At 37.8% G+C, this 144,179-nt stretch overlaps 5 protein-coding genes, 1 long non-coding RNA gene and 1 other non-coding gene across 14 annotated transcripts in view; 1 reads left to right on the top strand and 6 right to left on the bottom strand.

Moving 5' to 3' along the window:
• The window catches only part of fmnl3 (formin-like 3), a 44,748-nt gene extending 9,182 nt beyond the window's left edge, over nt 1–35,566 (bottom strand). For 2 of the 4 annotated variants that reach the window (XM_059527895.1, XM_059527896.1), the window contains exons 1-14: nt 34,964–35,565; nt 14,764–14,847; nt 13,575–13,655; nt 13,228–13,304; nt 9,918–10,001; nt 9,442–9,576; nt 5,398–5,506; nt 5,064–5,140; nt 4,117–4,210; nt 3,166–3,240; nt 2,983–3,093; nt 2,633–2,782; nt 1,542–1,643; nt 401–755 (exon numbers count right to left, since the gene is read on the bottom strand). In XM_059527895.1, coding sequence (XP_059383878.1) covers nt 401–755; nt 1,542–1,643; nt 2,633–2,782; nt 2,983–3,093; nt 3,166–3,240; nt 4,117–4,210; nt 5,064–5,140; nt 5,398–5,506; nt 9,442–9,576; nt 9,918–10,001; nt 13,228–13,304; nt 13,575–13,655; nt 14,764–14,847; nt 34,964–35,077 — 1,648 coding nt within the window. In that variant the 5' untranslated portion in view covers nt 35,078–35,565. Of the gene's footprint in view, nt 1–400; nt 756–1,541; nt 1,644–2,632; nt 2,783–2,982; nt 3,094–3,165; nt 3,241–4,116; nt 4,211–5,063; nt 5,141–5,397; nt 5,507–9,441; nt 9,577–9,917; nt 10,002–13,227; nt 13,305–13,574; nt 13,656–14,763; nt 14,848–34,963 lie in introns of all 4 variants that reach the window. The other 2 variants (XM_059527897.1, XM_059527899.1) reach the window with 2 other exon arrangements.
• A 326-nt stretch (nt 35,567–35,892) lies between these two features.
• On the bottom strand, nt 35,893–51,025 carry esyt1a (extended synaptotagmin-like protein 1a). Its single transcript, XM_059527894.1, has 31 exons — nt 50,293–51,025; nt 48,298–48,339; nt 47,085–47,219; nt 46,877–46,950; nt 46,514–46,586; nt 46,350–46,439; nt 46,199–46,254; nt 45,765–45,885; nt 44,782–44,958; nt 43,746–43,828; nt 43,493–43,541; nt 41,908–41,997; nt 41,718–41,819; nt 41,539–41,610; nt 41,352–41,438; nt 41,051–41,200; nt 40,821–40,979; nt 40,225–40,401; nt 39,951–40,033; nt 39,432–39,480; nt 39,238–39,327; nt 39,058–39,153; nt 38,910–38,981; nt 38,740–38,826; nt 38,472–38,618; nt 37,824–37,945; nt 37,603–37,701; nt 37,273–37,404; nt 37,088–37,193; nt 36,948–36,997; nt 35,893–36,865 (listed from the first exon to the last, which is right to left on the bottom strand). The coding sequence occupies exons 1-31, from the start codon at nt 50,623–50,625 to the stop codon at nt 36,838–36,840; spliced, it is 3,231 nt and encodes a 1,076-aa protein (XP_059383877.1). The 5' UTR covers nt 50,626–51,025; the 3' UTR covers nt 35,893–36,837.
• Nucleotides 51,026–54,573: 3,548 nt separating this feature from the next.
• LOC132117725 (uncharacterized) lies at nt 54,574–55,734 on the bottom strand. The gene is made up of 4 exons (XR_009425831.1): nt 55,639–55,734; nt 55,502–55,528; nt 54,962–54,984; nt 54,574–54,865 (listed from the first exon to the last, which is right to left on the bottom strand). It is a non-coding gene; the product is annotated as an uncharacterized LOC132117725 (long non-coding RNA).
• Nucleotides 55,735–57,194: 1,460 nt separating this feature from the next.
• LOC132118218 (proliferation-associated protein 2G4-like) lies at nt 57,195–63,302 on the bottom strand. The gene is made up of 13 exons (XM_059527893.1): nt 63,056–63,302; nt 62,152–62,280; nt 61,628–61,733; nt 61,485–61,554; nt 61,314–61,406; nt 60,832–60,895; nt 60,675–60,753; nt 60,510–60,588; nt 60,284–60,417; nt 59,706–59,800; nt 59,113–59,240; nt 58,077–58,130; nt 57,195–57,987 (listed from the first exon to the last, which is right to left on the bottom strand). The coding sequence occupies exons 1-13, from the start codon at nt 63,141–63,143 to the stop codon at nt 57,922–57,924; spliced, it is 1,185 nt and encodes a 394-aa protein (XP_059383876.1). The 5' UTR covers nt 63,144–63,302; the 3' UTR covers nt 57,195–57,921.
• A 1,838-nt stretch (nt 63,303–65,140) lies between these two features.
• On the top strand, nt 65,141–65,212 carry trnap-agg (transfer RNA proline (anticodon AGG)). Its single transcript has one exon. It is a non-coding gene; the product is annotated as a tRNA-Pro (tRNA).
• Nucleotides 65,213–70,618: 5,406 nt separating this feature from the next.
• Nucleotides 70,619–96,486, bottom strand: LOC132118214 (receptor tyrosine-protein kinase erbB-3-like). 2 transcript variants are annotated; one of them, XM_059527886.1, is made up of 29 exons: nt 96,022–96,486; nt 88,444–88,595; nt 88,172–88,352; nt 87,342–87,467; nt 86,643–86,705; nt 84,694–84,812; nt 84,411–84,552; nt 83,419–83,532; nt 83,165–83,282; nt 82,812–82,885; nt 82,459–82,549; nt 80,979–80,987; nt 80,429–80,625; nt 80,189–80,321; nt 80,019–80,112; nt 79,142–79,299; nt 78,974–79,027; nt 78,734–78,875; nt 75,574–75,693; nt 75,379–75,477; nt 75,113–75,298; nt 74,870–75,025; nt 74,230–74,305; nt 74,012–74,158; nt 73,822–73,919; nt 73,568–73,738; nt 73,157–73,222; nt 71,874–72,111; nt 70,619–71,784 (listed from the first exon to the last, which is right to left on the bottom strand). In XM_059527886.1, exons 1-29 carry the CDS (start codon nt 96,098–96,100, stop codon nt 70,985–70,987), a joined length of 4,203 nt encoding a protein of 1,400 aa, XP_059383869.1. In that variant the 5' UTR covers nt 96,101–96,486; the 3' UTR covers nt 70,619–70,984. The 2 variants fall into 2 exon arrangements, with proteins under 2 accessions (XP_059383869.1, XP_059383870.1); XM_059527887.1 differs by lacking the exon at nt 80,979–80,987.
• Nucleotides 96,487–98,444: 1,958 nt separating this feature from the next.
• On the bottom strand, nt 98,445–142,486 carry LOC132118212 (serine/threonine-protein kinase WNK3-like). Of its 4 annotated transcripts, none has more exons than XM_059527882.1 (23): nt 142,034–142,486; nt 129,186–129,358; nt 128,610–128,830; nt 127,561–127,718; nt 127,049–127,137; nt 126,748–126,967; nt 125,744–126,059; nt 125,523–125,629; nt 120,326–120,547; nt 114,576–117,929; nt 114,081–114,121; nt 113,864–113,993; nt 113,664–113,780; nt 113,430–113,531; nt 113,076–113,124; nt 112,712–112,864; nt 110,906–112,512; nt 110,083–110,338; nt 107,599–107,681; nt 106,723–107,051; nt 106,406–106,641; nt 102,203–102,384; nt 98,445–101,005 (listed from the first exon to the last, which is right to left on the bottom strand). In XM_059527882.1, the coding sequence occupies exons 1-23, from the start codon at nt 142,481–142,483 to the stop codon at nt 100,547–100,549; spliced, it is 9,054 nt and encodes a 3,017-aa protein (XP_059383865.1). In that variant the 5' UTR covers nt 142,484–142,486; the 3' UTR covers nt 98,445–100,546. The 4 variants fall into 4 exon arrangements, with proteins under 4 accessions (XP_059383865.1, XP_059383867.1, XP_059383866.1 ...); XM_059527884.1 differs by having other exon boundaries at nt 110,224–110,338; XM_059527883.1 differs by having other exon boundaries at nt 110,912–112,512.
• Nucleotides 142,487–144,179: the final 1,693 nt, after the last annotated feature.

Here is a 144,179-nt window from a genome sequence, read left to right as displayed (position 1 = left end):
TCCCAGTCCAGCTGCTTCCTCAGCAGAAACGGCTCCTCAGCTAAAGGAAACACCCTTTGATTTTCCTTTTTCCTGCTAGGCTTGCAAAGACTTGTACATTTAAAGCTCTGTAACTAAGAAGGAACTAAGTGTGCACAGCTGAGCCTTGTTTTTCTGATTAATATACACTACAATAACTCTCCAAATCGTAAGCTTTGAGGGAACACTTACATATCTGTTTTCCATTGACAGTGAACTTGTACGAGTGCCAAATTTAAACTTTTCCTCATCTGTCCTTGAAATCAAATTATTTCAAATCAAATGAGTTCTGAGAATCTCAGATCACCTAGTTAAGCAACAGTAACACCACACATGATTCGCATACACGTCTGATTTTCCTGGCTGTTCTCAGACTCAGTACCTTCTGAAGGGAGTGGTGGGGCAGGTGGAGGTGGTGGTGGAGGTGGAGGTGGAGCAACAGCTTCAATGGGAGCAGGTGTAGTGACACCCAGACCTCCACTCCCACTCATGCTTGCAGTAAGTAAGCCCAGGTCTCCCAGAGATGCTCCAGCTGCCGCTCCACCAACCAGTCCTCTTCCACCCAGAGCCTCGATGGCAATATCCCCATCAGGCTGCTTGCGTAAACGGATGGTGCCCTTTTGCTCCAGCTCCAGCAATTGCTTCTCAATGTTATTGTGCCTCTGGAAGGCGGCGTCCTTCTCCTGGATCATCCGCCGCAGTGTGTGCACTTGTGAGCTGGTGGACTCATACGTCTCCTGCATAACCATGAGAATGACCAGCCAAGGATGTTAGTGTACAAAAGTAGTTTTATTGTAACATTTATACATTTATGTATTATACATAACATGTAAACATTTATTGTACTTTTCTATCAGCCTAGAAATAATAAGGCTACACAACAGATGTAAATACTCTATTTTGATGTATACCACGGGTTTTTTTTTTACATGTCTGTGGGTCTCCGAAGCATTAGTCATCATAGTTGGGTAAACTTCTATAGTGGTGAATGAAAACTATAACAAATATAGTTTTAATATTTATCAATTTTGCCACAGTAGTGTTTCCATAACTTTCCAATTGAGGTAAAATATTGAGAGATTGATTATGTTGGTCATAAGCGAGAAAAAAATCAAATTTGCTCACTCTCACTTCAGCTGTTAGAAATGCTCACGGAGCAGCATTTACCTTTTTTTTCGTAAACTGATACCAAGGCAATAAAGGCACAGTTGAGGTTTTAAAATTGTCCAAAAATTCCAAAATTATTTAATGGTAATGTCTATGATGGTACTTCAAAGAATACTATAGTAGATGTCCAAAACAAATGGTATCTTATTCTCTGTTATTAGACATTTAGACATCTAGTACACATTATGCAAAAGCCACAAATGATTAATAATCAGTCATTCCTAATAACAAAGTTTCATCATTCCTATTACTTTCATATTACATTCATATTACACAAACAAATCATGATATGAGGTATTTGCATGTCAAGCTCATGAGTGAAGATGATATAAAGACTGAGAGTGACTGAGGCCTACCTTTATGGTCGCCAGTTCCTTGTCTTTGTGTAAGAGCTGTTTCTCCAGGTCTGCTACCTTCATCATTGTCTCATTTTCAACATCTAGAAGCTTCTCTGTCACCTAGAACAAAAAAAGGAGGAGCACGAGAGAAAACATGACAGCATGAGAGGCTGTGGAACAAAAATGAGTGAAGATAGAGAGGCGGTTCAGAGAATTAATCCTATAAACATCTCTCCCATACCCTTTTAAGCTTCATTCTATCTCTCTCACTCTCCTATGAATCAATCAATAATAACAATCCCAGCAGTATGACACAGCAGATGAGGTAGCATCACTTTCACTTTTGAAGCAGTGAAGATTACACACATAGTGGAATATTTGGGGAATTCGGTCCTCCTCCCCCAGCAAGAGAAAAAAAAATTGTTGTGTGATTATCTGTTCATTTCAAGACCTTTGCCATGAGCATAACTCAGCCCAGCAGAAAGGCCCACCACTGAGTCAAGATCAGAGGAACAATCCAAGGTTTGTTTTTACACTGGCTGCTTTCTGCACACTCAGATTCACAAGCCTCATCTGTAGAACTAAACACTTATAAACCCAATCAGTCCACAAGTCAGATTATAAATTACATTTTAAGATCTCTCTGCACCAAAGGTTAATGATTAAGCTATGCATGAGGCTATATGTTGTGAGTGAATACTAGGAAATAACCCTGATTTCTCTGGACTCTTGTGAACTCTGATAAGGGTGATGTCATTAAGACATTCCAAGTGCTAACATGACTGACCTGTGATATGATAAACTATCATTAATATTTACAGATCTGACATAAGAATATGAATATAATTAGGACTATTAATAAATTAAATCAAAGTGCAAGTGTGGTGATATAAGCAAACATTTATAACAACTGGACTAATAAAAAAAATGGCCAATAATGACATCACAATATACTGTATACACTACCGTTTGAAAGTTTGGTGTCAGTAAAGAAAATACTTTTATTTAGCAAGGACGTATTAAATTGATCAAAGGTAACAGTAAAGACATTTATAATGTTGCAAAATATTTCCATTTTAATGAAATGCTGTTCTTTTGAACTGCCTTACATGAGACAAATGTTCTTCCAGCTCCTCCACTTTCTCCAGGGCCACATTCTTTGTTTCAGCGTCCTCCAACAGACCTCCGACATCAAACACATTATCTAGGTAAGCCTGGATCTGCACCGACAACTTATCACTCTCTGTGTGCTTGGATTTCTGGAAGAAAACACAGGGGATTTCTTAATGTCCTACCATGTGGTTACATGTGAGTTTAACAATATCTCCAAACATCTGTATGACTGGATCATTCAATAGTATTTCAAATACAAAAAGACATCTTCGTAGCAAACTTGCCTTTTTACTTGGCTATTTAAACACTGAATGATTTTAGATCAGTTTGAACATTGACTGGATACCTCCAGGAAGTCATCAAGCCCCAGCTTAGTGAACTCAAACTGCAGATGTACACGGAAGTTCATGTCCTCCACAGAATGGACCACAATGTTGATGAACTGCATACAAGCAACCTGAGACACAAACCACAAAGTCAAACACATCCATGTCTCACACAAAATACTGACCTGCTGTCATGCACCTACCATGAAGTCGATGTTCCCATCTTCACTACGGAAATACTCCATCAGCTTCTCAAAGCGGTGTTTCTCCTTACACACCTGCATATATTTTTATTTGGTCAGTCACAAATAAACAGTAACCCCTCAGTCCAGTATAACCAGGTGTGTTAATTATTAAAGTGTGATAGTTATAGCTCTTACATCCTCACCAATAACCATCCAACCAACCAAAAACAAACACAACATAGAAAAACTTACTGAGATTTTTAGTTCTATAAACAGCAGAAAATGAGGTTATGGGGTTTAGTGAAGCTGAAACTGATGGTGAAAACACACCACAATCCATACAGGAGAAAGTCTGACTTTATTGTAGACTTTATGGAAAAAGAAGGGGATTTAAATAACAAAGGAACTATGTTATGTCCTCGCATTTAATTATGACAGAATGAGAACCTTATTTCAAATACTTCAGTCAGCTTCTTGTTTCGTAATGTTTTGCTGATTTAAATGTGGAACGTTTAATTCATTAGTCTAAATTCAAAGTTAGCTCAACCACAGACTCTTTGAAGACTAGTTCTGGCAGAATTTTATTTCAGTCTTTCTCACAGCATTGTTGCGACTGCTGTGATAATTATCTCTCTTAGTTTCTCAGGATAGAGTTGGACCGTCACGGGATAATTGGCCTGTTTCCGGTATTTAAATGACTAGGCAAACAAAACTAAGCGGTTGAGTGAACAGTTGAGTCTGCAGGCAATTCTCTCTTCCCCAAAACACTGATCCTTATCAGAGACGGGTTTGCTGAAATGACTGGTTTAAGAAGTGGTGTTGTCCAACAAATGCATGTGGGAAGGGAGAAAATGGCCAGTTAATGGGTTGTATATGTGCACGAACTGAAACTAAATTTTTTTTTTTAACATAATACAGCATTCATGATTTTTGTAAGACACATGTAGGTGTAGAAATCTCAGGATCTACCTCTTTGAAGTTATCAAACGCTGAGAGGATGATTTCATGGCCTCCTCGCACCAAACACACAGCAGCCAGCAGCTCCAGGACCAGCGCCTTTGTTCTACCGGCAGAACAAAAGCTTCTGTGAGCATTCAACTGGACCGGAGTGGCAGAACAGGACTCACACAATAACACGGGTAACATTACCAACTTGACAGATCATTACCCGCCCACACCTGCTTAGATCTATCCTACAGGGAGAACAGCAGCTTTGTGTCCATTGTTATACAATTTTCAAAATCAGAAACGTGATAGTGCACTTTCATCTTGAGCCTCTCATTGGGGTCACATCTGATGCTAAGAATCAGGGGTAATTCTATGGTGATACTTTGGAATGACACAATCCAAGAAAAGCCTTCACAGCACAGTTACACAAGGCATTGGCGTATGATTCATTGAGTTCTAGGAATTATGCTTTCAAAAGGCTGGGTGGGGGGTTCTGATCTAAGCTTCTACTACAAATACACTTAGTCAGACTGACACTAATCCACTTGAAAGAATTCATTCTTACCAAACAAAAGCAGAAATCTAATCCCCAACTTCACAGCGCCACCAAAACTAAAGTTCACTGAAAGTACTGCATTTAATTGGGCTCATCAGGTAGCTACCTATTTAGGGACAGTACACACAAAACACTTTTTTCACTTCTTCACTTCTTCAAAATATCTTTGTTTGTGTTTTACATAACAAAGAACTAAACATTACTTTTGGTTTCACTGACTTTTTTTTTCTTACTATGGAAGTCAATGGGACCCAAAACTGTTTGTTTACCAACATTCTTCAAAATACCTTATTTTGTGTTCAGTAGAAGAAAGAAATGCACACAGAGTTGGAAAGACTCTGGGTGGGTGACTGACAGAATTTAAAATTTTTGGGTAGACCTTAAAACGGTTATACAGAGCCTTAATTCTTACCTTGGGTTCTTATTGTTCAAACTTAGGGCGATCTCATTGACTGCATGTGCGTGAGACATGACGAGGTTGAAGCCATACTAGGGTGTGAAAGGAAAAAGCAATGTGGTGTAAGTATAAAAAACATATACCACAGTGCAATGGTGATTCCATAGAGACAATAGAGACAGACACTGAAACATTCTGGAGAGTAACAGGTTATTTGTCATGTTCAATGATACTTAATAATACTACTTTACTACTTTTACTACTTTATTTGCTGCTTCCTTTCTATGTGCAATCAGGTCAGATGTCCCTGAGGTTTTTTTGTGACCAATCAGGTCTGTGCATCCTGTACCTGATAGTTCATGATTGCTCTGAGGCACATGATGCACACATGCACGTCATCCTTTTGACTCACTAATCTGGAGTTCTTGATGGTTTTGCTGTTGGCAGCTGAGCCATAACTAAAAGAGAAGGACAAATTTAGTAGTTCACAAAAGCTGGGCTTGATTTGACATAACATAAATGTGCAGAAACAATCACTCTTATGCACCATATAAAAAGGTTTTCAATTGCGTGTGTTATCTACCCTCAGGAAGTGTGGCTATGGCTCAGTGGGCAAAATAATACATGCATGTGACTCCTAGTTTCGTTGCAAAGCAATGTTCCTGTTATTGCATGAACACACATATAATCATCTGTGAAGTGAGACGGGAAACTAACTGTGAAACTCTAAAAACAATATTTGACACTTTCCAAAAAATAGGGTCTAAATAAACCAAAGGGAAACAATGTTTTGATGTGAAAAACAATAGATTTATTAGATAACTATTATCTAAAATAAAATTAACCTAGCATGAGTAGATAGTTTAAAACAAATTAAATGTTTGTATTAAAATCCCAATATTGGTCTGTAATAAGGTTTCATCTAATCTTAATTTTGACATAATCTGATGAATTGATGACCATTTATTTTCTGTGCGACTACCAGAGGTGGAAAGTAACGAATTACATTTACTCGCGTTACTGTAATTGAGTAGCTTTTTTGTGTACTAATAATTTTTAAAGTAATTTTTTAAATCTGTAATTTTACTTTTACTTAAGTATATTTTGTTTGAAGTATTGTACTTCGCTACATTTTGAAACACATTAATTACGGAGTAAAAAAAAAAAAAAAAAAAAAAAAACCCTCCCTGGAAACTACGTCAGTAAATAATGGGCAGGAGGGCAAACTGGCGCTAAAATCACAAGAAAGATGCAGACAGACAAAACAGGCGTTAGTGGTGCAGACACCGCTGAAAACGAAACCCCGTCATATTCTGCAGTTGAACTCGAAGGAAATGAAGTGAACCCCTGGTCATATGTATGCTCTATTATGCAGTGTAAGCTGTACTTGCCTAGGAAGACCAAACTAGCAGCTTATAAAATCTCGACAAAACATCAACCCTGCGCAAGAATGTAGAGGTAAGCTAAATAATTGCATCGTTGCATTGGTGGTTAAAATGAAGCTTTGACATTTTAGCAAGAGGTTTTGCACAAATTAGCTAAAAAGACCGTGGTGAGGAGTGTGCTATTTTTGTTTTAATGATGTGCGCGCGCATTTATAGTGCGTTCTTTCACTGTGTGATTCAGTCTCCTAAAATGCATTTAGAATGATCACAAAATTGAAGATATAGGGGCAGAAAATTCACATAATTACATAATTTCATATATTAAATCAAAATCACACAAAGAATGCCATCGTTTCCTCCAAAAATCATCATGAATATATACATACATATATATAACAGTTCAGTAAACAAGTTAATTAAGAGACTTGCGTTTTAGACACCATATTGCCTTTTTAGCTCTATTTCTACAACAGAAAATAATTCCAAACACATTCACCAAAGCACAGTTTTGCGTCTCTGAGCAACGTGACAGTGTTTCGTTCCTGAATGAATCAACCGTTTAAATGATTCGGTTCAATCGCAATGACTCACTTATTAACAGTGACTTGCTGACACATACTGGCCATTTTAATTTCACATTTAAAGTATCTTTTGATTTTTTTAAATAATTAATTTCTTATCATTTCAAATGAGTATTCAACATTTTATGTCTTGTATATCAAAACATTATTCATGCATTGGTAACTGCAGGTTAAATGCATTCTTGTCCTGCACTAAACAGTGTAATACATCTAAATGCCACTTCCAATGAATCTTCTGCATTTCCTCTGCATTAAAAGATGAGTTTATTGATACTGATTTGCCTGGTAACAGCCCAAATGTTTTATTAATCTAAATAACTGATTCCTTTAATTAAAAACAACTAGTTTGAGATTAATAGACCTATCCCAGGGGTGTCAAACTCAGTTCCTGGAGGGCCATAGCCCTGCAGAGTTTAGTTCTAACCCTGCTCCAGCACACATATCATGTAGTTTTCAAATAAACCTAAATGATTAGATTAGCTGGATCAGGTGTGTTTAATTAGGGTTATATCTAAACTGTGCAGGACTGTGGCCCTCCAGGAACTGAGTTTGACACCCTTGGCCTGTCCCATTTTGACTCCCTCCCACTGTTAAAATGTAACTAAGTAATTTTTACTCTGAGTAAATTTTAAATGAGCTACTTTTTACTTTTACTTGAGTAGATTTTTAGACTGGTACTTTTACCTGTACTTAAGTAAAATTTCATTAATGTAATGGTACTTTTACTTGAGTAGAATATTTTTGTACTCTTTCCACCTCTGGCAACTACTTATTACTTTAAAAAAATATTGATCAAACAAATATACATTTCTTTTATATTTTAAATATAGGAATATTTATGTATATATAATATTTATATATTTCTGGTTTTGGTTTTATTTATTTTGTACTTTTGTTTTTGTTAAACTTCATGTTCATTTCTATTCATTTCTGACCCTGGACCCCAAAACCAGTCTCAAAGGGTTAGGTCACCCAAAAATGTATGAATCCAAAAATGAACGCACTCACAACAGACCCGGAAGAGAAGAAAATGCTGCATAATGTCATAATTTTTTTTATTTTTGGAACAAAAATGTTTTCAATCCTTCTACAAATTTTAACTGACCCTCTGATGTCACATTGACTACTCTGATGATGTTTTTATTACCTTTCTGGACATGGACAGTATACCATACATACATTTTCAATGGAGGGTCAAAAAGCTCTCGGACTAAATCTAAAATATCTTAAACTGTGTTCCGAAGATGAACGGAGATCTTACGGGTTTGGAACGACACGACGTTGGGTCATTAATGACATAATATTCATTTTTGGGTGAACTAACCCTTTAAGTGTAAATTTTTCAAAATTGAGATTTATACATCATAAATAAGCTTTCCATTGATGTATGGTTTGTTAGAATCGGACAATGTTTGGCCAAAATGCAACTATTTAAAAAATCTGGAATCTGAGGGTGCAAAAAAATCTAAATTCTGAGAAAATTATCTTTAAAGATGTCTGAATGAATTCTTAACAATGCATATTACTAATCAAAAATGAAGTTTTGATATATTTACGGTAGGAAACCTACAAAATATCTTCATGGAACATGATCTTTACTTAATATTCTATGAAAATATTGACCAATAAAATGTTTTGTTGGCTATTGCTAAAAATATACCCCAGCGACTTAAGACTGGTGTAGTGGTCCAGGGACACATATGAATTTAATGTTTATTACTGGAGAGTAACAAATATACATGTCATGGGATTTTCAAATAAAAAAAATACTTAACCCTGTAAAGCCTGACATACAAAATAATAATCAGAGAAAATAAAAAAGTTTTTTTTTTTTTGGGGGGGGACAGTTTATTTAACCTTTAAAATAAATATTTTTCAAAAATAATAAAAAACACATGTGCAAAACAAATATTTCACAAACATATAATTCATTGAAACAAAGACTGATATATCATATTTGATACTTACCTTTATAACATAAACAATAATGTATGAAGAATCAAGTAAATCTAAGACCTGCAGAATTAACTAAACTAAACTAAAATAGTATAAACTATCAATCAGATGACAGAAGACATTTAATACAACAGTTTTCAGAAAAGGTTTGATCATTTTAATAATTTAGAGGACTTAGAAATTTGTGTATTAAATATAATACAGTAGGATTTGTAGGTAATTTTTTTCATCCCCTTTTCTTGGAAAGTGCCAGTTAAATTTTTGGGGTGAAAAACTAAATATATATATATATATATATATACACACACACACACACACACACACACACACACACAAATAGACAGATAGATCAGTCTAAAAACAGTGCATTAAATATTTCTAATTATTAAGTTGTGACTGGCCATCAGACTGAATCAAACATAATTTTAAAGCGAGGCAGAGCATAGCAAGCACAAGCAGGCCAGTACATACCGGAGGACGGATTGCCGCGCAGAGCGCACCAGCGTATTGCAGCCGTTCTGGTGCAGATCCTCAATGGACCTGCTCCAGGACTTAGCTTTGTCCAGCGAAAAGTCGTCACCATTCTCCAGCCCTTCAAAATCCAACCTGAGCCGCATAGACAGGGAACCGCACATAAGGATGGCAGGGGGTAAGGATGGGGAAGGTTAGCAACAGAGCTCAGTAACAGGGGGTCCAGGATTATGCAGAGAGTAGCACAGGACAATCCAAGCAAATTAAAGCACAGCATAACAAAGCACAAATCAAAATGCAGCCTGCCTACAATGAGGCATTCAGCACGGTCATAATGATTTAACAACACTGAACTCATCGCAGCCTTTGTCTCCAGCAGAAGCCTGGCTACATGATCTTGTAAATGTCCTAAAGTTGGTACATGGATGTGTTGTGAAGATGACTGTGGTTGGTTGTTTTTAGAGTGTGTCACTCACATGACGGCACACTGAGCGAAGGAGAGATACTCCACCAGGATGTCCAGGCCTCTGTTCTCATCGTTGAGGAACTCCCGAACCCACCTGCCACATTAAAGAAGGAGATGAAATTAAATCATCCTATTAACATCCTTCTGATATCAAACACACTCTATTTATGCTACCATTTAAAAATGTGGGGACAACAAGCAATAATTATTACTTTTATTCAGCAATTATGCATTAAATTGATCAAATGTGACAGTAATTTGTTACTAAAGATTACTTTTTCAAATAAATATTGTTCTTTTAAACTTTCTATTCATCAAGTTGTCAACATAAAACCTTCTCAAGCAACAGATCAGCATATTAAAATGATTTCTGATGAATCATGTGACATTAAAAACTGGAGTAATGGCTGCTAAAAATTCATTTTTGCTATCACAGAAATACATGGCATTCTAAAATGTAATAAAATAGAAAAAGTTATCACTGCTTTTACTGTGTTTTTGATCAAATAAATGCAACCTATTTACAGAGCCCAAATCAAACAGAATCAGATTAACAAAGAGTAAATCTATGTGAAAAATATAAAAGAAAAGTAACTGTTCTTTTCTAGACTGTCAATATGATAAAAGACTTAAGCTTCAGACGAGGTGAGCTTGAAATTAATTAAATGAATCCTATTTACTTTCTGATCATGAAGGATTTATCATTGGACACTACTGCAACAGAAAACAAGTGTTTGTTTTTGTAATCTTCAAAATGGGTACCAATAAGTCGCCAATAGTTTTTAAGAGGGAAGAAATCTTTCGCAACTGACAGCAAAGTCTACAGAACACCAAGACTTTTCATGATCCAATTAATCTCTAAAAGAAAAAATAAAGTTCTGCACTCTTCACTGTTATTGAATATCCTATTGTATATTGAATAATAAATCATATTATGGATGTAAAGAATGTTGTTTCATGTTGACTTTAAAATCCCAAGACATTTTAAGCCTCAAGGCTTTTCTGAGTCGACTGGCTTGGCAAGACTGTGATGGAAAGTCCAGAATAGAGGCTAGTTTTAGGTTTCCTTCATTTAACTCCAGATTTCTGAAGAGGAAACTCAGAGCAAAAGGAATTCCCACCATGCAGAGCAAAGGAACGTGGAGATCATAGCTTGAGAGAAGAGGTTAAATCTCTGACAGAGGGAGTGTTTAGACTGCCTCCCAAGTGCAAACATTCACTTATATATACATGCATTCTTCATTTTTCTGCACGGCTCTCATTTTCATTCTTTTTTTACCTCTCAAACACAAGCCGTAATGATTAGTTGAAATCCGTCTCTATTGCTAAATGGCTTTGGATGCATGAGAAAAAAAAAGCTACAGTTCCAGACTCCCAAACGAGCACAAGAAAACTTACAAATGTGGAACAAAATGTGGAACTGAGCAAGAAACAGACTTTTCAGACTGAAAAGGTGGAGGGGGCTCACTCCATCATCAGCTTCCTGTCTGCCACCTCCCCCTCTCTGCTCCCCTTTAGTCTCTTTTCCTGTCCGGCCAGATGCTATTTCAGATTGTCTTGGCAAAGCAAGGAGTAGCACATCGGAAAGAGGCCAGGGACATGCAATAAACAGTCCTCTGTTCCATTTCATCCAGCCCCCCGAAAAAGTGAAAATAGCCTATTCTTTTTCATTTGTTCTTAATGAGAAACACATTACCCCTGGCTCTTAATAATGGGGGAGAGAGGAGTGTAATGGTTATTTATGGCTCACACAGAAGACAAAGGAAGTCATTCAGAATCATATTTTGTCAGTGTTTTCTGAGATTTTACTCGTTTACTAACTGTGTGTGTGTGTTTATCAGGAAGCTACCTTTGAACCTGCAGTTTGCCAAGCTACTCATAATTTATAGTAATTTAAACTGAATACAGCCTTTTAATCTATTGAAGCAGTAGTTAGCTAACCTACACACAACTAACAAAAAAAGCAACTTGAGAAAATAAATTAAATATTTAAATATAAAATGATATAATTTATCATTTAAATGAATCATTTTAAATAAAAAAAATTGTTGTTATAAAATGTTAACATTTTAAATATGTTAATAATAAAATGCAATTATATAAAAAAAAAGATTTAATTATTTAATTATTATTATTCTATTTAAATTATATTATTTTAATGTAAGCCGTATGTTTTGGCACAAACAATCTCAATTAGCAAACAGATAAGTTCACAAAATACAATAAACAACTAACAAAACTATAATGCAACCTAATTTATAACTGATTTAAAAATGTAACAACAAACAGCAGCATGCAACTGAAGGTTTTGATAAAAATACCTAAAGTTTCTTGCTCTTTTGTGGAGACTCAAATACCTAAAATGAATTGCTTCTGTGATTGGACTCGAACTGATAAAGCATTATTTTGAATTGTACATTTACACGGTCCAAAAAAACATTTTTCCCATGGTATATAAGAGCATATTTGAATACTTAATTCACTCAAATGTAAATGTGCATGCACAATACAAAGTGACATTAAATACCACACATTATGTAATTTTCAAAAGACCTGAACTATTGAAAAATGTGGTAAAATTATAAGTTACTCCTCATTGCTTGTGTGTTCATCCGATGGTAAGAATGTACCATACATGTAGCAAGCATGCTATTCTCTAATACGGATGTGTGTAAATGGTTTCACAGTTCCACAACAAATGGTTTTTGTATTCAGTAAGTGTGTGTGCCCTTGAAAACGGAAAATAAACAGTGAAAAGATGTTCCCAGTTGTCAGTGCTTCATTGTGTTACACAATTGTGCGTCAGTGTTTTTATCTGTGTTCAAATCAATGCGAGTTATAAACCTCTGTCTGTGTGTGTGTGTGTGTGTGTGTATACATGTCCTTTCACACACTACATTGTTGGATGCTACAGGCTTCCTGGCTCTCCAGCATACACAACTCAGCTTCCGGAGTTGCTTGAAGCTGCTAAGGGGGTGGTGTGTGAGGAACGAGATGAATAAAAACCATCTGGACGCTGCTGAGGTCTACAGACAGCATTATAAGCAGAGGGGAGCTGGCAGAACAGCCCAACAGCAGGGATTTAAACACGACATCTAGCTTTCTACAACAGGAAGAACAAAGAAAGAGTGATTCTTTAGAGTGGAAAGCCAAACAATACCACAGCTTCCCGTCCATACCACTAGCAGTGCTATTGTTCCCTGCACTGTATACAGAAGCCTCATAACCTCACTGCAATGGTTACTGACATTTGGAGAGATCAGCACAAGACGAAGAGATGTAAAAGAAGGATTAAATAAAAGAAGACAGGAATTAGTCACCCAATGTAATTGGTTCGCAGAGATATCTCCAGCTCCCGCAGGACTTTGGTGGATTCCTGGACCCTCCTGCGGAATTTCTGCACACAGAGACAAACTGATGATTATCGACATGTTAGGAGAAAAAATTCAATAAACACTAACTAGTGCTGGGTAAACACTTCTGGTTAAACTTTTAGTGCACAAAAATGGTCAATACTTAATGACATACAGAGGAAAACCAATTGATCAGATTTCCAGGGGTACAATTATATTTCTACTCTAATAATACAACCTCTTAACTGCGACAAGTACATTTCAACCAGGAGAAAAACAGACATTGGTTACACAATCTTGCGAATGATGCTGACCTTGCGTGTGACCTTTGGGTCTAAATATCCACGTAGTTTCTGGATATAGGTATGTGGAGGATTCTTCACTTGGAAACGCTCCTAACACAGAAAAGAGGGGCACACAGTTTTACACAGGCAAAAAACATCAAACATCTCCATCAAAAGATGATTGTTCTGTTTTAACTAACATACACACATTCTTAATAATTTCATGCCATTTGTTTTTTAAAAAAAACCCTGCCATTATTCTTAAACTATATTTTGTTGTGACTATGAACTCCCTTTTTCAGCAGAACAGATCTGTCAAAATACACAACTAGACACGTATAAATACTTTTACAAAACACGCACAAAATGTAGCACTTAACATCATCATTTACTGCACTGATGCAGTTTTTTCAGCAAGACCCTGTATTTAACAAGATGTCAGTTTACTTAAAGGGACAGTTCCTCTAAAAATGTAATTCTGTCATCATTAACTCGCTCTCATATTATTCTAAACCTGTATGAAAGCATGAAGTCAGAAGGAGAAATTCTGAAGACAACACAGGTAGCTATTTTAATGCAGTTAAAATGAATTGGGACTGAGGATAAAATCACTATAAAATTATCATAAAAGTACTCCACACAACTACTAGAAAGCTCCACAGAAGTGTGATGAGTCTGTGTGATAAATTATTCAAATATAAAAAAACTTCCTCTTAAAGCGACAGTTAATCAAAAAATTACAATTCTGTCATTAATTAATGTGTTATGGTACTCTCACAAACGTGTGTCAAAATCTGACATGGAAGAGAAGAAATTGTTGAATAAAGTCGTTATTTCTTGTTTTCTTTCCACAAATTCATAGAATTAAGTTTGAATCACTGCTGTCACGTGACATTTCTGGGCCTTGAACGTGTCAGTAGAGTTGCTGTCTATGCAGGGTCAGAAAGCTCTCGGATTTCATCAAAAATATCTTGATTATTTTTCATTTTTGGGTGAACAATCCCTTTAACTTGTATATATTAATATAAGTACAATATATGTATATTTATAATATAAATTTATAATATAATTATAATATAATATAATATATATAATATAATATAATATATATAATATAATAATATATATATAATAATATATAATATGGAGGGGTTTTCTTCTGGACTGCTTTACAGAGGCAGGGGGGTGACATAATAGTGGGTGATTGTGGAGGCTGTACCTGGTCACAGATGAGGTCCCACTTCTTCTCATTATCATACTGCCGGAGGAGACGTGCTTTATCTGGGGGCAGATTCATAGAGTTCTGAAAAACAAGAGAGCGCTTTCGCATTAGAACACACAGGAAGTCATATATTCCTCTGTGTATTCATGACAACGACCTTGCAGACATCTCTGTGCTCGTTTGCTTTGGGGTTACAGCGGTTTCGGTCTGACACAAGAAAACCAGCAGCCTACGATCTCACGTCCTGTACTGATGTCTTATATCCTGTTTGAAATCATATTTCTCTTCATATTTCTCTTTTAGTTTGAAATCATATTCAGTCATCAAGCAAAGATTTGCTTGATGACTTAATATGATTTCAAACTAAAATTCTCCATTTAAAAAAATCTATTTTTATATTTTCTGAAGGAAACTGCCTTTGCAAAACTCAACCACAATTGTGGGTGATTGCCGGTGTGTTGCTGCTAGGCAGTTGCTAAGGTATTCTGAGTGGTTTGTAGTGTGTATTTGTTTACTGGGGTGTTGCTAGAAAGCAAACTAAATTAGTTGATGTATGACTTAAGTGCTAAAGTTTACAGAAATACACAATTACGAAACACAGACACTTCCATGTAAACTTTTTTTTTTGCATTGCACACCATGTGCGAGAGAATCTTACTCGCAAGTTAGTTAAAATCAGCATGTTTCTAGCAACTTTCGTAAGTAATAAGACACTTGGTTAAATGGCACGAACATCTAAATGTAACTCTGTCACCTGAAGCTTGTTAACTTGAGCTGTCAAATGTCCTGGACAACCACCAAAAAACAGACTTTTATCCTAATATATACTGTTGTTGTCATATGTACTGTTGTGGGAATAGTTTTTGTTAAGAACCTTTTTTAATACAGTAAAATTTGAAATATTATTACAATTCAAAATAAATGTTTAGTTTTAATATACAGTATATCTTAAAATGTAATTTATTCCTGTGATGGCAAAGCTGAATTTCCAGGAGCCATTACTCCAAACATCAGTGTCAACTAGTGTGATGATGATAATAATGCTATTGTTCAAATGATATATAAACCATTGTATTTCCTGCCACTTCTTATAATAGACAGGGCACTGCATTGAAACAAGACTACTTTATAATATTAGGTCATGTTTGCACTACAAACAGATTTATGATTTGTCTTCTAAATTTCTTTAATAGTGGAACACACACTGAGTCAGGTGTGGGGTGTGAGTTGTATCAAACACTGTATCTCTCTTTATTAACCTGAGATTCTGTGCTCTGATTCCTGACAGCGAGCACCAGATTCCCCCAGTATGGCACAGACCTCTCAGTAGGTTTCCCTTTGAAGATGGAAAAGGTGTTTGTTCTGAAGATACCATTCACACCCATATCAACACCAACACACGAGCATCTGTCTAAAGCCCATGTCTTTATCATGATCATCCACCCCAAAAGCCAACAGTTTCACAGCCTACTTCCAAGGCAACATATTAGTTCTGTGAAATTACATGACCACGTCATTATAAACAAAAAATTTTTTCAGTGGTACTAACTCCATGATTTGTGGAAAGTGAATGTTGTATGTGTTGAAAGAATGCGTTTTATTTTATTTTCACTGTAAAGTGATTACGGCTTTCCACAAGTCAAAAATGAATCATATTCAGTGAAATGTCTGGGAAAGGCTGGTGAATGCAGTATGTATCACTGCAGTTTTTCTTAGTTTTGCAGCATTCAGTGAAGGATTCATCAGACTAATTCAAACTGATAACTTGTGAGATTCATGAAAAGAATCAGGTCATAAGTGAAGTCTGTTTTTTTAAATCTTTTAATCAACTGAACCAATTCCTTCACAAAACAATTGTTTCGAAACTCTCAAAAGTCCAAATGGCAATGAGACAAAGTTTTGAACCCACTTGTCATTAGTAAAAGTCTTTTTTATCTCATAATAGACAAAAGTCTAAACTAAATTAAAGCTTAGAAGGGTTAATTCAGAATAAAAGTCCACAACTGTTTGTTTGCAATGGAGCTTTAGATTTACCTGTAGCAAACAGCAGTGCAGGAAATACTGATGTACAGTATAACAAAGTTTTGAGTTGATAAATCCAGACAGTTCAGCTTTCAGCATTTAATACAACAGCAGACAGACTCAGCTGACCATGTAGTAAATTTGTTTTGTTTGAAACCACATTCGACTGAAAGACATCCCAATTATGATGACTAGGGTTTGTAATGTCTGAAAAGCTAACAACTTTTAAGCAGAAATGAAGATTTGTAAAAAGAGGCCCTGGAGAATGTTATTTGGCTCTGTCTGTGAAGATCTCAAGCATTACCATTCCCTCCCACAATTCCCCTTCCAATGTTTTTTTTTCCCCCTAGTTGTGACCGACATTGTGCATTCCAGATGTCCACATTTTCAGAAGGAATGTGTCCTGTTTATAACAGTAATGAATTTGGCTATAAATTATCCTACTTCATCTTTTCTATCACCCTGTTTTCCCTCCATTGCCTTCTCTTTGACTAAGCTTATAGATTTTGGGTTGGTCAACAGTTGAAGTTCTCTCTCTTTCTCTCTCTATAGTCTTTACAACTCAAATGTCAGGGATGGAATGGGTGCCACCTACACTTGTTAGCATGCAGCATTTAATAAATGACGTAAACAGCAGCTCTTTGTGATGAGCTCACTGCTTCCGAACATTTCACACAACAAACCTCATCCATTGTTTTTGAACAAGAAAGGAGTGTAATGTCTACAAAAATACTATCATCCATTTTGAGCCAGTATGAAAGCATCCAGTCTCTGAGGAAATAGCGGCTATACTACATTTTTACGTTAACAACAAATCCCATCTGAAAGAAATATAATCTCATTATAATTTTTTTCTTCTAGACAGCAATGAGATTGTCAGATTTTCTTGAAATATGCATATTAAAGAAGACATCTCAGCAAACTCTCATATTTTCCAATACACCAAAGTCTAGAATTAAAAGTCAGATTTCAAGATCAATCCAAACATTTCTTCTAAATGTTCAAATATGGACTTTGCTATCCACATTAATTTGAAAGCACTCTTCTACTGTATTATGGGTCAACCAATTATCGGCCTGGCCAATTATTGGTGCCGATAATAACATTTTTTTTATGGTTATCGGTTTCTGTCAGTTACAAATCCGATTTGCCAATAAATAATTTCAAAGCATTTACAGAAAGTTTTTTTTCAGAGCCCTTGTTATTTTTAATTTTGACATTAATTTACATTTTTACACCAGACAAATCTATTGGTTCAAAATATTGGTTATTTTGATCTGTAATAATCGGTATCGGCGCTGAAAAACACATACCAGTCAACCCCTATGCTGTATGTCAACACTGGCTTAATTTGTTTATTTTTATTTCTCACAAGTAATTTTAGGAGAAACATCTGGCATGAAGGTAATACTTAAAGAGCTTCAGTTTCCTGAGCTATGAAAGAGCAACCTGTGAGCAATAAAACTATCTTCTGGGCAGCTTCAGAATAGGAGTCAGAGGTTGCAACTAACCATATGTCTGTTGCTGGGACTGCCTGGTGACCATTTGTTTTTCTGATATGTAATTAGGGCACTTAGAGCACAGTGAGGTTCCAGTCCTCCTTTCACATGATGATCCAGGATCTGATACTACATCACTGATAACAGCGGCTGCAAAGATCTCATATGAGTCTTTATCTGATCTACAGTAGCTCTCTGAGATTTAGGCTTCTTTGTTTTCTGTTTCAGAAATGAGTGACTAAGCAAATAAGTTTAAGATTCACTTTTCTGATTCAGCTGTGCGGTATTTACCCTGGGGGTTTTTCTTAGGACTCAAGAGCTTCCTGAGCAGATATTATTAGCTAAACCTCTGGAGCAATACCACCACAATCAAATGAAACTTGAGTACAAAAAAACAAAAAGTCTTTGATTCACAGGGGAACCTTCAATGTGAAAACCCACTGAAGTACAATCAAAGAAAACGCTATGAAGATTTTGATATTTGTGGAGAAAAACTAGCCTGTCCACTCCAGGCCACACTAAAAACAGCAGTCTGAAATAACAAAACACTGAATTCTGTCCTAACCACTAAGATGGCACACGGTCCAGTGGGATCAAAGCACTTTGTCTATTCCTGGAAAGGAAGAACATCTCATTTTGCCATAAAAAGTCCCACACATTCACTATGAAACGTCTGCAAGCATTACACAATATAAAAAGGTGGTCCAAAAATATGAATGCACTACAACAAAAACAAAACAAAATAAAGTAGATGTTCTACCTTCTCCAAAAGACTTTGCTGGCTGCTCTACTACAGCAAAGGGTTTAGCTAACTGGCGATTCCAAATCTAATTTTGAAAATCTCATTAGTCCTCTCCCACAAAAGTCCAGTCTTTTTTTACTGGCATGACAACTTTAAAGAGAGGCCCATATATTTTACATCTGAGATAAAAATACGTTCATATTTCACTGTCTGAAAATAAAACTTAAAATCAACTCCTGAATGCTCTTTACTTCCAAAATAAGAGTAACGCTACCCACCACAGGGACAAAAAGAGCTTCTGTTTGATCCCAGTATAGTTTGTGAAAGGGTGACTGTGCAGACACAACAAAGAACCATTCCCTTTTTCTGGCATGTTGAGCTGTTTGGCAAATGATTATGTTAGACAATAGACTGTGGTTATCGGTGACTACAACTACCCAAAAATGTAAGAACCGAGGAACATTTACTATTTAATACTAGAGTAAAAAATTACTCAAATGCAGTGTATTTTAGTTTCTGGGAACATGCATTTTTGAATGTACTGTATGACAGGTCTGCAAAAAATATTTTTTAATAAGACAAAATTATTTAATAAAAATAGGAACAGAATCGTAGGAAATGGAGATACACATGACGAGATGAACCATGTGAATTACTTACAATGAAACAAATTACTAGCGGAGTTGGGAAAATTACCTATAGAAATTGGGATGTTTAGCTGAAGAGGGAGCGGGACAGGCAAAAGGGGAGAGAAAGATGTGTCTAAAGAGAACAGTAGCTTGATTTGTTGTCTGGTATCAGATTGCAGGGAATGAAGAGAAGAGAAGGGCCACACACTTTTGCAGCCTTATTTGGCTGGTTCTCCGTCAGCTCTGAGGGCAGTGGGAGTTCATGTGAGCAAAAAATCTTAACTGCATTTATAAACACAAACAATGCAAATATGTTTTTTGCCCATGCACAGCTCAGAGCGTCTGCTCCCATGCCTGAGACTAGACTCTGGGAGACATCCAAAATAAACTCCTCCAAAACTCAACTTAAATCTACAAGCTTAATATAATTTAAACCCTAAAGCCAATAAGAGTGGTTTACAAACTGATCTAAACGACTCTTTGACTACAAAGTCAACAGGTAGAGCTTACACCTTGACTCCATTTTATAAATTTAAATGGAAGCCTACTGTAGTACAGGAAGAATGTGTGGGAAGTCTGGGATCTCGTATTCTTTCAATGGATCCAGCATATGTCAGAATTGTCGACTAGACTGGAGTGGAGCACCAGACACACACCGTCTCCCCCTTTCAGCTACTGAGCTATACCTAATAGGTCCCCAGGCACGGAGCGTCAACGTAGGACCTGAGGAATGCACACGAACCCTGGCAGATATAGTGGACTGTAAGTTTGAATGGGAAACAATAGCTCTTACTGAACATCACACTGGCCTGCTGAAGCTTTTTTCCTTTCATTCTTCCAAATATTCTTTTGGGGAAAAGTGTGTTGAACCCTGTACACTCAATATTAAAACAGTAAAATGTTAAAACTTTCCAGCCATATTTTCCTCGCTAAAAAAAGCCCTGCTTCACTGCATTAAACAAAATATTACATGAACACTGGTCAAGACAATAAAATACCCACACTTTTTCTCAACAATAACTTCTGTACAACAAATCTGAAAACCAAACCCTACTGAGTGAAACACCTTTCTGCTGCACAGGCCAAAGTCATCTGGATAGGGCTCAATGTAAACCTCTGAAGAACTAATTCAATAAGTCATGACACTCTTTTTCATCCCCAAGGATGTGACCAAGACCTGTACACTTCCCTCATTGCTGGTCTAAGGTCTGTTGAGATGTTTATCTTATGAAATGTCAAGGCAAGGTCTTGGTATCTTTGAATATATTATGAGAGAGAGAGAGCCAGAGAGAGCACTGAAACTAAGACAAATTAAATCTTTACAGACACAGGGACATTCCATCCAGGCCCTCATCCCACCCAGGGACCCCCATGACTAACAGAATCTTATTGAAGAAAATGACCTGAAGCAATGACATAACAATCACATGTAAATGACTAAGTCTTGGGTTTATGTGTAGATTTCCATGTCTTACAACACCACATCAACACAAATTTTTGAAGCTATTGTTCATCTTGTTCCTTGAAACGTGTACAATAAAAGAAAGAAGCACAGAAACCTCAGCCGCAAAAGGTTTCACAGGTCCAGGGGGATTTCCAACTTTAAATTTAGTTTAAAACTAACAGTTTACTCTAACCAAAAGATTGCTGGGAACGAAAGTGGAGATCTACAGGAGGTCAGGGCTGTTCTCAGGCAGCTCTCCTGGCAATGAGCAAGACATATTGGAGTGTGAGAAAATGCTGTCCTCCATTCATTGCACTGACACCTAATCTCCCAAACCTAACCAGTAACCTGAACCAGGCAATCACAACAAAGCAAATCCACAAAACACAAATGTCCCATCCACCACAACACAGAAAGAGGCTGAGGTCGAGGTACTAGTGAACTGCCACACCAGATGTTTACATCAGGAACACAAACGATCCCCATTCCAAACCATTCAGGATCTAGGCTAAATATAATACATAAAACATAATAATCAATCAACCTAAAATAAATTATATATAATGACATATATAAAACAATATAAATAACAATAGGCTAATAATACATATATAATACATATATACATACATAATACATATAATAAAATAATTTAAAATGATGATATCAAATGACCATATCATCAAATTTCATCGCAGATTGTGTTGCCTGTTTAAATGCCCATGTATGCCCACCTTTTGTATTATAATACTTTGGTGATATGAAAGATTATTAATAACTTTTCTTTTTCTGTCTTATCCTATGTTTCCATTACTGTGCTATACATTTAAAAATATCTAAAACATTTTTTTACTTGTTTTGCATGAGCCTATTTTGAAATACACAGAGAAACATAACATTTACCATATTTAGTCCTACACACATATATTTGTTCCCCACTAAATAATATTATTTCACTAAATGTTTAGATTAAAAAAAGATTTTGTGCATAATTCAAAAAATAACTTTTGCTGCTGAATTATCCACTAACCTAGTTTATGATAGTATTTTTAGTCATAGATTATGATTATATAATTTTTCATTTGTTATTTTTCTTTTAAATGAGTAAATATGCCTATATTTAGTAGACTACACTGAGCCATAGAAATTCGACATTGATAAAAAAAAAAAAACGTTCTGGTATTGGTATCAGTTTCGACCAGTACTCAGAATTCTTTTGGTATCGGATCTGACCGTTTCTGAATTTCTTTTTTAAAAAATGGTATCGGTGCATCCCTAAAGAACAGCCTGACCATTCTTACCATATAACCACAAAAAATGTCCACTTCCAGTTTTGGTTTGAGCATTCTGTGTGAAAGTGAATTCTCAATTACGAATTACTGTCTTCAATGATGTGGTTACTTAAAGGTGTTTCCTGTCATGGGACATGATTTCAGGAACTACTGAAGATCATGATGAGGCTTCCAGATGTGATGTCGCAGATTCCCTTTCTACTTTCTGTGACAGGATCTGCGGCACATTAAGTACTTAAATGTTTTCAAATGGTGTCATCATCAAACACATCTCAGTTATTAAATATGAGCAAGATTAATTCTAAGCATGTGAATCAGTAGACTCGTTGAAGTCAGAACTGAGAATGTATGGTGCTTTAAATATTAACATTCTACAAATATAATTTATAGTGAATCAGATGTTCTTGGCTGACACTTAAAAAGAGGATGTCCTGTTTGTGTCTTCAGTCGGCCACACAGGAGATGGAGAGGAACAGGGTCATAACGGATATACAGAGTACAACAGGAATGAGAGCACAGGAGACAGCTTCATTTTGACATCCAAACATTTACAACTGCACACACTCTTGTACACACGTTAACAAACTAAACTTACGACATTGGCACTAAATATATAAATGTATGTGTGTGTGTGTGTGTGTGTGTATATATATATATATATAATATCATTGCTGAAAATTTTTTGCTGGCGAAACTATAACATTCCCATTCAAAAGTCTGAGTGAAGTACAAATTGGAAAAAGAAATTAGTACTTTTACTGAGCATTAAACTGATAAAAAAGTAACAGTAAGTAAATACATGTATATAGGGTTACAAAAATACATTATTTTTTATAATATTCTTATTCAAAGCCTAAAGCTAACTAAATTTTTTGATTATTTTGTGGCATTTGCTTAGAAAATAAAATAAAATTCCCAGAGGGGGAAGAAAAAGAATAAAATAAATAAAATAAAATAATTAAATCAATGTATACTTATGCAATTTTGCTTCTCAGGTAAATTGATCCTATTTTAAGTATTTTTTACAAATTATTAATTTATTTATTTGCAGTGCATTAACAATGTCAAAGAAAAGGCACCTACATGCTGTGTCACATTACTTAACATGAAGCAGTAGGGGGGTCTATCCATGAAAAAGCCATAGAAGCTCCATATGTTGCCAGTATGCAATAGTGGAACTTGCTTTGCAGAATCTTGAAGAAAGTTAAACACAATGTCTAGTTAAGGAGGCCAACAGGGCCACCGCCCGTGTCATGATGGAGTGGTAAGTAAATTCACCCTGAGATAATAATAATGGTGAGTTCTAGCACAAAGTCACCACCCACTCAGTCCTGCCAACCTTAAAATACATGGAACAACGGGAGTACACTTTTTATGAATGTGAGCCTAAGAAAAGGAGCCCAGAAACATGATGTTCTGGTTTACATACGTACGTTTTATTATCACAAGTTGGGTGATATTGGTGAAAGGAAACAACATTTATTTTCAGACATGTGCTGAAATGGCATTTATCTGCAAGTAATAACTTTGCAGCAGTTCCTGCATGCTTTATAGTAAAAGAAATGAGCACAAAGGGCTCAGGGGAAGAGGCCCTTGCTCTAAAACAACACTCACTCACAGAGCTTCCATTGTGCTGGAGAGGAAACCACTGTTCAGAATGGACCCTCAACACAGCTGCAAAAGAGCAGCCTGACCCACACACACACCTATGGCCAAATATAAACCATGCAAATGTAAAATTGCATATATTGTTCAACATACTGCAAATAACATACATGGCATTTATTTCAAAAAATGTCATTCAAATTAACGATTTTGATGTTTTTAAGTACAAAAAAATCAATAAAAAATACTTTTTTTTGGAGAGTTTTTATTGATTAACCACATTTTTCTAACCACGCTGATCTTTTTTTTAATTGTACGCATAAACCTCATGAAAAAATTTTCGATTTTTGCTCAAATCAAAAAAGAAGCTATATAACTATATTAAAGTTAGCTTTTTCACTATATACTTTTTTTTTAATTTAGCTTAAACTCACCTCACAAAACAGAAACCTGTCAGATTTGAATACACGTGAGTCTGCATGCATGCATAAGAGTCTGTGCGTTTTTGTGTAGGACAAGGATGCCTACAGAGAGGAGGAGCCTGATACATCCTATCTCAAACATTGTGATGGGGCCACTGAAGAGACAGATGTACACTCCCACAGCATGAATCTAAGGCTCAGCAAACAAACAATGGCCGATTCCTCCCCACCTGCAAACTTTTTTGGAAGCGTTTTGGCCCAAAAGCAGGCAGGCTGACCAGACACACAGAGCAGATAAACGAAGCATGGGCCAAACTAATGAAAATGATTTAGGTTTAATGTCCCCTAAACACAGCTTGACTCCATTAGTTCCACCTGAGTGACATCTATTAAATACTGTGACATGACAGACACAGTGTCAGGGGTCACACTGACAAGAAACGGGGCTGGAAGGTCACAGTGCTGCCTCTTCCTGTGTGGCAAAGCTCACACTTAAACACTCATGCACACCATAATGCTCTTTGAATCACAAAAAGAAGTTTAATACAATATCCAAGACTGCACATCTCTTTTGGTGTCTACTTCAAAATAGATAAACAAGAAAATAAGCCCAGCAACCTTTGAAACAGTCCTACAGAATGAGATTTTGCTAAAAATGTTGGTAAAGTCATTACAACGGAGCATAGTGGCAGACAGCCAGTTCAAAGGGAATTTTCCCTCTCTACAGTTCTCCCGTGGCTTTAACCGAGAGCAGACCGCAGGAATCCGCTGCGGTGCAGTCGAGCGGGAGCACTTTGAAAGAGGATATCACACACATCTACTCCCGCTCCATCACTGCACCTCTGGAAAAAAAGAAATTACTCCTCCTGTCTCTTTAACAAAACAAAGGCCTATATGGAGAAGTTCAGCTAGGAAGCCAGACCCCAACTTCAGACACAGAGTGAGGCGTAAGACTGTTCCATTACCATAGAATATTCCATTTGGATTTAGGGTTCCACCTATTGTTTAAAGCTGCACTTCAGAAGTTAAAATGGACAAAAATATATTATAGAGGAGTACGCCTACAATAATAATTAATTTTTTGACATGTCAGGTCAGATTAAGTGGGACATTTTAGGTTTACACTGTTCCCCCCCATTTATGTTGGTAAAAGAAAAAATAACTTCACAAATAGCTTGTGAAATAAGTAAATTTTACATTTACACCTTTAATGTTTTCCAGCGTGCATTTAAAGTTAACATGAAATGCAAGCAGTACTGTTATTGTTAACTAAAACTATTAAAATTATTTTTGGTATTCATAATTTTAAACTTAAATTAAAATTAATATGAAAACTCAAAATATAAATAAGATGTATTTCGTAATGACTAATGTAAAAAAAACATTAAATGAAAAAAGAATATTGGCCAAGCCCCAAGATTACAACTTGCAAACTGACTGGATCGTTAAAAGCCAAAATGGAGCCAGGTGGTTGGAGGAGAAGTGTTGATGTCAGCCAAAAAGAGGTGGAGCCTACATTTTGATGAAGATTATGCACACAAACATTTTTATTTGTTAAAATGTGGCGATGAATCATGCACAATAAGACCAGGAACAGATTAATAAAGTAAACAACGTTCAATCTTTTAATCTTTCTGGTGAAATATCCTGAAATCTGATATTTACATATTCAGTCATGATGCTACTTTGAATAAAGAAAATAATAATCTTCAGTCTGAAGGCTGCATGACCAAAGCAATAGTCTAGATTGAGACCATCAAGAAAGCCAGTAGCCAAACTCTCCAGGCACCACTGGAGAAACTGGCCGCAGCCAGCTCCACAATGCAATTTCCTTTCGCAAATGAGGGAAAAATGTCAGGCAGCTGTTTCCAGCCGCAGAGAGCTGGGAAGAAGCATAGTCAGAATCAGCCAGACAAAGGAAAAAGAGCAAAAACGATGCATGAGGCACATATGCTCGGTTAGGCCCGAACCAAGCGTTTTATTAGTGGGCTGCATGAAGTTGTCTGATGAAACCCAGGGGTCTCATTCCCTGATCCATCTCCACCCACAGCCCGCCCTCTTGTGTGCTAAGCTTCTGTTAAAGCCATCACTGCACGGTTATTACAGCGCTGGCACAGTGTACACTTATGACATCATTATGCGCTACCCGTCTGAGAGCGTGTGTGTGAGGGAGGGGAGATGGTACGAGCAGACACAACCTCACACTGAACTAAATGTGCACCATAAGCAGTAGCGCACAGGAAATCAAAGGGAAATGTGAGAGTTACATCACTGATTTTATGTTGTATGTTTCAGGAAAGTTACAAATACATGTAAAAGAGTTGTGACTGTCAGAATATTCTTTTTTTCTTTTTTAATAAATGACTGCTAGGGAAAAAAATTTTTGTTCATGCTGCATTGATACCTCCATGACGGAGGAAACACTTTCAACCTGTGTGACCCTAATCAGTACCATAGCATGAAGTTGAAGGCCTCTTTTCCTGAGTGGAGAGCTCTCTACCAGACACACACTTTGATGTTCCTTTATCTGTCGAGTGGGACAGACAGAGCCCAGCACATGCTGTTGTCCGATAACCACACTGAAACACAAATGTGACTCAAAATGTTATGCTTTCCCACAAAGTAAAAACAGTAAGAGGAAATCTGGCCAAAGTTAAAGAAGACTGCCAGTAAGGCTCTAAAACTGATCTCGGAGCCACCCTGGGATGGTCAGCCTTTCCATCATTGGTCCAGTATGGAGAAAATGAGGTCACTTTGTTATTAAACTACAACTCTTTGATCAATAAATCTAAATAAGTAAAAAATTCTGTAAGACAATGCCCTAGTAACCACCCAGAACACCTTATAATTGACTAGCAATACCCTCATTACATTTTTTATATGTACATTATAAACTTCACAACATATCCAAACTGAGTCTATTTGTACATTAAATAAAATCAATTTAGTATCTAGAAATCTATTAAATTGCAAAGCAAATCAACAGACTAAAAAAAACTACAAAGACTGTTTGACAGATTCGGGTGGGCAATGTTTCCAAATGTTACGATGTTATAATTCAGTATTACATAAACACGCCTGATTGCCTCATAATGTCAGATTCACAATGAAAGGTTGAGTGTGTAAGTGTGTGTTCAACACAAATGTCTGAAAAAAACCCACACCATTTGCTGGATGGAGAGAGGGAGAGAGAGAGAGAGAGAGAGAGAGAAAGAGATGGAAGGAGGTGGATCTTGCACCATCTCTTGCTTGTTGGAGTTCTCTTTCAAACAATTGCTCGGTATCTCACTATGGGAATGCTTCCAGGCAAGATAGACTATGTAAGCACCGATTACACCACGTCTTTTCTGGTTGTTACTGAACTTCTTATTAGTGGTGTTTCCTATCCTAGCTAAAGCGTTAAGGCTATCTAAGGCTAGGGTATATTTGACTAACCATGTCGTTTCCAAGGTCATGGCGGAAAAAGGAAAGGATGCCCCTTCGTGCTCATGTCCAGCATGCATGTGGATTCATGATCTCTGGCAGGGATTTGCATCTGATGTGTATTGCATACATGGGTGTCAAGCATGCCCAGGCTGCGCTGGTGGATGCGGAAAACTGTTCACACTGTCATGTAATGCTGTCCAGGATTCTAGAGAGAAGGCTTTGAGTGTCGGCATCTTTCAAAAATGATCCGGTACTCTCTGCTGTCCCTCCTTCGACAGAGGGGGCCCAACCTGGTGATCTTTTTTTGTGGGGGGATATTATGGATTCTGAGTTTGCACCGCTTTTTGACCAGCAGTTGCTAGCAGACTGCGATGAGGTCAAGGGAGATGAGGAGGAAGATGAGGATAGGAGATTCTAGCTCACCTCCTCTGAGATGAGCCTAATGATGAGGAGGATGATACTGTCCTGTCTGAAGCACAAGTGTCCAGCCCGTGAGCAAGCAGAATGGCGATGTGGCATCGACTGTGGTGGATTGCAACCTAGTTAAGTTCTGTAAACATTAGGGGTGTAACGATATATCGTGGTACGATTTATCGCGATGCAAAAATGTCACGATATGTATCGTAGAGTTATGACGATATTCAACAATTTTTTTTTTTTTTTTTTTATGATTTGACGTCCGTTTTATCCTATTGGTTGAGCTACCGCAGCCGCGTCATACGTCACGCTTGCATTCAGGCTCAAATGAAGAATCGCTTGAACTGTGAGCAGTAGCAGGGCAAAATGAGTTCGACTTCATCTGAAATTGTAATTGAAATAGAAGATGCTCCGTCCACTTACAAGTCTGACGTCTGGCAGCATTTTGGTTTTCCAGTTACTCGACAGGAGGACGGTAAAAAAACAGACAAAACACGAACTGTGTGTAAACATGGTCTCAGTCAAGTGCAAAAGCTCAAGAAATAACCAGGTGCATCGGAGTTTTTATCGCAAAAGACATGAGGCCATTCTCGGTCGTCGAAAATGTTGGATTTTGCGAATTGGTGAGGGTACTGGAGCCCAGGTATCATATTCCGTCACGCCCGCACTTCAGTCAGGAGGTAATTCCAGCCCTGTACAACGAAGTTAAAGCAAATGTGACGGATGTTTTGAAAAATGCTGAGAGTGTGGCGATAACAACTGACGGATGGACTTCGCAGGCTGTTCAGAGTTACATCACAGTCACAGTGCATGTTATTACCACAGAGTGGGAAATGAAAAGTTTTGTGCTTCAGACTCGCCCGCTTTTCGAGTCGCACACTGGTACAAACATAGCTGATGTCTTAAAAGCAACCATACAAGAGTGGGAGCTTGAAAGATCTGCTCATAGCATTGCTGTCGTTACAGACAACACACGCAACATGGTTGTGGCAGTGAGGGAAGCAGGGATGTCACCGCATATTAAGTGTTTTGCACACACTTTGAATCTTGCTTCGCAAGCAGGATTGAATGTTCCCCGCGTCAGTCGCTTGCTGGGTCGTGTGAGGAAAGTCGTGGCTTTCTTTCACCGCAGTACCACAGCAACAGCTGTGCTCGTGGCAAAGCAAAATATGCTTGAGATCGCATCACACAAGCTTATCATGGATGTTGTTACACGCTGGAACAGCTCAATGGAGATGCTGGAACGCTATCTCGAGCAACAAGCTGCGATAACGGCAGCCCTCTTGAGCACTGAGGTGCGCAAAAATGCACGTCAACTCGATACTATGGATAGCGCTGACATCAGTGACGCTGAAGAAATCGTAAACCTTCTTAAACCGCTAAAAAAAGCCACCACTGTCCTGTCTGATGAAAAGAGCCCCACGCTGTCACTCATATTGCCCTTGAAAGCCATGATCGAACAGAGCATGACACTGGACGAGAAAGACTCCACAACTATTGCTAACATGAAGACAGCCATCCTGCAAAACCTCTCAAGCAGATTCACAGAGGAACAGGATTATCTACTAGAGGGTACTGCCTTGGACCCCAGATTTCGGTCATTGCCCCACTTACTCCCTGAACAACGTGAAGAGGTTTTCCACCGGTTGAAAAACAAATCAAACCAGTTACAGCAGGTATGTCTGCATTACAAATTGTCTGAGAATCTATGTATTTGCACTTGTGTGTGTTTGTCACTCTAATTGCATGTTTGTGTAACCTACTTTGTGCACACCTTTTGTGTATGTACTTGAAACTACACTTACTTACTAGTATACCTTAATTATTTTATTTATTTTATTTTATTTTAAGGCTGTCACTGGGAAGCAAACGAAAGAGGGAGGTGCCAGTGATGGAGATCCCACTGATGCAGCAGATCAAAGAGATGCAGCACACAGAGTTGAGCCAGAACAGCCACCTAGTAAAAAGACAGCACTGGAAGAGCTCTTTGGTGCAACTTTTTCTGAACCACCAGTCACCCAGTCCAAAAGTAGGATAGAAGTAGAGATTAACATGTACAAAAAGGACACTTCTATTCCCCTCACTAGCTGTCCACTGAAAGAAAATGCTCAAATGTACCCACTTCTTTCACCTCTTGCAAAGGTTTACCTCACAGTTCCAGCAACTTCTGTTCCTAGTGAACGTGTTTTTTCGACAGCAGGGGATATTGTTAATGCGCAAAGATCCCAGCTACTGCCAGAAAATGTAGATATGCTGGTTTTCTTGCAAAAAAACCTGTAAGTAACCTAAAAAAAAAAACAAAGCTGTTTGTGTTGAAATTACTTGAACAGGAGTCAGGACACTACTTGACGTGTTTTTGTTGCACTTGTACTGCTTAAAGAAGTTCTCTCTTTGGCTATCCTAATTTTGATTTCATGATACAATTCAGTTTTATTGGTCGGTGACACCTAGTAGTCATTGTTAATTTATTTACGTACTGAAGGTAAACTAAATCTTGATTTATATTGAAGTATTGTATATTCTTTAAGTTGCATGTATAACAAGACAGTTATTGAACACTGTTAATGTTAAATAAATCTGTTATTTGATTTTCAGTTGAATTTTTTAATTTTGTTCAAAATATCGTGATGCATATCGTATCGTGAACCCAGTATCGTGATACGTATCGAATCGTGAGCTGAGTGTATCGTTACACCCCTAGTAAACATGCTGCAGCTAAGCTTGGCATTGCTTGGCCTGTAACTCCCAGGGATCCGGGAGTTAAACATGATATCTATGAAGGGAAAAGGCTCTCTTTCGGCCTTCCACCAGCGAAGCAACTGCTTCCAGCTGTGCCTCGTGTATAGCAGAGATGAAGCGGTCATTGGATAAACCCTTTTCTCACTGCATGCCTGTCAAGGGTTACTCAATGTGAGTGAGATGGATGGGCTTGGGCTCTCTAAACCTCCCATGGTCAAGCAGTCAGTAGCTCACCACTTGCATCGAACAGGCAGACCACTCTCTCATCGGCCAGCCCCTACCTCCTTAGGAAAATGGAACACTTCACCGCTCCAATGTACCAGAAAATGTAAAAGTCTTCAGCACAAGCGGTGAGGGCACTAAACATCACTTCATCCCTTAGATTTGAGGCGGCTCTTCAGCCTAGCTGTTGTGGCAATGAGACAGACGTGTGACCTCAAGAAGAAGGAAGGAGAGGTGTTTGACATCTGCCTCCCACATAAAAGAGAATCCCATCCTCCTGTTCCCCCTCGGTCTGTTCCTCCGATGCAGAACAGGAGATTTTTGAATGCTCCCAGAACTGCAAAACCCCAGAGCGCAGAGCAAGCGGCCCCACTCCCCTGTTGCTCCGAACACTAAGCCATGGAAAAAGCAGTCATTTGCAGCAGCGGCTGCAAAGTCCAGGTCCACTAACCCTTCAGATAAAAAGAGAGGGATACCTAGGATACAATCTCTGCATGGGAGGGACAGGTAGCACCTAGGGTTTACTGTGATTTCAGTTTTCATAGATGGCACCAGCACTTCATCTATGGAACTGGTTCAACAGAACCGTCTGGCTCTTCATCAGGAGACGTGGAGAGAGTGTTCTACACATCCGTGGGTCACCATGACTCCCGTTCAGGCTCAGCCTAACTCCGTGCATGTTCAGTCAGTGCATAGGGGCAGCGTTATATCCACTGAGACACAAGGGTCTCGGAATATCTGCTTATTTGGATGATTATCTGATATGCGCTCATTCGTGGGTGCACGCAGACCTGGACAGTTGATTCCATCCCTGGAGATGGAGTATCTAGGCTTGTGTATAGAGTCGTGGCATACCACGCTATGCTCTTGGAAAGAAGTATATCAGCGTTTTACCAGTGCCTAGCCCAGTTTTGAGTGGGGAACCTGGTCTCGTTCAAGACCTGTCTCCACCTTATGGGATTGATGGCTTCAGCGCTGTTCATGGTCCTGCTTGGCTTGCTAAAAATGAGGGACTTCCAGCATTGGGTAGCAGCGAGGTGTTTATGTCCTCGTTGGCACCTTTCATTCAGAGTGAGAATTACCACGAAGTGTGTGATGGCTCTACATCAGTGGAAAAACCCCTGTGTATTCTGGACAGGAGTTCTGCTGGAGGGCGTGTTTCTGAGGAAAGTAGTAACAACGGAGCTATTTTTCTGGGCAGATTGTTAAATGGTCATTGGACGCCTCAGCTTTGCAGACTTCACATAAATTGCTGGAGTTAATGGCCATCTTTCTAGCCTCCTGAAGCATTTTCATCCATTCTTGGAAGGTTTTCATTCTAGTCAGGACAGACAACATGACGGTGGTAGCATATATCAATCTCCAAGGGGGAACGCGTTTGTTGCAACTACACAATTGAGCACACAAGCTGATTTTCTGGAGCACCACACATTTCAGCTCACTGCGTGCAATGCACGTCCTGGGAGTCCTGAATGTTGGAGTAGGTCTCCTGTAAAGGGGCAACCCGTTATATGGAGAATGGGTACTCCAACCATAGGTGGTGAATCAAATTTGGTAAATGTAGATCTCTTCGCCTTGTGGGCAAACCCAAAATGTCCACTGTATTTCTGTCTCATGGACGAAAATACGCATTTTGGGTGTGGATGCGTTGGCAACTCAGGGCATAATGTGTTGCTATAAGCATTCCCACTGCTGAGTCGAATTTCTCCAACCCTAGACAGAGTAAGAGAAAACGGATCATCTCGCCTTATGAAACACCTTCGTTGGTTAGGGAGGCTGTGGCTAGCAGAAATTGCCCAGCTCCTTCGGGGAGAGAATTTTTCACCTTCACACGGGATGACTAAATCTTTGGGAATGGCCTGTGAGGGGCTGAATCTAAATGCACTAGGTGACTAGGGCTACCCCAGGAGGTTAAAAACACTATACAAAGTGCAAGAGCTCCATCAACTTGCTCTCTGTATGATCTGAAATGGTGGGTCTTTGAGGAATGGTGCACTCTTAAAGGAGTTATTCCCTTTTAGTGCGGGGTGAGTGATGTTCTCTGCTTTTTGCAAAGCTTCTGAACAATGGGAGAGCATTCTCTACTATTAAGGTTTACCTGGCTGCTATTTCCGCTTGCCATGTAGGGTTCAAAGGAGTTTCAGTGGGGTCGGCACCCTCTTATATGCTGTTTTATGAAAGGAGTGATGCGTTCAAGACCAGTATCAAAGCTACTGGTCGCCTCATGAGATTTGTCGACGGTCTTGAATGCTTTAACCCAGGCACCGTTTAAACCTCTGGAGTATTCATATTAAGCTCCTATCTTTGAAAACGGTCATACTACTTGCTTTAGCCTCAGCTAAGCGAGTGGGGGAGTAACATGTCTTGTCGGTTCATCAAGCATGTCTAAATTTTAGTCCAGATGACAGCAAAGTTACACTGCTACCAAACCTGGCATTGGTTCCCAAAGTCAGTGATTCAGCTTATAACTGCTCCGATTTGGAGTTGCATGCTTTTTACCCTCATCCATTTTCTTTTTCAGAGTAGAGGAAATTGCACACTTTGTGTCCTTGTATGAGCATTATGCTATTATGTAAACAAGACACAATTCTTAAGAAAGGCTGATCAGTTATTTGTTTCGTGGGCCACTCATTGTAGGGGTAAGCCGATCTCCTTGCAGCGCCTCTCCCACTAAATGGTGGAGGTGACTGAAATAGCCTATACATCTATGGGTCTTCATTCCCCAAAGGGCCTTAGGGTCCATTCTATGCAAGGTATTGCTACCTCATGTTCAAGGGGATTTCAGTGGGAGATATTTGTGCAGAAGCAAGTTGGACTTACCCGCAAACATTTATCAGATTTTACCATCTTGATGTCACTGTGCCTTCCTTGGCTCATGCAGTTCTTAAAGTTGGCTCTTTGGAGAATTGAAAGGTTATCTTTCTTCCCTTCCAAGTCTGTTTGGCGGCTTCGTAAAGCAAGCTTTACAGGAGTTGGCTATATCATTCCCATAGTGAGATACCGAGCGATTGTTTGAAAGAGAAGTTTAGGGGATCACAGCTGTATGTATAGGGAGGGTGTGGGGTCTTAGTCATTAGCTGATATTGGTCCGTCCTTTGGACAGATGTGGTGTAACTGGTGATTCCATAGTCTATCAAGCAAGAGAACCAGGGTTAAGCAAGTAACCCAAAATTTTGGGGGGAATTCAGAAAATGCTTCACTCTATGAGGAGATTAATTACTTTACACCCCTCACTAAATAATAATGGTCTTTGCCTGTATGCCAAATCACCAAACAAAACTTTTGGGATGTAAAGTGAATTTTTTGCCTGTGTGCCCGTTTTACCACCATGCGAAATTTCACATAATTTATCAGCGCTTGTGAAGCTTCAGAGACAAAAGTATTGAGAAGAAGAGAAGTGTGCGAGTAACGAGATGGGGGTGGCAGTGCAACATTTGAGAAAGTCATAAAGCCTCTGACATATGGAACATATCAAAGAAATGTCAACACGTCCGTTTAGCTCAATTATGCGATCTGATTATCTGTTGATCACTAAAGTTTGAGATGCTGAACAGTACCGTTAGGAACACGGGAGAAAAACAGTAGTTATTTTAAATAAAGGAAAATGAACTATGAAAATAATGATTTCGTGTAAATACAGACTATAAGTGAAAACAAACTTGACATTTAGTAAATATTTTAAAAGCATAAGTAAAGGTACACTGCAGGCAACACAGTATATTTTGACAGCATACTCACCAAAACAATGGCAAATCTTTCTTCTAGCTCTGTTGGGTCAGGCATGGGAACTTTCAAGGGCATGATATGATGCTTCATCTCAGATTGCCCGTCCACACTCTCAATATTCCCCATATATTACTTTTATAATGTCGTCCAGATGCAGGATTCAGATACTCTGTGTCTTCTTCAATCTTTAGCCCCCGGCGACCTTTATAAATCCAATATAGCTTACATCCAATACGTGCGATCACATTCCACTTTTGTTTGGTTTTGTTTAAAAAAGAAAGAAAAAAAAGTTCAAAAAGATAAAGTGATCCGTTTCATAACCGAGTCCTTTATCGGCACGAATGTTAAAAATGATGATATATCTAATGTCTTAGATTTAAATCATCTAAGTGAGTTAAAAAGTATCACTCTGATGTTCTCTTAAAAAGTATTGTATTGCCGATATCTGGACAATCCATGTAAAGCAGCTAGTTCTCTTGTTTCTTCTTTTTCTGACGTCTCTCTTCTCTTGTTTTTGCTGTGGATTTTTGTATATGATGTATTTTGGGTGATCCCGATTAGTGCTCATCTGTTAACTCGCTGCGTCCGACCTCACAATGAAATCTATCGACATACGACTGATCACACCCTCTCAACTCTACACACACTGCTCATCGCTAGCGTGAAGTTAAATGACTGGGGTTTTCTGTCGCCATCTCCTGGCGGAACGCTGGAACTACAGCATTACTAATTGGGAATCCCAGTAGTCCCCGCTGTGGTATTTTAATGATTTTATTCATGACTGTTTGGCTTTAGCTATGCCTACTACGATTATCTTTCGAAACAGTGAATATCACAGCTGTTTATTACTCTTAACATAATTGGCTAATTCATTATGAATATTTTTAAATGTGTACCAAAGGCATGTTGAATCTCTACATCAAAAACAAAACAAATCTGTGTTTAAAGTGCAAATGGCATATTTATTAAAACTGCAATACAGGCTCTGGTTAATAGGGTGCAGAAGCACTACATTTCAAAGTCAAAAACATCTCTCTTGTCCTCCCTACGCCTGTGTCTTTCTCACAAGGAACTAATTATATACTTCCAAGATACAACTCAAGCATTTTTGTAACATTTTTGAGCATCTGTCTCTCAGAGACTCATTGGCACTTCAATTTTAAATAATCATGCTGTGTTTTGGTTCAAACATACATACATAAAATATATATTTAAAATCTTTGGGAAAAGATTGACACGTTCTTGATATGGTTAAAATGAATAGTATAGTCACAAACATGAGGCTAAAATATGTTAACCAAAGATATAAAGAAATGTTCAGATAATAATTAAACACTTATTGAATTTCAAAGAGGAAACAATACAAAAGGTTTCCTCCTTCATCGACTTACTTTAAAAAAAAAAACACAAATAATATTTAGCAATTTGGTTATTCTGAAATGCATGATGGAACTAATCTGGAACTAATTAACTCCAGAAGCATTTTTTTTTTGAGACGCTGGAATGAAATGCAATAAACACTGAAAAAAAATCACAGCTAAACAAGAAGCTCCTACTTCTCATTGCTGCATTCTCAGTAACCCATAAAGTGCATGAGCTCAAAAGGCTACAAATGAAATACTTAAAAATGTAACATTTCTCCAACTGTAGCTGTGTTGACTTAAGGTGGAGCCCTCATAGCCTTCTTGTGCTAACATCATTTGTTTTAAATGGAAATCAAGCAAGTTATATTTTGGGTGAAAGCTAGTGGCACAGCAATTCCATGATCCAATCTTAGTCCTGACACCCTGCTCTAGGACCTTCTGCTAGAGTCAGGATAACATCTCTGAAATCAGCCTCCACTTTAAACGAATTGCAAATAAAGTCAACATGGGAAGGCCAGTCAGTCAGTTGGTCTCATGGGACAAGTCATACCTGAAATTATACAAATAAGAACAGACGTAAGCAAACACTGTGTAATCTCAGTGTAATCTACAGTAAAGAGTACAGCACATACCACTGTGATACTCCTGCCTTGAGATCCAGCTGACTCAAGTCTATCTGAAGCTGAAACAGAATGCAGATTGAAATTCAGTCATGTAAAGAGGATCTGTAATGTCTGTGGTCTTGTTATCTGACTCGTCACATGATGAATACCTTGCCAAGAAGCTCCTTTTCACGACTCATGAAGGAAACGCTGTTCTTGACAGACACTTCAAGATGTTTCTGCTTAGCTTCTTCATGTGACATGTCAAAATCAAATCTGTAGGAGCGAGTGAAAGATGGTGAACATTCGGCTCTCTGTGTTAGCATATAGTGGTTTGATGAATGTTCCTACTAACTTCTCATTGAACTCAGGTTTGAGGCTTTTCTTCTTAACACTGGTCTTCCTTTTGGTGACCCGGTTCTTGTCCGGAAGTAGAATAAATGAGATGTATGTGTCTGGAGGATCCTTAGAGTAGGACGGCAAGTTCCTGTGCAAGAAAAGAGAATTCCGAAAGAACACAGCTAGTAATAAGGCTCTTTTTCAGCCTAAAAGATAAATTTTTGTCCTTTTTATGATTGTTAAATTATTTGATCATATATATATATATATATATATATATATATATATATATATATATATATATATATTCATTGATCTGTCTTCATTTGAATTGTATGACTCCTACCTGCAGGCATGGACAATAATGACCAGGCGGTTCTCCTCAGATGAAAAGGCAACAGAGAGCTTCACCTGGGCCTTTCCAGTTGAACTGGCATCCTCACCTCTGTATTTACATCCAACCACACAAATAAACCAACACACGTGTCAATGTCAGTAACTGACTGGTTCTGCCTAGGAACACTAAAACACTGTTTACAAATGAAACACAGTTCCTCTTGAGCTCACCCTTGGACGGGCACACTTCTGTGTCGGAGCTCACAATTGGCTGCAGCAGCTGCGTCTCCAGCGGGGATGACATGACCTGAATCCTCTGCACTGCTACATTGAGCCAACTTGCTGTCTAGGAGCTTTTCAACAGACAAGATGTTTTTGTTTCATTTATACTACCAATAAAATGTATGTCTTCGAAAGAAGCATTTTATGCTTACCAAGGCTGATTTTTATTTGCAAAAATGCAGTAAAAACAGTAATATTCTGAAATAGTATTAAAATTTCAAATTACTATTTGAATGAACTTTAAAGTGCAAATTTATTCCTGTGAGGACAAAGCGGAATTTTCAGCATTTCTTTCATGATTCTTTGATGAGTACAAAGTTTAAAAGAGCAGCATTATGTGAAATCTTTTGTCACATTATTAATGTCACTTTTGATCAATTTAATGCATCCTGGCTAAAGAAAAGCATTAATTACTTAAAAAACTACCAGTAGTTTTGTAGCAATTGTGTTTTTTATTCCATGCCGAATATATACACTACATGACCAAAAGTATGTGCATGTTGGAACACGGCTGTCTGTATTAACAGACTTCATTCTGGCTGAATGTAAACATGTCCTGCTGTTCAGCACATGCTGAATGTGTGTGTGATTTCTAACCTTGAGTTCAGCTCTCAGCAGAATCTGACTTTCAGGCATGGCTCCATCCAGACTGAACCAGCGGTCCAGCACCAGATCCTTCTCATCCAGCAGCTCCCTCACAGGAAGCACAAGAGAGCCCAGAGCCTGACCCCAGCTGTGAAAGAGCTACAAACACACACCAAATTCATTTCAATACACTCCAGTGCAGACAACATTATGTAAATATCATCCTTCTGACATAAATTCACTCCTTAAAATCAACATTTACTGTAAAATAGTTTCTCACTTTGACTATAAGTGTGTCTTCTGTTGGAGTATGAATCAGGATATGAAAAGCTTCATCCCACTGTGGAGAAGTCGAGCGATTGACAACCTTGGGTGGAGACATGATTCCTTCGTGAGTCTTCGATAGTTTAATAACATCAGAATGAATCTGTCAGGACTTGAGTATCTTACTTTTGTTCGGTAGGATATATTTTTGAGGGACAATTCGGCTCCTGCATTCGGCTCTTTCCCGCTCTTTTTTAACTGGAAACAACAGTAAATTTTCAGAGCTAACTTAATTTTTAAGCTGTGAAGAAATAATTCAAATGTTTGAACTCACAGGCAGACCATGTGCTCTCTCAACATACACAAAAAGCAGTGCAGCAGAAGGAACCATTTTATTCAGGTAAGACTGACGATAGTTGTAATGTAGGATCTGAATGTAAAAAAAATCACAAAATCAGTTGAAATTATTGAATTCGGATGAACATTTAAAGCATATATAATAAAAGCCCATAACCTGTTCAAGTCTGGTGGGATCTGAAACTTTAGGCACCCATTCCAACACAAGATGAAGTCGTCCAGACTTCACATCATTCAGAGTATACCACTGCAGCAGGACACAGGCATAAAAAGGTGTACACAAGTATACAACCAGATATAGAAAGTTTATTAAAAAAAAGACGTTATATGTAAAAACAGAGAGAGCCTCACCTGATCAGTAAACTGAGAACTGATGAGGTCTCTGAGACTCACTTTAACCCTGCAACCAGATAATAAATCAAAACAGGAACAATACTGACATTCACCAACAAAACTAAAGAACTGATTCTCGAGTCACTATCCAAAACTTTGCAACACAATCTTAACTGCCACTTTGAAATGGATCAGAGATATATTTTGTGCTATCAGTTCAATAACATCGCACTGGCTCTATTACATTTGACAGGTGCATTTGATCATTTGATAATACCTTACATTTTTAAATATATATAAAAAAAAATAAAAATAATAATAATAAATCATAACATTCAAAATATGAAGTTGTAATCAAATAAATACAGCCTTGGTGAGCATGAGACTTCTTTCAACAACACTAAAAAAATTAACAACCCCAAACTTTTAAACAGAAGTGTTGTTTTTCCTTATTACTTAAGAATCAGTAAGCTACTATGATACTGTAAAACGTCAGCATAGAATTCTAAAAGTAGACGAGGAAGGTTGCCACCTCACCTGCCAAGGAAGTCATCCTGATCAATGTCTTTATCATAAAGGTCAAACTCTACCTCCTGACCTGGCAGCTGGGTCAAGATCACCTACAATACAAGCAGACAGGTATGCAAAACTCAAAAAGATCTCTTTGCAAAGGGGACGTTTATTTTCAAGAGTCAAAAAGGAATGTTTAAATGAAGTGACTCTTAATCAGCTAGACAAGATGGAATCCTTGTGTTTTAAGAAATAAACCATATCCCTCCATGTTACACATGAAATAAATTAGCATGCATACCTCATAAAGTTCATTCCAGATGGGGTTGAGGTTCTCTTGGATGACCTGACTCTTGAATGCCAGTCCCCCCACTCGGATCTTCACATACGGGTCGCTCTTCCCCTTCACCATCCCACCCATTAAATTGTCCTTAGCAATGAGACTCTGGGCTTCTACCAGGTGGATCCGCAGAACACCCTATATTGAACATGGAATAATTACGAAAAATTATAACATGTATATCAATCTTATATATTTTTTATTGCTGTCAAACAATTAATCGCGATTAATCGCATCCAAAATAAAAGTTTTTTTTTACATAATATATGTGTGTACTGTGTATATTTATTATTTATATATAAATACACAGACACATGCATGTATATATATATTTCAGAAAAATCTGTTATGTTTGTATATTAAATATAATTATATAATATAATGTAAATATTTTCAAAACATAATCTGTATCTGTGTTTACAGATACATACATACATAATAAATATACACAGTACACACACACACATATTATGTAAACAAAAACTTTTATTTTGGAAGCGATTAATCTTTTGACAGCACTCATTTTTTTCAAAAGACATCAAGATTTACAGGCTCACCTCAGATGCAAAACTGCTGTCTGGACTGGTGTGCTCGGGACGTTTTGTAGTGGGAGTCACTTTTGTTACCCCTGAAGACACTTCTGATTCAATATCTCCCTCTCCGGGTGATGGAGTCATGGGTGTGGTAAGGATGGCTTCTTCATTCAGCCACAACACCTGAAACAAACAACTCCTACATTACGTGTCCTCAAGTCTTTAATTATCAAAATCAATCTATCTTATCTTACCCTGAGCATAGCTGTGATGTAGATACGGCTGGCCGGTCCAGACTTTTCTAGCTGAAACCACTGATCCATGCTGAGCTCAGCACTGGAGAGCAGACGGGACAAGGGGATAGACAAACTTCCCAGAGTCAAAGACCTGTCATCATCCTTCACCTGGAACAGATGGAAGCAATTACAATGAAGAAATGCTGTTTACATGTATTTATACACAATTAAATGATATTATTGCAGTTACATCATGAAAAGGGGTTAATTAATAGCACTCTAGATGTAATATTTCGCAATCACAGTGATTATACTGTACCTGGATGTCGATATCTTGTTTGCGTGGGTCCTGAATAAAAAATGTAAAGGCTTCCTCCCATACTGGATTGTTATTCCCATACACCGTCTGGATTTTTAATTTATGAGAAACATATATGAAAGAGTGACTCCAAAAGGTATAAACATGCCACAAACTTTACCTATATTGTATAACATTTACATCATACCTTGCTCTCTTTGGTGGTATCCTGGACAGATATCTGCCCCATGGGGTTGGGGTCCTTATTACCTTTCTTAAACTGAATAGAAATACATCCTACTAAATAACATCAACATTTTAAGCACTCTTTGAACAAAACAATAAATGCTGAAAGAAGGGTAACAGTGGTTCAGAATACAAACTTACAGGTAGATCTTGTGCCCGGTCCAGATAAACAGTCAAAATAGCAGCAGAAGGAGGATCTGCTGTCTTACCATATATCGTAATGTTTTTATTCCTCTCCAGCACCTATATGTGATAAAAGGGTTCAGTCTGGAAATTACAGGAGAATATCAAGAAATACACAATTTTTTTGGTTTGTCATGTAAGAGCTTACTTCGTTTAGGCGCTCTGCAGAGGGCAGCAGAGAGAGCCATTCTAGCTTGAGATGAACCTGACCTGATGGTGCGTCCTTTAAAGTGTACCACTAAAACCACAGTGGAAACAATGCATTGCGATTATAAACAATACAGTGGCATAACTAAGAAACAGTTGCTGTTTATTCACATGGGGCGTCACCATCAACGCCTCTAGTTTACTTTAAATGGAGTGATGTCAAAATGAATTGTGGGTCTGTCGCATTTAGTTGGGTTTGTTGCTCGTGGGAGAAGTTAAAAACTTTTCAACTTTTCAACTTTTCAAGCATCCTCCAATCACATAGCCTTATGCAAATACCCTAGCGCAGACGCTAGTCAATCGGGTTCATGCAACACAGAAAACGAATGTGATTGGTTGTTGTCACTATGATGGTCGCGTTAGCACCAAGCTTCAGAAACGCCCTCCTTCAAGCGTTAACGCTGATGCCCCATGTGAAGGGGCCGTTAGGGTGGTGAAATAAACATGTTTGCCACTGATTTAAAGGGTTAGTTCACCCAAAAAATTAAAATCAACCTATAAATTACTCACCCTCAAGTCATCCTAGGGTGTATATGACTTTCTTCTTTCAGATGAATCCAGTCAGAGTTATTTAAAAAATTGTCTTTGATCTTTCAAGCTGTTTAATGGCACTCAGCAGGTCTTGCAGTGCATCAGTCCAAAAGAAGTGAAATAAAAAGCACCCATCCATAATAAAAAAGTGTCTCACACGGCTTCAAGGGGTGAACAAAGGGCTCCTGTAGCAAATTGATGCATTTTTGTAAGACAAATACCCATATTCAAAACTAATAATCACTTTAATGTAGCTTGCACCAACAGCTGTGCAAGGAAGCAGCTCCGGGAGGATGACGAATGAGGTCGTCATTACGCATGCGCTGGTGAGTCTCGTGAAAACTAACGTTTGTTAACAGGAGCAAAGGAAGCAAGTTTCCTTACTTGAGCAAAGGAAAACCAGTCACCTCTTGGCTTATATCGAAATCCTTCAACATTGTTGCACTTCCCCATTCGTCACTTCTGAGCAGCGCATTCGCAAAGCCGACATCATACGTCATCTGTCCGGAGCTGCTTCTGTATACAACAGTGAGCGCAAGCTAGATTAAATTGATTATTTTATTTTAAATATTTCTAACAAAAACGCATTGATTCTATACAGAAGACCTTTGTTGTGTGAGCTGTGTGAGACACTTTTTATTATGGATGGGTGGTTATCATTTCACTTCTTTTGGACTGATGCACCGCAAAACCCGCTAAGTGGCATTAACTAGCTTGAAAGATTAAAGACAAATTTGAATATAACTCTGAAGGATATTCAATTGAATATAACTTGAGGATGAGTAATTTATGGGCCCATCTTCATTTTTGGGTGAACTAACCCTTTAAAAAACACAGAGCAATAATGTAAAAGGTTTTTGGTGTAAAAAAATCATCAAATGAAAATAGAATATCAACGAAAAATTATAAATAAATATTTAAACTGTAGAAGTGTGTGTGTGTGTGTGTGTGTGTGTGTGTGTGTGTATAAACAAGAATTAGTCCACAAGATGTACCTCATCCAAAAGAACTGCTTTCTTTACAATACCTAAATCCAGCTTCATTCTAAAAAAATTATAATTCACAGAAAATAGAGAAAGACAAAAACAGAAAAAGCATTTTAAATAAAAATGTATTTATATTTGAAATATATTTCTTTAACTCAACTACAATATATAACTACAATATATATATATATATATATATATATATTTGTATAAGTATTCATTATTATATTAGGATATTATTATATTATTAATGAGTTAATACCTCCCTAGAAAGTCATCCTGGTCAGGGTCTTTATCAAACACCTCCAGCTCCAGCTCCTGACCAGGTACTTCATGAACAATGACCTAAAAATCACACAAACACACACAGAACACAGCTAAAAATATGTGACAAAATGTAATTAAGCACATTGCTGATTTAGAACAATGCTTCAAAACTTCTTGAAGATTTGGAATAAAGAACCTTACAATGATCAGATGTTTCTCTGAACTTGTGCTTTTGCTCTAAGCTCATCTGATCTCACCACATGATAGTCACATACTGCACTATTACACTTTGTTTTTTCTTGCTGTTGCCAGCAGTTACAAGAGTCAAAACACAGTAAACACCTACATAGTGTTACAAGCTCAAAAAAACCCACAGCTTCCCCTTCATCAGAACCTTGACACTTTTTTCAGCAACCACACTGATCACATGCTACACATCAGTGTTGGGCAGTAACGTATTACTAATTTGATTGTTTTTTTAGTAATGGAGTAATTTAACGCGTTATGATTTTAAAAATAGCAATTCATAGTTACAAGCCGAGGTATCTATACGTTACTGCTGCATTACACTGCTGACAGAATGCAGTGTTTTAGAATCTAGAGATTGTAAAAAGGATCTGGCACAACACGCACTGTTGAATCAAGCACCAATGAATTAATGACCTGCTCCTGCGAGATGAGACGCAACAGAGTGCAGTATTTATATAAAATATAAAAAAAATTTTTATTCATCTATTGAACAAAAGCAACATGAACTACTAACAGGAGCAAGAGTATGCAGACTTTCTATTTAGGCTATAACACGAGTTTGCAGCATTGAGCAATGCAGTGCTGAAATTTGCGTGCTCTTGAATCCTCTCATTATAACAAACGAATTGAAGTTACTAGTAATGTAACTAATTACTAATTACTTTTGAAATAAAGTAACCAGAACAGTGATGTGATTACTTTTAAAAGGAGTAATCAGTAATTTGATTACATTTTCAGTGTGACTTCCCCAACACTGCCACCCATACACATCTCTCTCTGACCTCGTACATCTCCCTCCATTGAGGATTTAGGTTGTTGTCCACGTGGTGGGAGGTGAAGGTCTGCGTGCCCACCCGTAGCACTGCATACGGGTCAGACTTTCCAGATATCACACCTTTCATGTAGTTATCCTTGGCAGCAAGGTTTTCTGCCTCCAGCAAGTGGATACGCACTATACCCTGTGGGAAAACACAAAACAAGGTTAAGCTGAGTGCAAGAGTCATGCCTTAAGGGAATCGTTCACACAAAAATTAAATTTGCTGAATATTTACTTATTACGTCACATGCTCATAAATGGATTCTCTGAGGTCATTGGGTGCCGTCAGAATGAGAGTTCAAACAGCTGATAAAAACATCACAATAATCCTCAAGTAATCCTCGACTCCAGTCCATCAATGAATGTTTTGCGAAGTGAAAAGCTGTGTGTTTGTAACCAACAAATCCATAATTAAGACGTTTTAACTTTAAACTGTTACGAGAGAACAACATTATGCAGGTATTTTAGCTGAAAGTCACAGCTTGAATTACAAAACGTCTTAAGGATGTAGGTTTTTGCTTCACAAGATGTTAATGGATGGACTATTCATGTGGATTACTTGTGGATTATTGTGCTGTTTTTATCAGCTGTTAAAATTCTCATTCTGACGGCACCCATTCACTGCAGAGGATCCACTGGTGAGCAAGTGATGTAATGCTAAATTTCTCCAAATCTGTTCTGATGAAGAAACAAAATCAACTACTCATCTGTCATTTTGGATGATCTGAGGAAGAGTTTCAGCAATTTTCATTTCTGATTGAACTATTCCTTTAATTAACATATGCAATTAAGAACACGCACTTGTAGTTCAACATTTTGAAGCAGCTACACTGGACAAGCATGCATGACGAAAACTGTGGAGTATTAAAGTACACTGGATGGATCTTTAATAGTTCAAATAAGAAGGTTAACAGTTAAATACTCCAGTAAAGCACAGTGAAGTGTTACCCGTGGGAGAGGGGAACGCAGCTGTGCTACGTGCAGATTGGCCACCAAAGGCACAGTGAGACGATTGGGGAGAACCAGGAAAGAGGCGATTGCATCCATTATCATAGTGTCCGACATGGCACTGAAAATGAATGCAAGGGGTTCGTACAGAGAAAATGGCACAAACAAAATACATTTAACCTAGTTTAAAGCATGGTTCTGAATGATTATAATGAGTTAAGCTATGATACATATGAACGACTGCTGATTTCCATGCTTTATTTAAATAGAGGGAAGCTCAGCAGACTTTGAATAATCAGACCAGTGCTCTACTGATTATTAATGAATGAAGCATATGAGAAGACAGAGTTACCGTATTAAGAATTCCAGTGGAGTTGCGGTATATCTAAATCCTAAAACCAAAATCAAAAACTAAAACCAAAAAAGTCACTCACTTTAAACCAGGTATGTCTAACAAATTGGTCAACCCAGTCCAGTTGATGTCGAGTTTCTAAGATGGAGAGAAGCGGAAACAAAGACTGTTTAATAAAAAAGGGGGTTATTACGAAGCAATATAGTAATTAAGATGGAAAATGATGTACTAACAGGTCTGCGAATAAAGAACATGGTGATGGCTCCAACGAGAGGAACATCTCCAATAAGAGGTTCCAAGATCACCCTCAATTTTCCATGGAGCTATAGAATAGGAGATACTGGTTACAGTCAATAGGTCTTTTATCTCTCATGTGTCACGTTGACCTCCTCCTTACCTGAATGCCTTTCACTCCAGCTTTACAGAAGTACTTCTTCACCTCAACGTTGATCTCCACATCTCCAGCATAACTGCAACACAGCCAAAAGGATTTAAATATGGCATAACCCAAGGGTTCTCAACCTTTTTGGTCAACAACCTATTTTTGGTCTTAAATGTCTTGCAAACCCCTAAGTAACTGAAATAAGACATACACTTTAAGATCACACTGACAAAAAAAATAATAGTCTGTTTTTGTAAATATAATCAAAAATACTATATGACTACTATGACTATGAATCTATACTATACTATGAATAAGACACAACCACAACTCCAAGGTTGAGAACTTGTTTGTCAAGAAAGAGATCAATAACACTACCTGATATAAAGATCCAGTATCACCTGACGTTTATCATGCTCAGTGTAGGCCTTCACCCCAACCACCTTCATAGGCTGTTCAAAAATAATAGTCTTAGTCAGCCAACATGTTCAAGAAAAGGCTCTGATAAGCAGAAACTGAGAATCCATTCAAATATGAAAAACATATGCAAATAACTCAGTCTTTTATTGGAGATAAATTTGTTTACCCTGTCGCCCAGGTCAACTTTGGTGAAGCTGAGAGTTTGCAGGTGAGCGCTGGCGGCTCGGATTGAAGGGGCAATAGTCTCAACCAGCAGCTTCTCCAGATACTGTCCAATAAATGGCCAGGCCTGCTGCAATATCTGTGAGCCGGGATAGATATCAACAAGAAGAAATGGTAGAAACTAATGAAGATGGCTGTATCAAGTCAATGAAGAGTATATAATGTAAATGTTTAATTGGATATAAAGTACTCTTTGAGAGACACAAACATTAGAGCATTATGTTTTGAAATGAAAGCATGCAAAATAAGTCTAATTTGTCAGTCAAACCTGGGACAGAAATCACAAGCACTGAGAAAGAAAACTATACAAAGCACTTTTTTCTTTACCGGACTGCTGCACTCAATAACCTCATAAAAATAACCTAATAAAATAATTTTTAGATTGAGCATTAATAAAAAAATACTGATTGATTTTATGTACACTAAAGCAACAACTTAAATCCATCATGTTTAGTTTAACACCAAAATCATAATGAAATACAATTACAAAACCTACACTATAACATATTCACTACTGGGTGTTAGCAAATGTCATCAGAAGGAGCAGTGTGTGTTTGTAGTGAGCTTTAAAGCATATCCCACAATCCATCCTCTTTATTCCCACTGTCTAAACAAAAGTTTGTTTGAGGCAAACGTTTGAAGCCTGCATGCTAACAACAAGCCAGTTGTGCAAGAAAACTCAAGAACTATCTGTGAAGCGCCTGGTCTGCTTCTGAGAAGCTCTTATATGAAATCTCAAAGCCAGTATTAATTTTTTGTGCTTTAAAATTAGAAATAATGAAAGAATCCGGAAAATCATGGGGCAATCAGTCTGAAGACTCATTTCCACAACAATTTCCTTCCTGATAAGCTCTTAAAGTCTGTGTGGTTTGTCTGGCCAATAAAAGTCTCTGAACTAGCCAAATTTTTGGTAATTTCCATATATTTTACAAGGTTTTGCAATGTAGTCTGTGGGTCCTTTATTTCAAAATAAGGTATATTATGCCAAGGACAACTGTAAACATTATGCAAAGACTGGAGTGCTGCCAAACCGTTCAACTCTTTATCTTCAGGGACTGAATTTGAAAACATACACGCTGTGCCCTCAGGATCATGAAGCAGAAACAATGAGAACAGCAGGTGCGGTCACGTGTGCATATGAATAACGAGTTTAATACCTTGTTCATCCATTCAACCTTTTCCACGTCAGGAAAGTTCACCTATGGAAAACAAAGAGTATACTTTGACTTCCGATGTCAATACATATAACAGAAGGGTTTTACATGCAGCATTTTGTGTTTACTAAATAAACACTAGGAAGGTCAGAGCTGTTGTTAACAAAACACCAGCATTTTCCAGGGAAGACACCAGCTGTGCAGACACAGGAATACACATGGCAAAGGAACCTTATTTAAAGGTCAGTTCTGATTTCAGTGCAGATGTTTAACAATAAATTAATAAATAAAACATAATTTAGTTAAATTACAATTTTTAAAAAGGACAAGGTAATTACATTACATTAAACTAAATGTAACTTGACCCACCATATGCATGATTCCCTACTACTGCATTGTTTTAATCTAAGACACCAGACAAATGTATATTCCTGCAGCAGTCCTCTTTAAAGTTTAAACATCATTTTGTAACAGGATGTGGGTAGGTTTATACAAAAAAGCCACTATGTACATGAGAGGTACCAGTGGAATGTGCCACAACTGTTTCTCTGACCACAGGTAATATTTTTCTAAACAATTTTCAAATTCATGTTTTCCCATCACCCCCTCACCAAATCCTTGCTGCAAATGGTTCATTTTGCCATTTAGCTGCTGGTGACTCAGTCCCATGAGGTTGGTTACTTCAATGTCCAAATATAGCAAGGGCTGGACTGACTTTGGAATGTATGAAGTTAATGAGGGATGGGGGATGAAGGGAGGGAGGCAAGGAGAATATAAATATGAACTCTGTCAGGGAGTGTGCTGGATGCTTATGACAGGGAGAGAACTGTAAACTTTGATTGGCAGAGTTGGCTGACAGAAGCTCTCGTTATGATGATGTTGCAATACAGGGTCATGATCATGCATTCTGACTACAGATAATGACGTAATATAGTTATAAATATAGTACCAAAACTATAGTACCCTGTTAACAACATGAAAGAAACCTTTTATATGTAAAATCAATGATAGTGAAGCATCTCACTGGTTACAAAAGCATTTTTTTTAACTTATGGTTAGAATAACTAATTTATAGTTCATTTTTTAGTAATAACTTCTATGAACTGGAATACACATTAGCACCTATTAAACACGTACCAATATCTATTCTACTATTGCTAGAAAAACTGATATGGTACCATTAACTATTTGAGTATTATTAAATAAAAAGTAAGGATGGGTAGTTGGTTAACTGAAATACTAGGCAGAATCAAAGAGTTGATATCTGAGCTACAGGCCCCATAAAATTCAATGGAAAAAGCAATTGGTTACCAGTCACAAACGTAATAATATATATATATTTTTTTATTGGGATTGTGACAAATAAATACAGGTAATAGTTTGTAATGAACACGTTTCAGTGAATTCTTCATGAATGCATACTAGTGAGTAGTAAAAAGTTGTTAGCTGAACTACAGATCCCCAGAAACTACAATGGTAAACGTAAATTGTTACCAGTCACAAATTGAATATTAACTTGTTATTGGAATAGTGACTAGCAATGTAAATAATATTTTTAGTGATAGTGACTTTTGGAATAAGTACTAGCATGATGAAGGCCATTCGTGAAACAGGTCAATACTGGATTAATTTCCAGTCATTACAAAAACATAAGTACTGTAACATAAAAAATAGATGTTATTTTAAAGGAATGTAGAACACTGAGTGTGTAATTACGATGCGTATGATGTGTAATCAATAGTTACAGGTTGCACTGCAAGAGTAGGTGAATAAATATTTAAAATCATATCAGTAAATAACTACAACATGAAATCATGCTATCATTCCCACAAAAGCACCTAAATATACACTTTTTACTCTTAATGTAAACAAGAATACCAGCGAAAAGCGCTAAGAAATCCTGCATGTCTATCCGCTCGAAGATTTCATGTGTTTATGGCTACGTTGCTGAACTGTTGGCTACTAGAATGATGCCATTTATGGTATAAAGTCCCTTACCCATGCCGGTAATTCCCGTTTACTTCTAAACACCCGTGTAGTGGTGACATCCTGCTCATTGTCTAAAAAATACATTGCGCTTTGCAGTCGCGCTCGTTTTCCATCGCGACTGTGTTTCCATCCCATATAAACCAGGAGACCGAGCAAAACTAAACTGATACTGAATCCGAAATATCCAGCCAGGTAGACCGGCAATAAGGCACCGACGCACTTTCCGAAGGACCAGAGAACGGACACGGCGTGTTTTCCAGCGGAGTCTTGAGGCAGGGCCGAGTCTTCAGCGGCACCCGCGCTCGGCCCTGCATCCTCAGATAACATCGGCTCTTTCTGCATCAAATCCCGTCTTCTGTGAGCGGTTCCGCTCTAGACACTAGAAACCCACGCAATACCGCTCGAAACGAAGAGGTGCTGGACAAGTTCTATTAAACAAGAACAAAAATGACTCGTAATTCGCTCACTCTACGAAAACAGCACATCCGTCTGTTCCTTTGCAGCGGAAAGTTGAGCATTTCTAGTTTGCTTAAAAAAGGGCGTGTTTTGAAGGTGTCAGTCCTCCTTAGAGTTCTCGTTAAAAACACACCGAAAACCTTAAAACGTCTGGGTGTGGAATCATGTACATTTTCACGGTCTTCCTGAAGAGCTCACCAATCATTTAATAGTCATTGAAGCCCCGTTATGTCACACTTTGAGCGACAGAAAAGGCTGAACGCGAAAACAGGGATTTTGAAGTTAAGATGCAGTGCATCAATAACATTTTAGCCTCCAGCACACATTTAAGCGGTCGCACGGGTGTTTACATACTGTCATGTGACAACCAGTGCGGTGTACACTCCTGCACGAGAAGCAAACACTAATGATGCAGAAAAGGCACAAGACTGAGGAAAGCTAAAGCAAACAAACATTTGTCCATTAACTACGACTAAATTATGGATTACTGGCTAAACTGCACTGCAGTCAAAACACTGAAGCACCTGGCTCAAACTGTGGCTATGTTGCTGTGCAGATTAAAGCTGTATTATTTATGCACCGGTGTTCGATACAGGTTACCATCAGTGCAGCGTTTACTATCAAACGCAACAGTTTGTTCAAGATCTTGCAACATCCAGACATATTACCAGCCCTTAATACACCAACCACCCTGCGTTTACATTACTAAAGGACATTTACTATGCAAATAAAATGTTCATTAAACAGTGTTCATGTCAATAGTTGAGGTCCATAGTTATTGATTTCTGCAGTTAATACCCCCAGCCCTGCACATTTTGTATGTCTCCCTAATCCAGCAGACCTGCTTCAACTCGTTAGTGGAAACTGCAAGAGCTGTGCAGTGCTGGGGCACTTCATTGAGAGGATTGAGAACCACTGGTGTAGCAGACACAGAACAAAACATGGCAGGGAACTACAATTATGGCCAAGTTTCATGTTCATAACATGCAGAGAGAGACAGTAGTCAAGTATTTTAACTCTGACACATTACACTTAAAGTACTTTTACTGCAATGTTTCTTTAGAAAATTTCCATTCAAAGCTTAATATTGTACTTTTTACTGCACATTTCATATTAAATATAATTTAATACTAACTAGTTTTCGAATCTTTCTGTATTCTATCGGTTTTCTTTTAATTTATTATACAATTAAAAGCAAAATTAAAAAATAAATAAATAAATATATATATATATATATATATATATATATATATAGCTGCAAGCAGCAATTACAGGGTTCAAACACATGAAGGCCTTTGAGGTGGTCTCGGCCAACCCGGATGTATGGATGACAGTTAAACATCCAAAATGGAGAATAGGCTCACAGACAGACACACACACACACTGAAATTAAATGATTAAACTAGTATATTAACTCTATAAGCATATTTAAACACACACACACAAAGACACACACATACACAGATATACATGCACACACATTTTGTTGCAGATAGATATTTGAAATAAGTGATAGGTGACACAAAACTTATTGCAAGTATTCTCTTTTTAAGAGTTTAGATATCATTTTCAGGTTTCACTATAATCATAATGTGGCAAAATTGTAAAAACTGGTATGTCTGTATGAACAAAATGGAAAACTTTCACTCAATGAGATTTAAAATGTTGTAACTGTGGTTTTATAATGTTTGGTCATGAATACATAAAACCTTTTAACAGTACTGTTTAAATTTCTCATACAACACTGTGTTTTAACCTTTATAACTATTAGTGTGTTATTTTTTGTCCAGTCTCTCTTAAATTTTCCATGCTCATTTAGAATGAAATTAGGCATTATTTCACACAGTCTTGAACATTTGTGGGCTTTCTATTTGTATTAATAGGCCTTTGGGTACACTATGTAAAGAACATATTATAAAATGAACGGTTTATAGTTGTCCAAATGCAAATGTTCAACATTTTTTTGATAATGATTGACATAGAGAGGCTAGAGAATTATACCGAATTGGCTTTATTGGTTTTCAGCTTAAACCCTTGAACTAGTTCATTAAAGTATCTTAATTTATTTTATATAATATTTAATTAACAGTTTTATTGACAACATTGGTCCCAGAGGCAAAGTTGTTCAGAATGAGGATATCTATCATATGATATGAAGATCTGGTGTTTGTATGGATATATGAGCATTTTCAACCAATTTGAGGAAATCTATAAATCTGGTTTTTGAGACCTTTTCTACTGTTATAGCGCCACCTATGGGCCGGTCTCCATGAAACTTTGCATGATTGTTAAGTCATCTGATACATGTTTCATAAAGTTTTGAGTTTATGTTGAGGTTTTATAGGCTTTTGTTTAGATGTGGCCACACCCCTTTTAAAAATGCTCCGGTTATAGCTAACCAAAGGACAAAGTTCAACATTTTTTTGATAATTATTGATCTAGAGTCCAGAGAATATTACTGCAGTAGTTTGGTTTTGATTGGGAGAAAAACTTTAACATATTTGTGAATAATTAATGAACAATTTGATTGAAAGCTATGGGCAAAGTTGTGCATTATGAGATCTATCAAATGATATGCATATTGTGTGAATCTGTGCAATACCACGTGATTACCGAGGCAAAAAATCTCATTACCACCAACTAGTGGCTGATTTCTTTCAAAATTCTTACAGTCCTTTAGGGCCATGTATCGAACATGCGCAGAGTTTCGTTCCAATTGACCTCCGTTAACCTAGCCAAATAGGTGCTCAAACTTCATTGGCCAACGGCGGCCATGTTTTTTGAGATATGCAAAAATCGAAATTTAACCTTTTTTTAATAATTATTGATATTCAGTGGCCAGAGAATATTTCTGCAGTGGTTTGGTTCCAATCGGTTGAAAAACCTAGGACTAGTTTGCAAAAGTAGGTTTGGGATATGTCAATTTTACAGAAAAACGGTGCATTGCAGAGTAAAAAAAAAAAAAAATTTTGTTCCTAACCCAAGGATAGCAACGATGTAAAGTTTGAGTACGTCAAGCGGTTTACGAGCTATGGCCAAAAATTTAAGTTTTTTGGCTTAATAGTTTAAGTTTTTTGGCCGGTTCTTTGCCAGGATGTCCCCTCGGGGAGCTCTACATTCTGACAAAGTTACAAGTCTCTAGGCCTCACGGTTTGGTCTGCACCATTTTAGCAGAGAAAAAATATATCTTTACAATAGGGTTACAGCACTGCGTGCTTGAACCCCTAAAAAGACCTCTAACACTAGCTTGGTCCATTTGTTTTTTTTTTTTTTTTATTTAAAAAGCCCTTACTATGTGTACTGCATTATGCTAACAGACTTGTTATAGCACTTGAACATCATTGCCCTTTTGTTGATTTGGTTGCTGCCATTATCCTCATTTGTAAGTCGCTTTGGATAGGAGTCTAAATGTAAATTTCACTTCAAAGACTTAAGTACATTTAATGCTCTCAAGCCTTAACTTTAATTTATGAGATGTATGAGAAAGTATGACGGTATGCTTTCCGCAAAGGAAAACTAGTTTTAAATTAGAGTACTTTACGGTCCACTTCTGACAACATGCTATAAAAATTCTGTAGTCTAGAAGTAATGCAATAAACTGATTTAAAGCCAATTTAGGCTGGGTTAAAAAAAAAAAAAAAAAAAAAAAAAAAAAAAAGTTCTAGCACAAGGGAAAGTGACACGCACAAGTTAACACGAAAACCGATTTAAAGCCTTCTAGACATAGTGCCTCAAACACTGGATTCTGCAATACCTTAGTTTGATCATCAAGTTTTATACAGCACAAATAAACCCAATAACTTAATACAAGAGAAAACACTAGGCAAGAGGACGCTTTAAACCGAAAGATTTATTGAAGACATTAAGAAATATACTGAGCTGACAGGTCTGAGGAGTGTCCAAAACAGTTCACATGGTCATCAAGACCAGGATGCTTCTTCAGAACTAGGTGATGAAAAACCAAATCCTTATTCAGAAGCAGGCCTCACAGATGGTGATGAGTGGAGATTCAGTTGGGCTTCCATCAGACGCTTGCTGAGGAGATAGAAGTGGAGCACTCAGCTTCAGCAAACGGGGTCCAGTTTACTTTGACCTCTGCCTCATCTTTCTCCTTTTACGCTTCAGCCTAAATTAAAAAGGTAATTAAAAAAAAACACTTTATGCCCATTCCAAAAGGGAAAAAATAAATAAATATGCAGCTCTTATGTAATTACACATTTACCTGCGCATGCGCTTCTTTCGCCACTGCAAGAAGAGTAACACCATTAATAAACTGATTAAGCAGTTAAAACATTACAACAATCCCACACATGCGCATTTGTAACTGGCGCCATTAGCTGCATCTTCACCATGCAGCATTGCCGTTCAGACTTAACGGTTAAAATAAAACAAAATTAAGCGATAAAGACGACTAACATTTAGAATAAGCCACCACTTTATCAACGTTAATAAGCAAGTTAAATAAAGCAATAAATGTTCAGCGAATGCAAGCTCAATCTGGTAACCCGTCCCTGCGACAAAGTGTGTTAGCAGGCTAGCGGAATAACGTTAGGCCCGAGTGTGTAACACTACAAAACACAACACTCAAATCTCAGTTAATGACTATTCTACATGGTTAAATAAGAGTACAGTAAATTCGTTCAAAGTGGCAACAAACAGTTGCCTAATTTACACTATATTAGTCAACAAGTAACGTTAACTAGCTAGATTAGCCAGATAACGAGACGCTCCATTTCACTTTAACATGAAAAAATGTACTTACCTTCGCTCTCATGATGAGAAGATGGTTCTGTAAAAAAACAAATAATGTTAGTTATCGATGGATGGTGTGTAAATGTCTTAGATTGCTGTGGATTGTATGAGATGGTAACACAACGTCAGCGGCAGCGCGCTCCTCACCTCGTCAAGCGATAGCAACGACTCAAGAGAACGTCATGTGGGGGGACGGACGCTTTTATACGCTTCAGTTGCGTCATTTTTCTGCGACTACAAAAAGAAACGCGTGCTACACCTGTCAATAATTTTATCAAATTTATACAGTGGTCAGGATTTTTCAGTGTGTTCATGATGTGCCTTTGACTGATCGTTGAGCTTATTTATGTGATGCTTAAGCAGTGTTTACGGTACATGGCCTGAAATAATAGGTAACGTTACAGTTAAAATATAATTTTAAATATAAACCTATAATTAATTATATACTATTATTAGTTATATTTCGATTTATAATTAATAAAATAAACCAATGGGTTTAATTAATATGTTTTAGAACTTATAGGGTGTTTTACCATGCGATTTATATTTTTGAATTTCACATAGATGACACACTGTGTATTCTGTAACAGTAGAAAAAAAGCAACAGATATTTAAAACAAAAAATTATGTCATTTCATTATGTCCAATTTAACGGACAAGTATGGCTCCTCTCACATTTACCTGTTTCTTTTCTTAACTTGTGTTAATAAAGTATCGTATAAATGTAAAATTCACAGGCATTTGGCGAACAGAAGTGGAATAATGAGTCCCTGAACAGAGTGTCCTGTGTGTCAACAGCTGCTGCTCATCCTCATGGACTACTCCAGATTAGCCTCTTCTTTCTGTGAGAAGTCTTGTGCATGTGTGGTTTGCCACTGCAAGGATGAACAGCTGTCCTTCCCACCTGCGTCTGACATCACAGACAAGGCTGTTTATTGCCCTGGTCACATCTGCGGTCCTCGTGCCTCCCTCCCTGCAGCAGGTTTATATATGGCATGTTCACACAGGTGAATAGGAGCCCTGAGCGGACATCTTTCTTCTAATGTTTTTTTAAAGAGTCAATAGAAAGGTCTTTAACGTAGCAAGTTATTATAACTGTGACCTTAATCGCATGCAGACATTGCATGTGCAATAACTGTTAATTGAACAAGTATGTAAAATATTGTTTAAATCCTTTCCAATAAATATCCCTAAAGCCTATTTGGATTTTACAAAATTATTTTTTAAAATACACTATCCTGAAAAGGTACGTTTCTCTTTTTTTGCTGATTTGACCAAAACCGTGGTTTGGACCAACAACACATTACCAACAACATTCAGTAAAGGCTTTTCAAGAAGTATTTGGGCACTTGGAACACAAAAATCAGTTAGGGTTATGTCTTTATAAGTATTTCAACACTTTCTAGTCGTCAAACTTAGTAGACTATTTTTTATAGTTAATATGAACTAAACTTGTGGACAATCTACTAGCCCAACCAAAGACAGGAAATAACTCCATCATTCCTGTTAAATTGCCTTGCTTAACAGTTAAATTATCTCCTTATACATATGTAATTGGTTTACAGATGACACTGGGTTTGACATTTTTTTTTCTCATAAACTCATAATTTTTTTCTGTACACCATATGACTGCTGCATTCTGATAGATTAATACATTTTGTGATACTTGAGTGTTTGAGCTGAAACAAACCAGGCTCTGATCCAACAAATGGCTAATTAAATTTATTAGAGGTACGTTTATAAAATGGCAGGATCATTTCGTCAGTTTAGTCAGTAAACGATGGTTTCAGAGGTCAGGCCAATAAGCTGAGGGGAACATCTACATCGAAACAGACTCTGGAAAAGCATTTTAATAATTCTGGAAACACTAGAAAACGAATGCTGAATGTCATCTAACAAATCAAAGCTTACCAAATTGATTAACAGTGCTTCCAGTGTAGATGGTTTGCTATATTTAAGGTGAAGTGAGGCAGTTACCGCTCCAAAGACTCATTACAGGTCATCAATACAAATTATGATCATTTCCCAACTGACAAAAACTCAACCTTTAACAGACCTCGAACAGGGAACTCGTTTGCATGGACACGAATGGCACTTTGTAGCAAAACTGCCTAAAGAGTGCCACCGTTAGACTTTTATTTTTCATGATGGTTTGTACAGTGACAGAGAGGGTCAAAAGAAACCCAGCACTCGCCTCCTGTCAACACAGTTGGACAGTATCTACCTGCTCATCCGTACACTCCCAGCCGCATTCAGAGACAACCAAATGTAAATAAACTGCACAAACACTGTAGCAGTCTTATGTAACTAATGAGGAGGTATTCAAAAAGACAGAAGGCTCTCATTGGGGCAGGTCATAATTAGCTTTAACGGTTCTGTTCTTTGGGCTGTGCAGAGGCTCTGTCAGTCAGCTTGGTTGGCAGTGGGAGTCTATGCAGCAGCTTCACTCTCAGCCTCCACTGGTTGTCCTGTGGCACTCTCCACATTTTTGGATGCCTGGGAAAAGACAAATTATGCAAATATGGTTTCATATTCACAACAAAGTGCCATTAGAAATAGGGAAAGTGGATGCTGACAGAGCAAACCTTCTTTTTCTTCTTCTTCTGTGCCTTGCGGCTGGCTGAGCTTTGCAGTAATGTCTGCAAATAAAACACATTGCCAGTAAATCTTGAATGTAAAAATCAACTGGAGAATTCCATTACCCAGAGTAAGATTTTTTTGCTAATGACCCCTATATATTTGTCCCATGTTCACTTACTAAAGTAAATGTAAAAAATAATAAAAATTAATTAATAATGAATGATATTGAATTATAGACAACATTAGGGGTAGGTATTGACACAAATGATTAAATTAAGTTTTGATTTAGATAATTTTGGGTATATTTATCATGTACAACATTGCAAATTAAAAAACAAACGAACTCTAAAATATACATGAGAGTTAGTTGGTACTACATTACATTACTATATATTGAATGTTAAAATTAACTGATTTGTATATAAACTTTACATTAAATGAAGTTATAATAAATTAAACATTGAAGAGTATTAAAAAATATAATGAATATGCTATATGGTGCATATATTTAGCTAAATACTTCTCTTTAGAGTAAAGTTTTGTTGCTGACAAATAAGTTTATGGTCAATAAATAGACTTTTTTTTCTGAAGTAAATGTGACGTTACGTGACATTGTTTACAAGCTGTTATACTGACATCTTTCTGCAGCTGAAACACGATTGTTTAACTTCGGTTTCATTAAAATTTAAATCATGTAAAGTTAAGAAAGCAATACTTTTACCCAGCCCAAGAAGTTAATTTCAATATAATTTTGACAACAATGTTTTATTAACATTTTATTTTGAAAATACTTTTCATACTTTGACAATTATTCATACTTGGGATCCTTCTACCGATACCTATTATTAAAATATTTACATATATAAAATAAAATGTTCAACTAGTATTTAAACAGCAGAATAAAAAAAATGCAAAAATTATTTTAGTAATAACTCTACCAATTCTGTAAATATTAACTTTTAATTCATTCATTATTAAACCTCTAATGTAGCTTCCATACCAGTTCCCTGTATGTGTCTCCAGAAGCCCTGACTGTCTTACCTTGAGCTCTGGGTCTTGTACTTCATGCTCAGACTTGTAAAGCTCTGGATCAAACAGTCCAGTGGTGATACGCAGAGGGCCGTTTGCCATGAGCAGCACTGTGAATTTAAACTGTGCTACATATTCACCTTGAAAGAAAAGAAGATGGAGAAGAGACAGATGGTTTGACAATGTGACTCTCGAGACTTTGCTGATGGCACCAAACTTCAAAAATAAGAACAGTCTTTGACCTGGTCATGTGGCAGATGTGCTGGACGCACTTCACTCCAGTGTGAAAGGAAATTACTTTTCATTTTATGATTAGTTGCAAAGGTTTAACCTTTTCATCTTAATGCTTGGCTGAAGGTTTAACATATAAAAGGGGTGGTGTTAGCGCAGTGGATAAGACGCATGCCTGTGGTGTGGGAGACCCGGGTTCGAATCCACTGTGAACCGCCAGTGTGTCCAAGACACTTAACCCCTAGTTGTTCCAGAGGCGTGCGACCTCTGACATATATAGCAAATATATATATATATAAAAGCGTCAGCTAAATGAATAAATGTAAATGTAAATATAAAAGTGAAATTTTATGACTGTAGTTCTAATGCCTCACCTTCCTTCTCATGCAGGACACTGAAGGGCTGAAGCAGCTCATGTTTGGCACACTCGACCACTCCTAGTCGAGCTTTACTCTCATCCTCAAATGCCCTGAGCGCACAGACACCAGACCACACAAAGACAAGGAGAGAGACACCAAGAAATGTGATGAGCAACAGAGGTGAAGAGTATGTTTTTTCCCATGCACTTTCATTTGAGATACTAGTAACTTCAAAGTCATACATTTATTTGGGAGGGAAATGCACAAACATATAGCTTGAATACATTGTCAATTTAATGTTTATATATTTATATAAAGCATTTATATCATTTACACATTAGCATTCAAAAAGGGCCAGTAGGATTTTGTTGTTGTTGAAGGAAATTAATACTTTTATTCAGCAAGGATGCATTAAATTGATCAAAAGTGACAGTAACAGTAGGCAAGTTTCATTAACAGCTTACCTCCCCTATAATAATGGATTTCTTCATTTTAGTTTGAAGAGTGGCTGCCCTTCTTTAAATGAAAGTTTAACTAACTTTCATCTAGTGATAATAAAAATATCAAACCTCATTGAACATAAAACAGATTACCTCAGAGTGAATGGCATGGTATCAAATCGCCGCTCGACCTCACTGAAGAACACCCTGGAGGTCTTCATCTTCAGTCCATACTGCTTGCTGGGGTCTCGCTTGTAAACAGTGGTCCTCTGTCCAGAGTCTCTAGCCTGCAGGAAGAGAGAGAGCGCTGTGATCAGCTATCTGTCACATGTTAACAGCAGACATCAAGAGACCAGGTGATGCTGAGATGAGTCTTAACCTTTCCCTCTCCGGTGCTAATGAGCACGTCCACAGCGTACACCTCATGCACTTCAAATTCTGCCTTCTCATGATCCTTCCTTAGAGCAGACAAGGACAGAAAGCATTAAACATAGAGGAACGCTCAATCATTTTCAAAAACAATCTAGCGCTTCATTATCCTTACCTTTGCTGGTCGCTAGGGTTCTGAATGATGGTCTTCTCTCCATCAATGACATGCTGCTTTAACTGATGAGACAGCATGCCTGTGTAGAGACAGAAGGAGCTTTAAAACCATGCTATGATGCTTCAACAGAGAAGAGTTCAGGTTTCGGTCAGCTCACCTTCGATGGCCATGCATTTGAATGATTGGGCAATCTTGTTCCAGGCCTCTGTGACCTGAGTGTTCTGAGAAAAGCAGAAAAACAGGTGGCTGATCCATAGTAACTTCCTGAAACTCTTTGTGAACCACATTTAAATCATTGTTAATGACTAAAAATCATTTTATTCAAGAAAAATAGAAATAAAAAACTTAAAAACTAATGACAAAAAATTATTACTAAAACTATTTTTTCATATAATAGCTATAATAGCACATACATAATAACACTAAACTAACATTATTTTTTATATATTTTCCAATTTATTAAGTAGCATTCTTCTGAAGATACTGTCCCTTACGTGTAGACCAAGATTTAAAGTTGGTCTCCACAAAGGGAATTATCCATTTTATATTAGAAAATGATCGTGACTTTAAAAAAAAAAAGTTTTATTCGTGAGGATGTTATTAGCAGTTAAATACAAGACCAGATTGATTCTAACTAACCTGATTCCCAGGTTTAACCAGCCGGAGAGCAGCTTCTGCACACAAGTGGGCAGCTTTGATCACATCCGCTTTCCGTCCTGTCACAGGAGCATCCTAAAAGAACAGCAAAATTAAGTGCACTTCTCACAGAATGAAAAATGAGTTCTGTGGCATTCAAAACAGGAGACATACCTTGGATGCGCCAACCACAAAGCTATGGGCAATGTTGGAGATGAAGCCATCCACATGCACTCCAAGATCACTGTGAAAAAACAATGTAATAATGAAGAAATGTGCATGCATACATTTATATGTCGAACAGAAATAATACTCACATTTTAACCAAGTCACCGTCTTTGATTGTGTAGTCTGGATCGCTCTTCAGCGGTGAGAAGTGGCACACACAGTTGTTCACGGACACACAGGTGGGAAAGGCAATCCCTGTCACACAAGAATAAAACATTTATCTACTTTTTCATATAGAGTACTTTGTTATAAGTTTGGAATCAATGTTCAATGGCTTCTTATGCTCAGCAAGGCTGCATTTATTTGATCATAAATACAGTAATACTGTAAAATATTACAATTTGAAATAACTATGCATAAGGAATGGATGCTGAAAATTCAGTTTTGCCATCACAGGAATAAGTGACAAAAAACAAAACATTGGATTTTAAGGAATATTATATATTTATATTTTTTTAAATATTTTTTTTTTTTAATAAATACATCTAAATTTTTTTTAAATTTTTTAATAAAAAAAACACAGCATTTAAAATCACTGATTAAGGTCACTTTTGAAATCACTGATTCAAGATTGTAATGAATATTATTTAGCTCTTTTCAGAAGCATTCTTACCTTTCTTGATCTCTTTCTCTTTCTTGAAGACCTTGCCTGTTTCGGCAGTGATGAAAGCGTCTCCTTTCTGGCACAGGCTGAGAACAGACACACCAGGCTTGGCTGCTTCGATGACCACCTTCAAAGCCTCTGAAAGAGAACGATTTCACATTAAACAACCAATTCTCATACCCAAAGGATTTTGAAGCTCTCACTAAAGCAATATGTGACAGGACCCGGTATGAAGAAGATCAATTCACATCAAATCGGTAAGCACTTCTAAATAAAATAAAGAAATAGAAGATTTCGGTAGCTGACAGTAGCTAAAACTTTCTCAGTCAGAACCTGCCAATAAATCTACTGGATGCCTTTTTTTTTCTTATATTACTGCAGTATAATACCTACTTATATATATATATATATATATATATATATATATATATATATATATAGACTGGAATGCAACAGGAGACGTTAGGCAGAATGACAGGGTCAGTCGCCATTCACTCTCATTGTAAGGAACAAGATGCAATCAAAGTGAATGGTGACTCAGAGACTGTCAGTCACTTACATTGCGTCAAACATGTTTTATTGTGGTTCATAGTCATGTAGGTTTAGAGTAACATCACGGTGAGTAAATAATGACAGAATTTAACTTTTGTGGTGAACAATCACTTTAAATCGGTACGTTACAACTACAGCTAACTGGCTAATCTGCTAGCCGAATATTTATAAACATAAATACCGCTTTTAAGATTACAAAACATCGGCTGGCGATACTTGTCCGTACGATTTCAAGTTAAGTCAAGTCAAAAAAAACTAGAAATGACTGGCCTCGATGTCTATCTCACTACAGCTCGCAGACACATGGCCGAGCGCTAAAATCAACCCGTTATCACGCATAAAGCTCCAGAATCAATCTTACGGTTCGCTATGTCGGCCCCCATCTTGTACTTGGTGACCACCAAGTCATCAGCGATGGTGTGCTCTTGCTGGTCGTCGTCTCCTGACATGCTTGTCAGTGGTGGGATTCAAGACAAGAGAAGCTCGTAACTTTTTCCCTCGCTTCGCTTGTGGGATGATGGAGCTCAACACGCTTCAGATCTCACAGCCTGCGCAAGCAGCAGCCGTGGAAACGCGCAAGATGGCCGATCACTGCACCGCACTTCAAAATAAAAGCCGCAGAGCAGCGAATAAACTGACAGAGTGACCTCTGCGGGAGCTCGAGGAAATTATATCTCGTCATAAATGTTCCAGTTTTATGCAGATGCCGAAGAGGGTTTTATGTATAAACAAAGCATATTTAGGATAAATCTTTAACATCTTACATTTCTCATTCACTCACATCCCACCTCAGGTTTGGCGGGGTGGGGGCACTGGTCTGCTCATTTCAAACAATTGGAAATGCCTAACCCACTCTCCCCTATGCAATTATAACTCATTTGAATCTCATGCAATTACTATAACAGCTCCTATAAAACTCCAGGTTGTGGTAATTTACTGCCCTGGGTAAATTCTAGGCAACCTTCCGGAGCTGAATGGACTGCTGTGCTCATTTCTGGAGGATGGCAGTCCCCTTTTAGTCTTTGGCGACTTCAACATTCATCTGGACAAACCATATGCTATAGACTTCCATTCACTCCTTGCTTCATTTGATCTCAAACACTTTACCACTACAAGCAAACACAAATCAGGCAACCAACTTGACTTAATTTACAGAAGCAAAACAGATGACAATTTTTAGAACCCCTATGTATCTCTAACCATTTCTTTATTACATTTAAACTACATTTTGCTACCTGTGTGCCACCAACCCCTATACCGGTTACATTTAGACAAAAAATACACTCCCTTTCACCCTCCCATCTTTCCTCTGTAGTATCCTGCTCTCGTCCCTCACCTACCCATTTCTCAACTGTGGATGTGAATACAGCAACTGAAACTTAATGATGTCTCTACTGTAACCTCTCCTCCAGCATTGGCTGCCCCACGTTATCCAATGTTCTTCATGAGCATTGGACCAAACTCAGGGCAGCAAAGAGAAAATGGCTCAAATCAAAGATCCGTCAGACTCTGCTGAAGTCCATAATGCCAAATCTTCATACTGTATTTCAACAACAAGATCAACAGCGCTCCAGACACATGTAATCTCTTTTAAACATTTAATTCTCTCTTATGTCCCCCTCCACCTCCTCACACCACTTCTATAACAGCTGATGATTTCGCCACATTCTTCACAGACAAAACTAGAACAACCAGTAGTCAATTCTCAACCCCACACACACAGGACCTCAAACCTACCACACCCACTGCTTAAACTCCCATCTTCTCCTTTTGTCCCCTCACTGTTGCAGAAGTATCTAAATTTCTCCTCTCCAGTCATCCTACAACAAAGCCTCTCTAGACCCAACCCCCTTACACCTCCTCCAAGCAATCTCTCCTACACATTTACCAGCACTCACACACATCATCCTCACAGGCACCTTCACCACTGCATTCAAGCAGGCTCGGGTAACCCCACTGCTCAAAAAACCTACATTAAACACTTCATTTTCAGATAACTACAGACCTGTCCTCCTTCCATTCATAGCAAAAATCCTCAAATTAGTTGTTTTCAACCAGGTATCATTGTTTCTTTCACATAACAACTAACTGGACGCTAACCTGTCAGGTTTCAGGACTAGCCATTCGACTGAGACTGCACTACTGTCATGGAAGCCCGCTGGATTACAAAAGCTGATTCCAAGTCATCAGTTCTTATTCTGCTGGATCTATCTGCTGCGTCCACTCTCTCATCACTGGGCATCACAGGGAATCCACTTCGCTTGAATCTCACTGGTAGGTCTTTCAGGGTGGTCTGGGGAGGGGAGGTATCCTAAGCACATCAACTGGTCATTGGGGTTCCTTGGACCCCTTTTCTTCTCCATATACACTACATCACTGGGACCCATTATACAGGCACATGGTTTCTCCTATCATTGTTATGCTGATCCTATCATTGTTAACCTGTGGCTTGTTGGTCTAGGGGTATGATTCTTGCTTAGGGTGCGAGAGGTCCCGGGTTCAAATCCTGGACGAGCCCTCTTCTTTCTTTGCAGCATCTTTTGGGGAAGTCGTGGCCTAATGGTTAGAGAGTCGGACTTGCAGTCGAAGGGTTGTGAGTTCAAGTCCCGGGCCGGCAGGAATTGTGGGTGGGGGGAGTGCATGTACAGTGCTCTCTCCACCCTCAATACAACGACTTAGGTGCCCTTGAGCAAGGCATCGAACCCCCAACTGCTCCCTGGGCGCCGCAGCATAAATGGCTGCCCACTGCTCCGGGTGTGTGTTCACAGTGTGTGTGTGTGTTCACTGCTCTGTGTGTGTGCACTTTGGATGGGTTAAATGCAGAGCACGAATTCTGAGTATGGTTTACCATACTTGGCTGAATGTCACGTCACTTTCACTGATGACACACAGCTCTATCTCTCATTTCAACCAGTTGATCCACTGGTAGCTTATCTCCTTGCATTGGCTACCGGTTACGACTTACATCAAGTTCAAAACATTGCATAATGCATATAGACCAGCCACAGGCTCAGCACCTGCCTACTTCCACTCTCTCTTACGAATCTACATCCCCTCCAAATGTCTGAGATCCGCTAGTGAACGACGCCTCGTGGTACCATCACAGAGAAGCTCAAAATCACTTTCCCGAACATTCTCTTTCACCATTCCTGGCTGGGGGAATGATCTTCCCACCCCTATCTGGAACAATGTTCAAGCGACAGCTGAAAACTCATCTCTTTCAACACTACTTGACTTGAAAAAACATTTAAAAAAAAGCCAAACAAAAAAAATGGTCTTCCTCTTTATTTATTCCTAATCTAATATTTATTAATAATCTAAATAATTTAAATATTTATTGTGTATAACACACGCACATACAGAAAATGTTATGTTCTTCTAAACCCTAATCTATTAAAGGAGCTATGTGGAGGTTTTTACTTAAAAAAAATCTTTAAAATAGAGTTTTCATTTGTACATGTATGAGCCAACCATGATGTAAAAAAAAGAATGACACCTCGACTGTCCACCACGGTTGCCTCTATCAGCCTGTAGGCTCAATTGTGTGTGGAGGAGTCGGGCCCGAATTGGCGCGAAAATTCACAAAATGTGACGTCATACGTGTTCTTGTCTACTTGGGCTTACAACCGTACGGCACGCCAGCCATTATAGTAAGCAGCGGCAATAGTGTTTTCAAATGGACTCTGCGGATGGAAAGAAGCGACCAGCCTCCAGCACAATTCAGACACCCAGTGCCGTCGCACCCTACACGCAGAGTACGCAGTCTGCGTAGGGCACCAACTCCCAGAGGGGGCACCATCCCAGTTGCTAAAAAAAAAAAAACCTTCCGCCATTCTCCCATCCGTGCTCGCGACCGCTTGCACCTCATGTTTTCGGCTGAATGTTCATAATTGATGGATGAACATCTATGTCCGGGTAAAGGACATCAGCAATCAGGCGCAGAGAAAAGAAAACTAAAGAAAGTAAAACAATAATAAAAAAAAAAAGTTGGCTTGGTGTTAGATGTTCCAGAGTCTCAAATTTAGGGACTCTAAATTTGTCTCTAAATTTACATGCGATATTGGTATACACTTTTCTAACGTCAGTAGCATTTGAGGAGAATGACTTACATTCATAAAAACAACTGTAATTGTTCATCTAGGTGACAGCTATAAAGCACAATTGAATTGAATGTTGGATATTTATTAAAATAAACTGTAAATCATATGTAAATTATGCTACTTTTTCACATGGGCTCAAACGCAAATTTAAAACTCTGTAGCATTTGAGGAGAAAGACTTGCAGTCATAAAACAATTGTAATGTGTTCATTTAGGTGTCAGCTACAATGCACACCTTATACATTTTTAATATATATTAAAATAAATTATAAATCATTTAGGTAAAAAATAGGCCCATTTATCACTTTCAGGCACATTCCTGTGAACGTTTTTTTTTTTTTTACGAAAATTACCCATGGTTTTAACAATAACACCACAAATCATCGTTCTTGTTGCCATGGTAACTGCAGATTAACCATGGTTTTGTTACTTCAAATAATAATTTACAAAGTATTAATATACTGTAATATTGTTTTGATGTTGTTGTTGCTATAAAAAAAGAGCTAAGCCATCAATAGCCGTTAAAATGACTTAAAATGCGTTATATAAAAAAACAATGAGGCAATAATGATTGGTTAATAATAAAACTGTTAAAATACATAATGTAGGCAAATACAAAATAAACAATTTATGTACTTTATTACAAATGCCTACAAAGGGAGCCAGATGCCATGTAATTGCTGCTGTTACACGTACAGGAGAATCAAATCCTTGTTTAGGCTACTGACCATACATTTAATTCAAATAGTCACTTAATCTTTCATTTTTGGCCACCTTTTTGCTATAGATGACATAGCCTTTATAATTTCTTCAACAAAAAACGTGCATATCACAACCCTTACAAAAATAAACCATGGTTTTATCATAGTAAAACTGCTTAATTTCCTTTTGCATGATTTCTTAATGCTTGAGACTATAAAATAAATTAGAGTCATAATAAAGTTATAGCCATAGGTAAATGTCAAGAGCTACAATTGTAATTTGAAAATAATACAATTTATTCATTTCGTTTTTTATTTGATTAAAGTTATTTTTTCACCCCTATAGTAGGTGTTTTTTTCATCATCATATTTGAGGAAGGGGGGCACAACAATACAATCCTGCTTAGGGCACCCATTTGGCCAGCAGCGGCCCTGCAGACACCCACGGACACTCCTCGTAAGTAAAAAAAAAAAAAGAGCGTGTGCACTGAGAACGAGCATGAGACTGGCTGCAGTTCCTCTAATGGCCACTGGTGTCAGTAACGGTTAGAAATTTTAGAACCGCAATGCTCCTTTAATCTGTGAAGAAAACAAAGAAAAAATCATAACAAATATCATGGCAAATATTTTTATTGTGTGTAATTTCCTTTCCAATCAATCTGTAATTTTTTCAAAACTGTAATTCTTCAGATTTTGTATTGTCTGTATCCTCAAAGTAACATGCATGAGCTTTGTATGAAATTGTTTGCACTTTAAATGTGCCAACTGATGTCATTTTCAAGGTCCTTGCTGAGTTTATTGTGGTTCATGAAATGACTCTAGATCTGCTGTTTATCAGACTGTGAGTACGTTAATTTTATTATTCCTGTGAAGAAATCTAAATCAATGTATTGAGTTTGACGGGTTTAGGATTACCAAACAAATTATTCTTAAAAGTCCATTAAAGGAAGTCAGTAGTGTTCGGGATCCATGTTGCCAGCTTTGCTGTAACCTACCCTAACTCCAGTCGGATAGAAATGTCTAATCTTACTAAATCAAAAAGACCTCGTTATAATTCCGAAATTCGTTGTGACAAAGTCCGTCATAAAACCAGAATTTGTATTGGAGATGCTTTTGAAAGATGGAGACGGCTGAAAACGGAGAAGAATTTGAACACAGACGCCAACGTTGCTAATTTTCTCCTGGACAGGTAAGATTCATCTATGCTTGGCTAACTTGTACTTGATGTCAATGGACATTTCATATATTCATGACAGTCGAAGTTGTTATGCATGTTTGTGCAAAGTAACATAACGTTAGCTCACATGGACGTATGCTAACATTAGAAATGCATTATAGGAACCCGTTTCTCTGTCATTATGCTGAGACGCTGAGGAAAACAACATTAGCACGCCCATTATGGCAATTTGAAACGTAATTGAGACAGTAGCCTAATGTTACCTCAGTAAAAATGATTCGTCATTTGTTCTTCACGTATATCGTGGACTAAGTTACACATGCTGCAAGTTGACCTGTATGACCATTGCTAATGTAATTTAGTTACTCTAACAATATTTTCTGATGGAACTAAAAACAACCCTGTAATAGCCATTGGTGATATTGAATTTGTCCCGCATTAATTGCTGTGGCAAATGTTTTGGTTATTTGTTAGCCTACTTATGACAAAAACTTTAGTACTTGTAAATCGATTTTTTTTTCTTATTGAAGAATAAGGAATTTTTATTTTGTTGTTTATATGTTTTTTGTTTTGTTTTACTGTTATCCTTTTTTTCTCAGATTTGTTATTTTTTTATTGTAATTGTATTTATATGTTAAAAAAAAAAGAAATCAAATCAAAATACAGCTGGCCACTTTCACTTATAGCATCAGCTAAATGAATAGCTGTATCTTTGATATTGGTTACACATAGTGATATAGGCTTTTGCTTGTACTTACATTAATGACAGATACATAACGTTACAAGTTAGACTAACAGCTACCGTTCTGTCTGTCATGTACGAGCATACATCTTTACGATTATACTGTCACATACGAGCATACATCTTTACGATTATACTGTCACATACGAGCATACATCTTTACGATTATACTGTCACATACGAGCATACATCTTTACGATTATACTGTCACATACGAGCATAAATCTTTATGATTATACTGTCACATACGAGCATAAATCTTTATGATTATACTGTCACATACGAGCATAAATCTTTACGATTATACTGTCACATACGAGCATAAATCTTTATGATTATACTGTCACATACGAGCATAAATCTTTACGATTATACTGTCACATACGAGCATAAATCTTTACGATTATACTGTCACATACAAGCATACATCTTTACGGTTATAGTCACATACGAGCATACATCTTTACCATTATACTGTCACATACGAGCATAAATCTTTACTATTATAGTTAACTAATGACAATTAGTACATTTTTTAAATACATAATTACTTATCAAAATATCTCTCATGAAGCATAAACATAATTAACAGAAGAAAAAAAACGTACTGTGTACGTCTGTTCATCCCTTGCCATTGGAAGATCTTTGAAGTAGCCTACGTTTCTGCTGAATCCTGCAGCTTATCTGACAACCTCGAGCCAGGAGGTAGGTGGAGGGGATACACCGCTCTACAGTATTTTTATAGTGATTGCAGTACCAGTCCTACATACGGCTCCTTTAATTAATGTGAATCAAAACACTGGTGGTTAAAGTAAATCCTAAATTGTCATGTTCAACTTGAAAACCAAATGTAGTAGTTAATACTAGTAAAAGTTGACATGTAAAGTTTATAAATTGTGTTGCTAGCTGGTAGGCTATTTTATATAATGTATAAATGAAATCAGGTAAACACCTAACAAAACAGTATTTTTATTTCAGACAAACCATGATCTAATTTTTTTTTCTAACTGCTGTTTACCTGTAAATTACAACAATAAAAATCTGCAACAATCTGACTCACAGACTTAGTTCAATCTTTATATATATTTTTTATAAATATATATATTTATAATAATAAATTATTATAATTTATTATTCATTCATTTTGAATAATAATTCATCCCATCCATTTTTCCTATAATAATAATTAAACATGGGAGACAATAAACTTGAAAGATTACTTTTACTGACAGAGAAAAATCAATATACAATAAATGTTTTTTTTTTTTTTTCCAAAAACGTGTTCCTCATTGAGTACACAAAAATCATCGTCTTAAAAAACGAGCATAAATCTATACAAAACCACAGGAGTTGCACATCAGAGACACACACGTGGAGGTAGGCCAATCTTCAACAAGACAAATGATTTAATACTATAATAAAGTATAATATTTTGTTGGCACCATAGCATACATTTATATGTTCAAATACTGAACACATTGTAGATATATGTCCTTAGAAACTGCGAGTCCATTCTGTTTTTTCACCACTGATCCATCACATTATTTATGTTAATCAAATGAAGTCAATAATTATGTGCAAACGGCATCCTGCTTGTGGAACTGTCTGCTGTGCCAGTAGTCTGGGTTGTCAAATGAAGTGTTTTGTGCCTCCACTCCCGCACACACTTTTATGTAGGATCTAAGACCAGTCTTTTGTGACTCCTCTCCCATAACCGGTCTTCCCTTTACCGGAAAGTTCTGATAATCAACCTGATCTCTGTCCTCAGAGCCAGTTCTTCCAGAAGCCTCCATGTCCACATATTCACTGCGCCGTGTAGTGAAATCAGGATCCACGTTCTCCTTGTGTCTTGCACATACATTTTGGTAAATCACTTCTCTTCTGTCACTCTCATCTTCATCTGGACTGCTCGGGGGACTGTTTTGCTGCGTTATGTCTATACGTATGTCCATGTATTCATACTCGACCACCTCTTCTTGTGGCTGTGGCTCTGTTGGTGGCTCTTCCTCTACAGAGCTGCTCTCAGACTGGTTCTCGTCAGTACATGTTACTGTTCCAACCAGACTGTATTCACAAGCAGCAGCAGCAGCAGACTCCACACTGTCCCCTTCAGGCGAACTAGCACCCTTATCTGACTGTTCGGTTTGTGTTGAGTCAGTGTCTCTCTTCTGTGGTAAAATGCTGCATGTGTAGGGAGAAGCAGAGGATGATGGGTTGCACAGTGATGATGAACCATTGTCTGTGGGTGAAGTAGAAAGCCGAGTGGGCCGTTTGTTCATTAGTTCATACTCTTGTACATCAGTTTTTGGTGGCGGAAGAGCAGTGTTGGAGTTTCTGAATGTCCTACCATGAGGAACAGTGCTTCTAGAACCTAAATGAAAAGATATGTCTCATAAAAATGGCATACATTTGAGTTTCAATAATGACTAAACCGAAACTGTGAGTCCAGTATTGGTTTACCTCTTTCTGTGGGCAACACGTATCCATAATGGTCCTCGTCTACACCTTCCAGACCTGAAGAAAATGGATCTGAGGCCACAGACACACCGGTGGACATGTAGGCACTGTCCATACGGCTGCGGCCTCTGCGAAGGCTACCTGTTTGAGAACAAATTTCAATGTCCACCATGGTTTCTCTGCCCTCTGAGCACTCTGACTCTGTCCTCACTGAGCCCATCTTTCTCCTCTGGGCTCTCCTCTGTGTGGGAACAATACAAAAAGATTATTTCATATTCATCTATTATATTCATATTATATATATTATATATAATATATATATATATATTATATATAATATATATATATAATATATATATATATATATAATATATATGAAATATATCATATATTACATATGATATATATTATATCCATATATGGAGGCTTGTTTCCTCCGAGCAGTATGGTTTGGTTCAGTACAGCATGGTATGCATTACGTTGTGGTGCTCTTGCGAGTGGAAGACACGGAAGAGAAGAAATTGTTGGATAAACTTGTTATTTTTGTTTACTTTGTGCAAAAAAATCATTCTCATAGCTTTTTTAACATTACAGTTGAACCACTGATGTCACTTGGACTGTTTTAACAATGTGCTTACTACATTTCTGGGCCTTGAACGTGTCAGTTGTATTGAGTCTATGCATGGTCAGAAAGCTCTAGGATTTCATCAAAAAATCTTGATTTGTGTTCCAAAGATGAACGAAGCTCTTATGGGTTTGGAACAACAAGAAGGTGAGTAATTAATGACAGAATTTAATTTTTTTTGGGTGTCCTATCCAATTAATCCACAAAATTAATTAGTTAAGTAATGTTATATGTCAATAAAAACAAGCAGCTTTGTCATTTTTACAATGGAATTCCCGGAAATACAGAATATTTGAATATTGTGTGGGTCCTTTGAATCAAAAAGTTTGAAACCACTGCTTAATGCAAAGTCAGTATTTTCAAGATCAATTATTTTGCTCCAGTATGGTAATATAATGCATAATAAATCAAAAATATTTCATAATAAGTAATAAAATACCTATTATTTAATGTTGCTTTCACTTACACAGTATGAAGTCTTTAAACAAACATATACAGCTGACATTAGATTTTTAATGAATAGGGTTTCTTGTAAATATAAGGGGGTCCTTGGCAACAAAAAGTTTGAAACCCCCGATCGAATGCATGTTCATACTGTGATATAATTAAAAAGCTTGAAGTTATTGAAGTCATATCTATAACTGTAGTCAAGAAAGCTGACCTGTCTATGGTCTTCTCCTGGGGTCATGGGGAGATAGCCTATCGGTGGTGTGTGTTCTGTGATGCCCTGAAGAGAGAGAAAAATGATTTCAATTCAATGCTGTTCTTTTGAACTTTAGGGCCATCAAAGAAACCTGAAAAAAAATCAGCATATTAGAATGATTTCTGAAGGATCATGTGACTCTGAAGACTGGAGTCATGACTGATGAAAATTAAGCTAGCAATCACAGGAATTTTAAAATACATTAAAATAAAAATGTATTTTCAATTGTAATAATATTTCATAATTCTACTGTTTTTATCGCTTCAGCCTTGGTAAGTATAAGAGACTTCTTTCAAAAACATCCAAAAATCTCACTGAGCCCAAACTGAGTGTAAACATGTTTGTTGAAGTGTATTGCAGACTTGTCACCTTGTAGGAGGTCATACGGAGGCGAGAATGACTTCTAGAAGGTGACATCTGGAGTGGAGGAGTATCAAACCCATCCTGCAATACCTCATCATCATCATCATCGGCCTCCAAATGACAGCTTTTAACATATCGTTGGTGGCTTTCATCTGCACCAACGCAATTCTGAGGAAGCTACATCATGAAACAGAATTCAATGTTAAAAGCAATCACAAACCTGCTTCCTAGTGAACATTTTCAAATCAATGTTTTCTTACTTTCACCACAAGGTATCGTGGTGGATCTCTTGCCATTCTCGTAAATTCACTGGCGAGCTCTTTAAATGTAGGCCTTACATTCTCATCAATCATCCAGCCTGAGGATAGAGGGGTTACAATTGTGTTTATAAAGATTTTCAGTGCTCTAACAGCGCTCAAAATCATTAAATGTGTCTAGCATCTGCCTTACACTTGACCATGACCATGTAGACATCTATGGTGCAGATCTGAGGTTGAGCCAGTCGCTCTCCTTTCTCCAGTAGACCTGGCACATCATGAGGATGCATGGATGCATATGGCTCGGCTCCATATGACATCATCTCCCATACAGTCACCCCTGGAATAAGCAAGACTTCAAACAAACTGAACAAAATCAAACACCTGATATTCAACAGCACCGAGACTCACCGTAGCTCCACACATCACTCTGATGAGTGTATCTTCTGAAGAGGATGCTCTCTAATGCCATCCATTTTATTGGAATCTGAAAAACAGACCATATTAAAACATCAACACATCATACACATTTTTATTATTAATATTTTGTATTAACAACTTACATTAATTTCATATATTTCTTTTCAAAATGTTTTTTATTTTTATACACTACTGTTGAAAGTCTACATTCAGCAATAATGCATATAATGGATCAAAAGTGAATATTTGCAAATAAATGCTGCTCTTTTGAACTTTTTATTTTTATTATCAAAGAATCAACGTATCACAGTTTCCACAAAACATTAAGCAGCAAAACAGCGTTCAACATTGAAAACAATAAAAATGTTACAAATCAGCATATTAGAATGATTTCTGAAAGATCATGTGTGACACTGAAGACTGAAGTAACGGTTATTTTGCCATCACAAATTGCCTTTTTAAAATATATTACAAAATTTAAAAAAGTTAGAATTTTGTATAAACTGTAATCATGTTAAATTATTACTGCTTTACTGTTTTTAAATGCATGAATGCAGCCTTGGTGAGAATAAATGAAAAAAAAAAACCTAAACTTAACACCAATGTTTCAGAAGTTGAATCTGTAAATTACCTTGTGTTCACTGTACACATATTTCTTATCATCTGGATACAGCAGGTCTACCACCCCAAAGTCTGAGATCTGTACCATGTAGTCACTCTTGAGCAGCACGTTGCGTGCAGCGAGGTTCCTATGGGCTATGCAGTGCTCCTCAAGATAATACATTCCCTAAAGATGCATACAGATGTTGTGTATAAACATTATGCACCAATACGTTTTGAAAAACATGCTATTTCTCATCTTCAGTCATCTCACCTTTGCAATCTGCACACACCAGTTGAGCAGACGCTGGGGATCCAGACGGTCTTTGTGTTGGCGAAGGTGTTGCAGTAAGGATCCTTGAGGACTGAGCTGGGTGACTAGCTGCAGACTTGTTCCCAGACAGATCCCAAGCAGACGCACTATATACGGGTGATCCAGGCTTCCCATCGCAAGCATGTGCTGTGGACAGGTGAAAAATAAATATGAAAGCATGAAGGAACATATGTATTAATGTACATTATTGCAAGCTATTGTCTCACATCAGTAATCTCTGTGAAGGTCTGCCGGCCGCTGCGGTCCTCGATGCTCTTTACTGCCACAGGGATTTTTACAGAGTCTCCTTCAGGAATCCAAAAGCCCTGAGGATAAAGTCACTTAAGCTTGATAACAGTTCCGGTAACTCAGTTCAAGATTGAATCGAGTAAAGGCAAACTTAATGTGTGAGTCGTTCCAACCTTATTCACAGTGCCGAAGACTCCATGGCCCAGAAGTTTGCCCTTTCGCAGCTCTTGTGGTTTTAGGATGCGAGCATGCACTTTTGTGCCCTTCTCTCCTGGATCCAGCGGCTCCATGCTCTGTGTGAGGACAGCAGGAAATCCATCATGTAATATTGATAACCAAGGAAGTACAGTGGCCATCAACAGAGCATCACAAATACTTTCTGGAGGCAATGTTTATTCAGTTACTCAATATTAATGAAATATTTCATTTCTTGGATTAAGTTGCTCTATTCATCCCCTGTGGCTTCTGTCAGAACTAAGATTATTATTATTCAGATTATTTCCCTTTGCACCGCTCCACTCGCCAGGGCTGTCCTCTGAGTCCTCTTTTATTTGCAGTTGCTATTGAACCTCTGGCTATCTTGCTTCGTTCAGAGCCACGCATCACTGGAATAACAAGATATGGTCTTGAACAGAAGGTCTCCCTCTATGCCGATGACTTATTACTATATGTGTCCAATCTCTCTGTCTCCGTTCCAGCTGCTCTTGACATTCTTAGGTCATTTGGTCAGATTTCAGGCTATAAACTAAGTTTAGACAAGAGTGAGCTGTTTCCTTTAAATCAAGATGCCCAAAATGCGGCTCAAGGTTTCCCATTCAAAATTGTCCCATTTGGCTTTAAATACCTTGGTATCCAGATTAGAGACCGATTTGAAGATTTGTTTGATTATAATTTTGCCCCTTTGTTAGATCAGATACGGATGGACTTTCAACGGTGGTCATTGTTGCCTCTTTCCCTTGTGGCCAGGGTCAATTCGGTTAAGATGAATATCCTCCCCAAATTGTCCTATCTCTTCCAGTGCATACCTATATTTCTTCCTCAGTCTTTTTTTCACAAATTAGACAAGTTAATCACTGAGTTTATATAGAACAGGAAGGTCCCTCGTTTCCCAACTTGAGGTTTTATTACTGGGCTTCCATCCTTAGAGTAATTCAGCTTTGGATTTCTCTGGAGGGGGCACCAGTTTCTCCTACATGGTTGAGTATGGAGATGTTTTCTGTTAAACCTGCTTCGTTGACTGCCCTCATTCACACTCCTCTTAGCTTTTCTCCCTCCCCTTTTTGCAACAATATTTTAGTTAAATCCATTATTAAAATTTGGAAGCAATTTCGACGCCATTTTTGTCTACAGACCTTCTCTTTCCTAGCATCTTTATCAGCTAACCCTGTTTTTCATCCTTCCTTAATTGTTTGGGCTTTTTCTTTGTGGTCTGACTATGGCATCAAGGCATTTAGGGACTTGTATATTGCTGGTACATTTGCATCCTTCCAGCAACTCTCAGAGAAATTCCATTTGCCTAAACAGCATTTTTTTAGATATCTTCAAGTTCGTAGTTTCATTCGCAATCTTAGCCCCAATTTCCCAAATCTCCCAGTGGCCTCTCTAATCGACTCCTTTTAACCCCATTGCCTACCCTAAAGGGTGCGATTTCACGTTTATACAATCTCATCTATTCTTTGCAGCTTACCCCGCAGCATAAAATTAAAACCCAATGGGAGGGGATCCATTTGTGCTAGACATGGTCTGATCCAGTGCAAGATTCTACATCGTACCCATCTCACTCGAGTGAGGCTTTCCAAAATCTATAATGATGTCGATCCCATGTGCATTAGATGTCATCGGGCTCCAGCTACCCATGTCCATATGTTTTGGTCTTGCCCTGCATCTTGGATGCAGATATTTGATTCTATTTCTGTTTGTACAGGGGTTAATTTGATCCAACAGCATGTACCGCTTTGTTTGGGGTTTTACCTCCTACTTTGCAACTTCCTAAATATAAAGCTGACTTTGTAGCCTTTGTCTCCCTTTTGGCTAGACATTTGATTTTATTAAGGTGGAAGTCTCCTGCACCGCCTTCTCATTTGTCTTGGATCAGGGACATACTTCAGTTGGTGAAGTTTGAGAAAGTTAGGTGCTCGATACATGGTTCTCTTGCAAAGTTTAATAAAACTTGGGGTCCATTTTTTGCACATGTTGAGGGATTGATTTTTACGGCTATTCCAGAGTAGTCACCCTGATTGTCTACTAATTGTGAGTTTTTTCTTGTGTGAATTTGTAGAATGCTGTGATGTTTTTTATTTATCTATGTGTAAGTGAACATATTGGGCTTTTATTTAGCGGTTGGTGACCATTTTGTGTTTTTGGTTTGTTCTGTTTATTTGTTCTTGTTTTTTTTTTTTTTTTTTTATGAAAAGAAAATTATACCATTTAAACTATTACTATTATTCCATATCTGATATTTGTATTTTATTTTTATTTTTATTTTATTTTTTATTATTTTTTTCTTGTCAGTTGTACTTGACACTGTCTTGACACCCGATTTGTTACCTCTTGATTTTGTTATGTCACTGGAAAATCAATAAATAAATGTTTAAAAAAAATATTAATACAATACAATGTTAATCTAGATTAGTTTTGCTGTATGTACAAAAATTTGGGGTCGATCTTTTTATGCTTTTGAAAGTCTCTCATGCTCACCAAGGCTACATTTATTTGCTTAAAAATGCAGTACAAACAGTAATACTGTAAAATATTATTACAACTAAATGTTTTGTATTTGAATATATTTTTAAATAAAATGTATTCCTGTGATGCCAAAGTCTTCAGTGTCACATGATCCTTCAGAAATCATTGTAATGTGAAGATTTGTTGTACAGGAAACATTTTATGATCAATGTTGAAATCAGTTATGCTGCTTAATATCTTTATGAAAACATTGATTTACATACTACATTGTATTCAGGATTTATTGACTAATAGAAAGTTTAAATGAACAGAATTTATTTGAAACAATAACATTTCGTTTTTACTTATTTACTATTACCTTACAATCACTTTTGATCAATTTAATGTTTTTCTTAATACTTAATAAAAGTATTGGTAAACCTTACAATAAGCTCCCATTTCTTAACAATGATTAACACATTACCTAATAAGCTCTAACAATGAACTATGATTTTTAAAGCATGTTACAAAAGCATGTATTTATTTAAAAAAAAAAAATCTGAGCTATTGTATAGATTGTAAATTTTAAAATGCATGGTACCTTGGTTTTACTTACATGTAGGTTAAGTAAGTGCTTTCTTTTGTATTTAAGCAGAAGAAATGGCTCACCTCACCACTCTCCAGGTACCTTCGCAGTGCTCTTTTGCGGCGGATGTTCAGGCCTCTGTGATACAGAAAACCAAGCGCAAACATTGCCAGGAGCACGATGATGCCAGCAAACACAGCAACTGATATACCTGCGATCTGAGAACTAAGAGGAAGATGTTTGGTTAAAAAAAAACATAGTTGATGTTTACATCTGACAACGTTTGTACTTTCTGATTGTAACCAGAAGAGGGCGCTACTAACCTGTTCACAAGTCTGTCGAGCTCAAAACAGTGTGTGAGTGCTGGGCCTGAGCATCTGGTGAGGGAACAAAATAACCACAAATGAAGTTTTTCATTTCATCCATAGTTTTCTCAGAATTAACAATTGGAACTGACACCTGTAGAGCACATTAGTTTTAGCCTGACTCACCCTGTTGTGCAGTTGGGGTGACAGAGCTTACAATGACGTTCTGCATTTGGATATTTAAAAATGGTCTGACCCTTTTCCCCATTCACTCCATTAGGACAAGTAGAAACACAGTGAGGGCCATCCATCAGGTTCAAACATGCTACACACTGATCAGCTCCCTAAAGCACAAAAAAAGACAAACTTATATAAGTTATTTATTAGTAGAACAAATATTCCTGTAACCAAGCACCTGTGCTAAGACAAACAGTTCGCATGAATTTCTTTTATTAAGTCACTGTTGTCACAAAAGTGATGTATTGCACAATGAACAGTTCTGAATCAAAGAGCCTGCAAAGCCTGTCTGGCAGGTTACTGTAATCAACCGAACATGCAGACATTACACAGAGAGTGTGTGGGTTGGATTTTTTTTTACCGTAAAATAGTTTTGTTCACATCATTAAAATAACACCCTCTAGCACTATCACATACAATAAGAAAGATGTGAGAGGTTGATTCAAAATATGTCAGATAGGCACAGGCAAAACCAAACCACATGAACAGCAGATCTAAGCTGGGAAAAATCTAAGCTAGTTTTCACGCAGACAGTGTTATTTTATAGACTACAAAAGCTAGGATATGACTTGTGCACAGAAACAGAAACTTGAATCTGAACATTCAAGCTTTTAATAGAGTTGCTTCATGCCTAAAATGGATGTACAGACTGATAGATGAAATCTATAAAGATGAGAGAGGGAGAAAGCTATGGGGCCCCAAATGTGGACGAAATGATCAGAATCAATAATCAAAACTGATAAATAAACAAATGAGTCAAAATTTCAATATCAACACTGAAATGTTCCCACTGTGGACAGCTAGGCTAAGTAAAAGTGTTGCATACTTTTCCTCTGCATGTCGGTTTTCCATTTTGGGGTAAACACTCAGGGTGACAAGCAAGGCACTCTCCATTTGATGCTGCAAACTCCCGTGGCTCTCTGTGGACACACACAGTCCTTCAGACACTGTCCCAACTTTTAATAAACTTACAAAAATTCTACCAAGCACACTGACCCAGAGTAGAGGTTGCAGTGAGATACACAGGTGCCATGCCGACTGTGATTCCTGCACGACAAACACTGACCAGGCCCCGGGCCCCAACATCCTGCATCTGAGCATAGTGGGTCACACACATGGCCCTCTTCTTCTGTTTACATGAAAACAGACATGCAAAACAAAGAACTGTTTGTGTACAGGTCAAAATAATAACATGCATATGTGAAAGAAGTAGCATGCATTCTAAACTTTACTTACCACACTTGATCTGGGGTTTGTTGTCCTTGATGTCATTATCACAGTTACTGGTGATAATCTGGGTCCAGTTAATGGTGTAATGATAACACAGGTTTTTATTTTGAGTGATGTACACACAGCCATCACTGATTTCACGCAAAGAATGCAGTCCCAGAGACGTGAGGGAGGGAATCTTCATCACCAACAAAGAGAAGGGCCTGATGGAGAGGATCAAATGAATGAGAAATTGGATCGAAAAAGGGAGAACGAATGAAGGAAAGGACAGATCCACAGTGATTTCCCTTTAGAATTTATATATAAGCACCCATGCCAGATTACAAAACGAAACCAGATGAACCATTCGTGACCCTGAGTATGTGCTCATGCATGCCCCTCTTATCCTCACGGAAACATTTCACAACTCTCTTATTCGAAAGTAATACTTTTGTCATTACTTGGAACCCACAGCCGAAAAAAAAGACAATGTTCGTGCATTGAGAGATTGAGAGAGAGCAGTACAGGAATACCGGTTTTCAGACAGTTAGTTTTGTGGTTTGCAGGGAGTACATACCTCTTGCGGCTGTGGGACAGACATAAGCGCATGTGGAGAGTGAGGGGAGTAACATACAAAACAAGGGGAACACAAAAAAACAATGGTGAGACGCACACACAATGTTAATCACTGAAGGATTAAAAAGCATTAAAACACTTAGTGGAGAGACAAACATATTAAAGATTAAATAAACATGGGTTGTGATTGGGATACGAGAGACGCACAAAATAATGGCTGATGTGCAACTGCATGAATGCACGCACACACACACACACACACACACACACACACACACACACACACACACACACACACACACAATCCAAAATTACAATGACAAACCAATGAATGATATTAAAATCAAAACAGAATACTAAAAACTAAAATCAATCTTTTTAAATGCTTCAAATAATTTTAGGCATGAACATTATAATTTACATTACAAAACAAATATTTATTTTGACACTGATTTACTTTAAGTAAGCATACGATAGTGGTAAAAGGAGTGTTTACAATTAGCTAATGAGTGTAAACAATTAGATATTCAATACTGTCTGATATATAAAGTGCCGTTTAAAAGTTGAGGATGATTAAGATCTTTTTTTAAGAAATTAAAACTTTTAATCAGGGATGTATTAAAATGATTTAAAAGAATGAAATGATCAAGTGACAGTATTTATATTTACAAGATTCCTATTTCAATAAATGCTATTCTGAATTAAAAAAAAAACAAAAAAACTCAGCTTCCACGGAACTGTTTTCAAGAATTGCATAGAAATGTTTCTTAAGCAGAAAATCTGCATTTTAGAATGATTTCTGAAGGGTCATGTGACAATGATGACTGGATTAATGGTGCTGAAAAATGGTGCAGCTTTGCATCACAGGAATAAATAACATTTTAAAATGTATTATTAACATGTGTATCTATTTGTCATCAGCCTGCCCAGGGACTACAGGTGGAAATTAGCATTGTGCTACAACCTGGTATAAAGCATCTCTCCTTTTTAAGGGTAATATATATTTTACAGTGTCCCTGTTCCTGTTCAAATAAATAAAGTAAAAAAATGTTTTAAAAATAAACAGAATATATATTAAGATATTTCACAACATAACCCTTTTAACTGTATTTTTCTTAAATATGCAGTCTTGGTGAGCACAAGAAACTTTTTTCAAATACATAAAAAAAAAGAATTGACCCAAAATGTTATTTTCCTCAATATTGAACAATATGTAAAGAAAAAAAAAACAAGTAAAGTAGAAAAAACTAAATATATATATATATATAACTATATAACAATATATAATATAGAACAACAGAACAAATATAGAACAATATATATAATGTTTGGAATAAGAATAATGCAGTATATACATTGTAATGGCCAGTATAATTCACCCATGTGAATGTGAATTCTGTGTGGGGCAAAAGGTAAATACTGGACCCTGCGAACACACATAAATCACATACTCTCACACACAACTACACACTCAGGCTTACTTGAGTAGAGACCTTCCTTGAATGGTAGTGAGACTGGAGAAAACAGACAGATCGCTGAGTTCATCAGGCCAAGACTGAATGTCCAGAGTTCCTACAAATCACACACACACACACACACACACACACACACACACACACACACACACACACACACACACACACACACACACACACACACACACACACACACACACACACACACACACACACACACACACACACACACATACACACACACACACACACACACACACTTTTGAATCCAACATAACGCAAAATGACATAACAAAAACTAAAGCAACAAGAACACAAACAGAGAACAATCAGTTTAAGCCTAAAATAAAGTAGCATACCAGTAATTTCGCTGACAGTGTTAAACACTTTGAGTTTTTCAGGCTCCAGAGGGGGGATGTTATGATAGACGTCTCTGCAGAATAAGAAAAGTGTGGATATTAGCATAAACAATTTCAGTAATGGACTCCCTGTGGCCGCTCATCAATCAGCTCTGTTTATTCATCAGTTAATAATATGTGAAATGAATCTAAGCTGAGAAATAGTCTGTGAATCACATGTAAAGGCCTACTTAAATATTTCGATGACATTGCAGGGCAAAGGTCTGGAATATAGCACAGACTGTTTATGGCACAGTGTTGTTAAGGGCTGAAAAGGAGCTTATATAAGGAGTGTGTTTATGTTTGTGTCTTACCCTTTGATACCTAAGATCAGAAAATGTAGACTTCCTTGGATCTTGGTACAGTTGATAAAGCTGTCTATGTTACTGGAGTCCACTGTCTGTCTATGATTGGCTCCCGTTCCTTCACATACTATACAGAAAACGAGAAAAATCTGAGGGGCCATCTGACACCAAATGAACTGTATCTTATTCAAGACTCATACGCATACACTGCATTCAGTTGCTGTGGTCCAGTAAATTAAATAATGGTTAGATGGACACTTTACCTTTGGGGCACAGGCCAATGCAAGGTTCACACTGCTTAATGCCATTTTTATTTATTTCTCTTTTACCAGGAGGGCAACTGCTCACACATGCACTGCCATCCACAATAAAGTGACCTGAAAAAAAAGAGGATGAGGGCATTCATTCTACATGCACTCTTCAATATGTGCCTTAAAATTCTCTTTCTTCTTTAATGTGCTTTGTAAACTACCATTTTTAAAACATGACATACAAACACAGCCCTCAAAGAAGAGCCCTCACCATAAAAGTGCAATTCTATTAAAAAAGCCCTTTAAAATGCCCCCTTTTTATACATAAACATAACACACATATACACATATTTTCAAAAGGAATTATTTTATTTTTTGAAGGAATAATTTCATGGTTATTTCTGAATATGCTTTTAATGGAAAGTTGAAGTCCATTTTCTTTACCATACTTGGTATCTCTGATTTGATGTTGATCAAGACTAGCAATCATAGATTGTGGTTTAAAACCATGTATTATGTTGCAATTGCTAAAAATGGCACCAATAATCTCTCCTGTGTGTTATTTACTACGCCAACGCAGGTGGTGTTTGGCGAGCATTAATTGTGGACTTTCCAGCCACAAATTTAATCAAAAAGAAAAACACAAGTAAGGGGAGTGGCACCATTCAAATCTGGCGTTTGTTTAAACTTGTGTCATGTTTACCAAGTTGTTCATGGTCTTCCATGGATACGTCAGTGCAGTTCTGATGCACTGTCAATGAGGCATATAATTCAAATCTCTCACTGAATGCTCCCAGAGTTCATTCACAGTTCATTTACAATAATTTACTAACCTATACATCATTTCCAGTCGGTTTCAAACCAGCTATCTTTAGATCTTAGCAATCCTAGATCTTTATCGACCAAAGCCACAATTTCCTCAGAAACGGGTTATTCATTTGCCAGCTCACGCTTTAGTAAAACTCTCCTCTGTGGTAAACTGAGTACAGTCGCTCGAATCTTACCAGGACATTTGGGTACGCAGATGGAACCGTACTGATACATGGCTTCAGAGTTGGGCTCCAGCTGAAAGGTCTGTCGGTTGTACACCAGAGGCCAAGGGCAGTGAGGGACGCAGGCGCCTGAGTGATTCACATGTAGACAGGCCTGTTGGGAGAGTATCAGAGTCAAAAGCTTGAGAAAAGTTTGCTATAATGCTTTGTTTTGTTTTCATTGTAATTATCCCTTACAATAGATATGGCAGATCTTGAGCAATTAGAGTATAATGGCAATGGTGCTAGTACTCACAAAGCAGTCTGTGTCTCTTGGTCCAATGCAGCCTCCAGCACACTCTGTGTGGCAGCACTCATTAGGGTTGGTCCCGAAACAGTGGCTATGACACTGAGGCGCACACACTGTTTTTGTCACTGAAACACAGACAAAACACCTTCATATTATTCTGTATAACAGAAGGACAGTTCATAAGGGCCGAATGACTGAGCACTCAGGAAAAACTCATGATAAACTATCAAGAGCATATTTGTGTTTGCGCTCTGGAGAGTTCTATTTACATCGTGTGTTTTTTTTTCAGCATTCAGCAGTGTAGCCAATGACAGACTGTTGAACACAACTGCCAATCAGAGGCATTAAAGTTAGAATCTACTCACCACTCAAAACACCAGGGGCCGGTTGCACCAGCTAGATGTAAAAAAGTTGGGTGTAAGTCCTATGCTGGGCTTTGCAACATCCAGCTTTACGATAAATATTTACACCTGTTGCACCACGATCAGGCGCAACCACGTCCAGCGCAGACAAGGCGCATCAACGCGACACATTCTCCGGCAGTTATATATCTGCCACAAGGACTACAACTACTGTACTAATGTAGAACTGAATTGCTTAAGAAATCATAACAAGCGAAGCCACGCGCCATGATTTTTCATACAAAAACATACATCGAGCTTCGCGATTAATATCTCTTATCCTGCCCGAAAAGACAAGACCATAAGCATTATAGTTCATCTGCAGTAAGAATTAACTAACAGGCGTGAATCCTGAAAACAAATAATGTCTGAGCAAATCATGACTTTTCACTTTACACCTACCTCTGACTAGGCGTAAGATTTAGTCTCAGACGTAGCACTACGCCGAGATGGTGCAACGGGTATAAATTCTACGCACGACATAAAGTGCATTTTACATCCAGCCTAGTCTTTACAACCGGGTGTACGTCCAGCTGGTGCAACCGGCCCCAGAGCTTTTGTCCATTGCTGAGTTTTGCAAGCTTGCAAATCCTTTTATTATAATAAAGCTTCATGATATCATGACTAAGATGAGGGACAGCTTTTTAGTGATTATAAAGGGTTGTTTTTTTTTTGCTTTCTAACTTTTCTAACTAATATATTAATCCGTTCAGTATTTGTATAACACTTTTGCACACACCGCAAGTTTTGACATCTGCATATTTATGTGATTTACATTTTATGAACATTTCTGTGCATTGAGGCTAGAGCACACTCACTTAAATCTGAAGCACACTCAGAATTTAATTCTTGATAAAACTGTGTTTGAGCAGTTTTTATTATCCGTAGTTCATATTTAGGTGATTACATGGAGTTTTATGTGGCAGGAAGCAAGTTGGAAAAATTTTTAGTATATTTGATAATTTCCTCTGTGGAAATCTCTATACAGTAAACATGAATGCATCCGAGCTTCATCGAATACTCCTTGCATCTGTTGATTTCTTCTAATGTGTGAATTATTTGGTTTTATTTAGACGAAAACTCTGGTTTCAAGAGCTCTGATAAGTAATAAACAACCTGATATGTGGCTGGCCAATGTTAACCTTTTTTTGTCTGTTACACATTTATAAACATTTACACGTTTATTTATTTTAAAGTCTATGTGTTTCTGTTCATGAAGCGAACTCATCGAGTGTATCATTGCTTGTAGAAAAAGACTTGAAAAACGTACACCAAATATAAAAAAGTATAGACCTAGTTTAACACTGAGTGATGATGTGTGGTTGGGGGGGGGGGGGGTGTAGGGGTTGTAATTGTTATGGAGGTTGGGCACCCTCCAACACAAACACAAACTGGCGCCTATGGGACAGTGATTAAGAAAATAAAATATAAAAAATCTGTGCAAAATATCACACAAGATGCACTATTCAAAAGTTTGGCGTCAGTAAGATTTTTCTTTTTTTAAGAAATTTGCGAATTTGGAAAGAAACTGAAAACTGAATCTCGGTTACTCACATTTCTGGCACTGATCTTTACGTGGACCCCAGCAGAACTCTCCGCATGCAGAATCACAGGATCCTATGAAACACACAGAGTGGTCAATGATCAAAATAAATGAAATCACAGGCATAATTCTCTCAAAAATAAAGATTTTGACATCGGTACCAGACCCTCATTTGGTTCTGACCCCGTTCTGACCTCATTTGATCTAATTTTGTGCTTTTGTATCAAAACAATTTTTAAACAGTGACATCAATGGCATTTAACAACATTGGTTCTTGAACACATTCAAGTGACTGTTCCACACATGCACACAAAAAATGATTTGGTTGGCAGCAATAGCCTTGTATATTATAATATCAACATATTATAACACCATTGCGCTTTGAGTGTCCCAAGCCACTCTGGCTTCCTTTCAGAAATAGTGTTTTATCCAAATAAAGACAAAATGGCAAAAAAAAATTATCTTAAAAATTTTTTTGACAAGGCATCAGAAAGCATTTTAAGCACTCTTTTGTCTATCAAATCATCTTCTTTGATATCTAATAAATAACAGATCAGATGTTCTTCCTCACACCTCGTATTGTGTTTTACAGAAGAAAGACAACAATATGAGAATGGGATGACAAAAACGGTTTCTGGACATGAATATTACACACACCTATCTCACACTCTCAATCAATAACCACCCAATTAAGGTGTGAACGCACAAACCTCTTCTTCCATTGCTCTGGATCTGGATGGGAGCATCACTATGTCTGACAATGTCCTGCCAGTTGATCCACGGAGCATAACTGAGATTCCTGTTCTGGACAATCTGTACTCCTCCTTCCAAGATCTCTGCGGACCCAATGAAGGAAGTCTGATTCATTTCAGCCAGAACATGTGATGTATAGAGGTGGAACAAACACCTGTTTGCATTTGTGCTTGTCTAAATTGTCTATTAACTGCACTACATCAAGTGTGAAGAGTTATTTTAAGTTTCATTTTACTGTCAAGACAGAAATAAAGAGGGGCTGTTCTAATTATTGTAAATGTCTCAGAATATCTGTAGAAAAAGTAAGACACTGCTTGCTCAGCTAACACAGAAGACATAAAATGTGTGTCCCTTTCTAACATCTCAGATGAGTCTGAACAAGTCAACTGATGTGACCCAGAAAACACACAGACACACTACTGCCAAGCTCAAGCTCTTCTGAGGGCCTGTCTGTATAGTATTCTGCTCTATTGAGTGACATGGGTGTGCCAGTGCTACACTATGCAAATGTTCCAGATTCCTAAACACTCCATCACATTTCCGCAAACCACTGATGTCAAATCAAGCTGTCACATTCTTTTGTCTTAAGAAGGTACAAGACATGGGTCAAAAATGCTCCACAGAAAGGAATGATCTGAGGAAGCATGTATGATACACAAGTGTAAAAACTCCCTCTTCCTCTCCCTCCAATTTGGACAAAGGACTCATTTTTATACTCAAATGTGACATCTCTTTGACTCTTTTAGCACATTTCCCTCACTAAGAGTTTATTACAATCTCATCTCACCTGTGAGGTTGGTGAGGCCCAGATCTTCCAGGCCACTGTGACTCTCAAAATTATGGAAGACAGAAAGAGCCCATTCCTTCTCATACAGGCTGATACCACGAATCACTCTTAGTTGGTCCAGCGGCAACCTGCTGAACTGATTCACAGCAATGAGGATGTAACCTGTGACCTCTCGGATACTCTAAAAGAGAAGAATAAGATCACAATTTTATCTAATGGCCAAATCAACCATTTTATATATATGTGTGTGTGTGTTTAAAATATTCTCTTACTCCAAGAAAGGAGAAGTCGAGGTCACTCTCCATATGTGTGATCTCAAGATTGCCCATGACGATCTCACATCCGGTGTAGCGCTCCTTCAGGTTGTTGTAGTGTTGTGCAGGCGTGCCTGTGGAGCTCAGAGCATTCTTGGTGCCTGTGCAAACTGGTGGGGAAAGAAAAGAATTAGATCTAACTATGCTGTATATGAGTTTGTGGATCATTTGAATAGCAATTTACTGTCACAACTCATATTGTCTTTTTATAAAGAAATAATACTTTAATTCAGCTAGGGTGCATTGGGAAAATTCAACCAAAAATGAAAATGACCCCGAAATTTACTCACCCTCAACTCATCCTAGTTGTATATGACTTTCTTCTTAAAAAAAAAAAAAAAAAAAGTTGTGGCTCTTCCAAGCTTTTTAATGGCAGTGAATGGGATTTAAGATTTTGACTCCTTCCATTATAAAAAGTGCTTGACATGGCTCAAAATCGCTGGGTTTGTGTAAGAATAATATTCATATTTAAAACTTTATAGCTGTCATATGTGTGTTCACGAAAGAGTGGCATTCCAACGGATGATGTAGGACGTTTGTTGTAGCATAAGCTCTGGTGAGAATATGCTAGTCTCGCGACTCGCGAGAACCAACTTTTGTTTACAGCATGGAAAACTAGTCTCCTCGTGGCTTATATTAAAAAATCCTACAACATTTTTCTTTACAAATCCTCATTTTGTATTTATAATTCATGACTGGTGTTTTGTTTCTCTGTCTCCTCTGTGCTACCGCGTTCATCACCGTGTTCACATACATCCTATACGTCATCCACTGGAATTCCACTTTCTCGCGAACGTAAGTATGACCGTTAGAAAAAGCAAGAAAGTTTTAAATATGGATATTTTTTTTACAAAAATGCATTGATTTACTCCAGAAGGGCTTTACTAACCCCCCAGAGCCACGTGGAGTAATTTTAATGATGAATTTATGGACGAAGAAGAAAGTCATATACACCAAGGATGGCTTGAGGGTGAGTAAATCATGGGGTCATTTTTATTTTTAGGTGAACCATCCCTTAAAGTTTATTGAAAGTGACAGTAAAGATATTTATAATGTTACAAAAGATTTGAATAATTGCTGTTCTTTTGATTAATAAAAAGTACTGAAATAAACGTATCACAATTTCCAAAGAATATTAAGCAGTACAACTGCTTTCAACATTGATAACAATAAAAAAAAAAGTTAGAAATCAGCATAATAGAATGATTTCTGAAGTACCATGTGACACTGAAGACTGGAGTAACAGCTGCTGAAAATTAAACTTTGCCATCACAGGAATAAAACGTATTTTTTAATATATTAAAAAAGAAAATAGTTATTAAATTGTAATAATATTTCACAATAATTATATATTGATATTTGACTGTATCAAATATATGCAGCTTTGGTCAGTATAAAAGACTTCCTTCAAAAACATTTAAAAATCTTACCGACCACAAAATTGTTATCAGTGTATTATTAGTGTATTACAGAGAATAATTTCAGCCCTGCTCTCAGTTTTGGTTTATGACCCAGTTTAATACTGTGTGTTTTAAACATGTCATGGTGCTACTCAGTTGCCTGCATGACTTCTAAGTTCAAGTGTATTAACTGTACATGTATTTACCATTTACAAACCAACAGCCAAATAAAATATTCTATAGTATTCGTCATATGCTATCCATGTAGACATATTAAGTAGTTAGTAACCCAGAATTCGTCTTTGTAATAACCCATTTAATATAGGCTGAAACCCTCTTGTAAATAGCACAATTGTATGAGACTGTTCTAGTAAGATGCAGAAGAAACTTCTGTACACAAATATAGTCCTTTTGAAGTGGCCACTTCCACACAAGGCACCCACGCACAGCGCACACAAAGACTTCATGCAGTAGCCACAACACAAGGTCATTAACATAATGAGGGCAAGGTCAGAGGTCGCCAAGAAGCTGCAGGTCAGCATGTAGTACAAGACAACTGAAAGTCCCCAAACAGACTTAAAAAGAGAAGAAAATAATAGTGGGGAACAGCTTCACACAGAGATGGAATCCAGGGTTATTTGCCCGAGGTGACAGAGAGACATGACAACTGTTAGAAAAGACTCTCTCTTTCTCTCTCTCCCTTCACCCCACCTAGAAAATACACAAGGGTCTCCATGACTTTAGGCCATAACTCTTGAGTGTACTGTACTGCAGAGCATCTGCAGAGAGGCATTACAGAGGACTGTTCACAAATGAGCACATTACTTAACTGACAGTATGTGTAATATAATATAATTATCGTCTTTGGTGTGAACAGGTCTTGAAGGAACACTCCACTTTTTTTGAAAATAGACAAATTTTCCAGCTCCCCTAAAGTTAAAAAGTTGAGTTTTACCGTTTTTGAATCCATTCAGTCGATCTCCAGGTCTGGCGGTAGCACTTTTAGCTTAGCTTAGCATTGATCAATGAATTTTCAGGCACTGTGTAATATAACTGCGCCTGCTGCACTCGTGGTACAGCAGCAAAGTTCCTTGATTTTTATGCCGGAATTAAAGTATAGTTCCTAGACATATCGGTCTAGAAAATCGAAACTTTCCATTTTCCATTGGTCTCAGTACACAAAGCAACTACAGAACATTTAAGTTTAAAATAGGAAAAATATAGAAACTCTTTGGTCATTTTTAAACGAGATGCTAACGGTCCAATCAGATTCAATGATCTATGCTAAGCTAAGCTAAACCTGCTACCACAAGACCCAGAGATCAGCTGAATGGAACGGTAAAACTCAAGTGTTTAACTCTAGGGGAGCTGGAGAGTGAGCCTATTTAAGAGAAAAAAAGTGGATTGTCCCTTTAACAGTTTTATTTTATAGGACTGTTTTTCTAAAAGTCACATAATGTTAAATGAAAACAACATTGTTATTGAGTGTGAGTTTAAAATACCCCCCCCAATTTATTTTTCTAAATTTTTTTTTTTTAAATTGAATTTAGATTCAGTGAGTTTTTTTTTTTTTTGGAATCTGAGTCAAATCTGTTCATCACAACACAGATCACAGTTTTCCTCTGAAAAAAATAACAACCCTTAGAGGTGGGACGAGCCAGCCACAAGTATGTCAATGGGGTGTGAGTTTAACTTGGAATATTCCTTTAAGAGAATAGAAGGACTTGAAAATGACATTGTAAAACAAACACAGCAAGTTCTGGCTGGTGAACCTGCATGCATTCGCATTCAATAAACCCATCCATCAAAGCGTTGCTATAAAATATTAATTGTGTGCAAAGAACGCTCAAGAAGAACAAAACAAAACAAAAATATCTTTAAATGTTGGGAGCTGGAAACTGCTGCAGTCAGGGTTTTTTTCAGGCGTATTTTGCGAGGGGTTAAACCATATATTCCTGAGACTGGCAGTGTGTAGTGCTCAGCTGCATGTATGGTGCCTAAGGCTGTATCTGGCTATGAGATCTACAGAGGCATTATTAATGAACAAAGCACAGTATTGTCACTTAGTTATAAATGTGTGGCTCTGTTAATGTGTAGCTGTGATTGACAGGGGTTCTGTGTGTGTCTGTGTGCAGGGCTGAGATCATGCAATCAGACAATCGGATGAGTGTGAGTGTAGTACTCTATCAAGAGGAGGGGGAGTCCAGAGAAGGGGACATAAGGACATAATCTAAGAGTGGCTGCTGTCCACTACACTGCTCTATTCTATATGTTACTGCATCCCCAAATGTGTACAACTACACCACTGAGTGACTTTACAACTACAGCAGTCAAACACACCCGCCTGCCCTTCTTAAAGTCTCAGGAATGAGGCTGGAGGAGACGACTTATAGAAGCATGTGTTCTGGGAATGCATACAAGGAAGTGGTGTAACATGAGTTTCTGTAACATATCTGCAATATCCTGCATGTTTAGATGGATGCACTTTGTAAACATCTTAAATGGTGTTATATCATTTATATCTTTATCTTTCTATTTCAATTTTTTTTGCAATATAAGTTGTTACATACTGGCTCAAGTGTTTTTATCAGTTGAGTTTTAATGTTATCTTGTACAATTTATTGGGCCCATATTTGTTATTGAACAATAAAGGTGACTTTTGATTGGTAGCAATTAATACTGGATATTTATTGACCGATATTAGACTTTAAATTGTAGATTGTCTTTTCTGCATGTTCTTACATTTTAGATGACTTCTGGTCTTAAGTGCTGTCATAACTCACATAATGCATTCCAAAAATCTGCATACTGTACTTTTTTTTACTTTCTGGGTCAGGTACAACATCAGAAAATTAATATTGCTCTGGAAAGTTTTCAAACAAAATATTTATTTTACATGCAAATATGTTCACCTTCAGATAAAAAAAGATTTATTTTTCATGCTGCAGTGGTTCATCAATAAACATGTATATTCATGAATCATGTATATTCATGTTTACCTAAAAAAATTTTATTCACAAAAGTGTGTGCAAGACATTGGAAAAAGCTTAAATAGATACATATATGTATGTACTCAAAGTTTATAGATGTGAGGGGAAAAAAAGTAAAAAACTAAAGTCTGCATGACATCATGATATGTACAGCATCAGTTTATTCCAGGGTCAGAACTCTTTTCTTCTCTTTCTCTCTATTTTTTCTAATCTAAAAAAAGGAAATGTGCATTTTGATAGTTATGGACCATCTGCAAAGTTAGGTTCCTTTTCTAAAAACTGCAAAAATTCATTAAAAAAAAAAAATCTCTTCCAAGTCAAAAAACAAAACAAAATCAAACCTGCATTACAGCAACATTACAGCAGAAAGTCGCAATTTTGTTTTTAACTCACTCTTTCACTTTTTTTATTTAACTTTTATTTAACTTTTATTGAGCACTTTTTCATAAAGAGTGTTTTTAAAGACTTTCCACCTCTTTTTTGTCCTTACATTCTTGAACAGATACCTAAATTCTCCTAAGCATCACAACATGGATTAAATTATATTCTATAGACAAATCAGTTGAAGTTTTTAATACCGAATAATTGAATAATTATTATACTTGGCAGAATTTTAATCAGTACATCCCTATTATCTATTCAAAATGATGAAATGAAATCTGAGAAACAACCTTACACAAAAGGCTATGCATACATGCACGTGTAAAGGTGTACACACCCACATGACTTGCATACATATTTGCTATTACATCAGTTATTGTCTAGATAGCATATGCATGTTCAATAACCTAACCCTAACCCTCACAGGAAACTTTGTGCATTTTTACTTTCTCAAAAAAACTCATTCTGTATGATTTATAAGCATTTTGAAAAATGGGGACATGGGTAATGTAATAAGTCACCCTCTCCTTGTAATACCTTTGTCATATCCATGTCATTATACAAAGTTGTGTCCTGATATGTCACAAAAACAAGAGCACACACACACACACACACACACACACACACACAGATACATGATGTCTGGAAGCTAATAATGTATGGAGTCCTGTTCATTCACACAAGTAATCTTAAGTCAACAGTACCACAGATAGAGAGCAGAGGCCTCTATGGAACATACAAAAGAATCCAGCAGTGCACAATGATTATAGCTCAATGAGCATTAATAGAAAAGTCAGGGCGGGGACTGAACATGTATGACAGGCAGAACAAGAGACACAAAAAGGGTGAATGGAAGAATCCATGAGGGAAAGCAAAGATAGATTAGCAGACACATGCAGAAAGACATGAAAATAGTACTAATGTCAAACTGAAATAAGAGCCGGCATGAGACAAAAAAAATACAATCTCCAAAACACACATCCACACCTATTCACGTCAATTTCTGCAAGTACAGACTGATACGAATCAGAGGCCATCAGGTTTGGCGGTTAGTGGGACGTATGCATAGTTTCTGTCTTAAATGAAATGATGCATTGGACTTTTAAAACAAAGAGGTTTTGCCTATATACACACATCTACAGGATCTTAATATCTGATATTGCACCATCAGGAGAGCTTTTATTGGGTCGGTGCAGATGCCAACCATTCAAAATCTCCCCTTCACCTGATGGAAAGAGTGATTACATTATTAACTTCCAGTCCTTCTTATCAAACCTCTTGTATGCTTAAAAGAGGCTGAACTTTGGAGCCATGGTTAAAGGAGTTATTAAAGAGCAGTTTATGATATGGCACTTCAGTCCCACACCTTATTTTGTTCAGCTCAGTGACATAATGTGATTGGCGGCAAAAGTAAGAGAATGGGATTGGCCATCTCTGGAATCATAAAGCTAATGTTCTGTGGAAAAAGAACTACTGAGAAAAAAAAGAGCTATTTCCCCTCAAGCTGTTTAAGTAGAAGCTGGTTTAATTATTTCAAGAGTGTCAATATATCAAGTCAACATGACTCACAAAAGCTTGCTGTAAAGGCACAGAAGCCGTTCCCTTAATTAATGTTCAAGCATGCATTTTCCTATTATAATTATTATTATTATTACAGTTCACAAGAGCTTGCTGTAAAGGCACAGAAACCATTCTCTTAATTAATCTTTAAGCTCATCCCACTCACACACGCATCTCAAATCACTCATTCACCCTCGCTAATTCTCAATTAAGTTCTGAACACTTTTAAAATAAAAGTTCTTTATTGCCAGAGATAGTTTGAGAGAAAAAAAACCCGTTAACATCCATGGATAGTTTACTTTGCACAAAAGGTACTTTTTAAATGGAAAATGCAGAAAAGATGGTTCTTCAAAATAAGTTCACTGAAAAGTGGTTTGGGGAACCCAATATTGTTCTTCTAAACACTTTTTCGACCATTTAAAAAGCCTATTTTAAAAAGCGTAGGGTCAGTTGTGGTCAGATGATGTCTAGAAAGTTCAAAGTGGGTTTTTGACATGTGATCCTGGACCACAAAACCAGTCATAAGGGTCAATTTTTTGAAACTGAGATTTATACATCAACTGAATGCCAAATAAATTAGCTTTGATGTTTGTTAGGAAAATAGATTATAATATTTGGCCAAGATACAACTACTTAAAAATCTGTAATCTAAGGGTGCAAAAGGGTTCTTATCAATGCATATTATTAATAAAAAATTCAGTATTGATATATTTATGGTGTGAAGTTTACAAAATATATACATAGAATATGATTTTTGCCATAAAAGGAAAATTGATAATATTGACCCATACAATGTATTGTTGGATATTGCTACAAATATACCCGTGCTACTTGTGACGTCCAGACAGATTCACATATCAAGAAGTGACAGCGGTGTGACATGCTAAACGTCTTCATGCGAAACATTATAGGCCTATATGCCAGTTTTATACACAGGTGTGACAAGTACAGTACAGATTCCAACCTATTAACTAGTTTGTAGGTGGAACAACTAATTACATTTAATTAGGTGGAAAGGAGCTTAACCCAGGGGGTAGGCTATTAAGGAGCATAAACCATGAAGGAAAAACTAATCAAATAACCCTTTAATTTTTTTAATTTACATGATGAATTAGGCGAGACGATAGTAATTAACATACGTGTTTCTCAGAACGCCATTAACAATAATATGTATAATCTAAAAAAAATTCCAACACTTTTTTTACCTTCTTGTGTTTGTGAAGTTCCAGGATGAGGTGCACAGAGAAACACGAGCGCGCTGAGCGCGAGCACCTGCTGTCTCATCTCGTCTCGTGAGTGAAGGATCGCCTCGAGCCCTCAGACATACCGCGGAAACACGGACACCAAGCACTCCTTCTCTAGGAAGATGGACAGCCCGTGGATGATATCCTGGTGAGATTTTTTTTTTTTAACTAAAATAAAATATCCATGAAATTCTTCTATAGATCTTCCCCGACTGCTCTCCCTGTTGAATAATCCCTGTTCTCTGTCAAATAATCCGCGGAGTGTGTATGATCAAAAAGTTCCGGTTTTCGATAGCACATTTGCCATTGGATTTTCCCACTTAGTCAACGGACAATAAACAATTTACTAGGCTAAAACGAGATTAGAAGAGTGAGAGGGAAAGTTGGAGGTATGACGCAGGCTCACCACTCCCTCAGTGCACACTTGTGATGTTCACATTTGGATTGGCTCGATATTTACCAATCACTGCATGAACACTGCGCTTCTCCACCCTTCAGAAACTAGAGCAACAGCCCGTGACTCACAGACTGATGGGCGATTCTGCATGAAGTGATGAGCTGCAATTAGCTGCATGTTTACCTTTGACTACTTGTTATCTTGAGGGAAAGAAAAAAAATCTGTAGACTATGTTGAAATCAAGTCCTAATAAGCACAATTTCTAGCTACATCCAGCCTACATCACTGGTTTAAAATATGATTTAGTGGTTTTTGTAGGCTATGTGAGATGGGCTAATAAACCACAGACTTGCAGTTGCAGGCAGTTAAATTATTTGTTTGTGAATATAAATGCTTAAACACTGACCATGGTTTGATAATAACTAATAAGTATTACGGGTAGGCTGATTTATATTTGCTTAGGCTACTGATCAACTAATAAAAAATTGCATCATGCCCACTCTGATTGTTCAGTTTAGTAATAATTACGGAGACTTTATGTCAGTTTTCTTCCCCAGTCTCTATTCTTCTCTAATTATTCATGTTGTTATTAAAACAGTGTATGATAGAAAGATATATATATATATATATATATATATATATATATATATATATATATATATATATATATATATATATATATATTTTTTTTTTTTATTTATTTTAATTTAATATATATTTTATATAATATATATATATATAATAAAAATTCACCTGCAATAGAATTCTATGAATTTGGCTTTTTTATACACATTTTTACAATTTTAATTTTACAAGTAATTAAAGACACTATTCTAGGGAACAGAAACGTTCCCCTTCCAACTCAAGGAATAACTCATTTGCATGCACTAAACAGCTTCCTTCAGGACATATAGTTATGCTAATTACAGAAGGCTGAGTGGCAATAGTTCTACAGGTATCACACAGAAACTCCAGTCAGACTCTGGCCAGTGTCCTGCAGAGTTTTATGAGCGGGTCGTCATCCGCAGAGGGTCTTGCATGGGTTTCTTGTTCACAGTGAAGAACATTATTGTACTCGTGCCATGTCCACTGCTTAATCCCCCATTGATGCCTATAGACCAAGCTATCACAATAGGCACATTATCAAGGGGTTTGGTGACTTCTGAACCAGCAGCAGTACATGCCTGATCTCAACAGACCGTGCACTGTACAGTGCTAAACACTCACATCTGAGAGAACAGCAAATGCTTAAGACCACGCTTCATTATATATGAATTTACAGTTATGATGACAGCTACTGGATGATTCGTTGTTTTCTTAGCTGATAGGAAAATCAAGATTTATGATGGTCATTATTTTCAGCTTTCTATAATTATGGCTAACCTTTCTTATTTAAAAAAAAAACAGCTGGACATGTACTTTTTGTCTCTGCATTGAGCCTAAAGAATCTTTGCTGAACTGTGCTTGTGATTTTTTTTATTTTTTATTACTACAGTAAAGAGCGCTTGGAATGTCAGGACACTTTTGAGACCTCTACTGGTATCACAGAATATCACAGTTTGAAAGAATGCTCCTAAGTGACAAATGTTATGAGCAAATAAATTACCGTTTGGTATTGGAATTTGGGGTCAGTCAATAAGATTTTTAAAGAAATTAATATTTTTATTTAGCAAAGTGATAGCACAGACATTCTTCTAATTTTTCTATTAATCAAAGGCTCCTGTTTAACAGTGTTAAATATTAAGCAGCATAACCTTTTGCAATACTGATCATTTTAGCAGCAAATCCACATACAGTATTAGACTGATTTCTGAAGGATCATGTAACAGTGAGGACTGTAGTAATGATGCTGAAAATTCATAATGCTGATAATAAAAAAAAGAAAACAATTGGAATATCTTACAATATAAGTGGTTTACTGCAGTTTTAATTAAAACAGTGACAATGTTTTCTGTGCTTTTGAAGGTGACAAAAAAAACATAACACGTTGATGTTTAACATTTGATGTTTATTTTTGATTAGTTACAAAACATAAATAGAATCAACAGTTGAATTAGTTACAATTTACAGTAGCTAAAATCACCAGCAATGAGTTTAGTCCTCTATAGATTATTTTCACTTAAATAACCTTTAATTATTGGAGGTCAATCAAGTAATTCTGGGATCCCCCTGGTTTTACTGTACAAATTCACCCACACTTATACCTCCACTGTAGAAATTATTTGGCTTCTAATATTCCCAATCACTAGCTTTGAAATAAAACCCATCTAAAAATCTAAATACATCCTGTTATAATCTTTGAACAAACGTTTAGGGTAAAGTTTGGAGCCAGGGGAACTCAAGAAACTGTTTAATGACCCGTCTCATCAGACAACCACAGCTTTCTCAACACTGATCAGTACACAATTTTACATTTTTACAACCCCTTTCAAAATACAAAAATAATGCTTTCTTTTTAGATTACATTTTGTTAACACTTCAACAGAGGGGTTTTCTTTACATTTCCCATTTGTACTTATCAAATGGATAATGTTTGGAGTTTTCTGGACACAACAGCCTTTTTACTCACCAGTACTGTTGGTTTACTGTGAAGAGGTGGGTCTTGTCTTTAGAAAAGTGACATAAAATACTGGCAACTGAATGATCGCAACCCTCTGTAGGCAGCAGCCATGTTGACCTCTTTTTGTAACATCCACAAGTTCAAGCATTAGCACGATTTTAAAAAGCTTCACAACACAAACCGGTTCCTCATTTCCCGTGCACCTTACACAATACATTCCTCCCTGTCCATCTCTCACCTACTTCTTGTAAAAATGCAGGTTGCCTTATTCGTACCGACCTTCCGTTGCTTTTTCCAAAAAAAAAATTAAAGAACACAGTCAGGTTTCTGCATATGGGCAATGCAGACTTATGGAGAATGCATTTTGACAACCACTTTCTAAATCTCAGTAGTCTGGCCGTACAACAGAGTTGAGTAGCTGCTGATTTAAAGGCTTGGCTCTGATATCTTGGTCTAGCTAAATCACATAAAAGCTTTCTGGGAAAAACACACTGTAGTAAGGCAACCTATTAATGGATTTTCTCCCAAACTTGCTTGGCAGTTATGTCTATTTATATATGAATACATCTTTTTGCCAGTGTTTTGCTGATGCGTTACATTGACTAAAAGCAAACTCACAGTTCACATTTCGGTGTGCACGGAAGCACGTTCATACGGGACTGTGCAAAAATACACAAGAACAAGCTGCATTCACTTCACTTGAGCTTTCCAAACAGCCATCTAGTCTTGCACACTTCACCATGGGATTAATGTTAATAGTGTAAACATTAAAAAGAGAGGAAATACTGCAATCATATTAGCTAGTTTCATTTGAAACCAAATTAACTTGTTTTTTTGTTGTTTTTTTCAGAATCAATTGCAGGATCTTAAAAGGAATTAGTCGATGGCTATTTCTGTTATTCTAGAAAAAAATCTTGGCTAAATCTATAATGTTACGGCTATTTATCGTCATAAAATATAATACATGAGGAGCATGCCCTATCCGTGCACAACGATTGTTTTCATAGCTACGATGATGGTTGAAAGGTTACCATGCTCTGCGCTGGAACATGCGTTCGATCCCGCCGCTGGCTGAATCCGTTGTGCTCTACAAAGATGGCGCTTCACTGCTGATGTCTGATTGTTGTTGTCGTTTCTGTGCGTATATATAAAAAATATTTCTTTTAAGCTATACAGATCCACATCACAACAACACAGAAAAGATGAATTTAAATATCAGTTATTAATTGCACTTTTTAAAATTCAAATAGTCTTTTCATTTGAAGCACTGATAAATGAAAACAAAGAGGATCATATCTCAGGTCAAAAATGTCTCTATATAGGGCGAGTTCAGGTCCAACTAAGTCGGGTAGAAAACTTGACGGTGCGGAAACACACAGAGGATATGAAATGAAAAATGCAACACAAACGCACGCTCACACAAATACACACACTACAGTATTTATACACCCCCCATACCCACACACCAACACGCAACCACTTTCTACTAATGTCCCTCCAGTATAAGATGTACACCGGTATCCATATTCTCACTGCTGTCCTAAAGGAAGGGTGGATGTGGAGGGTTTGGGGTGAAGATTGGCACTGGGAGGCAGAGTGGAGGTGGAGCAGGAGGAAGAGGAGCAGCACGAGGAGGAGCATGAGCAGAAGACATTGTTATGATTGGTGGCAGAGGCAGCTGTGATGCTGGTGGCAGGGGGCAGCAGAGGCCCCGCCGGGGTTATGAGGGAAGGTGCGCCGGACACCGAGGACTGGGGTCCTGACAGGAGCTGGACCTGCTGCGGGTGCAGGGGAGACGGGCTGTACTGCGGGGGCTGGCGGTGCAGATGAGCGTTCTGCTGGGAGAGAGGAGCGATGGGAAACTGTGTCGGAGGCGGCTGAGTTTGTCCACCGATGGTACTATATGAGGTGGGCGCCACTGTAGACATGCTGACTGATACTGGAGCGGTTAAAGGGGCTCCGGAAAACCAACCCGATGAATCTGTTGTCTGCAAGATACAAACATTCTTTACTTGTTATTCAATTTTTGTTATTACAAATACCAGTTAATACACTCTCAGACTAAAGGATACAAAAGCTGTCACTAGGGCGGTACACTTTTGTATGGTTTAGGTACTAATATGTACACTTGAGGTACTAATATTTTCCTTTAAGGTACCAATATGGACTATTTAGGTACAAAGGTTTATCTTTTAAAAAAGTTACCACCCTAGTGACACCTTTTGTACCCTATTCTTCTGAGAGTGTACACATGAATCCAAAAGCCTGATATTATATTTAAAAATAAAGATTTAAAATTACATTTACATTTGGAAAAATGGAAATAAAAGTGGTTGTTACATTGTTGCCATGCAGCTGATAGGGTGTCTGGGCGGTTGCTATGTGCCAAATTTATTTGACTTTAAACTTAATTGATTAATGCTTTCAAATAGCAAGTTTTTTATTTTGACATTTTGAATGTCCTATTTAGTTCAACAGCATATCTAATGTAGGGTGGGACTTTATTCTGTCCATCAGGAATTGATTGGATCATAGAACATGCTGTCGCTTGTTACACTAATTTCATGAGCGTGACAGGTTGCTGGAGAGAACTAAAGCTCATCAGGCCATTGGACAACCTCATTGCCCAGCCCTTGCATCTGTATGTGTGCCATTATGTTTTGTTTTGGTAATGTTTGCTTGAAAATGAAAAAAAAAAAAAAAAAAACCTGTTATGCAAAATCCACAGGTTTAATTGTCATGTTGTTGAGAAATGAAAGATTAGCAATGTTCTGCGACCTGTAGCTGAGTGTCTTCAAAAAAAGGCTAAACAAGTATGATGTTGAGCACAATATTTCACAGTTATGTACTTTCATACTGTAATGAACATTTTAATGTAGAGTCAGGGTCGCTCTCTGAGTCTACGTGCACAGTTTACATCATGCTACATAATTTGTAATTAAAAAAAAAAAGTATTAAATTAGAAAAAAGCTAAATACAATCACTTTTCAGCAATCATTAATGATAATTAATATTCTTCAACAAATCTTCATGAGCAAAATCCAGCAATTTCAATAGAAATCCATGCAACCCTAAAATTTCACACAGCAACTTTTGAACACCACTGTATATAACAGAAATATTTTAACTCATACACCCTAGTCTATATTTGCATGTTTGAGACATTTATTTTATGTATGTTTTACCTCAGTAGTCTGGCCCCAACCGCCCATCTCCTGCACTTGTTGGATCTGTTTGATTTGATTCAGTGAAGGCTTGGGCTGAACAGGACAAACAGTTTCTTTTGACCACTCATCAACAAGCTTATGCAGCTCATCAGTGAATGTGCTCTTTCTGTTGGCAGAACCCTGGGCTGAAGGACTCTGGTCTGAAAACAAAATGAGGGAACTGTTAAATAAAAATGCTAGGGCTGCACGATATATTTAAATTATCGATATATTGCAAATGTGAACATTGCAATATGCATATACTGAAACAAGGGCGTGTGTAGGCTACTTGAAGGGATACTCCAACCAAAATGAAAAATTTTGTTATTAATCACTTATCCCTATGTTGATCCAAACCCGTAAAAGCTTTGTTTGTCTTCGGAACACAATTTAAGATACTTTGGATGAAAACCGGGAGGCTTGAGACTGTCCCATAGACTGCCAAGTAAGTTACACTGTCAAGCTCCAGAAAAGTATGAAAGATATCGTCAGAATAGTCCATCTGCCGTCAGTGTTTCAACTGTAACGTTATGAAGTGACAAGAATACATTTTGTACGCCAATAAAAAAAATTACTTTATTCAACAATTCCTTTGTCAACAGTCTCCTCTGTGTCTCTCCACATCACTCAAACTACCTACACTCTTCTGTGTAAGCCGCGCCACAAGGATGCACTGTTTCTATGTCTTGACGATCATTCTTGTAAACGCAGTCAGTTATGTTTTAAATAAATGTAAACAGTAAAGAAAGAATTCATCATCCTTGCATTGGGAGGAAGTCGTGGCCTAATGGTTAGAGAGTCGGACTCCCAATCGAAGGGTTGTGAGTTCGAGTCCCGGGCCGGCAGGAACTGTGGGTGGGGGGAGTGCATGTACAGTTCTCTCTCCACCCTCAATACCACGACTTAGGTGCCCTTGAGCAAAGCATCGAACCCCCAACTGCTCCCCGGGCGCCGCAGCATAAATGGCTGCCCACTGCTCTGTGTGTGTGTTCACAGTGTGTGTGTGTGTTCACTGCTCTGTGTGTGTGCACTTCGGATGGGTTAAATGCAGAGTACAAATTCTGAGTATGGGTCACCATACTTGGCTGAATGTCACTTCACTTCACTTCACTTCACTTCACTCACTCACTGGATCCGTGCAGTCGGATTTAAAGGGACAGCAGCCTATACATGTACAGTAAATACGTGCTGCTGAATATGTCACTAATGTTAATCAAACAAAACAGCTATAACAAAGATTAAACTAAATTTAATTCGTATAGTAAACACAATGCAGTGTTATTATACACTTAATTATTTATGTACCTGAATACTAACATTTATTTTATCTATGCTTGTAAATTCTCTTTTTTGCTTTTCCTTTCCTTTTTTTAATGACTGTTCACTTGCCTTGTATCAAGTTTGAACTTTCTCAGACTATAGTTTTGCTGTGGTATAAAAAAGCAAAGCCAAGTTACAATGATATAAAATTAGTGTCATTCATTTTTTTCACACTGCTGGTCCCTTTCAGAAGTTGTAGTGATTCTTTCTTTTCCAAGAAAGAATGTGAAACAAATGGGTTACATCATTTTAATTTAATAAATATTTTAAAATATAATTGAGATTGATTTTAAACACTTTAAGCCATATTGTATCGCATATTGAATATAGCATTTTTTAACAAGGTATCGCATTTTTCTTCAATATCGCACAGCCCTAAAAAATGCCATTCCTCAGATCAATTCTCAGTTATTAAATTATTTTTCAAAAATTTGTGAGCTATAAGTCTGTGAAAAAGAAGTATCTTATGCTTGTTTTTGAAAGAAGACTCTAAAGCTGCATTTATTTGATCAAAATACATCAAGACAGCAATATTGTGAAATATTATTACAATTTAAAATACTTTTTTCTATTTTAATATATTTTTAAATTGAATTTATTCCTGTAATGACAAAGCTGAATTTATCCTTCAGAAATCATTCTGATATGATGATTTGGTGCTTAATATATTTGTGGAAACTGATATTTCTTCTATCAGGATTCTTTAATAAATAGAAAGTTTGAAATTTAATTTCCATTTATTTTCTATATATAGGCCTGTCACATTAACAACTTCTTGTTGTGCAATATATTACCCCAGAAATAATTGCAATAATCAATATTATTGTCATTTTAAAGACCATTTTATGCCACTGAATATAAAATCATAATATAACAGCATAAAATGCAAGGCCTACACACAAACTTTAAATTTTTGAGAATATTTAGATCGTGGAAATTAAGTATCCAAATATTAGATGCTTTAAAAACCTTAATAAATAGTAAATAAACTTTTTCTTTCTTTACAAAAAGTGCAAAGTAACGAGTATAAAAAAAGAAAAATGCACAACAAACTTGTATGGAGATTTCTCCATCTACAGATTTTTCCCTGACCTTCTTTTCTCTGTAAATAAAGAGTGCAAACTAATGTTGAAAAACACAATCACTACTTAGTAGGGGTGTAACGGTACGTGTATTCGTACCAGACCGTTTCGCTTTTGGTATGGTGTACGTGTGTACCGAATGACCGAATGCAATATTTTCGTGTTTCCAAACGAACATATTAAGTGGCAGAAGTCTCCGTGTTCAGCGCAAATCCCACCCTGCAGCTGATTCTAAGGCCGGTGACACACTGGCTGCGTGGCGTGAGCGTGGCGTTTCTGCTGCGTGTCAGTTGCGTGACGGCTGCTTCGCGTTTTCAGTGTCTTTACACACCAGAATCGTGCCTGACGTGGCGCTGGCACGCTGCTGCTACTGTAGGTGACATAAAGGGAGACCGCCGAGGCGCCGACAGACCAGGATCTTGTCTTCACGACAACAATATCTATACTTCATGTTGAGCATAAATATAAAGCCTACTGATAAAGGACACCGTCAACAGTATTGACGGCAAAATAGACTATGTTTGACAGGTGCAATATGCCAGCGTGTCACCGGCCTAAGGTTTTCAAAAGGCATCACGCGAGTGTGAACATCACTACAACTAGGAAAAGAACGATTGTAATTCAAACACAGCTCCCGTCGGCATTTAAACAGACCTTTGCTCTTAATTCCGATCGGGCCAACGCAATAACGAAATCTGAGCAGGTCTAAAAACTGAAACTGTTGATGCTGCACTTTACAAATATGAGCAGGCCTGCAAGCTGGGATTGGTAATGCTGCTCTTTAATCATAGTTATTTATTTATATTTTTCCATTATATTTTATTATATGATAATAATATGGTTTGAGACTGAGAGTATTTTATTTAGTGGAGAACTTTGCAGCAGTATTTTATTTCTTATTCTTTTTTTTATTTTATGTATATTTTATTAAAAAAGTATTTTAAAAAAGTGTAAACAAATTGTTAAAAAAAAGTTTATAGTAATAAACAACCTGCAGTTTAATGTTAGCATTTCTTTCCCTTACTGTACCGAAAATGAACTGAACCGTGACTGTAAACCGAGGTACATACCGAACCGTGATTTTTGCATACCGTTACAACCCTACTTAACAGTCAGATCTCTGTATGCACAAAGGCACAGATCCCTAAACAAGACCAAATCTGCAGACTGAACTTTTTTTTGTAGAAGCATGTTTTAAATTTGAACAAGCTCCTCAAGACTACACCACGTTATGTACGAGAAGCTCCAAAAGACACAGGCGCAAGTGGAATTTACAAAACATGGTGACATAATTAAATAAATATAATGGGCGATATACTGCGTCACCAAAAATGATTGAGGTCATGTACATATATTGTGCAATAAGTCAATATATTGATTATTGCGACAGGCCTATATATATAGTAACATTATAGTAACAAAAATGTCTTTACTGATATTTTTGGTTAATTTAAGGCATTGCTAAATAAAGTTTTTTTTTGTTTGTTTGTGTTTTTCTTTTCAAGAAATTAATACTTTCATTCAGCAAACTTGTAATCAGTAGTGAGCATGTTCTACAGGTTTAGTACCATTATTAGAGGTCAGTGATGGGGATTTCTCTGGCTTGCAGTATGAGAGAAGCCTGTTTTGCTCTCCACCAGAATAACTGCTAGACTGCAGAAGACTTCTTGAGGGTTTTTAAAAATCAAAAGAAACATGGTACAAGTGAATTCTAGTTACAACAACATCAAAACAAACAGCGTTTTTTCTAACTCTCCCTCTAATATGGTGGTGCTTGTACCTTGGTGTGTGACTCCGTTGTTATCCATGTGAGAGTGGGGTCGGGGCCGAAGCTTGGCTTTGGCAGGTCGGGGTCTGCGCGGGGACATGGCGAGGGGTGCGGTAGGAGGAGAAGAAGTACGGGGCAGCGTCATGGAAAAAGGTTGCCTGTGGTCTTTTAGAGAGCGGAGCTGCCTGTACAATTCCTGCAGCTCTCTGTTCTGCTGTGCCTGCAGGGACACCACCTCTTTGATGTGTCTACAAAGATAAAAGAGAGGAGGCATCAGTACGGAAAGAGAGGAGAAGAAAAACAGCATTGCAGAATTCTAATTCTCTCACTTCTCTCTCAGCTTGTGGAGTTCTGTCCTCAAATCTTCATCCTCCACCTCGCTCTCATCATCGCTGCTGCCCAGGGGCGAGTGTGCGTGACTCCTGGACAGGTGACTGGGCGCTGTAGTTCTCTTCTCATCTTTCTCGCCATCTTTTGCTTTCGATTTTCTCCTCTCTCGCTCGAGGTCAGGTGACACGGGGGAGCTGTCGGTCAAATGTTCCTCTTTCTGTTCGGCCTGGGTGACTGAGAAACGCCCAACGTTTCTTTGTGTGATCCCTTGGCTTGGTTCAGCATCCTGTGTTGGAAGGGGCTCTGCGGACTGGGACACTGGAATCACCTATGAGAAAAGAAAACGGGAACAGTTGATCCTTCATGCAGTATAAATTATTAACACTATACAGTACATATAACAAAAGACAAAATAAGTGAAAACTTGGTGCACTGAAGTCACATTGGAATGCTGGTGTTTATGAGGTAAGTACATGAACACTACAGAGATCATAAAGTCAGAATTGATTTTTTAATTTCAAACTTAGAAGAGTAATTTGAAAAATCATGATAGAAGCAAACTGTTATTTATTTTTATTGTCCACATTTAACACTTATATAGACTACCATTAAAAAGTTAATAAGCAATGCATCAAAACACTAACATACACAACATACATAAATTTTACCCTCAATGCACATCTTTATAATTTGTCACAGTAAGACTGAAAATCTACCTTTGACAGATCACATATAGTGTATGTGGTTTTGTCTCTATGTTTACAGTTGTTTAGAGTTGAAAGGCTGAGCTTTTGCAAAAGAATACTGTGGACAGTATACAGAGTGTGTGATAGTACGATGATATTATAATAGTGATGATATAATGATGATAGTACCTGGAAACGGCCTCTGCGTGAACACGGTTGGTCATTTGTAGATGCCTCCCTATCCTCCTTCATCCCCTGGCTCAAGCTGCCATCTTATCATGAAGAATAAAGAGAGAGACGCAAAGACAAGGGAACACAATGACAATAGTAAAAAAAAAAGAGAACATACAGAAAACACAGTGTATTTGGTATAAAAAAAAAAAACCACAAGCACACAAACAGACAAGACAAACACACGAGAGACACCACAGACACAGAAAGGTGGCATTAATAACTAAAGCACACGAGAGATCTTTGACTAACAAATATCCATGCATGTTCATGTGGTATTATTATAGAGTAGCATGGCAAATTACACCATCACTGGCAGTCGGTGGACATGAATACGAATATGAGTGTCGTCTCAAGCGTCATGCAGAGTGTGACATGGGAAATGGGTGTGGGGAAGGGTGGCAGGGAGCAGCTTTAACAAACAGTAAAATCAGTTCAGGAGAGAACAATCTCTGCAGTACAAATTATAAAACATTTGAGAATAATGAACACAAGTTATATGCCATCCATCCACACTCACACGGTTGCATTCATCTGTCAGATTCTAATATCACTGCCTAGAGAGCAACAGTGATACCAGTCAGCATGTGTGAATTATTTACATCTACAGCGCGTTCAGAGTGTGTATACAGAAACATTGTCTCATTCCGGGGAATATTTCTAGGTGATGATGGTCCTAAGTTGTTTTTCATGATACACAACCATATACACACAAATCTAAGCTATTGCTCTATTGTTTGGACTGATGGTACAAAAAAATTTAATTTAGGTTAGTATGTTAGGAATAGCATACTACTGTATTATTTAAGTCTATGTAATGAGCACAGAATGCAAATGTTCGGTTTTTATAGAATAAAATTAAAATACAAGCAATAACTAATTAATTACCTTTTAAAATATTAAAGTTTTTATCAATCTGGCATTTTTAGTTCAAAATTAGATAATTTAACATAACTTTTTTTCAAAGATACCACTGAATGTATAGCATTCAAAAGTTTAGGGTCTGTAAGATTTGTAAATATTTCTTATGCTCATCAATGCAGCATTTATTTTACCAAAAACAAAACAAAAAACAAAAAAACAAACAGTAACTTCATGAAATATTATTACAATATTTCAGCAGTCAATCCATATTCTACTACAATGATTTCATGTTCTAGAAATTAGGAAAAAAATGTAAATTATAAGTAAAATATTAATTACACATATTGTATAACATTTATTGTATTCATTATATTTATACAACATTTCTAATAAGGTTCAGCATTTCTTCGAAATAGAAATATTTGGTAACAATGTCTTTACTGTCACTTTTGATAAATGTAATGGCATTGCCCACATGTAACATTTATATACACCACATTAATTCCTTGCTGAAAAAAGAATTAATTTCTAAAAAAATAAAAATAAAATGTCTTACAGACCCCACACTTTAGAATGGTAGAGCAACATGTAACAATTGTAAAAAGGTTTCAAACTTATCAGTGTATACTGTGTACTGTTTCACATTCTACTTTTTAAACAAAAACTGCAAGGACAGCAGTATGCTAGTACTCCATTTCAAACATACCCATGGACATGCAAAAAATACAGAAAATAAAACCTTCCAAAAATCTACCCAGGTAAAGAACAGGATATAATCTAAAATTTCTGGGAGAAAATAAAAAATATTTTCAAATGAAAAATGCATAGCTAACATCTGAAAAATAGCTGTTCAATTTACATTGGAATGACACTAAAATGTTATGTGGCCAGATTAATTTTTTTAATTAAAAAAAAAGTTTGCAGCTGTTATTTTTGCATTAGAATAGACAGAAATGGACATGATGAACAATAGTTTCATGTCTTTTCAATTACTAAAATAACAAATAAACAGGTGCAAACTTCGGACTCTGGCCCACGTTGCTTGTAAACAAGTGTGCTATTTTTGCGATTGCAGGTGCTTTTGGTGAGTGAGGCAGGGTGCAGGAAGGTGAGGGGCGCGAGCACCGCAATACTGCACTGCATACGGTGGGACTGGAGACTCAGATCCAGGTGCGACGCACAAGGGTCATCCATCTTAGATTCTCTCCCCTTTCTACACTCCTCTGTTCTTACCCCTGGGTAACCCATGCAGACAAAACAAAAAGGAGGCTACAACATAAACGTTAATGTACAGCAGAGCAATTCAGTTCAAACAAGAACTAAAGCAGGAAAAATGTATGGCTAGGTGATGCAATGATTTCAGTACAGACTAAACAGCAACAACCACTTTATCACGGAAGAACTATTAGGATTAATAATTAATTATTAATTCTAACGGTATTATTACAAATTAAGAAATCCCTATCTAGCAAGGTAAGAGTCAGCTACATTCATTTGGCTGCATAAACATTTGTTTCAGGTCAGTGCCCATCCACACCCCTCACTCGCTCTCTCTTGTGCGCTTCCTGCGGACACTACCTTGCTGGACTCTGGGCTTCTTGAACAAGCTGGCGGAGTGGCGCAGTTTGCATGCCCAGCTTTTGAATTTGCGAGTCCAGGATTTCTTGCTAACAGGATTTCTGATACTAGGACATGTCAGGTTTAGGCCAAAATATCCACCTCCTTCATTGTGCTGCAGCTGCTGTTGTCCAGGCCACAGGGGGACAGGCGGCTGAGAAGAGGAAGGCAAGAGAACATCTCCAGGGGTGGAGCTTTCAGTGAGGGAAGGGGGAGCCTGGAAACCACACATGAACAAGAGGAGGCAAACAAATTTAAGAAGTGTGTGAAATGGCTGAATCGAATCTGAAATCAATTACATCATAATCTTAGAAATGTATAGTACTGTTTAATGTCTATGCGATTTTTTTAAAATTTGAAGGCATCATCGGATGCAAAATTTTCTTTTACATGTTGTTAATGTACATAAATGTGTTTTGGCAGTGTGTGTACACATCTACCCTATAATGCTAAAAATCCACCCAGTGTTTTTTTTTATTTTTTATTTTTTATAATTCACATAAATCGTATCATATCAACTTGTGTAAAATGGGCATCCGATGACCCCTTTAAACTGGTTTCTTTTTTTGTAGGAAATATTACTTTTTTTCTACTTTATTCCCCTACTCAAAAAAAGAAACTAAATGAATTTTAATAGAAAATTGTTAAAAACATGTTCATCATAGAAGAGGTGTATGTATGAACTGTATTTTAATGGATTTTAGAATAAAATAGACTGGGGCAAAAAAAAAAAAAAAGCATCATGTCACTGATCTGTTTTGTGAGATAAACACACTCTACTTACACTTACAGATGATTCATTGGGCACTTTCGGGGATCCAGGCTCCTGTGGAGGGGAAACGAGAGAGCATGGAGGGGATGTAGAGGAGAAGGATGATGCCGGCTGGTATTGCACAGCAGACGGGATCGTCTCCTCTTCACCCGCTCTCTCCTGCTCTCCATCCGGAGAGGTAGAGGAAGAGCGAGGGGTGGTGGAGGAGGTGGTGGAAGAAGTGGAGTGAGGGGAGGTGTCTGAGGAAGTTGCAGGAGGAATGTTGGGGGGCTCTGAAAGCTCGTCAACTGCGGTGGAGGCCGCAGCAGATCCCGAGGTGGAGCTGGGGGCAGGAGCAGAGCCGCTGGTGGAGCCACTTCCCAGTGCTGCCCCACTACCACTGTGTTCCTGATACAGAAGAGTCCTCAGCTTCTCATCCAATGTCTTGATCCGGTTGTCCACAAACTCGATCTTGGGTGGGCCTTCGCTGTCTGACTCCGCTACCGAGGAGGGCTGGGCTGGAGAGGGTGTGAAAGTGTGGGAAAGGGCAGGAAGAGCGGGTTCAGAGAGTGGCAGGGGTGGGAGAAAGGTGTCTGAAGATGGATGGGCTGGGGCAGAGTAACTGACAGTGTCTTCCCCCGTGGACAGCTCAGACTCCAACTGCTGTATAGACATCTGCTTCTGCACATCTGGAGGCACTGCGCTTTGTGTCATAGGCGCCATATCATGTGGTACCTGCTGAGGTAACATCTGCATTTGCTCACTGGGAAGCTGTTGCGGGATCACCGGTTGAAATGCAGATCGAAGCTGTTGGGGATCTTGGGTCTGGAGGCCATGCTCTGGATGCATCGTCAGTATCGCTGTGGTTTCTTGAGACACACACTGATCTACCTTGTGCTGTTGGATTTGCTCAGCAGTGGTTGTTTGAAGGCTGTGTTGCAGCAAGAAAGTGGTCTGTTGCATTGCCTGCTGTTGAGATTCAACTGGTACTTGTTGGTGAGAAACCTGCTGAACTTGGGCAGCAGGAAGAGCTCCCTGCGAAGGTACGGCCTCCACTGGCATTGGCTGTGACAGTGCTTTTGACTCGCTAGACTGGAGTGTAGGTGGCTGTGGAGTGACCTGGCGCACTGGCTGAGGCATAATCTGCTGTTTCTGAGCTTGTTCGGTGGTGGCCATTGCTGACTGTAGTGTCTGGGTTTGTTGAAGTACATCTGTTGTCTGCAAGGGTGCCATTGGGGTTTGTGCTAGAAGTTGCTGTGAAGTATCAGCGTGGGTCACCAGCGACGCTGGAGGGGTCTCACAAGTGGATAAGGTAGAGAGGGGCTGTTCAGCCTCACCTTTAACTGTAGCTTTTCCTTGGTCCATGCTGGAGCCAATGAAAGCTGCGACTGCAGGGAAAGGAGCAGCAGAGGTGCTGGAAGCCATGACAGGGACTGGGCCTGCAGGCAGGGCAGCAGAGGAGACTTGCTCTGCTGTTGGCAAGGCAGTGGGTGTTACATCTTTTTGGGCAGCAATGGCTGAGGCTGACATGGATGCAGGAGCTGATACAGTAGAGACTGGAGGAGAGGATGCAGATAGTGCAGAACTTGGGGAAGATGCTATCCCAGCAAAAGACTCGGAACGCTGAGGGCTCACATGATCTGATAATACATTAGACAGAGTAAATATTCAACAGTTGTCAAGACAATTAACAGTATTCTTATTAATTATCATCACTATCTCTCCATTTTAACTGAAATCTAACAGTAGAAATGTTCTCAGTTCATTATAGTTTGGATTATTTTAATTGCAAATATCACTCCAGGCCAAAAGTAATGTGCGTCACAGTGAATTTTCTACCTCTCTCTGTTTCTGTGGAATTGGGGACTCGGGCCTCTCCCACTGGAGGGGGAGTGGAAGCTCCCTGGTTGGAGTGTGAATCACGATGGCGAATGGTTTGGTTAATGAAGAATCGCCAGCGACCTACTGGGGAAGACTGAGGCGCTGAATCCACTTCGGAAATTAGGAGAATAGCACATAATTATTTATTTTACTATTAATTGTAACAACAGTGTAAAAGGAAAAAGTCTCGGTTGATATCTAGAATGTTTTAATCAAGATAAAAAGATACTGAAGTTATGAAGTTAATGCAACTTTACCCCATCTCAACTTAATTCTTCTGTTTTATTTGTGAGAAGATCAGACTGATTACAGTGTAACTCACTTGTTGCACTAGATGGGGTGCTCACATGGAGTTGCTCCAAGGACCCAGTCTGAGACAAATAAAAACGTAAAATCAAACATACACTACCATTCAAATGTTTGTTTTTTAAAAATAAATCAACTTTTAATCAGCAAAGACACATTAAATTGATCAAACATGATGCTAAAAACTTTTCTATTTCAAATAAATGTTATTATTTTGAACTTTCTATTCATCAAAGAATATAAAAAAACAATGTTGTTTCTTGCATAAAGTTAAAACAAAATAATACTAATAAATCCCCAAAAGTACATAAAGGAATAGTTCATCCAAAAATGTAAATTTCTGACAACAATACAGTTGTGAATGACAGACCTGTGAGTGAGTGCTTAGTATTCCTTGAGCTTTCTTCACTATAGCTCTCAGCTCCTCAACAAATTTATCTTTTTCAGGCTCAAGAACAAAATCCTCCTCCACCTACACAAAACACGTTGTTAAGACATTTACTGGTGTAAACATACTTCTATAGCAAAAGCCACAAGTCACAAATTCTCTTAATATGTTTCTCAAAAAGCAAATGAATCATTCTAGCTGCTGAACGTATTTAACCATATAATCTGCAATGTCCTCTGGTGCATCTCCTTCAATGTCAAACTTGAATGTGACCATCTTGTTGCTGTGAGTCTCCAACTGACACTCTACCATGTTGTCCCCTGTGCCTGAGACCTACAAAATAGAGTTTATAGTATGATTCAATTTATATTTACATAAAAAGTGAAGTTCAGAAAATTACCAATATTGTGATATACCTGCAACATGCTGAGTTGAAAATGATTTTTTTCAGCTTTTTGACAGGATGATCTCCTCTGAGATTTTACCTTATCTTGTTTTCCACTGACCCATTGTGATTGGGCCTCATCTCCATTGGCAGGAGCAGAGCTAGATTTGTTAAAATATTTCAAATCAAATCATAGATCACATTGTTACATGTATTACAAAACAATCAAATAATACACAACGGCTTACCCTGATGAAGAGCCCCTATTGGCAGACTGATTTAGGCTCTCCTGTTAAGCCAGGGAAAAGACAAACACACAAATACACAAGAACAGCCAAATACCAACAGGAAAGAAAAACAAAAACAAAAGACAAAATATCAGTTAAGTAATGAGTACAAATAATATTAAAATAACATTTAAATAATCCATAAGAAAAATAGCAAAGTAAGTGCAAAACAGAACTATCCTTAATTGAAAAGATAAAACTAAGTTTGATTTAAGTTAACTTTGGTTTTGTATGAGTTAAAAAGTGTTAAAAAAGTAGTGGGTCTTGCATCGCAAGTTAACAGGGTTAGAAGAGATAGATGTTTATATGCCTTCTACCCTTATTAACATGTTCTGCAGAATCCTCACATGCACATAAATGGGTCACTTTTGTATATTGCCATATTCGCTGGTCAAAAATGTTCACTGCTGTCGTGCAACACTGCATATCTGCATATCATATCTGGTGCTTTTGTACCTGAGCAATGCCCAACAATGCAGCGTCACTTTCTGCCAGCGAGGTGGTGGGCAACACAGATCCATTAGAGTCATGGGACTGTGAAGCACTGACAGTAGGAGGGGAAGCAGGGATCATATCAGCAGGCCTTGCCTGGTTTAGCTGTGCCTCTACTGTAACAGGAATTTCTGAAACTGGGACAGATGGTTGTAGGGCTGGGAGTGTGCCAGACGACTGAAGGGAAGTATGAAATGGACTTGGGGGGATCTGTGATGGAATAAAGCCAGTTTGGGAGTAAGGAGGCTGCCTCAAACTCCCAGTAGCCTCTATGTGGGTCGGTGCCTGTTCACTTGAGTGTGCTTGTGACTGCATGCTAGTCTGTGTGTGCGCTGGGGCGGGAAGGGTCAGTTTCTGCTGGTTCTGTGGGGAGGGTGTTGGACCTGAAACCACATGTCTGCACAAAGGTACAGTTCCAGCTTGGGTCTGAGGTACCTGACTGGGTGCAATGTGAATCGGGAGCATATGCTGGAGTACTGGTTGAGGCTGACTAGGTTGTTGGTGGAGATCTTGTGGTAGGAAAGCATTCGGTGGCAGAAGCTGCTGCACGGGTTGGGCCTGATGCTGATGGTGCAGGGGTTGCTGTTGCTGCACATGGTGGGCTTGAGGCAGCTTCTGCTCATATGGTTGGGCAGTCTGAGGTTGTACCGGAGGCATGGACTGCAAGAGTGTCTGCATCGAGGCCACACTAACTGGTTGTTGCTGAGCTTGGATAACTGGCGGCGCCTGGGCCTGCATTTGAGATTGGTTTGACTGTTGTAAAAAGCACTGTGTGGACGAAGTGACCATCGGGTTGATAGTAGGTGCGAGTGACATAGGAGACAGTACTGCTTGCTGATATTGCTGCAGATGCGGCTGTTGTTGTTGTTGTTTCACAGATTGTGTGAGGTCTAGCTGAAGAGACTGGATGGTTTGTGAAGCGACAGGTGCTTGAGCATATTGTGTGGGTAGAAGTGTAGAAGCAGCTGGGACCATAGCATGCACAAGAGGCGCAGGAGTAGTTGACCCTACTGCAACTTGACACTGGAGAGAAGCTGCAGCCTGAGGTGGTACCAGCTGAGATTGGGATGGAAGGGTTTGTCCTTGTGAGACCATTTGTGTTGGAGTCGGGATAAAGGAATGAATAGGTTTTGGTGTAGGAACTTGCGTTGGAGATGTGATCTGCTGGTTTGGTTGTGGAACTTGCAGCTGGCTTGCTTGATTATGGCCTCCCGTTGACTGTGTTGCAGGATGACTTTGAGTCTGCAAGGGAATCTGACAATAAATTGCAGGCTCTCCTTGACTTTGGATCTGAACTTGTGCTGAAGGTTGAGCTGACATCTGCAGTGGTACCTGTTGCTGAATGAGAAGTGGGGCTGGTACTTGACTAGGTATTTGAGCGCTAACCATTTTTGGTACTGCCTGAACCAGAGATGGTCTGTGCGAAGCCTGGGGGAGGACAGATTGTTGCTGCTGAATCAAGACAAGCTGCTGCTCAGTTTGTTGTTGAGCAAGATAAGGCTGAGGTTGTGGGGGAATCATTTGTTGAGAGTGCTGAATCTGACTAATCTGTTGGATCATCTCCGTAGGCTGTGCTTTCACTAGGGTTGCTTGTTGTTGTCCGCTGTGATCTGCCAGAGGAGCACGTTGCTCCAAATGTTGTTTCTGTAATAAAACTTGTTGCAGTTGTTTTTCGGATAGTTTTCGCTGTAATTCAATCTGGTGTTTTTGCATCAGGAGGTGTTGCTGCATATGTGATTCTCTTTGTTGTAGCAACGTCTGCTGTTGCTGTTCGGTATGTTGTTGAATTATCTGCTGTTGCAGTTGTTGATCTGTCGGCTTCTGTAGTTGTAGTTGTTGAAGAACATGTTGCTCTATCTGCTGAGACTGCTGCTGCTGGCTTAATAAAGTTGGTTGCTGTTCGAATTGTTGCTGCTGTTGCAGCTGCAGTACTTTTTGCTCTAACTGTTGTTGCTGCTGAATGAGCGCTTGTTGCTGCTGCTTTTGTAAAAGAGCTTGCTGTTGCTCCAACTTTTGTTGTTGCTGCTGCTGTTTAAACAAAGCCTGCTGCTGCTGCTCTAACTGTTGCTGATGTAAAATAGCTTGTTGCTGCTTCAATTGGAGTTGCTGCTGTTGTTGTAGCAAAGCCTGCTGTTCCAATTGTTGTTGCTGCAGAAGAGCCTGTTGTTGTTCACGCTGCTGCTGTTGCAGTAATGCTTGTTGTTGCTCCAATTGCTGTTGCTGAAACAAAGCCTGTTGCTGCTGTCTCTGCTGCTCCACCTGTTGCTGTAAAATAGCCTTTTGCTGCTGCTCCATTTGCTTTTGTTGTTGTAATGCTTGTTGCTGCTGCTCAATCTGTTGCTGTACCGCCAAGTTTTGTTGTTGCTGCAGAAGAATTTGTTGCTGCTCAACTTGTTGCTGTTGTTGTGGCTGAATATAAACTTGTTGTTGATGTTGTTTCTCCATTTGACTTTGCAAAACAGCTTTCTGTTGCTGCTCCATTTGTTGCCTAATCAGAAGTTGCTGTTGTTGTTGCTCCGTCAATTGCAATGGCTGTTGGATAGTTTGAAGTACCGGCGGCTGTTGTATCAATGTCTTTACCAGGCTCTGCTCTTGTGATTCAGACATTTGTTGCAAAAAAACTTGCTGTGCCTGCTGTTGCTGAGTCTGATGCTGATATTGTTCCACTGGGGGTTGTTGTACTGACACCTGATGCTGCTGTATCACAACTTGCTGTTGGGGTTGGCCTGTAGGTTGTAGTATGTACACTTGCTGTTGTAGATCACTTTGCTGAGGGTTGGTCATTGTTTGCTGTTTCTGCTGTGGCAATGGTATATATGGCTGCTGAGAAGTACTGGAATGTGGCTGCTGTTCCGGCAGAATCACCTGGGGTTTTTCTACATGCTGTGGCTGTTGTAACAAAACCGCCATTTGTTGAGCATGGTCCGTTTGCTGTGGCAACAACACTGTCTGGTGCTGCTGTATTATATTTGCCTGCTTTTGTGGTGTTGGTTGCTGGATGTTCAGTTGCAATGTTCCAGGCAATTCTGACATTACCCTCTGTTGCGTCTGAACAATAGTTTGCTGGGGCAAAACATCAGAGGGTTGTACAGAAGCAATAGTAGTTTGGGTCTGCATAGGTTGCATGATTTTGCCTGCTGATGCTATAGGTTCTCCAGGTGGGATGGAGGAAGTGAGGACAGTCATGGGTGCCTGGGGTGATATAGGGGGGATGTATGACTGTGACTGTACAACAGAACTGTGGGGAGTGGAGGCATCACTGGGTCTGGAGTGTAACATTTGTGAGGATGTAACATCTGTTGAGTATTGTGGAAGGGGCTGGTGGGGAAAACATTTTGGGATATTATTTGGTAAGATTGGACAGGCCAGAGTATGGTGTGGGGAAGCAAGTAGGGGTGGGAGGGAGAAAAAGAGAGAGTAAGCATTAGTGCAGTTAATTAATCTTCTAAACAACATCATAATCTACTAATCATCCATTCAGGAGATTATGGAAAGCAAAAGATATGAAACAAGATTCTGCGCATGTGGAGTCATTAGGTTATTTCTATACTGTGTTCAGCCTACGATCAATAACAAGGTTTTTGATTATATGCCTCATCAGATCAGAGGTACTGTAGCTGTATTCCAAGAATGAAAGCCATTAAATATGTTGTTCAGGTCAACCCAGTCCACCACTAATGCTGTACCCAAAAGGCCCATTCACACATTAGCCCTGCAATGCACCAATGGTTTTTGAATGACGGCAGCAGTTTTAGTCAGGTATGCAAACATTTTTTAGAGTTTGAAAAACCCAAATTATACTTTTATACGTTTTGATTTGTTGTTTTGCTCCTAGTGGGAATAGATAGGCCTTAAAGGGCTAGTTCACCCAAAAATGAAAATCAACCTATAAATTACTCACCATCAAGTCATTCTAGGTCATTTCTTCTATTAGACAAATCTAGTCAGGGTTATATTAAAAATTATATTTGATCTTTCAAGCTGTTCAATGGCACTCAGCAGGTGTTACAGTGCATCAGTCCAAAAGAAGTGAAATAAAAAGTGCCCATCCATAATTGGGGGGCTGGGGGGGTTGGATGTGGGTGGATTGGTGAACAAAGGCTTCCTGTAGAGAATTGATGCATTTTTGAAAGAAAAATATCTATATTCAAAACGTAATAATCACTTGCGCCAACAGTTGTACAAAGGAGCAGCTCTGGGAGGATGACGTATGAGGTTGGCATTGCGCATGCGCTGGTGAGTTTGTTAAAGTTAAAGTTGTCAAAGTTTCCTTACTTTAGCAAAGGAAAACCAGTCACCTCTTGGCTTATATCGAAATCCTTTGACATTCTTCTTTACAAATCCTTGTATTGTACTTCTAATTAGTGACCGTAGTTTTGTTTTGATCTCTCCCCTGCGTTTCCATGTGCGTCACTTCTGAGCGGCGCACACGCAAAGCCGACATCATTCGTCATCTGTCTGGAGCTGCTTCTGTGTACAACAGTGAGAGCAAGCTAGTTTAATTTGATTATTACATTTTAAATAAAGTCATTTTTCTTACAAAAACGCATCAATTCGTTACAGGAGGACTTAGCTGTGTAAGACACTTTTACTAAGGATGGGGGCTTTTTTGTGATTATTTTTTTTTAAATTATAGAATAGAACATGGTCAACACGTGTGACACAACTATACAAAACCAGGGTCTGTATATGTATAAAATAAAATAAATAACCATGATTAATAAATAAATAATAGATAAATAAAAGGAGGAGAAGGAGAGGGGAGGGAAGTTCAGTTGATAGCACCAGCATGGATCTAAGATTAGGATGTGCGCTTTTTATTTCACTTCTTCAGGATTGATCCACTGCAACACCCACTGAATGCCATTAAACAGCTTGAAAGTTCAAAGACTTATTTTTAATATAACTCCAACTGGATTTGTCTGAAAGAAGAAGAAAGTCATATACACCTATGACTTGGTAAGTAATTTATGGGCTAATTTTAATTTTTGGGTGAACTAACCCTTTAATTCAGATATGTTTCCAACTCACTGCCTCAGGAAATGTATTTTCATTCTGTACATTGTACCTTTCCCCTCAAATAAGGTTGCTAGCACTCCTCTGTATACTTAATTGTATTTTTACAGATATATTACTATCTATCTATAAGCATACATTTTTTTATATGACAAAACGGTACTAAAATATGTAATAATTACAATTCAAGGATTGCATAGAGAAAATGATTAAAAATTTGCTTAAAGTTAAAGTTTTACAGCCATTACCAGCTATGTGGTTCTGCTTATTAATTAGCTCAATTTTACAGTGAAATTCAACAACAAATATGTTCTCTGGACCTAACATTAAAAATGTAGGTCAGTGAACATCATGCAACTCAGCACATGACCTAAATCAAAGTCACAGACTGCACAGAGAGATTCCTGAGAGGAAATCCAATTCAGTATTTCAGTAATAGTGTGCCATGTCTACATATTGTTACTGACAATATATAGACATGGCACAAAGTTACCGCAACTGACAAAAGGCACAGAATATGAGGGATGAAATACTCCAGCAGTCCCTCAACATATTCCACTAAAATAAGATTTGACATTGAGTGTCCCAAGTCTCCCTGGATTGATTTGTTTTAGATATAAATTGTTGTGTCCACTGCAAGAGTGGGGCAAGAGAAGAAGAAAAGACACAATAAAGCTGGGCACAAGGGAGACAGTCACCTGAGAATATGGTTGAGGCACATTTAATGGGACCTGTGACGCCATAGTAACTGGTTGAATGAAAGTCTGTGCCACAGGAATGTTAGGAGCCACACCACCACTTTGGCCAATGGGAATGCCAGATATCCCACCATTCTGGCCATCAGGCACATTTGGAACCCCTCCGCTTTGACCAATATGGAGCAGCAGGGGGTGAGACATAACCCCTGCCCCTTTCACCCCCTAAATAAAGGAAACAATTCTTATCCAACCAAAGTGTACATTGAAACAACAACTTTTTTACTGAACATCAGAGGTTTCAAATGAGCAAGAATGGGGGTGTCTCAGCAGCTGGGGATGTATGGCACTCGATAAAAAGCTTGTTAACCCTCTGGAGTCTAAGGGTATTTTTGGGGCCTGGAGAAGTTTTGTCATGCCCTGACATTTGTGCTTTTTTCAGTTTCTTATAAATATCTAAATAGCTAAAGTCTGATCTCACTGTAATCAGCACATACTGGGCTATAACAATATGTGAGCAGCATGTATGTACATGATTGTGTTTTTGAGAAAAAAAATGTTATGCGTGGTTAGTGAAAAACTAAAAATGTTAAATCACTTGAAAAAGGCCATAAAACACATAAAGAACATTGGTTCCCGGGACTTTTGAGAACTGGAGCTTGTAGCCTAGAATTTTTCTTTCTAAATTATGTGAAAATCATCTTGTTTACTCACTCACAGAAAACAATATATTGATTTAAATTTTCTAAGAGACTTTATGTTGGTAAAAGTCATATGCGAGTAGGCGTCAACTATCATGAATATCATTGTGATGTACACCTGAGAAGACAAAGGCCTGCATAATGAGCTGCATAATGAGCCTCTCAGTCATCTGTGCCACTGAGAGGGAAGAGTTACAAGAAAGAATGTGAGGACAAAATAAATCTATATCATTTTATGTTTGTAGTTTATTTAGAATATATTTATTTATCCCACAACATTATTTAATATCAACTTGTGAGTGCAGTTAAACAGTTTTAGAGCTGAAACAACTAATCGATTTAATCGATTAAAATCGATTATTAAAATAGTTGTCAACTAATTTAGTCATCGATTAGTTGCTAAACAACTTTTATTTGCCTTAAACGCACAGTATGGAATTTTTGGCCACCAGGGGTCATCAACCAAAATAATAACATAAGACGTACTTTGATGACGTCGGGAAAGAGCGTAGGCTCATGGGAGTTGTTGTTCATTGGAACACGCGCTCTGTCGCTCCCCACATTCCTCACTCATTTTAACTGAGGCCGGCGACACACTGGATGTGTGGCGCAAGCGTCTCAGCTGCGTGGCGTGTCAGTTTTTAATTCGGCTCCCATGTTAATAGGTTAGAGCTTGCAGACTGCCTGCGTGAGACGCGTGTCTCAGGCGCGGCTCAAGGCGCGCGGAAAACGCGTGCTTGCTAGAAATAGAACCGACGCCTTTGTTAATAATTTAATTGGAAAAAATGGGCAAAACTAAAATATAAGTACATAAAGATTAATCGATTAATCGTAAAAATAATCGACAGATTAATCGCTTATCAAAATAATCGTTAGTTGCAGCCCTAAACAGTTTATTAGAACAATCAAAGGTGACTTTCAAACTGAATTTTTTGCATCATTACTCCAGTCACACAATCCTTCAGAAATCCTTTTAACAATCTGATTTTCTACGAAAAAAAACATTTATTGTTATCATTATTATTAATGTTGAAAAGAGCTCAGAATATTATTTTTTTCAGGTTTTTTAGGGGGGATAAATTGAAAGAACAGCATTGTGTTACATTTGTTACAGTTACATTTATTTGTTACATTTATATTTGTTGAGAAAAAGTTGTTAGAAAACTATTTAAAATAATAGTTACGAAGGTTAAGGCTGATAAGTTAAAATTTAGTAAGTTAACATTTAATACACAACATTTAGATTAACAGTTCATGTTACAGATACATATATGTGGTTAAAACATTGTGTCATTTTGATTTGTGAATTGACTTCATTTCCCAGGATGCATTGAGCAATGGTAAAGGTCATGTGGTGAACTATTGGTGACATTTCATATACCATTAAAACATAATAAAATAATTCAATAATTTAAAATATTTAGAATCTGCACGTCTCTCTATCTCTCTCTCTCTGCGTCTCGTGCACGCACCTCTCTCTCTCTCTCTCTCTCTCTCGCTCGCTCTTCGTCTCGCGTGCGCGCACCTCTCTCTCTCTCTCTCTCTCTCTCTCTCGCTCGCTCGCTCGCTCTGCGTCTCGTGCGCGCACCTCTCTTGTTCTCTCTGCGTATCGCGCGGCAGAGGAGCAGCGTTTTAATTTAGTTAAACACAGATATTATGTTGCTTTTCTAATTTTACATGCAACTATGTAAAGTATATCATTCAGTCACTATTTCATATTTATGCCATTGTTCTTTCTCCCTTTCCCCCCGTGATTTTGTCTATATTGCGAATATAAGACGACCCCCCATTTTTTAGGACAAAAACGCCTATTTTTAGGACAAAAAAGCGTGTCTTATATTCGGGTATATACGGTAATTATATATTCAATAGTCATAATATTTAACAATATTACTGTTTGTTGTATTTTTCAAAACTTGAAACTGTGTGTGTGTGTGTGTGTGTGTGTGTGTGTGTGTGCATGTGTGTGTGCCTATCAGAGGTGGGTAGAGTACCCAAAAACTGTACTCAAGTAAAAGTAAAAGTGCTTCTAGAAATATTTACTCAAGTAAAAGTAAAAGTACTAGTCTTGAATAGTTACTTGAGTAAGAGTAAAAGAGTATCGGATAAAAAATCTACTCAAGTAGTTAGTTACTAGTTACTTTGGGTCATATATACTGAGCCTATTTTTATTCAGATATATAGATAAAATGTATGTAATGTATGTGTGCATGTATAAATGTATATATTTCATCAGCCTTTACTCCAATTTATGTAATTTAATATAAAACCCTGTCTGTTTACTTAAGTAATAGATATAGGTGTCATGCCATAACATATTTTTAATACGACTGACTTTATATTAAATGTGAATTTAACATTGAAAGTTAATGTGATATAAATATTGCTACTAATCTTTCATTGTTCAGAAAAAGAGCAAATAACATTTACATTATTAAAGATCATTTTCACTGACAGTCTAGATTTCAATCACTCTCAGAAACTCCCATTAAAATCACTGAAACTTTTAACACTGTGAAATCAATATCTTAATTAAAGATTTGTACACACATCTGCACTTTGATGTTTCTGACGAGAGAATTCGCCAGAAAGAGGTATTCAGTCAGTGAGCGAGTGAAGGAAGCACCGGCATTTTAGCGATGACTCATCTGAACACCCCTGATTGGCCAATGCTTTAATAAGCTCAAAAGAATCATGTGTTATTGGTTATAATGCGCAGCGCTGTAAAACGCATCTATCTCTGGCTCAGCGCCAGCAAGCGATCACAGATCTGAATTTAGCAGCTGATGATATGACTTGCTGAACGTACTGGCACCGATGTGATTGTATTAAAATTAATAAAATCTCTATTTTTTGTCTTTTGGAAGCTGCATCCAACTTGACTCCCCTCTGTTATAAGCCACACACGTAAAACAAACTAATGTCACAGTGGTATCGTGTACTGTAATCGAATGTAGCCCAAGTTATTACCTGTTAAACAGTAGGCTAGACAGCACACGCGGTGTTCATCTAATAAGGATCTCCATCGCTAGCAAATAATAGCCTTTGCAGATTTGCTTTCAATTCAGTGCAGTTCCAGCCCCGTTTTCAACTCTCTTTCTGTTCTTAAACGTTACAACTCCGAGTGAACCACTTCAGACGCTCAGCGCGTGCGGCAGGGAACTGAACGACTCATTCAAACTGATTCATGAACCAATTCACTCATTTGCCAATTGGTTTGATCAAGCCTTTGAACAGAATTGACTCAAAAGAATGAATCATTCGCGAATGGGCATCGCTCATTGCCCAGAGAAAAGTAGACGGCGCGTTTGGAATAAACTGAAGCATTTATAACATTTATTGCATTAAGATAAAGTAACGAGAGGAGCGTCGCCCACAGTAACGAAGTAAAAGTACAGATTTTCCCCCCAAAATTTACTTAAGTAAGAGTATAAAGTACCCATCTTTAAATATACTCCGAAAAGTATTAGTTACCCCAAAAAATTACTCAAGTAAATGTAACGAAGTAAATGTAACTCGTTACTACCCACCTCTGGTGCCTATATCAAACAAGTAGCCCTCAAGACTATTTTATCCCTTCAGGGAGCCCTCACTCACAAAAAGGTTGGAGACCCCTGGTGTATATTGTTATTGAAACTTCATAATATTTCACTTGTTTATACATTAAGTCAGGAATTATAGTTTGTAAAAAGTCTTTGGAAAAAGTCTAACTAGTAAAATGTTTACACGTTATGTGAAAACAAGTACAAGAATATAAATAAATAAAAAGAGACTGAATAAAACACTTCATCCTTTTTTTCTGCTGAAATCCAAATCTCAAATCCTCAACCACATCACATCTTTTTGGGGTGAATTATGTCTTATTCCTCTCATCGCGAAGCAAACAGTAAAATAAAAAAACTTGAAGAACAGTCTCGCTATGTTGTCTTCTTTTGTATGGGCATATTCAAGCCGCGTGCTTCAGTGAAACATTAGAATCTGAATAGCGCGTTCAGGGCGGGGGCGTGGTCACATTAGATATAATAAAGAGAGACGTGACAAACGGACATCGCGTTGTTTTCATATGGATTACTTTATCACAGAATATTTGTTTTTGGCAGCACTTGTTTAGTTTAAAAGTAGACATGTCAGGCTTTCTATAGATATCTCTCTCATGTCTCTTCGCTGAGTATTCACGGAGTTACAGTTCATTTTAATAACATGTTTGTAAATGAAAATCTGCACAGACAAAGGCTGCAGACAGTACACCTTGTTTGTTATCTTTATTTTATAAGTGCACAAAGTTTTGTTGTTATTATGTCTGTATACAAAAAAAAGTAGACCCTTTACAGATTCGATTGATGTATTTCTCTTATCTGTATGATCAAAACTGAAAGTGTAATTTAAGTTCTTTTCGGGGTTATCAGGAGAAAATGCCTCATAATGCGTATATGCGTTAATCGACTTCAGAGGGTTAAAATGCGAAGTAAGAAATTGTTTCCTGAAGTAGCAGTACTTACAGATGTGCCAGTAGGGTAGCTGGTTTGATCAGGAGCACATTGGTTTGCTATCTCAGGTACAGAAAAGGCTTGGCTTTGTCCACTGACAGCAGGAAGACTCTCACCCTCTGAATATGGAAACGTGGATCAACATTTTCACACCAATTTGGAACAAATATTAAGTAAAAAAAAGTGCCTGTTAGATCCTATTCATTAATTGAGATTCAAAATGAATTGTGTACCTGTGAGGCCCAAGACAGTGCCTTGCTGCTGGACATGTTGGTCCACTTCCGGCAGCTCCTCTGCCTCTCCCTGACCCCCAGCAGCTCCTGTGCACTGTGAGGAGGTGGTACCGGAAGGCTGCACATAAGAAAAGGAGGAGGTTAGGACCGAGGAGTCACGGCGATCATCCAGACATTGTTGTTGTTGTTGCTGCTGCTGCTGTTGAAGAAGCTGCTGTTGACGCCGTTCACGGGACTTCTTAATCAGGGTCACCCTGTCTCTGATGGACTTCCCCACCACCTTAGCATCACTTTCATGGAAAAAGCCGGATTTCACCTATAAAGAAGCAGCAGAATTGAAGCATGAGTAAAAAAGATATAAGGGAGGGAGAATGTCAATTATGTCTTAAAGGGATAATTCACCCAAAAATTTATATCTTGTCATAATTTACTCACCCTCATGTCACACCTGTATGACTTACTGTCTTTTGTGGCACACAAATGGGGGAATTTTAAATAAACTACTGACATGAATGTATGGGGACTGGAATTTTGATGCTTCAGTAAGAATACTGTGTCGTCAGCTTCAGTCCTCATTTACTTTAATTTCATTGAAAAAAGCAGATATGTTCTAAGACAAATGTTCTAAACAAAGTCGAACAGGTTTGGAGTGACGTGGATGAGTAAACATTTTGTTTTGAGTGTTGGTGAACATACATTTATTGCCATATCAGCTTCATAGCTCATACAGATTACACATTCAACAATATAATAACTACAGTATAATAAATACATAAACAAAAACAAACATAAATATTCAACTTAAATTAAAACAAAAACACAATACTCTAAAATATTAATAATATTTATTGACATTTCTGGGTGAACTGTTCCTTTAAAAAATGAATCACGTGATTCATTTTTTTAAAGGAACAGTTCACCCAGAAATGCACAAATTATAATTTGTATTATTTCTGTTTTTATAGATTTAAAACACTTGTCCTCTTAAAACACTTGTTTCTCACCATCTCTAGTGCAACTTCTTCAGCACTATCATTCTCCAAGTCATAGCTGAACTCGATGGCCTCGTTGTCCTTGTGCTTGCCCTTGAGTTTCTTTGGGTCTTCAACCCAGATGCGCAGGGCCAGGCATTCTTTGGAGCCTGTATCTTCCTCAGCGAGCTCCACACGCACACCGGTGTCCTCCGCAAAGAAAGCATGATTTAGAAGGTCCTTCACTGAGAGCCTAAGGGTGAAAAGAGAGAATTGAGATGACGCTGCATTCTCGCTTCTCTTACAGAAGAACTTCCATTGTTTATGTGCTTACCGCTCAAGTCGGTTTTGGCGAATACAGCCCTCAATGATTTCTTTTACCTCGGGGTCGTTTACTTTGTCAAAACTGGCAGGCTTGATACCCTGCAAAAAAAGAAAATGTATTTTGTTAATTCCCCAACATAATTCACAAAGCACCTCGACGCTATGTGCATACTGATTTAAAGTGCATAGTAATGCATACAAAAATGTTGTACTTAAAACAATCATAAAAAAGGGTGAATTCACTAAAACTAATTGTGCCCACTGACAATAAAGTTTATTTGCACATGCTTAAACATCTTTCCCAAACAATCGGCATTGCTCTATTCCCAAGGGTGCAGGCTGGTTTTGAGTGTCAGATTGTGAAGTATGCAGCAGACTACCATAATATGCCATACTTTGTACATACTTTCCTGAAAGTATACTGGACTACAACCATGTGTCAGAAATTGAATAAAAGATCAGCATAAGTTAGTGAATTCACCAAATAATAATCTACAAAACAAGAGTCATATAAAGACTTACACTAGTGACTTTGCGGTAGATCTGTGCAGCATTTTGGCATTCTGAATATGGGTACTCTGAGGTAGCCATTTCTAGCATGCACATGCCAAAGGCATAGACATCCACCGACTCGTCATAGTGCTCCTCGTACATCTCTGGGGCCATGAACTCTGGAGTACCTGTGAAATTAATGCAACATTAATTTGACATCCTGTCTCTTGTTTGCATCTGTCTGCCATTTCTGCTATCTTTATCTTCTGTTGCTACACAAATCGGTACAACTCGTTACTTCTTTTCTCCTTGACAACGGCCAATCAACGTGCAAGTAGTTATGACAACTTAATTATCACAATGACCTTGAAGTCTGAAGCCTATAAATGTGCACCATTCACATGCAAGAATTTTGTAATGTATCACAAAGGCCAAACAAGTTCAAGCCATATTCCTCAGATTCAACTGCAAACCACAAGTATATCATATTTGAAGCAACCAAGAAGCCCTTGAACCAATTGTGTACCTTTTACGGGCTTGAAATTTCAGATATTCTATTGATGGATTTCAGCCACTGCAAACAGAAATCATCATATATGCAGCACCCTGGTGCTTTCACAGTTCTTGCTAATCATGATGCCTTTGCAACAACCTTGCAATAATAGTTTAAAATTGTCCAAGTATGCTGCTGCTGGTTTCAGGTTTTCCTTCTTAAAAAGAACGGTGTTATAAATGGAAGTGCTGCTTCCTTTTTCATGTTTGAACTTTCTGTGCTAAAAAAATCAATAGTTATTGATGTTTTTGTGTGTGCACACATTGCCGTCAATAATGTGGAGCTGCAAGCAGTGCCCTTTAGTGTGCTCCAGTGTGGCAATACGATTTAAGTGAGCTAAAGAGACTGAGGAAGCAGGAAGAGACCTTTTCTTAGATCCTTGATGGGCACCATAATTACAGCCACCAATGTGGAAGACCTGAACCCCATTCAGGACAAGCATTTAGCCAAAAGGCTATAAAGAGGTCAGTCACATATTCAAGAACATCTTTTACTCCCAACAGGAAACTGAATAAAAGGCACAGACCTATGACACTCTTGGCAAACGATGTTCGCATGAGGGTGGCAAGGCCCAGGTCCCCAATCTTAACTGATCCGGTCGGGCCTGTGATGAAGATATTGTCACACTTGAGGTCACGGTGCACAATGGGTGGTGTACGGGTGTGTAGGAACTGTAGACCCTTTAGGATTTGTCTGCACCAGCTTCGAAGAACCTTGGGCTTCATCACTTTAAAGCGCTTAAGGTACCTGAAGCAGAGAAAAGAAGTCACGAGTTTCTCATGAATATGTTTTCACTCTTACTTGATGTTATATTGTATGGATCTTAGCAGCCTGAATGGACCAAAAATAAGAGTGTAACATTTTGCACCACACACCAGCAAAAAATCTGCTAAGTTGGCCACGTTAAGACAGATTTGCAGACAGATTTGATCAAAAACTGATGACATGTGGTGCAACATGAATAGGTTTTTTTTTTTTTTTACAGCTATTGCACAAATCTATTACTATTTTTAAGCTAATATTTACTTTTCACACATATTTATATATGTGTATTATTTAATTCAATATTAAATAACAATGAAAAAATGTAAATAATACACACGTTTTGAGCGTTCCTGAGGTCATGAGCTCAGTCACTAGGACAATGCACTTCTTGCCTCTAAGAACAGACTCCCAGGAGTCATAAAAACGCACAATGTTGGGATGCTGTAGACCCTTCAGCATTTCAGCCTCCTCTTTAAACCGCTGCTGCTCCGCTTTGGTCAGCTTTCGATCCTGACAAATAAACAAACACAAAACATATTAAATATTGTAGTAGATGTCATTAAACGTAGCCTGTAATGATTTAAAATGTCCTTAAAACTGTTTGGTTAACATTTTTACTTCACAATCTGAAAAATACAAAAAAAAAAACAACAACAACTGACTGGAACGGAGAGAGAAAAAGGGATATAAACATGTCTAAACCAATTATGATCGTGCTTTTAAGCAAAAACGGAATAAGAAATGGAAAAGCTCTTGCTTCAACATCCTCTCTATGAAAATAGAATTATTTTCACACCCAAAAGTGCTGTCCTATTTATCAGGTTAATGACCAAGTTATAAATATTACTAACTAGTCTGTGATCTTTGTATAAATGTGATTAAATTTTTTTTTTACAGCAAAGTAGCCCTACTCATAAATTATATTGTAATGCCTCATTAATTATGAATGTCAGCATACCATGATAGCACAGCACTCTTCCAGCCACTTGCTGCTGAGAGAAAATGAGTTCCACTTTAAAAAATGTGCTGCGAGAGAGGAATGTTCAAAGCTTTGTATCCATTCAGTTTTACTGCAAGAATGTAACCCTCCCAAACACGCTACGCTATGTCGTACATCAGCCATCTTTGGTGGTTTCAATACAGCAGTGTGGCAGGTGGGGTGGAGGGAGAGTATTTTACCGATGGCTGATCACTGTAAAATGCTTGCTTCAGCATGGACAGTACACTAGCGATCAATGGCCACCAGGTGGCGCTGGCAAAAAGGAGATGTGTGACAGGGAGACAACACCCAGCATTAGCCTAAAAATCACATTTCAGCCACAGCGGCCACCATGACCAGATTGCCCCAGTGTGGCGGATGTTGATTAAATCCCTTCGCTGACACAAATTGGGGAAAATGCCACAGTGCTAACACCAAGCACACATACACTCACTCATTCACTGCATTGGCAAACGGCAAACACACTTGTGCTGCCATGTGACACACTGATGATTAACTGTGCTCACCCTGAACAACCCCACGATACTAATAAAACATATTAGATGAGGCCTTGATTTACAAACTTGTTTTTAAAGGAAGAGTTCACCTAAAAAGGAATATTATGTTATAATTTACTCACTCTCCTATCGTTTTAAACATGTACAACTTATTTTTTTCTGTAGAGGACAAAAAGATATTTTGAAGAACGTTTCTTCTGTTCGTGTCCATATTCACTGGGGTTTAAAACAACACTAGAGCCCTTTGACTTCCATTGTATGGACCAAAAATATAGTTTTTAAATATCATCTTTTATACAGATTTAAAATGACATGAGGGTGAAGAAATCATGACAGCATATTAGGATGAACTATCCCTTTAAGACAAGCCACTGTTTGTTTCTTTTCTTCACTGAATCTGAACAGATTTACCCAAAAAAGGCTTGTAATCTTTAATCTGTGTGATGACAGAACATCTCTCTGAATTCTGATTTACACATAAAAATAAAAAAATTTAAAGATCAGTCTAACTGTGATACTCTGCATTGGGTTCATTCGGTACATGTAGCTGAACACAAATGAAGTACTGCGATTCCTTGACCCTTAGGCTTTGAGAGTTGTGTGACATACATGGATAAAATAATCATAATATGTCCGGGTCAAAGGCCACAACATGAGTTATGCAAGCAGTGTGTAAAATAAACAGACAAATAAAAGTAAGAAACAACAGCTTTCACAGCTCGGTAAACTCACTGCATGAGATTTACACACAATTTTACTTCAATTTCTGCTGTCTATGCATCAACAAGTAGAGCTAACTTCTGGAGGATATTTTGTGGTGTACAATCTGATTGCCATGTAATGAGGTATTTCTGTTGTTAAACTTCCATCTGTAAATCATGCCCTTCTCTTTTAAGGAATCAACTAACTTGGTGTTAGTTTGAGGAAGTATTCTGTGGAAGCTGAGGCCTCTTGTTTTCTTTTCCTCCTTTCTATGTCAGTAAGTTGTGTGTAGACCCATGATCAGTTCGCCCACAGAACTGACAAAAGCACTGCATAATCCAAGTCATTCACAAAATGCTTTGCATACATTACCATTCCAAAGTTTGGAATTAGTAATATTTCTTGTTTGAAATAACTGTATATGTTTATTCAGCAAAGATGTCAAAAGTGACAGTCAAAAAAATGTATAATGTTACAAAATAAAAATTTGTATCAAAAAATTCTAAAAAAAAATGTATTATGGTTTACACCGCACAAGTGCTTTCTTTCAACACTGATAATAAGAAATGTTTCTTAAACTTTAAATCTTCCTATTAAAATGATTTGGGGATGAAAGATCATGTGGCACTGAAGACTGGAATAATGGCTGCTGAACATTTTGCTTGGTTTTAATATTACATTAAAGCAAAATGCATTAATTTTTAATTATAATAATATTTCACATTGTTCCTAGTTTTGAAGTTTTGAAGATTTTAGCTACCAATAAAATACTCTCAGCATCACTTAAAGCATATTCAGTCAGTTAAATTTCAATTCAATGAGTCATAAATCACATCATAAATCAGTTTAGCAACTCAATTCTTCAGTAACAGTGTAAAGGCACAAATATTTGTCTAGGTGTCTCTTGCTAATTCTGTAAAGGTTCCACATAAACACTGTGTTAAAGTATGTTTGCTTCGATCAGCCAATAAAAACAGAATGAGAGGAAATCTGGAGAGGATTTTCTGTGCAGATTCTGTATGGTGTTGAATGCTCCCGTGTGTGCTTGCTTGTACAGTGCAAGCACACTTTCCATGGTGTTCCACTTTCAAATGCAGATATGCCACCTTTGCCATTTTTGTAGTGCTGCACACAGCAAGGGACTTTTCTGTAATGTTTTGCCCTATGCAAGCATTTTCAATAACCAGAATTATAAATAATTCATATAAATTCAGATGAATTGGAGGATCGATCTGGAAATCGTTTAGGAAAGCATGACGATGCATCTGTGAATGGTTTTTACCGCCTCCTCTTGCATGTACACAGAATTTGTTTAGACCTAATCAAGGTTGTAATCAATTGCGCAGGTTTAATAATGTCTCATTGAAAAACCCATATTGATCAACATTTATTCAGAATCATGAAGCTTATAACAGTTTCAAACACACCCACATATCACTAAAAGCATCACCCTGATCCTTGAACTTTGACCATCCATTTCCAGCACAACAACAAGGTTTCTTTGTGTTGACAGATGCTTCCTGTTTTGTGGTGCATTGAAAATTAATGCTGAGTTCTTGTGTTTTGCGGCTAAAGGCTAACGTGAGTGTATCTGTGCATGTGTGTGCTGGTGTTCCGTCTGCTAGTGAACGCTGAATGCTGAGTTAGTGTCTTTTAAGGGCGCCTTTATCTGTCTGAGTTTTACTGTTCCCTTGGCCTCTTCATGAGTGTCTTGTCCTAGCTTTTATAGCATTCTGTTCAGCAACCTGGGTAAGCAGTGGCAAGGAGAATTAAGAAAGTGAGAGATTAGTCAGGTCATGTAAAACTAGATGGACATTGTTTCTATTTACACACTACTGTCTGGCTATCCGGTTGAAATTTCCCTTTTATTGAATAACAGATACAGGATTTGAACTAAAAACCTTCCAGGTTGCAAAGTCACTGACCATGGCACTTGGTAAAGCTTGGTAATGAGTTAGGGTCGTTCAATATCTAAGGCAATATCAATATTATTAGTCACAAACGACAGCACACATTAAAATGAGAAACAAACAGGTCAGGCAACCTGTCAACCGCACTTAAAACATAATGCAAGTTGAGTTTCCATGTTAAAGTTGCATCTGTTGAGTTTGTCTGTGTGTTTGTTCAGTTGTCAGGTGAGGCTCCAGTAACTCAGGCTACCGTAAACACTGTAAAGCCTAAGCCAGTCTGACCCTTTCCACAAAATGAAACACTTCAGGATCGGTCACCTGTTCAGCCCGAAAAAGCCCACAAAAACACTCCACGTGAGTGCTTGCTGAACTGCCCAAGTGCTGATGAAACATAAGCAGATGCATTAGTACACAATGCATACATCATGGCTTTTAAATTGAGTTTCACTGTGCCATACACATTCACTAATCTAAACGAAATCTCGGATCCCTGTGGATGTATAAAGCAATCATGACTATCATCTTTTTATTATTGTGCTATTCGATATGCCTTTTGGGTTTAACTGCAAAGAAGAGGCAAGGGAGGGTGGATGATCAGCTCATATTACTAACATATTCACTGTAATACAGCTTCATGGCAAAAGCAACATAATACCCACTAGCTCAATGCATTGCAATGAAGACACATACCTGTCTTCCTGTAGATGTGTGTGCGCTAGTGAAAACAAACATGACAAGAAACATTTAGATAGTTTGAGTAAGCAATCCTTTAATAACTAATAAATGCACTATTATGAATAACTGATTGCTGGACAAAATTATTCAAACATATATTATCAAAGTTTAGGCCCAATCTCAATTCTACCTAGGGCTGCCCTCAACTAAAGATTTTTCTGGTCGACAAGTCATTGTTCATTTGAAGCATTAGTCGACTAATTGCACGTTTATTAATAAGCCATTTAAATCATTATAAAGAGCCTTTAATTGCAAACAAAGCCTAATAAGCAGTCAAGTACATAGTAGTAGTGTTTCTATTGCTCAAGTGGTAGAACATTGTGCTATCAAGTGCAAGGTTGGGGGTTTGATTTCCCAGGAACACATGATAGGTAAAAAATTGATAGCCTGAATGCACTGTAAATCGCTTTGGATTAAAGCGTCTGCTAAATGCATACATTTAATTTAATTTAAGTACATACATAAGCTTAACACACTGCACCGGCAGAAGTAATGATTATGAATGTTTCAGGGAAAAACAGTAAGGAGACTGCATTAACATCTGAATAATTGATAAACGTGTGTTTTGTTTTCGGATTAAGAAATGAAGTCGGTGACACTGACTCCGCAGTAGTGATGCGCTTGTATGCATCTTTCACATGGATTACATAATCTGAGAATTTGTTTTCCATTTGAATTGGTTCATCTGAAAGTAGACATTTCACTCTCTATACATTTATTTTATTGTCTGTAAGGCAAAGATATACACAGTTTTGCGCTCAAGTTCGTAGACTGAGATGGCAGAAAGCGCATCATGTTTGCTTTCATTATTTTACAAAAGCGTGGTATTGTGAGTGCACACAAATAAACGTAGAGTGAGTCTTTACAGATTTGAAATATGTATTACTCTTATCTGTATAATCAAAAATGAGGGATTTTTTTGAGAGCAAGTGAACGCATCAAATTTAAAAATCAGAGCTCTAGAAAAGGATAACATTATTTCTATTTATATATTTTTTTAAGATGAACTTATAGTTTTAGATGGTTTCATGAACACTGTGAGCAAAATTGTCTGAAAGAGATAAAGTGAATGATAGTCAGATAGTCATGTGATCTTAACGTGTCAGCTCCAATGATGTGAACTGCTCCGCAAAATAGATTTTATTACATTACTGATATGATTGGAGTCTTCATCTCATCATGTGACTGTAAATGATTTAAACATATTTTCACAAGTACCATTCATTACTGAGTGCACCTATAAAAACTCGCCTAGCCTGAACACACACTATGTCTGACTGTGATCCTACTGAAATGTTGAGGACACTGACCTTTTTCAAAGATGGGATTGGCTCAGAGCTTTGCCATCAGAATAAAGACGTTCACACGGAGCCATTGCCTCAGTTTCTCTTTTACTCAGAGCCACTTGATGACACTGAATGTCTGACATCAAATTTGACCACAACTGATGGGGTGAAAAGTTCTGAGCGCTAACGGAACATTACTCTGAATTAAATGAGTTTAGTCTGGGAGAGAGACAGCACAAATTAGAACTGCTAAAGCTCTCATTTCTGACTTTATTATGGACTTTTTCTGCCAACCTTCTGACTAAAATGATTCTCATTATGCCATAAGTGATATAATTAAAATCACATAAATCTTGTCAATGGATTTTGTGAACACTGCTTCCAAAGCACATGATCCTTCATAACACCCACATTCAGACTGTAGTAAAACTACAGAAGACCCCAATCCAACGTGAATATTCATTTAGATTTTCAGAATAGTATTTCAGTCTATAAAAAAAAAAAAAAAAAAAAATAGCATCCAAAGTAAAGCCGTTTTATTTTTACACCTTGTAAAATGTAAATTTAAATAAATTCTATGGTCTGGAGTGTATTTTGTTGTGGCAGAAGCTGACCTGGGGCAGACTGGTCTGGTTTTTGCTGCTTACATTCAGCCAGTTGTGTTTCTGCATGAGTTGTGCTGTCTGTGCAAGCTTTTTGTTCAGGCCTGACAGGCACCCACTGTAATTAACTCCCTGGATCACCCTGTATACTCAATCACACGGACAGAGAGAACACCCCTCCAACACTGTACGCCCCACACACACGCATAACAAAGCCACACAACACTGTAGTCCACGTGCTGGTAAAGAGCTGCAAGGAGTAGAGCACATAATAATAAATCTAAGTTGCATCTGCACTAATACATTAAGAGAGAAACTGACATAAACTCACATAAACTCATAACATAAACTCAAAAATATGTTTAGGATATATTCACTAAAAGCTTCATACGAGACAGAACAGAGGGATAAACTAAAATGTGAACATCTATTTTCCATACAGTGTTTTAACAATTAATCCCTATATCTCAAATAGGGTTGGGCGATGTCTAACAAATTGGCATCAGACGATGTCTACAATGAAACATTGCAATGGACGATGACATTGGGGGTGGGGTGAATTTTCGCCATCTGAACTGTATGCAAACGTCAGCGTGCATCCCAATTTTTCTGACTGCACATACAGTCCGCGTACAGCACAGGCGCGAGGTGAATGTTGAGACAGAGCGAGTCAAGTACTGCACAAGTGTCGAGCTCGTCTGTCCGCGCTAGGGATGGGACGGTATGAAAATTTAATATCACGATTATAGTGACTAAAATTATCACAATTATCAATATTATCACGGTTTTGTTGAAACGAGATGAAAGTGTTCAAAAATAGTTGATGCTCACACTGAAAACATTTCAGCAAGTTTTATATTTAATAATCAACAAACAACTAATAAAACAAGCAACTCTATGCACTTAATTTAAAGAAAGATTAAATTCTGTGGCATTTCCTTCCTTACAATGAAAAGTGTAGAAGCATAGAAAAGCATAGAAAAGTCACTGACTTTCGCCATTCCTTCTCGAAAAAAAACAAAAAAAACATTGTGCGCTGCGCTTGCGTCAGACTGTTGCTGGCTGGACATGATTTAATAGTGAGTTATTAAAACCGTGATAATCAAACACGGTTTTAATGATAATTCATTTTTAAACGATATTACTAACCTTCAGCACATTTTATCACGGTTATCAATAAAACCGGTTATCGTCCCATCCCTAGTCCGCGCTCATCCGCGGTTGAGCATGGGAAGCCATACACACCGAAAGTGGACAGCCCCTGCCCTACCAGTCTGTATGGACTTTTGTGTACATGTGTCGGTCAGTTTATGCCCACATTTTGGGGAACAAATGTGCCCACTACTAGGATAGCATAAACTGAAAACACGCTGTTGGGATCAGCGAGTGGTCCCCATAAGGACCATAATAAATAATGTTTTAATGAAACGTATAAGAGCAAAAAAAGAAATGAGAAAATATAATTACTCACAGACATCAAGGAAATTAAATGTCAAACCAATACTAACAAGCTGATCTTTTTTCCCAATGTTTTTCCAGACAATCATTAAACTGTCAATATAAAAATTGTATACACATTTTGTGTGTGGGATGCGGCTGTGATGCGGCTTTTCACTGCAAAAAATGACACCTTTTACTTTAAGCTATTGTAATAAATAGATATCAGATAATTTGCACATAAGTGAAAACAGAGTAAACTACATACATCTACATTTGCTTCTGCAATATAACAACTTTTAGCTTCTAAAGCTTTTAAAGGCAAGGTGTCATTAAAGGACATGCAGGCCAGACAGAAACATCTTCAACAAACTACCTGGAGGCTGTGGAAGAATATCTGTCTAGCCAGCTCTGCTCGGCTTATTTAGTTGAAAAAATTGCCAAATTCACATTACAGGGTTATGCACTTGTCCGCTTTTATCTGGATCCAAGCCATATAGAGAACAAAATCATCACGGAAATGACAGAACAACATGCCTTCTAACCATCACTACTGCTCTTACTGGCACCCAGTACAAATCTGTCTGGACTCAGTGAGGTCGAGCAGAATAGCACTGTTCTGAAATAACCTACGCTGTGTCCTTTATTATTACGTAACCTGCATCGAGAGGTGTTCTTCTATCATCGTAAAATGAAAGCTAGAAACAGGAAAGAATCTCCAAATCAGACATTAAAGTGAAAGCAATCCAGCCTAGGATATGCAGGATATGCAAGCCTACTGTGAGAGGGACTCTTCACACCTCACTTGTCTCATGTTCTTCTAATCACTTACGAATGTCTCAGTCAGTGCTTCACATCATTGTTTTTATAGTTCATATAGTTCATAGCATCACCCACTATAATCATGAGTGAGTTAGAACAGGATGTTTTGATAGCATTCTTGAGTTGAAAAAGCTAATAAAAATGTTCAATTAGGCATGGAGTTATGAAGGTTCAATCAATATACAATTATAATAATTTATTAGGCTATTAAGGATTGTTTCATGAGAATTCATAATATGGAAGTATACCCAGGAAGTAATTTTGCTCATTAAAGGAGAGATAATTTCAAATCATCAGTTCTGTGCTTACGTTAACTGTAATTAAAGCGGATTTGTTTGATTTTGTCTGTGGCGGAGAACTGGTTTTATGAAAGACAGAGATGCATGGGTTTTTTTAGCTCTAGGATTGCTCAGAGCAGGGTTTCTCTCACCAGGGAGTGAGAAATGGAAAACCCAGAGCGATAACAGAAAGCTTTGAGCAGTGAGAGGAAATCCTGCTGTTGCAAATGTCTGCAAGGCTACTAAATCACAAGGCAGCTGATATTCAGAACAGCAGCTCTTGCTCAAGCGATAATGCTCTTTAGAGTCATCTGTAATTATAATTGAAGATTATAAAAATGAGAAACTCACATGAAAGTCCAAAGGCATAACAGAGCCATTTTAGGATTCCTTGTAAGTGCATTAGATCAGCTTGTTTGGGCATCTCTTCATATATAAGGGTCTGTGGTTAGCATTAACCACTCAGCTTCTCTCTGGAACTGATGCCATGTTAATCCTCTATTTGGCTCATCTATCACCCAGTCCCTCTTACACACTCCTTCAGCACTTTCGATTGTATTGTACATTGTATAGAGTTCTTACCTGAATTTTCTTAACAATACGGCTGTCACTATTATGCACTTTTGGCTTATGATTATTTGTCATACAAATAATTTTGATCATGTCATTAGAATGATATCATATGAGCAAATATTTGTAAACAAATATTGCACAGGGTAGCATGACATGAATTTTGATTAAAACATTTTTTAAATGACGTCGATTTGATAAAGATTCTCAAATGCCGTGAATCGATCTTTTTCGATATTTCAGCAAACATTTAAAAGAAGATTTGAATAATGTGAATCTTTCATTAGTCTTCTCCACTAGTTGTCACCCTCTTATTTACCTTGAGCAATGTCAAAACTGAAAGCCTGTCACTCATTAGCTTATCATGGCGGAGATACTCTTGACAAGAAGCAAGAACAAAGTGTGATTTGCAATGCTTAGGTAAAATTCTATAGTCTTACAGCTAAAATAAAATAATAAAATAAATAAATACACTTCTGTTCTGGTAGCTAGCTAATTCTACCCTGGACAAATTTAAATCAGCATAAAACACATCATGGACAAATCAGTTCCTTACTGTAACCTTCAGTAACCAAAAATTTTTGAACCGTGAATGAATGAATTACTTTAACGTGGAACTAAAGTGATCACCAAGCACTTTGCATTTTAACAATGCGCATAAGAAATGACCTGCACAATGGACACAAAGAGAAACACTTACTGAGAGATACCGTCCAGTAGCACACTGTAAACGTGAAATCTCTCACATGACGTAGTACTAGAAAAACATGACATTTAAGATTTAACTTCAAATTCCCTTATTTGGATGGTAATGAGTGACTGGAAGTTCAGAATCACAAAATAACTGTACTCATTACAATTGAGAACATAAAACAGCACCATCATCTACGACACAGTTTCCTAACAAACCACATCATCATTTGACAAGGTTTCTTAAACCACAGTGTCTCATTCTGTTCTGGACTACCTCTTGTGTCACATCAACAGCTCACATCAGGACTCGACTTTAGGAGAAGGACAGTTTAGTTCTGTATTACATTACTCTCTCTAAGCAGAAGCATGAGCTGTTGGGGTCAAGAAGGCTTAAGAGAATGTCTCCTAAACTATGGATTCATCTCCTCAAACTCGGTCAAGAGATTAAACCACATTTCATAACGGAAGGATTAAAGTGAATATTACAATCTGTGCACAGAGAACAGTCTTTTAGGTTTACTTTATTACAAGTACCAGGCTGGCCCACCTGCTGGCATGAGGAGGAATTTGAGGGTGGCTCAAAATATCTGCATTTATTTGCACTTGCTGGCCACATTTGTTTTAGTATTATATCAGATAAGCAAACATAGGCTGAAATATTGCAAACTAAAGTGGTGCAACTGTTTAGTAAATTGGCCCCTGAGTGTGTGTGGGATTCGCTCCAAGCCAAACACATGACTCCCAACCTTTCAACACAATGCAACCAAACAAACCAGGCATGATAAAGAGAGAGAAGTGAGAACAAACATCAGATTGCTCATTCAGTCACTGTTCTGCCATATGTCATTGTTCCTCTTTTACTGTGATACTGAGTATCACAGATTTGTATTCCACTATGGTGTATTCCACTACCTTTTGCTTGTTTTTCTGTTGTTTGTTTAGAACTGAGTATTAACCATTTTCAACTTTTGTTTTACATTTTCAAATCTACAGCAGAATTAAATCTAATTCACCCCTATTAGCCCACTGTTTGTACATGTATTAGCAGAATTAGCATAAAAATACACTGGCATGTTGTTATTTTTGTTTTTGTTCTGCCTCCATCCTGCTACTGGCAACAAATCTGCCATTATGAAGAAGGAACATAGACCATCCATGATGAGCAAAAAGACAATGATGTAGGCCAATAACAAGACTGGCCTGAAAACAACAATGACAACAACAACAGTGCACTGCTGGATAGCTGGGTTTAATCATGTTTTTGTAGGAATATAAACTGTATGGTAGGTCTGAACTATGTAAAAATGTGTAAAATTATCAATGCAGGGTTTTCAAAACGGGGTCTGGTGACCCCCAAATGGCCACCAGAGAGAAGATTTCAGAAAATATAAAATGTATTAATATTCATTCATTCATTTATATATATATATATATATATATATATATATACACATATATATTTATATATATATATATATATATATATATATACACATATATACACATATATATATATATATATATATATATATATATATATATATATATATATATATATATATATATTTTACTAATTTTCTATTTTATATTATACTACAGATTCATGAATTTAAATCAAAATAATTTATTTCTATTGACAGTACTACTTTTAAATAGGAAGGAATAGGCTTAAAAAAAAAAAAAAATATATATATATATATATATATATATATATATATTGTTTATTAATAAGCTTTCATATCTAACATTAACAGTGGAGAGAAAACATATAGATTTGAAAGTTCCTGGATCAATAAATAATTATAAATTAAAAGTAAATAAAAATTTGAATAAGGTGGAACCATGTAAATGATAAGCCTATACTCTCTGAATAATCTCCCTTGATCAGACCCATGATTTACATGCCATTTCAACCTTTTAATCAATAATCTGATTCAGTAAGCCTCTTACGTAGCTGGTATTAACCTTCTTAAATGCACCTTACTGGTTAATTATTGTACTAAACACCATTTTAGTGCTGAAACGCAACAGGCTTTCCTCTGAGCTGGCCGTTTTGCATGAGCTGAAAGACTTTGCTTCATGAGAGGATTTAAAATGACACGTGGCACAGAAATATTTCTGATGGCATGCTGGCTAAGCTACTGCACATTATACAGCTACTGTCTGTTGTGATATGTGGCCAATTCAGTCCCATCTACATATGCGCAGCCCTCTGTTTACAACAGCATTATGAAACAGTTGGGTCCCTATGGCAAAACCAATTATTCAGTGACGACTTTTCCTAGAAAATACAATCTGCAGTGGCCAACAATAGGTTCAGCATAGTGGCAAAGGCAAAAAGATTCCATTTCACAACAAGAGAGCCTCTTTTGGGCCGTGTTGTTTGTCCAGTCCATTGCGCCGTGAGTAGGCTTGACCCTTCTCTCCCACGGATAGTCTCTGTGTAATCTATAAAGCTATTGAGCTCTGACTTTGAAACTCTTTTTTTTCTACTGTTCTCACTGCACTCAACAGTAACTGCCTAAAGAGAAACACAAGAGGCTTAGATTTCACCAACAAGCTTGGAAAACTCCTGAGTAACAGCATCCCAATTCAAACCAGCAGAGCTAAAGCACTTAGACTGAAAAGCATGAACTCAAATTCCAAGTCTCACCTGCAGTTCACACCAGGCAACTTCCACCCAGGTTTCCGTGTCCAGGCCTTTGTAAACGGTTTTGAATGCTCCTCTGCCAAGCTCAATGTCAAATTTTAAAAAGCGGCCACCTGGTGAAGTGGCGACGGCCTTCATCTCAGCCTCTTCTTCCTGTTCTTTATCTCTCTCCTTCCCCTTCAGAGCAGGCGCTGTAAGGCCGGTCTTATCAGGATCCTGCGTGCCATGAGTGCCATCCTCACCCAGGGCTGCCGAGGCACTGTCGGGTAACTGCTGGGCTCCGCTGGTGAAAACAGAGTCAGAGGCACAAAACTCGAGGTTAGGGGCGCTGTGAAAGGCTGCGGGGGTTTCTTCCACCTCATCGACCTCTTCGCATATCTCCACGCTCTTCCGGAAAAAGCGCTTGTTCTCCCGTTTCCGACACGGTTCTTGGGCTGCCGGTGGGGAGGGCATGAAGAAGGTTTCTTTACCGTCCTCCACTCCACCACCTCCTCCTCCTGCACCCCAAGCTCTCCTTTCCTGGGTCTGGGAGGAGGGGAAGTCAGACAGAGTGCTGTGCAACCTCTCTCTTTCCCGGGCGGCCCTGTTCCCCTGGTCACTCTCCTCCTCCCTCTCTCCATCAGGTTTCTCTCCAGAGGATTCCTCCGTGGCAGTGGGCTCTCCCGGGTCCGTCGCCATGACGACTGACCTTTCCCACTCCTCTGCCACTGCCCCCTCCTCCTGCACTCTGGATCTCTGTCAGTCCCCGTCTCTCTCACTCTGTGATCACCCTCTCATGAACGTCTGTAGCTGTTCCTTCCAGTGTTGCCAGCTGTCAGCGACAAGAATTACTTGCTCTTTTCTGCGGCTCTAATCTTCCACGTTCGTTCGAGTTCACAGGAGTATCAAAGGGTGCTTGTTTTTTTTAATGTATCTGCAGGTTAATTCAGTTTTGGCTGCGTACTTTCCTTATCTCCATTTCCTGCATAGAGGTTCTTGTGGATGGCTCAGATATGACTGATTCCCAGGTGAATGGCCTTCAGTGAGGAGGGATTTTCAAGTGTATCCTACAGAAGAAAAACACAGGGTGTCATCATTGAATTAATTTAATAAACATTAGACAAAGTCACAGTAAGTCACTTTTTCAAAATACTGTATAATATATTATAAATCTTTTTTTTATGTTTCTGAAAAAAGTATTGTATATTCAATGAAAAACCATACAGTACTATTGTGAAATATTATTATAATTTAAAATAACTTGTCTGTATATTTTTAAATGGCAAAGCTAAATTTTCAGCAGCCCTCATTACTACAGTTTTCATGTAATATGATCTTTCATAAATAATTCTAATATGCAGATTTGGTGTGCACATCACATTTCATATGATCAATGCTGAAAACAGAAAAGAACAGGGCCCGTATTCATAAAGAATCTTAATATAAAAAGTAGCTCCTAGTGACAAAATTCTAAGAAAATTCTTAGAAATGTGGGCGTTTACTGTTAAATTTAAAAAAGTAAATTAGTAAAAGTAATTCAGAAAGCATCTTAACCCTTAAAAGAGGTCTTAAGATCAAACTTGTTAGGAGCACAGACGAGGACTTTTAAGAGGCTTCAGAGTTTCTTTAGCAGAGGAGAAAATGGCAGAAAGACGAAGAGGCAGAAGAAATGTGTTGCAGACAATGGATGACAGTGAGTTAATTAGACGCTATAGATTAGATCGTGCAGGGATCATGTTTGTGACTGGTCTTATTAGAGACGTGCTAACATCTCCGACACAGCGCAGAAATGCCATAGTGCCAGAAATTAAAGTAATCACTACATTACAATATTTGGCAACTGGGAAAATGCAACAATGCAATAGTGATGATGTGGGTCTGTCACAACCTTCTGTAAGCAGAGTGATCACACAAACAATTACAGCACTTTCAGAACATCTTATTGTGTCGCAGTTCATTTCGTTTCCACTGGACATTCCCACCTTGCAGGCTCAAAAAACTGCATTTATGAATAAAGCAGGCTTATAAGTGCACACAAGCAGGGGTAATGGACCGTTAATAGTTTGTGCTATACGCTCCCATGTCTGCTTCTTGTCCCTTGCTGTGACACCCGGCCCAAATTTTCCTTTAAGAATGGCCTTGTGTTCATCCACTAACTGGGCTAACAGTA

Source organism: Carassius carassius, chromosome 37, assembly GCF_963082965.1.
Source record: "Carassius carassius chromosome 37, fCarCar2.1, whole genome shotgun sequence".
NCBI lineage: Eukaryota > Metazoa > Chordata > Actinopteri > Cypriniformes > Cyprinidae > Carassius > Carassius carassius.
This window is presented reverse-complemented; position numbering and strand designations above follow the sequence as displayed.

Coding starts and splice junctions, on each gene's coding strand:
- LOC132118214 (XM_059527886.1), bottom strand. CDS start 96,100: ATGAGACAGCAGGTGCTCGCGCTCAGCGCGCTCGTGTTTCTCTGTGCA. Junction 84,813..86,642: donor TAAAGATCAGTGCCAGAAAT/GTGAGTAACCGA, acceptor TCTGTGTTTCAG/TGACAAAAACAGTGTGTGCG. Junction 75,478..75,573: donor TCTTCGGCACTGTGAATAAG/GTTGGAACGACT, acceptor CTTTATCCTCAG/GGCTTTTGGATTCCTGAAGG.
- LOC132118218 (XM_059527893.1), bottom strand. CDS start 63,143: ATGTCAGGAGACGACGACCAGCAAGAGCACACCATCGCTGATGACTTG. Junction 59,801..60,283: donor ACCATGCCATTCACTCTGAG/GTAATCTGTTTT, acceptor CTGTGCGCTCAG/GGCATTTGAGGATGAGAGTA. Junction 58,131..59,112: donor TACAAGACCCAGAGCTCAAG/GTAAGACAGTCA, acceptor TTTTATTTGCAG/ACATTACTGCAAAGCTCAGC.
- LOC132118212 (XM_059527882.1), bottom strand. CDS start 142,483: ATGCCCTCCCCACCGGCAGCCCAAGAACCGTGTCGGAAACGGGAGAAC. Junction 113,125..113,429: donor TACTAAGCACTCACTCACAG/GTCTGTCATTCA, acceptor TATTTGTCTCAG/ACTGGGTCCTTGGAGCAACT. Junction 107,052..107,598: donor CACGCAGAGGCCGTTTCCAG/GTACTATCATCA, acceptor CTTTTCTCATAG/GTGATTCCAGTGTCCCAGTC.
- esyt1a (XM_059527894.1), bottom strand. CDS start 50,625: ATGCAGAAAGAGCCGATGTTATCTGAGGATGCAGGGCCGAGCGCGGGT. Junction 46,440..46,513: donor CTGGAGTGAAAGGCATTCAG/GTAAGGAGGAGG, acceptor CCTATTCTATAG/CTCCATGGAAAATTGAGGGT. Junction 41,201..41,351: donor AACAAGATATCGACATCCAG/GTACAGTATAAT, acceptor CATCTGTTCCAG/GTGAAGGATGATGACAGGTC.